Source organism: Brugia malayi, assembly GCF_000002995.4.
Source record: "Brugia malayi strain FR3 genome assembly, contig: Bm_v4_Chr4_scaffold_001, whole genome shotgun sequence".
In the NCBI taxonomy this organism is placed as follows: Eukaryota; Metazoa; Nematoda; class Chromadorea; order Rhabditida; family Onchocercidae; genus Brugia; species Brugia malayi.
This window is the reverse complement of record NW_025062478.1, coordinates 5,507,699-5,637,351: the sequence shown is the minus strand read 5'-3', so window position 1 is coordinate 5,637,351 and position 129,653 is coordinate 5,507,699. Positions and strand designations below refer to the sequence as shown.

The following is a 129,653-nucleotide window of genomic DNA, read 5'->3' as shown; positions in this document are numbered from 1 at the left end:
GAAAGTAACGATATTTCTTCAGTATCTAATGGAGTTAAGCAAGATTATCTTTAATTATAAGTACGGAAAAAAGATGACTGTCCCATACCTTATAGATGTTAAAGGGTTTAAAAAACTAATAAAGTAGAGGTGTGACAATACATGGATTTTACTTAAGTACGTAGATAATTGTAAATAACAGCAGTATATATTATATTTTATAATAAGTGTATTTTCTTGTTAGGAACATTATGCCCGGTAAATTTTTTGTCTCACTTTCCCGTACTCAAAACATAAAAGTTGGGCGTTCCTTGATAGTTCTTGGATCACTGCTAGAAAATTCAAATATACCTCAATATCCTTCTGTATTCTCAATGGTAGCCTAACTGTTTTCTTTAATGCTTACTGTTAATGCTTTAAGAACATGAAAGTAAAAATAATTCAGAAAATAAAATTCTTTTACTTTCAATCAGATTTAGTGGTGCCTTTGAGCATTATGTAAGCATTCATAATTCATCTTTACTTCAGCAATAAATTTAATTTGATATTATATCCATTTTTTAAAAATTTAAATATTTCATTTGACATCATTTTGGTAATTTAAACAATTAAAAAATATGTGGAATAAATTTTAAAAAATATAAATAATAAATGATAGACCACCAGTAATGCTTAATTATTCAAGGATGAATTTCAATTGACAGCTTACTCATGACAGCTTGCTATAATCTTTTCTGCACAAGCAATGTATTTTTTAATTAGGATAGTGGGTTTTATAAACATAAGCCACTAATAACTGTTTAATGACTTCGAACTTGTTTTTACTACAAAAATGATGTTTGATTGATTTTAGATTTATTAGACATATTTTTCTTTCAAGTAGCATATATTTATTTTTTTTAGATTTTACATTTACATTTTACATTTACAATAGATTTTACAAAGACTAGTGTCCTAATTTTAAGTGACAAAATGATAACCATTGATACTATTTAATTTCTCAGCCTATTTCAATTCATTTTTATTTAAAAAGTGAAACAAAGTTAGGATTTCATTCATTTTTTGTCACATATCCTCCGCAATGGAAATTTTTAAATCTCATACAAATTTTATTAATGAGTTGTTGAATCTAGTTGACAATGAACCTCTTAAAATATAAAATAAAGTAAGTAAATAATAAGCGTAGATGCAATTCGAATTTTCTTCCCTGTCTTTATGATCTTTTATGTCATATTCAGTTTCAAATTTGAAATTTTGATCTTAATTTTGAATTGTTAAATTCTACATGCTAATTCAGGCTTAGAATTTCATTTTAAATTATACATTTGAAAAAACATGCGACTAATTTTAATCAAAATAAGCGATTTACGTGACAACGAATAATAAGTGTTAAGCGCGCACCGATAAGTGCATTGAATAGAAAATTGATTTGATCATAAAGATAGACTGAATGTTTCATACTTCAGATTGGAATATTAATTCATAATTCTTTTGGCGTAAATTATAAGACAATCAAGAATGTGATTTGATTAGATATTGGTTTTTTATCAACAACTTTTCAATTAAAATGATAAAATGAAAAGACTAAGAGCACTTAAGATAGTTATAATCCATTCTTTAAAATTGTTTTTCGGTTGTGATTGTGGTAGGGAGGAATCAGAATTGATAGATTCAATCAAAACAATGTAAAAATGAATCTGATCAAAGTAAAAAGAGGAAGGTAAATTGAAAAAAAATTAAAGTGGTATCTAAATCAGTGATTTTGCTGATTGCAATTGTAGTAGTAAAATGAATCAATAAAACACTTTTTTGAATCTATAATCTTTTTCTTATGAGTGAATTTTTTTTTTGTTTTTTCAGATTCAATAAAATTAGGTCGATGAAATATGATATTACTAATTATAAGTTCACTAATAAACGAAAATTTGGTTGTGATAAAATTAATAATCTGTTTCATCCATTCATTATTACCATTACTCTGCTTAGGTTATATTTTGTTTTATTAATAAGTGGACTTTTTCAGTTTCTCTAAAAGCCATTATTAATGATTAGACTCGACACATTTGAGCGCTTATGCACTAGTAAAAGTGTTTTGTCCGATCAGTCTGAAGAATATAGTAAAATGTGTTCCAATTACTGATATTTTTATAATTAAAAGAAAGTATGTAAATAAATGTTATTTATGAAAAGATTATTATTAAAAAGTGATGTCATAAAGTAAATTATCTATTGCAAAGTATATTATTTTATGACAACATTTTATATGTAAAAAAATGTAAATTAATATTTTAAGTTTCCTAAACAAATTTTTTGACAGTTTAGTATCATTACGACCGGATCATTTTTTCCTTTCCTCTCTTCCTTTCCTGTTATCGAATAAATTAATGAAAGAAAAATTTAGTAATATCTAAAATAATAAATTACATCCAGTACACGTATGGAGCATATCCAACAAGGACGTTTGTAAAAACATGAGCATCGAAATGCTAATAAGTTACAAAATTATAATTCTCTAATATTTTTTCCCTTTTATTCAGAAAATGACTTTTAGTTGATATTATATTAATAAGTGATAACCTTCTTTCGTGCAAATAACATCCTTTTGATAATTATAGCAATAAATTTGTAATAACTTCTCTATGGAAAAATCCAATAATTGTTGCATATATTTTTTGAATCAAATTTAGAAAAGCAGTGGAAATAGCTTTAGTAATAAAATTTTACTTTTTCAAAGAAATTAAGTTGGGCAGTTTAGCCTTTGGGGCATGCGTTTCATAGAAGATTTAGCTTTCAACTTATTCGCAGTGAATGTTCATCGTTTTTTTCTTCGCTCTCCTCTTTTACTTCAAACTGAGCTGATATTTTACCTTTGAGCAGCTAATGATAAGCAGCAGAATAATAAGCATAAATATAATTAGCACCTTGCTAGTTCGGTGTTTGATGTTTAGGAATTTGTTAACACATTATGCCTTACCAGTAATTGCCCAAGGAGAAGAGAATAGATTTATGTAATGCGGTGATCAACAGCGCTCTCTTCTTTTCAGTCTTTTACGAGAGTTGGTTGTCCATGCTGTTTGCTAATGTTAACGAAGTCTATCTAGGCCTTTTTAGTTTTAGTTTTAAAGAGACAGGACAAAAAAGATGTTTAGAACAATGATAGTCACATGTCTTTCTTGACTACTTACTCCATTACTTACCCCTTACACTTACACATTCTTTTTATTTACCCAATACTGACTCTTCGTCCTTTAGGCTCTTCTAGATAATCATTTTTTTTTTTTTTCAAGTTGTAAGAGTCTGATAAATATGTTGAAGGTTGTGAGAGTACTAGGCAGACAAGCAAAATGGATTCACAGTTAGTGTGCTTGCGAGAAATATTGACGTCTGCAAGCTGGCCCCAAGATTTATCAGTTCAGGAAAAGTGCTAAAAACCTGACCATTCTTGGCTTTATCTAATATATTAAACCAGAATACTTTCACACTAAAAGACCTACCTAACACTTTTCTTATGCTAATGTCTCTTTTTATTTCATTCCGTTGATTTTATTTTAGTTCAGTTCGCACTATCATTTAATTCCCATCGCCATTTCTCTCATTTTGTTTGTGTATTTTATCGATGAATTTAAGCACAGAATTCCATAATTTTGTTCAATTTACATTTCCAAAGGTCTCATTTCTAATTCATTTACTGTTACTTTTATACTTTTTTATTTTATTCTTTTTTGATAGCAACCCCATTAAAGCAGTCCCTATACATTACTTACATCATGATGACTTTAGCAATAATTTATCAGCGAAATACTGGAAATTCTAATAGCGATTTACCAGTAATCAAGGTATTAATATTTTAGCTGGTACTGAAATATTGAATGAAAGAATCAATTAATGAATACTTTGTTTTTTCGGATTTATTCATAAAAATTGTACGTTTTCAACAAAAATTGATGGAAAGATCATTCTGGATATTTTTTTTATCTGACCTTGTTTATAAAAATTCTTGTTTAAGTTTTGCTATGTGTAGTTTATCGTTGTAGGTTGAAATCATTAAACTAGGTTGTAAAGTACTTTTAAGCAAGGAAACCAGAAATCGGTATCAATATATTTTTGAATACTAAAGGTCTCTTAAAAAACTTAAAAAATTTGTAAACAAAAATGCACTCGGATTGAAATTTAAATTAGATGCATACAATTACGTTCTGTTTGTACACTCTTTTCATAGTTCAAACAGATTTTAGTGCTTATTGAATTTCGGAAAATTTTATTTACTGGGTCTGTTATTTCAATGATAAATAGGAGTAATAAAGATGAAATATGTTACCAATGAAAGCAATGAGATTTTAAAATACACTTTATTTTGAATGAAAACTTACCTATCCAATCATCAACACTTCCATTCTCATTCAACTCAGTTGACAACTCAAAACTTCATTTCCTTTCCCGCATTGCACTGAGGCTATTATTATATCAGGCCTAAGCCAAATATTGATTTTAATCAACAAACGTTCTTACAAAGGCATCGTTGGAATGCAATGCTTTCTAACGCATTAACGTTGTGTTACCTAATTTGTGGAAGGCTTTTGGGGTTACACACTTCATTAAACATAGGAATGTTCCAAAGCAGTAGGATAGGGCAAGATCTCGTTTTCTTTTTTGCATTACTTCAGATGATTTTTAATGTTGAATTTTAGAGTCAGTATTAAAGTAACTAATATTGACCTCTTATAAACCTGGCTAAAGAAGTTCTATAAGCCTCGCATACATTTCTTTTATTTCATTTGATTCATTTGTTTTGCAGTTTAAACTACGTAGTAGAATGAATAGGAAATAGAATAGGAACAGGGAGAAAAGCTTTTCAATAAGATCAACAAAAAAACTTAACTCATGCCTTTCTTTAATTCTTGCTACCCTTAGCTTAGAAAGTGCGATTGGGATTATTGAAAAGTTATACGAAATATCGCTGCCATTATTAATCGAACTCATTAATTATTCATGAATTCTTATTTCTTAGAAAAATGTCCATTTTTTAAGAGTTTGAATAGCCTCGCAAATATTGTGCAAGTAGAGATATTGAAATGACAGTTTCGGGTGTTGATATCCTTGGATATTTTTATTCAGTTGTATACGAAATGCCATATTAAGGTATAATTGAAACCGTAGATAATAGATTAAGATTGACTTTCTTAAAAAGTTCACATCATAGAAGCATATTAGAGAAATCAAAAAATGAAGATTTCATTCAGAATCAAACCATTATCACTATTTTTTTCACTAACAAAAGGCAATCGAGGCCGTAATTAAAGGATCATTTTATTGTGTCAGCCAGAAAACTTTAAACTCTTACAAAACTTTGAAAACAATATATTATGACTAAAACATAAAAGAAATTATTCACATGATGGATTTGTTCATCTTTCTTACTACAATCGTATTTTAACTATAAATTGTACATGAGTCGATTTTTTTTTAATTATTCTAGCAAAAAGTACAATACTTTTAATTATTGCCTGTTCTTTGGCCGGAATATTTTGGTAATAGACAACAATATCAATATATTGGACAACTTTCTTTTGTTTTCATATCTTGCAATTAATCCAAATGATATTTCAAATAACGAGGAAAAAAACTATAACGTAAGTATCTGTTAAGGAAGCCCAGCACGCGTGAAAAGCCTACAAACCCTCTTTCATTTGATTATGCCTCAAGCTTTATAGATTATTTATTGATTTCAGCGATGTGCTAAGAAGGTCTAATGTCTCATGCTGCTTTCTTATCTTACTTTCACATTTCTGATTCTGTTTTTTGCTGAAGTTAAAGTCAACAGAATGAAGTAAATATTGGATCTTATAACAATGCTCATAAATTGAAATGATTTCCTGCTTGTCAACTTATGATCACATTAATTTTCAGATATGAGAAGATGGCATAAGTGGCAACGGTGTAGCACATACAGTATTCTGCTGTTTATAATCTGTACATCTGTCAATGCGGTTGAAATATATACTAATCATTTTTATGTCCATATCAGACAACCAGGCATTGAGAATGCCCATTTAATAGCTAAACGACATGGCTTCATTAATCATGGATCAGTAAGTTAATTTCAAGATTTTGTACTCTAAGCATTTCGGAGCTTATGTAATGTATGTATGATTCTCTATACCAAGCATATACAACAATATAAATACATATGGCTTAATTAGTCTTGTTTTTGAGATTGCTACGCCTCATTTATTGTCATCATTGGAATGTCGCATAGATAGAACGTGATATTAAGTTAGTACTGTAGGCCAGGTTTTATAAATCTTTCAGTGATTCGGGTTGTTTTGGTTATCTTATTCAATCATCCATTTATTTACTTATTTTTGTCACTAATTGTTTTATACTTACTTCACAAGGAAATTCGAAAATTTTCTACTGAGTTATGGATAGCTATCATTTTTTTTAAGGTTCTTGGCTCCACCGTTGATTGGCATTTCGTCCAACCAGCCCTATCACATGCACGAACAAAGCGTTCCTACACTCATTATAAAAAATTAAGTGACGATCGTGATGTGAGTCATTTAAAGAATTTCATTTCATAAAAGCGCTGAAAATTCCCAATGTATTCTTATTTTTGATTTTTGATCAAGTAATATTTCAATTAGAAAAATATTGTCAACTTCAAATAAAACAATACGTCTATTGGGAAACATTTAATGCAAGCAAGCACTATCAAAGGTTTTGCTCATTGTGCAAGAAACTGCTTACTTTTAGGTGGTGCACGTGGAACAGTTAACGGGTTTCAAACGTGTGAAGAGAGGATATAGGTGAATATTTTTAATAATATGTCTATATTAACTTAAGCTATGACAGTTAAAAAATGTAATGCGTGTTCAATTGGAGATTATCTATTACTCTGAAAATTGAACTCTTTTGACAAATCTTATATAGTAAAAATCCTTCTGCTCGCAAGGCTGTCTTTTTATAGGTCTATTTGGACACGATGGAACTTTTTCAATTTCTTTATGATAGATGATGCTTTGATCACTATCACAGTTCTGATGAGCTGAAATGAGAAATTTTTTAGAGCTCTGGAGGAACGGTTGCAGGAGCAGCTCGATTTTACTGCGGCGCAATCACCAACTGACCCGCTCTACCCATATCAGTGGTACTTGGTAAGCGTACATACATTTATACACCTTTACCTAGTTTTCAGTTTTTAACTTCAGAGAAATTATTAGCAATTCAGCCTGCATCATATTCTAAATTATTTTATTCATCAAATAGCCACACTTAGATCAAAGCCGTTTCTTTAAAATCCTTTTTTTTTAAAAAAGAATAATGTTGGACAAGCGAACGGTAAACCACGACTAGATTTAAATGTCGAAAAAGCTTGGGTACTTGGTATCACTGGTAAAAATATAACAACGGCTATCATGGATGATGGTGTTGATTATATGCATCCGGATCTGGCGAATAATTTTGTGAGTTTCTTGTTCATTCGGATTTTCACATGCCCAAGTCAAGACTTGAATTTAATACAATTCAAATTTTCGTGATGCACTACGTCTCTTTCAAGTGATTCGTATCTTCATATCGATTCATTTACTGATTTACTTTAAGGAAGAAATTGAGATAACTGAATAAAGAAGTTTTCCTGGAAAAAGTTCATTCTTATTACTTTGGCAATTCTCCACTAATAAAATGAGATCACCTTTTTGTCTTTTCAGAATATTTACATGGCGCTTAATTAAAGCTTTCATAATTAATCTTTAATTCCTACGTAGGAATTGCAATGCATATTTGTGTTCACCTAATTTGTATTTTTTTCTTCTTTGTTCGGAATTATCATTATCTTATCTTTTTTTACAGAATGCAAGGGCTAGCTACGATTTTAGTTCTAATGACCCATTCCCCTATCCAAGGTACACCGATGACTGGTTCAACTCACACGGAACACGGTTTGTTAATTCATTCCTATTTTTCTACACTTCCTTCTTTTCAATATTTGATGTTATTTATCATCTTTTTCAAAATTATCATTTAATTGCAAGGACATTGTTAATTTAATAACGTCTTTGGATTAGGTTAAAAACCATATGTTTGAACGCTGAACGAGTCCTTTATAATATCATACCTGTTAGGCATATAATACCTACCAAGTATTCATTATTAGCTTAAGAAAAAACCTTATAATATGGCAATGATAGCTGAAAATGTATTTCTTTATTGCGAATTGAATTTTGACAATTCTAATTACAGCTGTGCCGGTGAAATAGCCGCAGCACGTGATAATGGTATTTGCGGCGTCGGTGTTGCTTATGATAGTAAAGTAGCTGGTATTCGGATGCTGGATCAACCTTACATGACAGATCTCATCGAGGTCGCATAAGTTTTAAAATTTTTGGTAAATTTTAGAAAGAATGCTCACTTTTTAACTTAAATGAAAAACTTTCTGCAGTGTACTGAAATAAATAGAAAGCATGCGTGTATTGAGGTTCCATGATGGAATTAGTATTTTAAGCATGATTAATGAATAGAGAGAATGAAAGAGTGGAGTACACTTTAGTAGCTGAAACTTTGGAACTTTCTTTGTAAATATTGACTGGATTTTGTTTGAGAAATTAATATTTCTTGCATGATATTCAATTCAGGCCAATTCAATGAGCCATGAGCCAAATTTGATTCATATTTATTCGGCAAGCTGGGGACCTACTGATGATGGGAAAACGGTAGATGGACCACGTAATGCAACAATGCGTGCTATCGTCAAAGGTGTTAATGAGGCTAGTTACGCTTCTGCAGCTCTTTAGCTAATTGTTCTAAGGGATCCTAATTTTCAGCTGTGGAATTTTAAAATTCCGAAATTTAAAATGGAAGAGTAACTTGATCCTTTCTTCAGGGACGTAATGGTTTGGGATCAATTTTTGTATGGGCAAGTGGGGATGGCGGTGAGGAAGACGACTGCAACTGTGATGGTTATGCTGCTTCCATGTGGACAATATCTATTAATTCCGCAATTAACAGTGGTGAAAATGCGCACTATGACGAGTACTCATTATATGATAACAGAAACTATGATTTCCTAACATTAAGATGGGCAATGCTCAAAAATAGTATCGATTGATCAAAAATGTTAAGGGATTAAGTTGCCATTAGAAACTTTTGACGAAAGGTCAGAAAGGCTTCTTTCTATATAATCCACACACAAATAATAGCTATGAAATATTTAGAAATTTTTCTACATTGGCTTCAATATTTTCGAACAGAGGACGAAATCCAGAAAATGTGGGCAAAATTCTGTCTGGGGTAATTAGTTATATAGCAAGTAACAAATAATACAAATATTGTAAGAGATTATTTGTTAAGACATTATTTACCATTTAGTTATATAACAAGTAATGTAAATATTCTTGTAAGATAACTTGCAGAAGTTGCTCTTCTACATTGGCTTCAACATTTTCGAACGGAGGACGAAATCCAGAAACTGGGGTAGCAACAACGGATTTGTATAGCCGTTGCACGCGATCGCATAGTGGAACATCGGCAGCAGCACCGGAAGCAGCTGGTGTTTTTGCGCTGGCACTAGAAGCAAATCCATTACTTACTTGGTGCAAAAGCAATTTTCATTATGATATTTGTTTTGATTTTTAATAAAATTGCATTTTTGTTTACACGTTTGAAAAATAAAATTTACAAAATTTTTCATTAACTTTATGAACTTCTTAAAAGATTTAATCTTAAAAACTCATGAAAATTTCCAAAAGTATTTAGGCGTGATTTACAACATCTAACAGTACTGACATCAACACGAAATTCATTATTTGATGGGCGATGCAGAGACTTGCCAGATCTTGGCATTGAAGTAAAATTGTGAAGTTTTTTATTTCTCTTCGATTAGCCGCTAAATTAAATCAATTACAAAGTGAAATTGTTATAATCATGATGGTATACATCAAGTGGAATATTTTTGACTGAAATACATTAGTCACAACGATCACTAATACAATAGTAACCGATGTACACTCTTTCAAGAGATCAATTGCTTATTTCAGGAGGACGACGGGAACAATATAAATGGTATCAATAACTGCACTCATTTTGAATGGAAAATGAATGGCGTTGGCTTGGAATTTAATCATTTGTTCGGTTTTGGTGTATTGGATGCAGCTGAAATGGTTATGTTGGCGATGGTTTGGAAGACTGTGCCTTCAAGATTCCACTGCGAAGCGGGGACTATTGCTACATCGCGGTAAGTATTCATTTACTCTTATAATTTGAGAGTTAATTATTGAATGGGATATCCCGCTTTATCCGATGAATCTTTCAAGGACCCGCCGTTTGTTTACTATGTTATTTAATTAGAATTCAGATGAAAAATTGCTGATGTGCTTTATATGCTTTAAAAGTTAGAAATTATAAAATTAAAAATTATAAATAACTTCTTTATAATGTTTTAGCGAAATTCCCTCGACCGGAAATCTTGTACTGGAATTGATTACTGATGCATGCTTGGGAACTCCGACAGAAGTTAATTATTTGGAACACGTACAAGCCGTTGTCTCTTTAAATAGCAGCCGACGTGGTGACACTACTCTTTATCTAGTATCTCCATCTGGTACACAGTGTGTTTTTTTTCGAAACATTTGAAAAGTTAAATTATCGAAATAGAAAAATTAACAACCTCATGTTTTTATTAACGTTGGATTTTTATACCGTGAAAAAGTTCTAATATTTATGTCATCTATGTCATCCGAAATAATTCTTTTTCTTTTTTAATGAGAAGTTTCGAATGCTAAAGTGGATAAAATTCAAAAATATTAAGAATAAATGGAATTTCTCTATAGGATCAGATAAGTCGAGAAGTACACAAGTGTAATTTTGCTTATTTTTGAAATATTCAAATGTTTTTTCAAAACAATTCTACAGAACAATGATTTTGTCTCGGCGTCCAAAAGATAATGATAACAAAAATGGATTCACGAATTGGCCCTTTATGACCACACATACTTGGGGTGAAAATCCACGCGGCAAATGGCGCTTGATTGTCCGATTCCAAGTGAATTATCAAACATCATATATATATTTTTTTTTCTATTAATATTATAAATTTTCCTTATATATTACATTAAAATACTACAAGTTGAACGTTCTGTTTCAAATCTTTAAAATTATTTCTTTCTTTAGAATTAGTGTTGGATCTGAATTATTTGTAAAAAATAATAGCTTGAAAGTGTAGTTAACATTGAATATTTATGACATATATTTTCCATATTTCAACGGATTTTCTAGTGATTTATTTTATAGGGCAGCTACAAAAATCACGGTATGGTGAAGAAATTTACCCTTATGCTTCATGGTACCAAAGATCCGCCATATACTGGTATTGAACCTCTTCAAGGACATGTAAACAGTAAACTGAAAGTGGTACAGAAGGCACATAAACGTGCTTCATTTCGTCGTTGATGTTAAAACGATCAAACTGACTTTGCATTCGTAAAAAAATTCATGAAAATTCAAGGAATCTTTTCAATAAAAACTTTGAAATAATGAAGCCATAAAAAAGTAGTGCAGGAATTTTCAACAGTTGCATAATTATCAATAAAAAGAAGATAGGTGAATAAGTGATAAATTTGTGAATTGAGATTCTTTCGTCAGTCAGTTTATGATAATTGATTTCACTGAATTTGTTCTTCTCAGTCCATTTATCACCTAAATTGATTCATAGTAAATCAGTTTGAAAAAAAAAAAAAAAAAACATGTCATTTGCAAATTTTTTTCTTCAATTAATTAATTAAAGCTTTTACTCATTATCCTACTTATAGTAAAGTCAAATTTATGTCAGAAATAAAACTTCGTGAAGTGAAATTATGTATTATCTTTCAGAATTTTCAGTGTTAATTCTATTCAGGTATGCTTATCTTCATTTTCAATATGCTTCTAAGTGCAAAATGGTAATTTCATTGTCGTGATAAACCAAATATCTATGATAGAGCAAAGTTTCTAAGTTTCTTTGCAAAAATAGAACATTCCATCTTCCACTTTTTCTTGCTTTCTCTTCCTTTCTCTCTCACTCTCTCCCTTTCTCCATCTTCATTCCACTTGTCATATGATGAAGCAGTTTCAAGTATGACAGGTAATCAAAAGCAAATCTAATTTGTGTTATTGAATATGATCTGAATGCCAAATTTCTCTCGAAAAATTTTTCTTGAGTGAAAGTTAAGTTAATATTCATTAGCATATTTTCGAGAGGTATTTTAAATTATAATAATGAAGTAGATTCCCTGTAAAAACAAAGGAAACTTTTTTTTCAAAAATAAGGAGAGAAATTGATTAGTGAATCAAAAAGATCTGAAATTGGAATATGATTCATTCCTTCTGAAAAATCTCTTCAAACTGCTAACATCTCATATGGCATGAATTTTCATCTGCACATTAAAAAACAAGAATTAAATTTAATTTGAAATAGCAAGTATTATATCTTTCATTACAATCTCAATATTTTACCATCTATCAGATGATTATATTGATGCTATTGATATGATTAGTTGCTATTAGCTACTACTCTTTTCAATAAATTAATCAAATTTAAGCAACTGGTTGGTTATGTACCGTTGTCCTGCAGTCAGTTATGATCATTTTATGGTTTACTGGTACTTTACGGTAATATCATGAATTATTTAACTCACTTGAAATGTCCAATTTAATTGTCCCAATTTTCAATAATGAATGGTTTATTTGAATAAAAGAGCTTATGAAATTAAGCTTCAATTTCTTAACATTACTCAAAGCAATCTTGCATGACCAACAGAGATTCATAAAAAATCAATATTTTATGAAGAAGTAAATATTTGAGTATTTATATAGAAGAAAGCTACTAAGTACAAGTAATCTAGTATTTAATAACTTAAAATAATAACAACTATCTGGGACTACAATTGTTTCCTAAACAATTTTAACTAGTTTTGGTCATTATTTTAATATAAATTTTTAAAAATTTGAAGGTAGTTTACAATTTTTCCCATAATGTAGGAAAAGTGATTGGATATAGAAGAAATTAGCACAAGTAGTTAGTTTATTTAAAAAATATTTTGTTAATAGTTTCATATGAATTTCTAAACTCATAGAATGTTTTGAAACTGAATCACTGAAGCGAATCAATAAAAAAGATTCCAAAGATTTTTTTAAGGTTACTTTATTTTAAAGATTTTCTATACTGTTATCAATTAACAAAACAAGGCAGTATTTCTTTATGGTATTTTCCATTAAAATTAAATAATGTCACAATGACCACAGTGATCTTCGGCTACGCATTTCATTAAATTGCATAGTACTTATAAAATATATGTAACCGAGAAAATTCAAAAATATTAATGATTTTCCTTGTTACTTTATTGCCAAGGATAAGTTTAAGACGCTTGAAGCTCTTTTTACAGAAACATTGTAAACATAATTAGTAACATATTCAAATTTCTTTTCTCTGTTTACTGAATAAAAAAAATTATTGAGCTGATGAAAGTGATTTATTATTGATGGCTGCGCAGAATTTGTCATGTTCCTCTATACACCACAAATGATGTATTTATTCCGCCTCTGCATAAATTTTATTAACCTAAAAAAGCAGATGAAAACTTCTTTTGGAGAATTACCTACAATTCATTGCATAAAAAAATTTTTTTTTCTGTCCGAAAAAAACTAAATTACGTGATTTGATAAGCTAACAATAGTTATCCGAGTGAAAAAGAAGCTAAGCTATCATGAAAACTGGTAGATGTATTCATTATTGCTATGATCGGATCTATTTAAATTCGTTAGAACTAGTTTCTTTAGAATAGCATTGATTTGTTAATAGTTTGGAACATTTATTTCGCGCTATAATCCACTGCCAAAATAATTTATTGTTTCATCCATCACAAGCACTCAATTATAGTTCTTACAAACTTTTTTAATAGATTTTGTTCGGGGAAATTTTTTCATCGATTGAAGTGTAACAATTCATCTTGTGGAGAATGAAGAAAGAATTATTCGAACAAATTCATTTGCAGATTTAAATTTCTGGCCTAAACTTTATATTTCAATTTATCGAAGTTTTTTTCTTTTTTTTTTTTTTTCAATTTAACAAAGTTATCGAAGTATTATCAGTTTCTGAACCGATGCCGGAAGTCAAAGAAAGAGAAGAGACTTCTGAAAGAGTTAGCCACTTATTCACTCACCTCTCTTGCTATTTCCTCTTGTCCAAATCTATTTCTCATCATAATCCACTGCTCCAACCATTTTATTTGCTATTTATACTAGTCCACTCTTAACTCTCCTCAATACATCTCATCTCTCCCCACCACAACTAACCCACTTTCGCATACTCTAACCAACAGTAAACAGTAAACAATCATTTCTCTTTATCAACTATTCACTCACTTGCATAAGTGGCCTTGTTTACCTTCTCATCTCACCGTTTATTGGCAACCTTTCCATTTCTGCATATCACTTACTCATATCACACAGTCACTGTTCACGTTAAAATCTTTAAAAATTTTCCAGTGAGAGAGCGGGAAAGAGATGTTGTCTGAATTATTAATAATTTCAAATTTGCTTTGGTTTAAATTATTTATTTTTGATTTGGTCTGCATTTTGAACAGGATGGTAAATTACGAAACTCTCAAATTTCTTATTTCTTGTGATTGAAGTTTTTCACTTTTTCAAATCATCGAATGTTTGTTTTTGTTGCGGAATCTTTTATCCTGTCCAAGTAAAGAAATAAAATTGATAAAATTATCAAATAAATCTTTTCGACGAAACAGACTTATGAAATTCTTTTTCTGTTTTCAAGGACAACAAATTTCTGTGTTGGTTACGTTCCTTTATTCTACGTTATTCGTAGTAATTCTCGTTAACAACATTAATAATAATGATTTTGAAGTTCTTTTAATCAAAACAGAAAATAAATTAGCATAGCCATCTGACAATTAATGATGCTGATGGATGAAAATATTGATTATTCCTTTCTAGAGTAATTATTCCAGCTAAATTAGATGCGTATTGCTATGCTAATTATTTTAGCTTCGCTAGATTAAATTAAAATTAAACTAAATGATTGATTTTTGCATTCCTCACAAAATTTAAAAAGGAAAACTTGTGGGTATTTTTCCTACCTTATTTGAATCATAAAAGCAGACTAACATCGAAATTTGATATGATGTAAAGTTGTGCAGATATTGTGTCGCAGGAGTATGTATTCCATTTTTCGTTTATTTTCGCACTGAAATCGATTTTTAGTGTTTTTAATTTCCATTTTTTTGGGGTGGATGTGACAGCAACAAGCAACAACACCTCTTAAAGATGCTAAAACAGATATTTGCATGGGGTATTCTTCATTTAAACAAATTCTCCAGTACTTCTGAGGTGAACATCCCTTGATGGTAATAGCAATGAGAGAAATTGCTGTCAATGTGTTACAGAATAAAATTACTAGTTAGTTAGTAAGTAATAGATAAGTCTTCAAATAATGCTTGCTCCTTTGAATCTTAATCCTAAGAAGTTTCCTTCGTATATTTTTATTTTCTGAATCCAGCAGAATTCCGTAAGAAATGATAAATCTATGAAACAGATCCTTATTCCGGTAACGATGAAATTAGCCTGATTTCTTTTATTTCGCATTATTTCTGAAAAACCTGTTTAGTGTAATAAATCATGCAAAAATGCTTGCTGGAAAGCACTTACAGTGCAAACCTTATTTGTTGAAGAGCGAAAATTTTTCGTTTTCTCTTTTGATGACAAGAAATTTTACAAGGAAGGATGTGTGAAGGCTGTGTTGTATTCGAGCAACATTGATTTTTCACCTTTGAAACAATAAGACCAGACGAACTTTTTTTCATTTTTGTCTCTTTCAGAAATCAATAAAGTGTTAGTGTGTTTCATATGAAATGAGTTTCTATAAGATAAATGTGACCTTTAGATAAAGGGTCAACAGTTCCTTGTTCCGAAACGGTAAAATTAGCTTTATTCCTGTTACTTCCGACCATTTTTGAAAAACCTGTCAACCTTTTGCAACATTGGTCTTATGACATTCCTCATTCTTCTGCATGAAAGGAATTGATAGAAGAAATTACCTTAGCAGTTCACATGCAGACTTTAACGTTTACGACATGCGTCAATGTAATTCCCGAATTTTTTAGAAAAAAAATGATGAATAGGTGTATTAGTAGTGTAATGATAGTTGCAATTCTCCGCCTACATTTATCACTTATTTCTTCTTCTTTGTCTTTCTATTGCTCTTATCATACATGATCTCTTTGAAAAAAGATATTTTATGGACTTTAATCTATCATTTCACAATCATTTCTTGAATATCAATCATATTCTTTCCTTTTTTTTCAATTTTACTGTTACACACAACTTTATGCTTGATGTATTTTGATAGTAACGAGTCGATGGCAACGATTTTGCAACGACGATGACATATCATCTTTGAACGGAGGAGTAGTGGCGATATGAGTGGTAGTTAGAATGTCGAGATCGAGGTCGAGACTAAGGTTGAAGTTGAACCCAAGATTGGAGCTGAAGTAAGAATGGAAGGAGCATAAATCATGATGGCCTGGGTGGGTATAATAAGCATATGCAGAAAGATTGTAGCATTCAAGGAGCGCTTAGTGAAATTCTCTCATATCAGCTCTCCGCCGCGTTGCCGGCTAGTTCCTGCAGAGATTGTTGTCGTGACCTTTTTATATGAACCTAGTTATCGTTTGTAATATTGGGCTGTTCTTTTAAGGCTTTCGTACTTTATTTGTACTAATTGTTTACTGGGCTGTTAAGTTAAAGACAAGTCATATTTGCATTCCCATTCCCATTCTCATTCCCAGTTCCGTTCTCATTCTCATTCCCTTTCCATTTCAATCTCTTTCTAAAGAAACTGATTGATAAGACCAATGCTTCCTCCTCAATGACTTTTCGTCATTTTTTCGACAATATACTTATATTGCCTTTGCTTTCAGCAGTCTTTCATCGCTCTTTTTCTTCCTTAGTAACATTCCTCCTGTCTCCAATCTGCTCCCCGACCTTCAGGAGCTTTGTTATCGATGTTATCTCCAACGAGATGACAACAATACCACCCACAGCTTATTGCTTTGCTCTTCCATCATTTCTTTAATTTAACGCATCTTTTATGATCACATTTCTTTACTATTGAACGAGTTCAAGATTTCTTCGCATCTGATATCCTCAATTTTATTCAGTTATTTCGAATTATTTATGGGTATTTCATTAGATACCTCACTGCAGAAATTGGAATTATGCTTTAATGCAGTTTTTCACTTATTTTCAATTATTTTCGAACTTTTTCGAAAGAACATTTTATTAATATATGAGTTTTGATGTTTAAGATTCTTATTTGAACTGTACTTGAATAAATGCGAAATTATTAATATTAAAGTAAAAAAGTATGAAAGAATGTCTAACATAAATCTCAAACCTCCTAATTAAATTCCGAATCAAGAATTAATTAGTGATATTCAGGTGGAGTTTTAAGATAAACTTGATAGGTAAGCTTGAAGAAGTATTGAGTTGTTTCAAAAATATATTAAACTAAATATGATTTAGTTTAATACATTAGCTATTGTATTTGCTCGAATGAATACTAAATTTAAAATATGATGGAGTTTATTTTACTTTTGATTGATGAAATAGTTCTGTCACTTAATTGTCACGATATTACGTTAATTGTTAGGCATTATAGATTCTTAATAATATAAGACTGATTACACCATGATGAGGTTAAACTTTGATCTTTTTTGCAAGTACAGTTTGGTCATCTAAATTTCAAATAATAGGACAAAACAAAAATAAAACTGTTTTTAAATCCTTGCATAAATTAAATGATCACAAGGTTGTATTATCTGTTAAATGCACCAAAAATCATTCTCAATTTAACGATCCTCTTATTACATGGTATTGAATTGTGAGAAATAACAACGACTTCTTCCATCTCTGTGAGAATGGAATGATTTCATTTTCAAAAGAAACCATTCATTCATTCAGCAGTTCCTTCAGGAAAATACAATGTGATCATGGCGGCTTTCTGTTCAATGACTCATCGAATTCTTTTTTTATGGATAATGTCCTTTGGTCAAAGCTTTGATCATTAATAGGTTTATTGCTTTTAATGCAAGTGCTTCCCTGGAATGAAGTATTCTTCTCAATATTGAACAATAACAATTGCATTCTGTACTTGGCAAATATTACAACAGCGAGTCGTAAATTGTAATCAATTCTTTTTATATTTTGCAAAATAAACGGCTTGTGGCTGTAATACCTGTAGCAGGTGAAGTTGTGTAAAGGAAGGATTATTTGTATAAAGAGAAAGGTTTAGATGATTCATCAGAATTTTACTAATAATATTTATTAGCTAAAAAGTTCTTGCTTTTGATTGATTTTACTTAAAGATCTTGGGATCAGCCCAGCAGATTTCCACGATGGGCTTTCGTCTTTAGTTCCTAAATATTTATTGCAAATTTCTGGTCATTTTCTCATTGATGTATTGATGCCAATAATTTGAGCCTTGAAGACAGAGTCATTCTTGGATTAGCTGAGTTTAGGCTTGAAAAAAGTGAAGTAACAAGCATATTCATCCAATTCATAAATTTTTGGAAACTTTTGTGGCTTCTTTGCTAGAAATTCCTTTAGATCATTTTAAATGTTAAAAAAATCTATAAGTTCTGAAAAAAAGAAAAAATACTCTCAGGAAATTTAGGCAATAAAGGATTCATTTTTGTACAGTAGAGCCAGCGGATGAAAAGATAATCTCTCACGTTGTGAAGTCAGTCAAGTATATATGTGCGTGTGGCATAAGATTACGTTTGGAAATTGGAAGAATTATATGAGAAATGAATTTTGGTCTATCGAAAGCTCTGAAAACTTGTTTTAAAAATAAATTCTAATTATTTTATTGGAGGCGAAGAAAAACACGTTTTCCAATTTGATATCAAATAGTATATGTGCGTTGTATTATGTACATATATCTATACATATATCGTATTGTGGCAATTATCTGTTTCTATTTAAGTTTCAAAGATTTATTTCAGAAAAGAGTTTTTGTACGGTGAATAATATTTCTTAGTGAAGAGTTTTTGGACTGATTTGTCAAATCATCGATTGATTGTTACTATAACTTTTGGGTACATTTTTTTTTCGAAAAGATTAATACATCCTAAAATCCTTCTTTATCTTTCAGTGAATTTTGAACTCTTCTTTTGTTGGAGCTATGTATTCATCGATTTCTTGTGTGAATTATACTTTCTGAATGGGAACAATTTGAATTTTCTATATTTTCATGGTAATTGATTTTATTAATATGGCAAGGCAAAAGTAACCGAATGTATAATTTATGCGACAGTTGTCCCACCTTAATCATAATTAATTATGCCAATTTGAATAGCTTAAGGAGAAGATATCAATAAAGTTAGAAATAAACTGAATAAGAAATGATTAAAGTATGTAATGACTTATCTCTATCTCTATAATTCTTATTTGATTCATTTATTATGAATTGTCTTGTCTCTCTGACACTAACATATATCACGTACTGGAAGATAATTACGAATTTAAAACAATCATCACCTTCAATGTAAATATCTTCTCTAGAAACTAAGTTCTAAATGAAAGATGCGGATAATCGTAGATTCTTTCCTATATTTTAAATCACTTTGTATTTCATACTTTTTCTCTCATTTCCTTTGCTTACTTTCTGAGGAAAACTTTTTCCATTTTTTTATTTGGCAGCAAATACGTAATTCTCTCGCGTCGCGCAATTATTTTTAGTAATTTAAATGACATTTGAAAGAAAAAAAAAAGACGAAATAATTAATAGAGTAAGGAAATGAACGGAATGGAAGATGAATCTGTAGAGAAAGATGTGAAGGAAATACCGGTGAATATCATTGAAGTAACACGTAAGAGACGTTTTTACAAAGCGAATGAAAATCCTCCAGTTACACTTGCATTACTTTTTGCGTTACAGGTAAATGCACTTTTTTCCTATGATTATACAAAGTACGATTCAATGTTTTCTTTTTTTGAAAGAAAATTTTATATCTATTTAAATATCTAATTCATATTTATCTCCATGAGTTGTTTAAGATATGAGAGTAAGATTTGCTGAGGCATGATTCCTTTCTAAATTATTTTGTAGGATCTGAAATCAGTTTGTTGAATCAAAATTTCGGAAGCGAAGTTGCTGAAAAGTGGTTTATGAATTTGATTACCTTTGCATAATGAGATGGTAATTTCTGTAAAATTTATGATGCTTATTCAGCAAGTAATGGTATGTGTAAGCGCTCTTTTAACAATTCCATTCATTTTATCAAATGAGCTTTGTGCTGGTCGCGATGTATACACATTACGAGTTCTGCTTATTTCATCAACATTTGTCGTCAGTGGCATATCTACCATCATTCAGACAATCTTTGGGACAAGGTTCTTTTTCTTTAAATTGAGAGTAGCCCGAAGTGGACATTGCACTGCACTCCATTATGTTTTAAAAGTAGGTAATTGATTGGCATTTGTAATTAATTTGATAGTAATACCTATTCTTCTTTAATTGCAATGATTCCAAAATTTATATTTCTTAAATTAAAAAAAAGAAGAAATTTTCAAAACTATCATTTAAATGTAATATGCAAAAGATTTAGGACAATTATGCAATTACAAGAGATTCATGAATTTCAAATTAGTTTAGGAACATATTAACAAGGATTAGGAAGTATTTCAGGTTAGCGCTTCTACAAGGCACAGCATTTGCATATATTCCATCAATTCAAGTGTTTATGCAGTTACCTGAATATAAATGTACTTTTACGGATGATGATGTTGTGACTGCTTCTATTTATCAGGATAAACTTGCTATTGTAAATATCTTAATTTAAACCTTTATCACCATGTTTTAAGAAGAAAAGAGTCCTTTTTATGCTTTGTTGCCAAGTTGTTTTCAACAATACAATATTCTTACCATTTGCTACCCTTTCCCTGTTTGTTTTTCATAGTGAATTAACTGGTAGTATCTTTGAAACTAGAATTATAAAACTCTAGCATAAGCAGAAAACAAGTAGTAGTAGTAATAATAAGAAATTCAAACAAACCTGTGACTTTTTGATTGACCTTAATAGAGTATTGTGGCAAAAGAAATCCTTGAAAGTAGATAAAAGTATAAATGAAGATGTAGATTCAAGGATGTTTAATGGCATCGTCCCTAGTACCAATGATAATTGGTGTGACGGGTATAGTTGGCATATTAACAAAATTTATTGGACCAATTACTGTTTCACCACTTATGTTACTGCTCGTGCTCAGCGCGGTTGATCTATGCGTTGAACGGATTTCTAAGCATTGGGTTGCTGTGATGTAAGTTTTTTTTTATTTTTTTTTTCAAAAAATTCTTGCGAAGCTTGAAATTTCCCTTTAAAATTTTCGACGTCTGAAAATGATGAAAAACGAAGTGATGATTAATTACTGGTTATTCGAAAAAGTGTTGGATTTAAAATTTAAATTAAATATGGGATTAGGAACTTAAAAAGTTTTGGTAAGCTAATTTGACAGAAGTGGAGTCTTGACTTCCAATTCTTCAACAGATGTCGCTGCTTTAATTACGAATCAAATTTAAGCTTTTAATTTAGACAAGCAGCAGCTTTGTTTGCTACAATTTTGTATCTGGCGGATTGGAAAGTGCCTACACTTAGCTATAAAAATAATCGTTTTGCCATCGTTCGGACCAACATTTTCGGTCAATATCCGGTAAATTTTGAGAAAATTGTTTGGAAATTTTTTGAAAAAGTAAATATTATATGCTGAACGTTTGAATGTTATTTGCCACAATTTCCTAATGATTATGCAAAGATTTCGTTGAATTTAGGATTAGAAATGGATTCTGAATTCTTTTAGTATTTGATCGCTATATTAACTTCCTGGGGTTTTTGCCTGTTTCTTACGTTGACAGATTTAACGGCACCTGATAGTGCTGCTCGACTGGATAAAAACGAGACACTTGCCGTAATTAAGCGTGCCGAATGGTTCCGATTTCCATACCCTGGTTAGATTTTTTTCTTTTTTGACTTTTCTTAATTTGAGGTCGGTTGCTGCGAAATAAACTCGACACTTGTGTGTTTCAGAATGGGTTCACAGTAACTCTTTTCAACTTCTTTGTGATAAATAATTCGTCAAAAAAGATTTTCAGATTTTTTATCGTTAAATTTAACAGTTTTGACGAGATGGATTAAAAAAGATTGATTATTATCAGTCTGTTGATGCATTTATTTCCGTTATTTACCTTTATTTCAAGTAGGTGTCCCACAATTTCATACTGGACTTTTTTGTGCATTCGTTATTTCGGCACTAACATCAGTCTTCGAATCGGTCGGTGATTATCATGCAGCGGCACGGGTATCCGAAGAACGTTCGCCACCGTCACATGCAATCAATCGTGGTATTCTGGCTGAAGGTAATATCGAATTAGTACTTTTCCTTCACAACTTTTTAACAATTTCAAGTGATTCAACTGCATATTTATAGCGCTTTATTAGCTATAGAAGAATTCAGGTTGTGGTTCCTTGTTAGCTGGTTTACTTGGCCCAGGTGTTGGTATGACAACTCATACGGAGAATATTGGTGTCATTGGTGTCACTCGAGTAAGTAAATCTTTTGAAATCATTGCAAATAAAATTTACAACAGGCTTTTTGAACTTCGTTGTTTGTAATACATTTTTTAATTTTGTCAGGCTTGGAAGTGTGTGTTGTTTATTTCTTCTTCACCGAGTATTACTTTTTCCTGTATCAGCTACACATTGCTTTTAAGATGATGCTTATTTATCACAATTATTATCAACCTAACTCATTAATTTTACTTTAATGATCTTAGGTAGCAAGTCGATTTACAATGGTATTAGCTGGAGTGATACTCATTTTGCTAGGCGTTTTTACAAAAGTTGGAGCTCTATTGTCAACGATCCCGGATCCACTGGTTGGTGGTATTTTGGCTAGCAGTATGGCAATGGTTGGTGGTGTAGCAATAGCCAATATCCAGCAGGTATAGCTTAAATTCCAAAGGCTTTTTTGATTATGATTCCTCTCTTATTAAGATAAGTGATTAAATTTGAACTCTAATTAACCTTGAAGTTGATGGCAATGCATGGATGTAGGAAGCGTTACATTGTCTTTGTTTATTCTGTTAGACGATCGAATTATGGTTTTAGAAATTATCACCTCCTATATTATTTTAGGTTGATTTGAAATGTACAAGGAACATAGCTGTATTAGGATTCTCGATAATGGTTGGAATGATTGTACCAAGCTATTTCCGAGAGAATCCTATCAGTACAGGTTCCTTTCATTTTTCCTTAGAGATTTTTTGATTATTATAATCTTATTGTTTTGTTGTTTTACGAAAACAACCTTTTCGTCTTAATTGTGTCTGTTCAGGGGTAGCTGTGATTGATCAAGTGCTCACAGTTCTTCTTACATTACCGATGTTCGTTGGCGCATTTGTCGCATGCGTTCTTGATAATACCGTCTCAGGTAATTTCGAATTATAGCAATAATAGTGCTAATACAGGGGAATCTTATTAAAAGTTCATTAAATTTCAATACAGTGATTTCTTGCTCATTGTGAGATAATTCTATAATTCATGTAAATGAGTTAGACAAAATTACTAGAACAGTACTTATCTGCAATGTCAAATTTTTATTAAGGCGTTGATTGCAAAAAACATAGTCATATATAAGAACCTTGGAGAAGAAAGTTTGTGATCATAGCCATCTGATCATTTTTTCTTTTGGATGCATATAATATATTGATATGAAACTATCAACTGAAGTAATTAATTACAGGTGCGACTCGCGAGCAACGTGGTTTACGTTCACGTGGTTTGGCGTATGATCTGGGCGAGAGTAATTACGACGTATACTCATTCCCGGTTTGCATGATGAAAGTGATCGAAAAAGCTTCTTATCTGAAAGTGTTGCCGTTCATACCAAAAGAAAAAAAAATCACCAATCGTGTGAATGACTCATTGCCGTGACGATGAAAGTTTATGGCTGCTAGGTAGTATTGAGAGATGAGAATTGGTGAAATTCATTGAAAATTGTACAATATTCAAAAAGAATTTAGTAGTAGTAGACATAGTGATTTCCCCGAAGCAAGTTGATAATTGTCAAAACGGTCTAATCTGTTCTTGATTAGACCGTTTAATCACTACCTACTTGTGTGTGCAATGTATTTTTATTTGAAAATTCTCCAAAATAGACACATTCTTTCCCTAAAAATTGCTCTTCAGAGTAATTTTTTTTAACCCGAATTTTCCATTTAATGCAGTTTGGAATTTGCCTCTTTAAAAATTCGAAATTTCTTGAATATCATGCAAAAAACGAATTGTGACGTAAATCGATGGATTTCGTACAATACCGTATTTTGTACAATCCAAAAAGTTTTAATTGGAATTATACAAATTTTAAAAAATTGGAAATAAGATACTTTAATGATCCTCAGTGTTTCTAATCTCTCAATCTTATCTTGCAACATTCTATATTTCACTTCCATTTTAGGAAAATTGGAAAGCAGAATAAATAATGTTTATCTCCAGTAGTATACTGATCTCTTCTTGTCCATGATTTTCTTCTCTAACAAACGTCAGAGAATACTCTTCTCTCCATATCACTTATACATACATTTGCAACATTTTTAGAGCGCAAAAATTCCATGTTGTGGCGGAAATGAATCACTTAATTGCTTTCTTTCGCGAATAACAGATATCCGTGATACTATAATTCACTCTTGTTCGTTGTTATATTTATGATTTTTTAAATGTATATTGATGCTATTCGTTGCTATTAATGTCTTTTTGAAATATGTGAAGTTTTCCCAAATAATATAAAGAAGACAAATAATAAGTAATTATTTATTACTGTCCTCGAGCAGAAGTTGAGATTTTCACTGAAATAGTGACAACGGCAATTGCGGGAGACTACAAAAAACTGAAAAAGAGGTTAAGACGTGAAAAGACGTAAAGATAAAGAGTAACGTGAAGCACAAGATGAGGAAATAGTGAACGAATGCCTGTATATAGTGAAATGAATGGTTCAAACAAGATGAGAAAGGAATTCAAGAAGTTGAGGTCATGTCGAGGCAGATTTGGGAGGAAAGGGTTGCAATTAAAAAAACCTTCAAGGATAAGGGATTTGTTTACTAGCAGTTCAAACCAGACTTCTAACTTCCTGTAATTGTTTTTATATTCCTATTCATTATGGTAAAGTCTTAAAGGGTTGAAACAGTTTACTAGAGAAGGAAATGTAAGCAAGATGGAATCAAAACAGGATCGGAAAGACAAATTGCAAGGACCGAATCGTCTTAGGCAACGATATTGGAGAATTTCAAATATATGTAGGAAATTCCGTCATGAATCTTATAATGTAGGCGTATTAATTCTCAAGAAATAGAAAAGAAGTAATTATGCGCTCGGGTGACAAAGAGAAAGACCAGATGTAAAGCCATTTTTATTATTTGCATGAGAAATCCAGAAAATATCCGGGTAAATAACTGATATACAAATGATACATTTCAAATACTTTCGTTAACAATACCAAAACAGCTCAAGCGAAAAAATCAGAATCGGAATCTTCAGTATTTAAATCAACCGTTTTCAATATTCCGTCATTAAATCTATCCATAAATGCCGGTTGTTTACCGACAGCATCATTTGCTGAAGTTCCTAGGATTTTAGTTAGGAAATCAAATCCATCGTTTATAGCTTTTGGTAAATTCGAAGCCTGTGAAGTGCTTTCTGTCTCCGTAGGTCTAAAAATTTCTTTCTAAAAATTAAAAGGTTGGGTAGATTAAAATAAATTGATATTTACTTTCATAGTTTCACAGTGCTAAATGAAAGGCTTCCCTTAACAAGCAACTGATTTGATTTGTTGTCTAACTTTCAAGTTGTCTCCAAGCTGACAATTTTGAAATCCTCGAGGTTGCTTTTCCGTAATTGTAATGCATCATGAGTATTTTTGAAACGCGTGATCAAAAAAGAAAACCTCGACTTTGCGGCTGTTATTTCTTGACTTAATGACTTTTGATCGTCTCTTTGCGCATTCAGTACCTGGCAGAGATCGTATGTTTCTCTCCGGGTTACTGAAAATTTAAATAAGGTTTACTGTTAACCATTCTCCGTATTTAAATTCTGCCACTTTTGTTGATGAAAGTTTTAAAGAAAGGCTTGAAATGAGAACCAGAAAGTATGAAATTTCAACTGCAAACAGTAAAATTTTGAAACAATATAATACATTGACTTACTGACATAAAATTAATTTCTGATAAAAAGACACATCTTTTTCAATCCTAAAATAGAAATAAATTGATTACAATTTGCTTCAGTGTACTGTGTTTCTTGAAGATAATTGGACCCTTTCCGATGCTCCGTCGAAATCATATTTGCATTTTCTTCCTTCTCATTAAGTAATTGTTCAAAATTTCCTTCATCTTGGTCATTTTGTAAATATTCCATCCGGATCTGTTCATAATCTTCAACATCCGGTCGTGGAGTATCCAATAAAACGGAAGCATCTAAAGAAAATATTGAATGCAAATGTAAATTATCTACTTTATCAAAAATATACTTTCAAAGATTTCCAATGGATTCAATGATCACACTTTGACAAATAGTTTTACTTACCTATTTGATTGATTTGTGTACGTAATTCATGTAAACTTTTCAGCTGAGCAATATTTTTTTTCCAAGGCATTTCTTGACTTTTTGAGGAATAAAATTTAGGTTCTAGTGAAAGATAATATTCAGTGGTGGATAAATGAAGTCGATGTTCACGTAAGCTCTCCAAATCCTCGGCTATTTCGCCTAATCGTTTTTTTATTCTGACCAAATCGGATTCCAGTGCTGGTCCACTACAAAAGAATTTCAAGAAAGTTTCCAAAACTTCGATCGAGAGAATAACAAAAATCATCAAATCTCTAGAAAATCCCAAATAAACTGTTTCTCTTACCTTGATGGTATTGGGTCGCTTGGTTCAGGATTGTCCAGTTCCAATTTCACATGTGGCACCATAAAATGTTTTCCAAAGTCCCAATGATATCTATTCGTTGCGAGGTCGTCTATGATAGATCGTTGAAACTGATTCAGTGTCGATGTCTGTTTATAATTAAATATTATGAATCTAAATTTTCAAAAATTTTTAGGAGGATTTATTGAATTTTTAAATCCTTTGCACTAATTCAAGACTGCCCACTAATACACGCCAAAATTTATACTTATTTTTTCTTCACCAGTTTTTGTGCATTCTTTCAGTGAGAAATAGAAAATAACTGCTGATAATTTAGTTTTTCCGAAAAATTATGAAATTAGATAGGAAGGAAATTATAATGATATAAGTATTGAAGTACCTGCTTGTACATTTGCATTTTGGGAGGTTTCCAGGTAGGATATTTCTCTCGTAGGAAATCCACATATTCATCCTTAGTAAAACAAAAAGAAATCTTCTGTTTATAAATGAGCAGATCTATCTTAAGGATCTCATGAAAGTCACAGAAATTTCCATATCCAGGACAATGGAAATAAAATTGAAATGATGATTTTAAGGGTCAAGGGATGCAAAGGTCACGAAACAAAGAAGAACTGAAATCTCAAAGAAAGTAATGAAAATTTTTTGTTCTATATAGCTTTCCAACAACAATGATTTGTACCGTTCGGTTCTCTAATACAGTAGTGAAGACAAGTATCCCGAAATGTGCTTATTATGAAAGGGCACTGTTTTATAGAAATCTCAGAGCACTTCATGCTAAGGAAACATATAATCTAGTTTACCCTCGCCTTCTTTGCTGTTTCCAATTTGAAATCCATTTTCATTAGTCGCTTCTCGAGTTCATCTATTTCATGTCGAACAGAAGTGGAATCAGTCATTGACGAACAGCCACCTCCAATTGAATTCTCTAAAGCAACAGCGATAAGGAGGAAGCAATCACTATGGAAACCGATTCCATGATATCATTAGCCTCGTCTTTCACCCACTTTCATAGCCACAAATCTACGATTTCTTTTTAATCTTCATAGTACACAACATACTATAAATTCATCTAGCTTAAGAAAATTCATTTTATGAACAACAAACTAATAAAAATACAATATACAGAGTAAGTTATTTTAACACGAAGACAAATAATTTTATAAAAGTTACAATATGTACTACCACATTACTAAACTCCTTTCTCAACACAATTATTGAAAATAAGAACTTGCATTAAATAAAACGTTACATATATGACATTTTGCTCAGATTTCAAGTCTATTACGTAAAATATCCAACCAGTGGCAATCACTGATGTGAAAAAAGACCTGTTTCCTCTCATTCATTTTCTAAAAAGTGCCGGACAAATATTAAATGAAGGAAAGGAGTGTGATTTGCATTTAGGAATAAAGATCATCTGAACACAAACTTCTTAGATGAGTCGTCCTCCTGTCTTTTAAAAGCGAAAATTAGAATATTCCATAAAAGTTTTTATTATTCGATTTCAAATAATTACCTCAATTTTTTTTTTTTTTTTAATTAACTTGGTAAGAATGGATTACTTATTGTATATAATGCAGTGGAAATTAAAGCCAGCTCAATCATTTCAAAGCTACATGGAACATAAGACCCTCGTTTGAGTGAAATCAAATGGAAAACGACAGGTCATTCTTCTGAATACAAACAACACAAACACAATAAGCGATTTGGATGACAATCATTTCTACAACTTAAATTTATCATACACATTTGCAAAAAAATTAATGAAGTGATTTGCTTTCAAAAATCTTTAAAAACTTGGAAATTTCCAGATTTCTTAATGAAATTTTTTCTTCTATATAGGTTGTCAACTAAAATTACATATTCAAAAATTCACTGCATTTTCAATTGATAGTCATATATGTCATATAACTATTTCAAATCTTCACAATCATTTTCTCCATCGTCAGCACTGTTACCGTTGTCATTCACATCACTTATTTCAGAGCAGGCTCTTAATTCTTTCATTAAACGTAGAAACTGAAAAAATATTTTGTAAGTGGTATATGTTAGATGAAAACCTTTAATTCTCTCATTAGAAGCATAACTAAAATATCCTCTTATAACGAATTTGCACATCTCTATGAGTAATTTTCAAAAGGATAGTTAATCCATTTATTTTGTATTTGGTAGAAAACAGATAAAAACTAAGTTTCAAATGTCATTCACTCAAATGTAGCAAATTTCGAATATGAAAAATTATAATACAGATGTTATTTTACTTCGAACACTTTAGAATCAAGAAGAGGGATTCGTTGACTTATGAACTAAAACTTTAAAATTTTTAAAAATATGAAATAAGAAATCTTGCGAAAACAACAGCTACCACATTATCCATACTCCTCAAAATTGGCTGTTGGAGGACCTGTTGGAAGCGACTATTATCACCTGATTCAAATGCTGAAATTAATGCACAGCAAACCTTCGCTTCTTCGGAAATTTCAAATTCTTCACACCTAAATGAACAAAGAACAACAATAATATGATGGCAAATGAAGCACATATCAAGCAGTAAAACTTACTTGAATGATTTTTGGATACTTTCTGTTGCTGATACTGGATCATCACATGCTAGCCAGACAAGGACGAGAGCAACAGTTAGTTGTCCCACTCGCCCAGCTTCCTGAAACAAGAAGGATGACCGTAAGCACAAAACATAATAAGTGATTAAGAAGCATCGAAAAATAAACAAGCGTGAAGTTAGCAGTGAATCATTATTCACTGCCGCAGCGGGCCTTTAAATAATTGACACTGAAAATGAAATAGTTTCGATCTTTATTAAAGTAATATTAGACATAAAAAAGTGGAAAAAAAATTCAAAAAGATTTTTAAATGCGCCAGTTTATAATTAAAGTTGTGTAAATTCTTATCCTTTAAAAGTGGAAAGAATTCTACTTAAACAATGTCAAACCGAAAATGAAAATTCTTTCCTTCACGAAACTTAAAAAAAAATACAATAAATATGAATTTCATTTTTCCTATACACAATTTCATATGGGAAAAAATAAAATGAAAAGACAAACAATATCACAAAAAGGGTGACGATAAAAATACTTTAACTTCCATATATTTCTCGATCTCTTCACAAATCATATTAGCTGCTTCTTTATATTGTTTCAGTTTCAAATACAGTTTAGTAAGTCGATTCATAAATCCACCAGCCATACGCGAACGATCAGTTTCTTGAACCATTGATAGCGCTTTGTGATAAACCTACACAAACCTTATCAAATTAAGAACTTTCGAGAAATATTTTTCAATAAGTCACTTCTTGAATCCAAGCATGTAATGCAAAATCATACCTAAATTAATAACAGAAATGATTTACAGAACTAATTTAAATTTAACTCGTTTAAATGAAGTCTCCAAAAACTGGCTGGAACATTAAAAATTTACTTCTTCAGAAATCTTTAGAATCAAAATCTCTATTTCCAAAAAATTCATTGAGCATGAGCCCTTCAAAATAAAATTCCTACGTACTAGAAAAATAACGTCGAGTCAAGGTTAACATTGGAAAGAAATTTTGAAAGAATTGACAAAATAAAAACCATAATAGCCTTTTCAGGGTCGATATCTTCTAAACATTTTGCAGCTTTATCAAGTGCCATAGCCGAAGAATCGCTACTTCCTGATTCAGCATATCCATCCGCAGCTAAATCCATGTACTTCAGTGTACCGTAGCTATCACCCATTTCCTTGCAGATCGTTGCTGCACATTCATTACATCTACAAAAAGTATAATCTAAAAAAAAGAAACTTGTTGCTCGTTCAATTAATCACTGATTAGTGATAAAGTAGCTCTGCGACCACAAAACAAAAAGAAACAGCATTTGTTATTGGTCTAACATATGCACAACTCACTTAATATTTTCGTTTTTTCAAATATTTTTCCTATAGTTGTTAATATTTTCAGCTAAACTTTTAACCTCATCATTAGATGAGACTAGTTCAAGATATTTAACAATCAAAAAAGTGAGAAGTTAAGAATGATGAGCACCATTATAAAACTAAGACTACTTTTTATCACAACATTGGATCGACTAATTAATACCTATCTAGGCCAACCAGATAATAGAGCTGTATTTAAGATAAAAAATAATTACTTCGCCCAGTGAAATAAATTGCCATTTTCCTTATGCATTTCAGCAGCTTTCAGATAAGCATCACGTGACTGTTCCATTTGTGAAGCATTTTTGAAGCAAACGGCCGCTCGGTCGTACTCCATTGCTGCATTATCATAATCGGGCTTGAATTTCATTTTTATGATCGATGTTTTCAGGCTACAATGTAATCAGGAAATTAATAATCCAAATCCTGTTCCAGACTGATTTATAGTAAAAGTTGACATTGGAAAAGCATATACTTATTGCGGCCTACATTTCCCAAGAAAAAATAACTAACTATGCTTCGGCCTTCCTAATACACTCCGTTGCTTCTGCAACACGGCGTCTGCTTATTTCGTCCATTCCGATGCTTCAAAATTAATTTCTTAAGTGAAACATAAATCTAAACTAAAGTTGAAAGCCTACACATAGGAGTACAGAAGATCGCTGCGGCATAATTTTAACATCAAATAGGTCATAAGTTATTGTGGCATGGTAACAGCAGCATCTTATATATTTGTTAAAATAACAGCAGCATCTTATATATTTGTTAAAGCAAATAAATTTGAAGCTAATTTTTAATTGACATAAAATTGAAAATTATGAGAAAAACTAAAAATAAATTAAAGAGAAAAGCTTTCTGGATTACAGCAATCGAAAAAGCAAAAAAGCAATGTACAAATCTACATTTTGCGGTTCCATTATAATTATTATCATTCCTTCCAAAAAGCAATCCCCAACTTTTAGTTGTTTTTCAATACATGGATACATGCTTAATTTTTAAATTGTCGAGTTATATATCAGGTTAGTGAAGCTTTTTAGAAAATAGATCCTACAGAAATCATATGGAGAGGGGCCGATTTATTATGCATCAGAAAATCGAGGAATACAAAAATCTTCCGAGAATTCTTATAAATGCAAACAAAGATTTGCAAACCCTAGCCAGATCTTACAACTACATCCTTGAAATGTTGATAATCTCATGACGAAAATGTCAATTTTACGACAGTGTATAGAAATGACGTAACTTCTATCCCTTCAAGCAGCTTGCTTTGTAATTTATCATATTTGAATTAGACAATTTTATGCTAAGATGACAGCTAAATAAGATTTACTCTGAAGATTTATATAACAATATACCGGAAAGAAACAGATAGCACGGAACAAAGATATGAAAACAGCAAAAAACGACTGAAAACTGACTTAATTACACAGTCATATCACAGTCGAAATCAGAGTTAGTAACAAATGAAATGTATATGCTAATATAACTAAGTGGATGAAGAGACAGCTAGTTTCTTGAGATGTTCCATAAATACTTGTAAAGAAACATCATCCGTAAAGACTGGTGCACCACCTTCCTGCAACAAAAATTTCACGTTTAAATTATTATTGAATGTAAATAGAAATTGACACGGAAAACCTTCTGCATTCTTAGCGACGCTAAAACATTTACACAGGTGGAAATCGTTAAATTTTACATCGCAAAACAGTGATCAAACATAAGATTAAGTTAAAAACCAAGCTAAACTAAATTAAAATAAAAAAATCCATGTGGGCTCGAATTAGCTGAACATGATACATAAAAAACCTAAGAACAAAAAAAATAAAAAAAATAGAACCTTACCGCGGCATACGGATTGTTGTGTGTCAAGGATGGATTAACTTTGGATAATAAAAACCGGGCCTGAAATAAGTTTGAAGTTAAATGTCGAAAGGGTACAGCAAAGTTTATAACGAGAAGCATTTTACTTTTCAATACCATACTAGAAGTTTCAAAAACATTTGGTAATCTTCTAGCTCTGCCTTTGTGTTCCGAACCAACTATTTTCCTTAACTAGCTTTAGTTAATATATACCATAGCTTCAGCACTCAACAGAGCAATGGAAAAAACCTGAGATCCTTCATATTCCGTGACAATATAACGTGGCATGGGGAATCTCTCTTGTAGAATTGTTGTTGCGTCAGCTATTGGAGCATCCAGTAGCTGCTTGAAAGCACTGTACTGTGGGTCTTCATGATAGTTCATTTTGCGCCACGCGGCAATTGTCTGGAAATATGAAAGTCTTTAAAAGTTTAAAATCAAAAAGTATATGCACCGATCACATAAGACTACAAAAAAAATCTTAACCTGGCCATGATAAATTAAAACATGAAAATAATCATCCATCAACAAAATTCGGTCCGGAAGAATGGATGATGTGTCGAGTAAAACTGGTTCCGGTGGGCCATTGAAAGAATAGGCAAATAGCACAGGTTGTATCATAGTAGTGCTTTCCAACACATTTTCGAACATCAAAATATGTCTGAAATCAACGAAGTTTATCTTCCAGATTTAGAATATCAAATCTTATAATAAATAAAAGTACTTGATGATCTTGACTAATTCCTAATGAACAGATGTAATTATTCATTGACTTCGCAGCATTATTTTGGACACAAGTGTAACTTACCGATAGTAAGATGTTTCATCTGGTGAATTATTAAACACTTGCAAAAATTGTGATCGTCGTAAATGGAACATAAATTGTGGAAAGAGAGCAAATTTCTCCGATAGACAGAAAGATGATGGGTCATCCTAGAAATATCATAGTAGGTAAATTTTAAACTGGTAACATAGAAGTTTACATTTTGTTGGATTAAGTTCTCACGAGTACTTAGACCTAACTGGAAGTTAAGTAATTTTAAATGCTAAAAACAAGACCTGGCCGCTTATAATACCTAGAAAAAATTAAATTCGGAAAAGAAAAAAAAAACACATACCTTGTGATATTCACCAAACTTCTGACATAAACGAATTAAACTTCTATCTAGCCATCGCAATGCATCTGGCGTGTCGTTTTCTGATGATGCGCGCCAAGAAGCTAATCGGGCCATTATCACTGCTCCCGCTTCCTAAAATAATATTTTGTAGAAATAAATTTTTGAGAGAAGTAGTTTGAAAGAAAAAGTACAGCAAACATGTTAAAATACTTATAGGCAATTGTGAAATAGATAAATTGCTATCACTGCATAACTAAATTTCCTGATACGTTTTACTAATAAAATGAATCGTTTACTTGCTTTTCCAGATTTCAGAATGAGTCCAAAGAAATTAAAATAATAAATCAATAACCTGATCAAAGCCATATGCGATGCTTGGTTGCTGGCTTCCCATATCAGCCCAATTCCGGCATGTAGTTGTAACACGAATACGTTTGCGCCCATCTGGATGCTGATACTGAGTCACAAATTGCACCATACCATGTGAACCTTGTGGTATTCCAGAACCATGCTATAATATATATATAAGAAATAGAAAATACTTAATATTAAGAAAATGCAATATACATTTTAAAAAAATTGGAAAAAGTAGATTTCCACATATTCCTAGATTATAAGAATAAGAAATAAAATAATTTTAAAACAACTCCAAACGACAACTGCTGCAGAGTTGTGACCAAGAGTTGTGATAACTCGCGCTATTTAACTACAGTTTCTCACTCACTGGTGCGGAATGGCCTTTAGTTAAGATAAATAAAAAAGAGATAAAAATCAGTTAAAAAATCCGAATAAAAACGCAGGGTAACCTGAGCAACAATTTCGAATAATGCAGCAATAGTTGTTCTCGGACTGATTGAACAAAATTTCCACTGACAAGTACCACCAATGCCCATTTCTGTATCCGACACTGAAGCATTCTTTACACTACCATTTGCACAGCAACCAAGAACACCTTCGATTTTCAGACCATTACCAACTTTTACCTGCATATGTCAGTATATGTTTTTTTGAACTTTTAAAAGCTTAAAAATTTGATCTTCTAGAAACATCCTACTATAGTAAAAATTAAATATACACCATAGTGAAAACTGATATATAAAGATATTAAAATGTAGTTCAAATAAAATGGAATATTTTATATCATACTGTAACCAAATAAATCAAAGTGAAACAAACTTCTCCAAGACTGAGGAAAATTTTGGATCAATATACATATATCAAAATAAACTAGAATAAGAATTAAAGGGAATCTCTAAGTAAATACCCACTTCCATAGTTGCATTAAAGCCCATTTTCAGGAATCCATTGCAATCTTTCTCGAAAACACGCTGGTACGTTTGTTTGAATAGCGAAGACTTGAAACTATCGCCCATAACTACATTCCCTATAAAAAATTATTATCATAAGAAAAAAAGGTTTGCAAACAACATATTGGGCATATCTCAGCACAGCTGGACTAAATGTTGTCAAAAATCCATTTGATATATTAGATCATCAGAACCGCTATTGAAAATTCCATAGCGAAAAGACCCAAAAATACGAAGAAATAAGTTTAAAATTCTTCCTTTTTAAAGAAAATCTTTAGTTATCCCTTAGTATTTTCGCATCTTTTTAATTAATATTAAAATATTTAATTTAAACCTGCAGTTGTGTTGAAACAAGCATGCATTTCATACAAGCCTGTTTGGTCAAGTGCGCATGAATAAATATCAATTACATGACCGTTTTTTACTGCACGTGCAGCTAAACCATCATAGAATTTTGTCGCCTGAAGAATGAGATGTTCAGTACCAGTTTTGAACTAACGCTTTGCTATTTAAATTATAATATTTCCTATTAGAATTTCTGTTATCAATATGTATTCCATATTTAATCTATATTATTCTACCTTACCTAATGTTTTGCTGAAAAAGTGTACTTCTCCCTCCTATTATTTAAATGGCCAAAAATATGTATATATCTTAGTCAAAAAATATTATACACATCTATATGCATACATTAATACCTTTTTCATGTATGGTGCATTGTCTTCTTTAATCGTGTGCCATGAACGAATTGGGTTTTTGAGTTCTTCACCCACTACAGCTCCTGGTCCATGTGTACAGGCACCACCAATGAACAACATAATCCGAGCTCCAGTATTAGGGAAACACACCTACGAACAAGAAATTGCTAAGTTTCAAAAAGTTCTAAAAATAAAAGCACTTAAGAAATCTAATGTGTAAATTTTCAAGTTTCCCTCAAACTTCAAAATTTGTTAACCTCAAGCAAAGTGACAGCAACAGCAAGTGCACTACCCGTTGCACGAAGAGGACGATGTCCTTGCGGAACTGGCCAACGATCAGGTACAGTTTGTTCAATAAGATCATTTATTGATACTTCGCAATCACTTATCGGCTGAAATGAATTATGATTAATGAATTACAAGACGGGAACTCTCCAAAGCTTTTATTATGCCTTTGTTATAAAACCACCTGAAGAAACTTATTAAATGGAAGCAGGCAGCTTGCAACCATTCCTTGCACAACGGAAGGACCACTACCGGGAACACTAGCAGGTCCCACTGAGTAACCAGGTCTTTGCTGCGATGCTGCACATGGTGTTCCTGAACCCACTTGTTGATGATGAGTTGCACCAACGTTGACTGGTCGACCAATGTTCATTGTTAGAACATCTCGAATTTGTTTTTGATTAATTTCTTTGCTACCCTGTAACTTCATTTCATGATCATAGATTGTTTACAGCAAACTTCTATAATGCCAATATATTTACCTTAAAGACATAAGCTCTTGAGATTCCTTGCACGTTGAGCTCATGTATTTCAATCATTCGTCCAAAAGTAATCAAACCAACAAGTGCATCGGCAGGAAGGAGGGAAAGTGCCGTCTGGATGGATTCTTTTAGTGCTTTCAATTCCTCTGCTGATACGCAGGTGTCTACAACGAAGACAAATATCGGTGGTAGAGTTGTAGCCTTCTGCAACGGATTTATTGAAGAACGGTCTTATACAATAAGTACAGGAGCTGATGAAAGTTCTTTGAAAGTCCTAACTGCCAAGAAAATTCTCTACATCATTCTTGATTTTATTAAGGGACAACTAAAGACTGAGACTGAAAGTTCCTCGACAAAAAAATAAATTAAAGAAGGTCAGATATTGAAGTAGTGAACCACAAATACTTAAAAATCGGTACAAGAAACAGGAATTCTTTGCATTCGGTCAGTCATACCTACTTTCAAGGTGTATTCGATGGTCGTAAATTGTGGATACAATTCTGGCGGACGATTATCTTCTGCAATCATACTGTAATGTGGAGGAAACGGATTGCGCTGATTGCAAAACGGGCAAATCCACGTTTTATTACGAAAATCGACAGTACTGAAACGAATTTTTGTTCGTACGAGCTAACCGCTGAAACCATTTCAATTAAAAAGATGCAAAAAGGGTAATTCAAAAAGTCACTAGCCATAGAGCATTCAATACTGCTTTGCAGGATGTTTTCTGGCATAAAACAGGATCATATTCAAGTGGTGGCTGGTGAGGCTGGTCAGACGGACGCTCCTGAAAGTTACCGTAAAATTTCGCGTAAGGTAATTTGTCGGTGATCCAAAAAAAAATTAAATGATTTGCTTAAAGCTTATCTAAGGTAAATACTAGAATATAATTTCAAAATTTTCCATTTCATTCTGATAAAAGTGGCAGGACTGATTTTACTTTGAGAGGAGTGAAAAAAGCAGTAACAGGCACAACAAGTCTTTGTGCATCGATTCGTGAATGTGGCCATAAATTCCACGTCATCTGGATGCCATCAATATTAACTTGATTTGCCAGATATTCTTCCCAAACTGCCATTTCTTCCTCCTCTAAACTGTACTGTTAGTATGATTTCAATATAAAACAGAAAATATGTCACATCTAATGCGTACTGAAAGATGAAATTTAGAAGAAAAAAACTAATGGATTTATAAAGACCGCCAGAAGGATTTCCAGTTCAGGCACAACGAAAGGACAACGAAAAGAGAAGGAAGGTTTCAAAAGACAGACAATGTCAAGCATCAAATCGTTCTATGCGGTTTAAATCATATGACCGCTAACTGGTTAATAAATAACATCATCACATAATACATCACATGATGCACTAGACTTGAGATATGAAAACTAGTACAGTCAACACTGCAACGGAGGAAAGCACAAATTGTAAAATTGAAATTTCATAAGTAGAAAAAATAACAAAAACTGGTGAAGTCATACATCCTTATCAAGATCAAGATAAAACTGAATAGCATTAATCACTGGTTCCAAGAAGATTTAAATTGTAAAGGACGATTTATCAATAACCATATACATACAAATCTGTTCCCTTAATTAAGTTCACTTGTTCTAAACGATAGTTCTGAAGGATAATTCTGACTAGTTATTAATAATATTGCATGTATATTCTTTTCCCGAAATCTTTACAGCAATAACAAGATGAAAAACCACACCTGAAACACGATAATGCCCACGTGTACAATCCGGGATCTGGGAAACGCGATATGCAACTGGCGGATTTTTGGTCCAGTTTTTATTTAAATTTATTTAAATAAATGCTTAATTCGATGATAAGTGAATCAGTTAACAAGACATCTTTAATTCCTGCATGCTACATTTAGCAAATATATCAATTAACTGCCAATTACAAAATAGTATCACAGACAAAATTTGACTAGATGAAGGGAGAAAAAATCACGTATAAAGCACTTGCAACGCGTCCAAGGATGGTAGTGATAATAATAGAACTGGCAATGACAATAATATCCTTAAAATTTAAGTATAGTTCAACAAAAAATACATAAATTGAACAAGGAAACCAGAGATATTTGATGGAAAGAATCAACACTTTTTTTTATTTCCTAATTCTTTCCCCAATAAATACGATGAGGTGTCAAAGGATATTTATGCATGAGAAGCATACGACATAATAAATAAATGTCTGAAATAACTGCCATAAAGGTTACCGCCATAAAGGTTACTATTTTTTGATTTATGTGCAACTAAGACATTATTACCTATCAATGTATGCCATGAACTGTGTTTCCACACAAGAAACGCCATACTTACCTGAAGACTGCTATTTCCCCCATTTCCTACCATCACAACACTTTCATTTTACTAAAACAACGACTCCGAGTCTCCTTACTGTCTATGAGGGTTGCACATGTTTCATAACGGAGATAACTTTCATAACGGGCCACAACTGTGACATACAGTAGGTGCGTGCCTGGGAGTGTAAATTTGGTGGGTGTGGGTGGTGGTACTGGTGTGGGTGCTGAGATACATGGTGTTGATAAGGTAGCCATCATTCTTATTAGCTGTGTGTTTGCAGAAGGTTTGTTTATTGATTAGGTTAGTTCACAGCTTGGTTGGGTTTAACGGAGATCTGATATGAACGGTAGCGAGATACAAATTCTTTTTTTTTTTTGCAATTTTTATGTATCAGAAGGTAAGTGAATAACTGGAATGGAAGAACTGATAGCAAGTAATATAAAGTGAGTACCATTTTATTCTTGAAAATTACTTTTCTACTCTTTCATCCCAGGATTTTTATACTATCATGCCTCCAAAAACATCAGCGAAAGCTGGGAAAGGTGGAAAAGGTGATGCGAAAACTGTGGCGAAAGCACCTAAAAAGAAGGAAGGTGGAGGAGGCGGTAAAGCTAAGAAAAAGAAGTGGTCCAAAGGAAAGGTTCGGGATAAGTTGAACAATATGGTCCTCTTTGACAAAGCAACTTATGAAAAGCTATATAAAGAAGTATGTGTTTAAAGCTGTTTTGTCATACTTTAACTTTACTTTCTTTTCTTTTCTTTCGTAAAAATTTTTCTTAAAAAAAATCTTAAAAAGCCTACATGATGTCGCTATATAAAGGATGTTATGGCTGGATGATGTAAAGCATAATGAAGTCTGCGGAGTGCCAAATAAGGATTTCTGCCATGTAACGCAATTACATTTTTTGAATAAATACCAAAGTTCTAGTGATATTTCTCTCTTCAAAAACTTAATAGATTTGTTTAGGATGTTCTTATTGCAGGTTATTACATACAAGCTTATCACACCATCGGTAGTTTCGGAAAGATTAAAGGTTCGAGCTTCTTTAGCTAAGCAAGGACTTCGAGAGCTTCTTGCAAAAGGTTTGTATTATGTGGTTGGAAAGTAACTGTGGGCATTAAGAAGCTTGATGAAAAATCATGTAACTTTTAAGTAAGTAACTGAAACAGAAATTTGCTTTGAATGGACTTTTTATATTTGTAATATCGGATTAGTATATAATAGAGCGGTTTTCTCGATCAGCAGTCTTTTAGTAAAAAACTTCTGTTGAATTTGTTACTGCTGTCTGACATATGGCTTTTTGCAAAATTGTTTTTGGATGGTTCTGAATTTTTGAATATGCTATTGGGATAATTTTTTTTTCGTTAATAATTGATTCTTTTGTTCGATTAAAAACATTTTACGGTGTCAGATCTGATAACCGCATTTCAGTGATAGTTAGACAAAGGATGTCTTAATTTTTCACTTGTACAGATTCGTATAAGTTTTTGTATTCTTGTAGGAATGATCAAGTGTGTGGTACATCATGGCGGTCAGCTTGTCTACACAAGATGCACGAAGGCAGATGATACTATTGTTGAATAATTTTGCTTTGTTATTTTTTATTTTACCATAAAATTTCTTAGTTTGTACGACAGCGACATTTATGAACGCCATGGAGCAGATCTGATGGTTGCGCATAAAGACATAAATATATGTTATCCTAAGTTGTTTTATGCATTTGTTGTGTCAATTTAGTCATATTTACTTGCAGTGTTAAGTAGCCAGATTAATTACAAGACCTTGCCACTGGCTCTCATTTGATACAGCTAGAAAAATGAAACTTTAAAAGTCGCTTATTCATTAAACGGCTGTTATGAGGCGGTAGGTTGTCTACTAATATAGTAAGGTGTCGAGGATGATCTTCCCGCTAATTCTATGAGAGGAGAGAAAAAACAGCAAAGTGCTATCTTTTGGCTTGTCCTATTTATCCTTTTTGACAAAGTGTTGACGTGTTTCCTGTTGCAAATTTGTAATTTAAGTCATGGTTCTGTTGAAGGAATGTTTCATTTATTTAGTTCATTAGAAAAGTGATTAATACAGATTTTGATTTGATAATTGCGTGTGAACAAATATAGATTTAGCTGGACAACTGAATATGTTGTTAGGTCGACTCGAAGTTGAGCGACTTGACGATATATGCTTGCTTGGGCAAAACGGCATGTTGGAGTTGCCGTTTGCGGCGTCTTCTATTGGGCTGGTTGATTTTTTGACTCTCGGCTTCTAGTTGTTTCTGGAATATATAGGGCTTTCTATTAATGCAGTTTATAAGTTTGCAGTACAGGATTTTGTCGCGGTCTTCTACTAAACTGAATAGAAGGATAAAGGAAGTTGATAGTTAAGGTAAGACATGCTTTGTATTCGTCGTGGATAAATTTTTGGACTTTGTCCGCATTCAGGGTGAGAACCATTGCTTCGACCGGTATCGTGAGGTTCCAGTCAAACTTTTTGAAGGCTTTATTTCTCTTGAAAATTGGCGAAAATTAACCATTTATTAAATTATACTTTTTCCGACCAAGTTGAAAAGGATCAGAAAGAAGTATTAGTGACATCCATACTATAATATCCTTAAATTCTATCTCATTTATCTTTATCTTTGAATTCATTCAAGAAACATAATTTCATGGAAGTATACCTTACCCCAATCGCTTTAGTCTGTGCGAGTTGAAACTGCAGTATTGCAATGAGTACCTTAAAATTTTTTTCCTTACAGTTTAAAATTAGTCTTTGGGAATGTACAACGATAAACTGCAATTACAATGCAGCAAGAATGAAGTTAAGTAAACTTGTAGAACCGCATACTCTCAACGTTACAGTTAATTCTACTGGCAGTACTAATATAACAAGCATTTCTTCAATGCGAACCGAAATAAAAAAGATACGACCGGTTGATGACATGCCTGTGATCAAGACGCAGTGCTCTCACCTCTTTGATCTTTCTTATATATTAAGTTGTTCTATTACGAACTTTTAAGAAATGACATGGCTTCAGTGTTCATTTCAAATTTTAAATATTTCAGTCATTAAAACAGTTCTGTTTTATCTCTGCTTACATAGAGTTATCCGATATCTGCACCCCGAAGAAAAAGAAAATTGAGAAGTTAAGATTTTTGGAAAACGATTTTAAGATTGCTTCCGTTATTCTGTAAGGTGAATATGACAAATTTCTCTTTATTCTACCACATATTAACACTGAACAAAATTATCAAAAAGGAAAAAAAAAAAAACGAGATGAAAAACCTTCTTCATAAATCACCAAAAAAGTTCCTTATCCAATATCGCTTTATTGTTTATTCTACCTTTTTGTCGTATTTATTGATTCATGAATCTATAGCTCAGAAAAGTTAGGATAAACACTAAATTAAAAATACACAATTATAATGCTCGAAGCTGAGTGTCAAAACAATTTCAATTACACAATGGGACATGAACAATTAACGGAATAGGAGCATTACGGTAAACAGCATCAGATGCAGCTCTTTACCAGACAAAGGTATTTTAATATTTTGCGACAAAGAAAAATGAGTAATGCCTTTCTGAGTGTACTTATCACAAGAAGCTAATGCGTATAGAAGATGGTGTTCGTACCTAGAAAAATGTTAATATTCTGTAATCAGCTGCATCTCAGTAATACCTGTTATTATCAATGGCGAAAGTGCGATCCTTCAGACTTTACTTATTTTCACGACTGAGCGCAAGCTGTAAGTAAGCATTTATTTTGAACAAGAAAAATTTACAATTTTTTAGATCTAATGCAATGGATAAGCTGTTGAAATCCAGTAAGAAAACAAATGGAAAAGTAGCGCAAAAGAATCTTTTGAAAGATTGTCCGGTTACTTTTTTATAATTTTCATCAAAGAAAATTAATGACAGAAGAAATAACCTGTCGCCGGAACGCAACATTTCAAAGGCTGTGTTAATTTCTGTAAGATCATAATAGCCGGTGATAAATTCATCCAGTTTTATTTTACCTTTCTGATATTCATCAACTAATTTCGGGATATCGTCGACGCTTTTCCAACCTGTGATTTAACTATCATTTTAGATGAAAGCGAAGAATATTTTATTTCAAAATGATCCGCTAAATTTAAACAGTATTGCTTTTAAATTTGAATTCTTCCAGAAACGACAACAGTGGGTGGAAATCTCATTCATTTGTCATTTTTTTGTATCCTACGATAAAATTACTGAACCTCCAAAGGCTGATCCTTTCCAGGTACGACCAGTAACTAACTGGAACGGACGTGTTGATATTTCCTTCCCTGAAGCCGCAACACCAATGATACAAGATACACCCCAGCCTTTGTGTGCTGCTTCGAGTGCTTGACGCTGAAATGAAAAAAACACACAGAAAATACTGTATTCAATAATAAAAGACTTTTCGAAAAATATTGGAATAATCTACCTAGCAAAGAGTGTTGTTGCAAATATGACATAAAATACCCCAAGAAACTTGACACATTAAAAATACTGGTAGAAGAGACCATTGTTTCAACAAGTCCGATGCATTCAAAGGTATAATCGAAACCACCATCATATTTGTCCACAAGAAATGTTTGCAATGGCAGATTCTTTGGGATATCATTTGGATTAATGCACTCATCTGCGCCAAATTCAATAGCTCAAATATATATTTCAGATTAAAATTACCAAAAAATAAATCATCTATTGCCAAGACTAAACAACTGCATCGTTACCTTTCTCAAACTTCTTCGTATCTTTATCAATTCCCACGATCAACCTGGAACCAGCAATTCGAGCTCCCATAATAACGGCTAACCCAACGGTACCAAGCCCCCAAACTGCAACAGTAGAGCCCGGCTCAACTTTGCAATTGTTTACCACTGCTCCATAACCAGTTGAAACACCACAGCCAAGCAAACAAAGCTTGTCCAATGGTGCATTACAAGGTACCTTAAAATAAATCATATGAAATAGCTAGCTTAAATGTTTTAAAACAATTTAAAACAATCAACCGCTATAATCTTATCTTCGGAAATGGAATAATTCGATTAGGTAACAGTTTAAGCAAAATTCCTTGAAGTTCACGCTTTCAAAGTTCGCATAAGTTCGATTTCCTGTAATCCACTTATTTCGAAAGCAGTTTGAAAATGGAAAATACCTTTGCAACAGAATACTGTGACACGACAATATATTCACTAAAAGTACTGCAACCCATAAAGTGATATATTGCATTTCCATGTTGCGAAAAACGAGTCGTCTTATCTGGCATCAAACCCTGTCCCTGTGTTACCCTTAATAAGTTTAAAATAACTTGTACGATTTAAAATTAAAGCATAAAGATTGATGAAATTATTAGATTTACAGTTCCATGCAACAATAAGGAATAACAAGATACAAATAATCGATAGATTTCATTAGTTTGACACACTGCAAGACAACTTCAATACTTCTCTATTCTAGTAATTTCAGAAAAAAGGATCTTACCGAATACGTTGACACAAATTTGTTTTCGGATTAAGACAAAATTTACACTCCTTGCATTGTGCTGTGTATAATGGAATAACATGATCCCCTTAACTAAGAACGATTTTGAAAGTAAAGAGACAGTTACACAAAATAAAACAAAGTGACTCTAATTTGAAATAAAATGACTTCAGAAATTATCTGTACATTTTAGTTTTCTGTTGTCAAATGTGAACTTTCATCAGAACGTTAAAACGCACCAGGTTTCACACATGTCACGCCACTACCAACACTTTCCACTATGCCAGCACCTTCATGTCCAAGAATACAGGGGAATACTCCTTCCGGATCATCACCATCCAATGTGTAAGCATCCGTATGACATATCGCAGTATACAAAACCTAGACAAACCAACTACAATTCAATAAAATCATTAGTACGAAACTCAGAAAAAACATCTTTTGCACATTGCTCGAATCAAAATTCACCCTAAAGTAAGTTTTCGAATTTACCTTTATTCGTACTTCATATTCTCGCGGTGGGGCAACTTCAATTTCTTCAATTTTCAGTGGTTTTTTGGGTTCCCATGCAACCGCTGCTCTGCATTTTATAGTCTGCAAGATTTGTTCATATATGCAGCCTATTCAGCCAGAATTGATCAAGAAATGTTTTAAATCAAATTTGTTTTAAAAGTTATTTGAGAAAGCATGCTGCTACCCTTTCTCTTTTAATGCTGCAATTCGTGGTGAAATCCTATATACATTCCGTTAACGTGTACGAATCATAAAAAGCCTTTCAGTGTTATGACAACACCAAAGAAAACTCCATTACATCTCATATTCTCGCCAGCTGTTTCCACCGTAACACCAGAACAAAATGTCCTGGTCGACTTTATGTAAATATGTCTAAACCCAGCTATTTTCTAACCAACTCTTAATTTAAAATAAAATTACTAACAGTCACCTTGCAAATGGTAGCCATGATTGCTTCAATATCAGTCTCCTAAAAGAAAGGAAAGCAAAATTCAGGAAGCACATTTCAGAACACAATTCTTATCTTAAAATTTAGAACTCGAACTGACATATAGAGCAAATCTAATGAGATTCCTGATAAAATTGTTCTCAAAACATTTAAGCTTCCTAACTATTAAATTCGAATACTTAATTCGTCGCCATCCAGTAGCAAACTATTCTACACTCTTTTCAGTGCAGTAACGACCCCATTTTCACTTTCTACCAGATATTTCCACCGTCAAACATTCAAAACAATCCTGTCTTCTGTCATAGAAATCTTTTCTTCCAAAAACTGGATTTAAGCTTTCTATATCCATTTCCAAATAATTTCAGCTTTTTTTAAACACAAACTGTATACTGAACCAAATGAGCAATTTGAAAGTAAACAGAAAACTAGTTTCAGACAAAATACAGAAACTTTTTAAATATACATAACTTATATTGCTTAAACAATTTAAACATACCATATTTTTTCTAAAAAAACCGTTGTAGTGATTATTTTTAGCTTCATCATGGGTACGAAAATGTTCAACGTACAAAAAATATGCAATAAAACATGAAACTGAATGCCTCGAAATGCATCATCCCTTATCAGATAACAACCGTCAAAGAAAGGAAACTTTTAACAATAGCAATGAAAAATTTTCATAAGAATCGAATTAAAAGTGAAAAAAGAAATGAAACAGTTTCCAATACCAAAAAATCAATGACAGAATACAAGTTTCAGAAATTAATGAAAACTCGACATGGAATATAAAAAATATTAAGAAGCAATGAAGAGATTCATGGAACACCATCAAAGCTATCTCTCGAATTGTACAACCCATTCACAATGAGATGTTTGCGGAAACATGTCAACTGGTGTAATAGAAGTCAGCTTGAATGGTTCACCTGCGAATTTCTTGGATGTCGGCCGACAGAGATCAACCATGTTTTTCATAGCCAAAGACGGGTTGCACGAGACAAAGGCAATTTTTTTCAGCTGTGTAAGCTGAAATACCGAGAAGTGGAATCAACTACATATACCTTCAATATTTCTTTCAAATTCAGTTTCATCGTTCAGAATTTCGCAATTCCAGAAAATAAACATTAAGCTAGTTGATTTATACACGTCACCCTTCAAGTGACGGATAAACATCCAGTCATTTTTAAACAAAGATTAATGCTTTATGTTTAAAGATTAATGACACCTCAACTCCAAGGGAGAGAAATTCATTAAATTCGAAAGTATGAAAAATCAGAAGAAAAAATACTTACTGCCCGACATCCAATAACTACTTTTTCGTGAATACCAGCTCGTGGAGGATCTATTACACCTATTATATTTACTGTTTTCAAATCAATCCATGATGGTAATAGCCGTTCCAAACGAAAGAAAATATTTTCCGCTTTACCGACCACAAACTTGTAGCTAAAAATCCGACATCAGCACAATCAAGATCAGGATTATGTATATTCTTTTATCTATTCCGGCTTAAAAAAATTTCTTTCCCACTAGTTTATGAATCTCCATAAATTCGTAAAATTATTTTTTAGAAGGAATACCTGTCCGATGGTAAGTTATTATCAATTGCATTTATTGTTGCGTCTTCAACAGCTTCCGGGATAATTTCAATGCCTACTAAAAATTTACGACTAACGGTTTTTGCTAATTTCATTAAACTAATTCCGATCGTTCCAGTGCCACAGCAAATATCTAAGATCAAAGTTGCCTGCTGCTCAAAAGTGTCTACCTAAAAATATATTAGTAATTCAGATATAAAAGAAAAAATATATACAACAAATCACAATGCCAGAATAAAGATATCACTGCATAAGCACAGAGAGGATAAGAAGTTATTGAAATTGTTGAAGATTAAGATAACAGTTCCAATTCAAATTGTTCAAAAACTTCACTACCTTCTCAAGCTTTCTTATTTTCGTTTTTGGTCCGTCGATATTTTCGTATGCAAATTCTTCGAGATCTTTTTCAAAAACTGCAGTAACTATATCAGCATTGATTGCTTCCTGGGCAGCTGCATTATCCACATTACATAAACCGCACTTTTCAGCAATTGTTTTATACAGTATTGCGGCACAAGCAGAGTTTGTTTGGAAAAACGATGAAGGGGAAACTCGAAACCGGGCATCCAAAATTATCTCATAAATGTAAGGAGCACCTGTTAAAAATTAAAGAGTTTACAGCTCAACAAAATTTTTAAATCAGCTATGATTCAATCACAAATAAATTGTCTACTACTTTGTTGGAGATACCCAGGAAAAAATGATACTACTCTGATGATATATAATTTCAGGATTTCTAAAATTATATAAGATAAACATCACAGTATACATATTATATTGACCATTGAATTGCAAAAAAAAACTATAACAATCATGGCTAAAATTTTAATATCTAAAATTACACGGTTTGAAGTTACAAAATATTTACACAATAATAAATGGAATATCAAGTAGCATAAGTTCGGAAAAACGTAAACAGTAACAATGGATTACCGAAGAAAAACAAACCTAATTTTTCTAATTAAGATCGAGAATTCAGAAAAGACTGCATGACAATCTAATTACAATATTTTTGAAAACAAAGAAGTGCACTTAAAATTATGGAACCATGTAAGTTTTTGCAAAACTGTCCTAAAATTACAAAGCTAAAATAAAATCCGAAAAAAGAATATACCTGCAATGTGCTCATAGATAACCGGATCACTAGCATTCGCTAACCGCTGCCAATACAATGAAGTAATGCGGAAAAAACTATTTTCATCAGAGAGATTACCAAGCTGAAGAAATCGTTCTTCCACAAGTTTTTTCAAAGCATTTTCGCTCTCTTTGTCCTCCATAGGAAATATCGTTACAATCATCATTACATCAGAACCAAATTCACGAATGGAAAGCATTTTCCATACACCCTTCCTTTCAAACTCATTGAATGGCTGCAAAAATCCATTTGTGAAACTTATATCATGCTACCAACTAGTTCCCAACAAGTTAATAGACAAAACTAAAGAGTGCCCAACCTACATACTGCTTTTTTTCCAAATCCAATCAGTGATGAATAGTTTTGAGAAAAAAGACTGATGATTTAGTAATGGGAAAAATGAGGCTTATACCTGGGACATGTTTTGTAAATGATATCCTTTTGATCATAAGCCAAATGACAATGATCCCCGAGACAATTATACCTACAATTGAATGTTTTCAGACTACGGAAAAAAAGAAAAACTCAGCATTGAGCAATATGCTCTATGATTCTACAAGTCGTTTAAGGTAGCAGTGTAAAACTTACTGATTCACCACTTTCCAAAACCAATTTTTCGAACGCTCCCACAATTCGTTTCATATGGGCTGATATGTTGTCACATGTGTCCACAGGTACTACAAAATGTTCATTAGCCGCAAATCGGCCGCCAACAAAACCAACACAAATATGACCATCTATATTATGACCAATTGTAAATTCGCATTTATTTCGATATCCAGTAATACGAGGTGAAGGACGAATCTGAAAATATTAATGACAAATATACCACTACAGCTTTAAGCTGAACATCCTGTACCTTATTTCCAAAATCACACAAAAAATACAACCTATTTCAACATCCCTAATTGTTCAAGTTTGCTAATCTAGAAATTACAGTTATTCCACGAAAAAAATCCCAGGACGACTAAATTTGGTACACTCTGTCAATACCAGAAATGTTTAGAACACATAGACGTAAAAGGAAGATTCGGTAACAAGCACCTCAAAGGAAATTGGCAAGTGAACTCACAGATTCAATTAACGATTCAATGTCGATTCTGTTGGCACCATTTACATGAGCAACAATCATCTCTTTCAAAAAATTCATCGCAATTCGTTTAACATCTTTCATTTTAATTTCGAGTTGTTCACTGTATGGTATGTCAGCCAGTGGCGTTACACGTTCGCGTGCTGTACGCTTTATTTGGTCGTTGCTTAGCGGTTTCTATAAATTAAAAAGTATGGCTGGTCACACTCGGTTTTAGCTGCTGGCTAAACATGTTTGATATGACATGCTTTCAATACTTTTTCCTACTATTCTGTTTAGTCACATAATATGAACAAAAACATCTTGTGACTTGCAGGACTAGTTTTAGATTATCAAAAATAACCTTCTTTGGCTTTGATAAGCCATAAAAAAGGGAAACTTAACAGAAAGTCATGTTAAAAGCTTAAAGAACGATATTCACTTACAGCTTTTAGTTGTTCCGGTTGTGCTATTCTGGCTTGCAAAATTCGACCTTTCATTTTAAAACCATCAAAAATTTGCACTGCAGCAGCAGCTTCGTTCGGAGTTGGTAGTGAAAAAAACACTGTTATGCCCGTATGTCGAATGTTTTTCACAACGGACTTGTTCAATTGCCTGAAAAGAAAGAAATCAAAAATAACATAGTATTCCCGAACAATCTGCATGAAAGCAGAAATGAGACTTATAGAACTATGGCAAACTCACTATCTGAGTTAATTTGGCAAAAAGATTCCACATACTTCGAAAGGAGTTCCTTGACTTGTTTGTATTTCAAATAAGGTGGAATATTTCGTATTTGCACACGTGAACTTGGTTTTTGGCCAACTGCGCCAGCATTTGTAACGCATCTCTCAGCGTCTAATTCTTCTGTTTCCGGAAGTGCATCGCCGAGTGTACTATTTGCTGCAGATGGTACTTTCTCAAGACTTGTGAATCTCTCTGAAGCTGACTCCTCAACATTTGGTGTTTCTTTAGCTTTTGAAATGGATTGTTCTCGTAGTTCAGCTTCACTTACGGTAATCATATTAGGTGCTAATCCTTCATCCAACATATCTGAATTCACGTCACTGCACTCAAAAGTTCCATCGATCATTACAGACCTGAATTAAGAGGGTAAAAACATCGTAATTCATCCAACACTAGTTTCAACCAAGATACTAAACGTTCCTTTAAGTTAAACGAGTCGAGATCTTTTCAGACGATAAGCCTTCATTATAACCTTAAAATAAACGGTTCTTAACTGGAATCCTAGATAAATTACAGATCATATGGGAAATATGGTTGTTATAACACAAAAAGATCTTTCACAGTGGTACCAAAGAATTGAGAATTGAGATGAGCGGTGGCACTAGCAAAACTAAAAGGGTAAAACTGACACTTGTTAGGTGCATACAGTGAGATAAAGCTATAGAAATAAGAAATAATTACAGAAGTAATATTAAAGGTTGGCTAAATTGGCCCAGACAATTAGTGTGTAGAGGTATGGATGAGTAGAATGTGTGAAGAAAGATGAGAGGTTAGTTTATGAGAGACTAAGAAAAGAATGTGTCACTGCTGTGACAGAGAGATGAAGAAATGAGATACAGTAATTAAGCGATGATGTGAGGAAATGAAGGAGGGAGAAGCTAAGAAAGAATGGCAAACATGGAGAGACGTGCAGTAGATGACACGAAGCGTCGAACGTGAAGACGTCTTGTGGAATTCAAAATTTGAGATGTAGCTATATGAGTGAAGTTTTGGGGTTATGCGAATGTCGAGAATGGAATTGACGGTAATGAGAAAGTGGGTTGAAAGTGTGATGGAATGAATTAATGAGTCCTGAAATTCAAAATAGGGATGAATTGCATTCGAGTATTAAAGACGTGACTGAAACGCTAGATGGAAGGAAGCTTATGCGCATAAAACACTTAAAATACATTGGTTAAATTCAGATAAGCAGCAATTATCGATGCTAAATATAAAGAAAGCTAGTGTTGCTGAACTGTTTTCAAAATTTAACGTGACACTGAAAGAAGCTTGGTTAAATGAAGTCTTGGAATATCTTCAATTGGAAAGAGCAGATGCGGTATGATACCTCTAACCCACTTTTTTTAAAGTATCATTATGAGTCTAAAAAGAAAAAGTTTCTCTAGTCTGATTGCTTTGAGCGAAAGTAACATCTCAGCCTCCATTTCTGCTGCATCATCAGTAATCTGAATATCAGTAATAAACCAACTTTCTATTCCCAATTTCCCCTGTTAAAACTTCAGGCTTATTGAAGATAACTGTACTTTCTATTTTCAGAAAGTTGCTTTACAGTTCTGATTTTATCCGCTGCCTTATAACAGGTTTGGTTTTTACATATTTCGAAGTTCGCTTCTTTTATCTTCTCCCTACTTCACTGCAGGATATTCCCACAATAATTCAACTCGTATACGAACAGTGGCTTTTTTCGGAATTATCGAATAGTACACGCCCAAAAATACGTCTGCCACCATTCGAGAAGAAAACAGCTTTGGACAGTGATGTTGTTGTTCAAGTAAGATCTGTTAGGAAACGTTAACGCCATTCTAAGTTTATTTTTAAATTTCGAAATTTAAATGCGCGTGTTATGTAATTCAATATTTTTTGTGATGATGCGTAACGCTGCTCTATTTTTATCACAGCTAGATAATGCTGTTTCAGATAAACTGGCTGGTAGATATACACACCTCAATGTACTCGAAATTAAATCAATATGTTGGCTGTAACCTAGATAACATTTCCTTCCACTGGGAGCCAAATGAGGGAGCAGAGGTTATTTGAAAATTTCCTGCACAGATTTCAAAAGATAATTTTTTGACTGCTGAGGTTTTTTTCAATTTAGATCACCATTTCTGCTTTCATTCCTAGTGCGGATTTTTTTTATTTTGCCTTGTTTTGTTCTGTTTTTTTCAGTGTTAAAGGTTTTTCTTGATCATTGTAATTTAAATTCGAATTTGGGATGCGAATTTTATGCAAGAAAATCAAAAACTTGTTCTTTGTCATTTGCTTTTTGAGTTTTATGTCTAATTTACTACATTCATCCTAATTTTCACCAAAAAAAAAAAAAAAAAATCTTTTTTAGATATAATCTGGATATAGGACCTAAAACTTTTTTTAATAAAAATTAGGATCTTTATTAATAGTAAAAGAAAACATAATTTTATGTTACGGTTGCCATCTTTGTTAGTTACGAGTGAAATTATAGTTTGGCGCGAAAATCTGATATGGACTACTTAGATAATTCTAGATTTTAGCCCCTTTGCGATTTATATTTAACTTCATTTATAGCTCTGGCTGGCATATTTTGCCCTTCTTATTTAAAGGATTTGGATTCAGTAAATCGAATGTATCTGATGGAAGTAACCGACGGCCAAAGGAAATTGCGTGCTGTAGAATACCAAAAAGTTGATGAATTGTGTGGAAAATTGTCATGTGGGACAAAGGTTTGTTTGATTTACGTTGTCCAGGTTCTCTAATTGTTTATCCAATCAACCTAATACGTTTTATTAACCAAGTCTTATCAACGATATCGTCGCAATTGGTGATATGGTTTTGTCTTCTTTAATTAATACTTTTCACCGCTTCTCCACTGTATTTTGTCATCATTACTTTGTCTGATGTGGACAATTTCTTATAAGCATAAACTTTCATGTTTTATTCAGAAATGTTGTATAATTGGATATAATCTTGTTCTGAATTTACATGTTTTCAAGCTCCTAATTTACGGTGGCACGATTTGTCGTCGCAACGTGTTGTTGCTAACGCCAAATAATATGATGATATTGGGTGGTGAGAGCGAAACATGTCAGCAGAATGTTTCAGTTCTTGCTATTGCACGACGGTTAGGAATTGATGAAAAGAAGCTGAAATTGCTGGAATGGTAATCTTATTTATACTTCACAAATTTCGAAAAAAAAAAAAACATTATTACAAAATTTGAGGAAATAGCATTTAAAAAACGCTCTTTTGGGGATATTTAAATATTCCGTCTTCAAATATATCAATGTACTTCTTTTTATAAATAAAGTAGGTTTTTTCTATTATTCGTCGCTCACTAAAAGGATTTAGATTTATGAAAGTACTTTTCATTGGAAAATGTACCCTTCATCTTTGTGAATTTCTTCTTAAATCTTAGTTTAAGATTATACGATCTTTTTAAAGTTATTTAGTTTCGAAACTTTTTTAGCGCGAAAGATAAAGAATATGAAAATTCGATGAAGATAATGGACGGAATAGAAACGGAAAAAGTGGAAAAGGTGAATATTGCTGTTTGCCCATAAATTGGAAAACGAAATTTTTTTGAAATCAGTTCCTACCTGTAAATAGTTCATAATTCGTTTTTTACAAATTCTTCATCTTTTATAGATCCATACTACAATGTCATCAGTTCTCATAAGTGGGAATGTTGCAGTAAATTCAGATCAACAGCAAAGTGCAAACATGCGTAGAACAGGAAAGGGAGAAAACGCTAGAGCAAAAAAACAGTATATTATTTGTTTTCAAGTTTTGGAAGAATTTAAACCAAAAGTGCCTGACTTCAAATTTTCAGGAAGAGAACTGTTTTGTCACGCACGATAACATCCTATTTTCAACCTCAGCATAAGGTTACTACTTCCAAATTAAATCCAAAAGTTTCAACGAAATCTCAGACACCATTAATCGGTCAGGAGATTAAAGAGGAACTTAAACCAGGATACTTAGCACGAGGTCCACTTCAAAAACAGCGAGAAATGCAGCCTCCACCAGTATTATTTCCTGTTTCCGATTCGAAAAAGCAGTCGCAGCATTCTATCGAAATGATCACTTTTCCGCAAGAATCAAATGAAGCATTAGGAGAACAATTGGCTTCACCTGCAATAGCATTATCACAGGTTACCCGCACAGAGAAGATAATAAGTGACTCAGGAATGCAATCTGAATTAAAGGAAATAACTGGAAAATCAATAACCATGATGCATTACCAATCTCCAAATGTAGAAAACTTCAATACCTCTTCAGAATTCAGAATACAGCCGGAAAAGACTCCATTTTCAGTTAGTTTATGGACAAGAAATTCTAAAACTGAGTCATCGATGGTTGAAGCTAATAGTCTTCACGTCCGAAAAATAAATACTATTCATGGCAGTGTTATACTTAATGGAGGAAGTGAACGAAAAGATGGTGAAGCAAAACCAATGATTCCTACGTGGTCTACAGACTTACAACGAAATTCCGCAGATACGATTATGCATGAAGCTATTATTTCCTCATCAAATATTCAGGAACAGACAATTTGGGCTGCTAACAAATGGTATTTATTCCTTATTCATCAATCATATCTCAATTGTCTTCTTTTTGAATGACCTTTTCCACCTTTTTCATAGTTTTAAAGAATTTTATCAGATTTTTTTCAGATTCACTAAATGAAGACATACAGCAATTTAAAGCCTTCAATTTATTAATTGATTATTTTCACATCAGTTCTCAAATTACAGAAATGAATCTTTAAAAAAAAAATTACTATTTACAGAAAATGTTATGAAAATACATTTATTAATAGGAAACGTGCAACCAAGGAGAACAATAAACAGTTTTTGGTAAACGAATTTCATGTGCCTGCTTCAAAAGTAACTTTTTTAAAGAGCTAAAAGGACTTTATATTAACAAACGATAATATAGATATATGCAAACATTAGGTCCACTTTTATGCATGGGAAACTGACTAGGTAGAAATTGTTATTAAAAACTATTATTATTATTTACCTCATTATTTTCATTTAAACTGTGAAGGGTGCACACTGTAGACTCCAAGAAGATTAAATAAAAACTGAAATTTGATAGGTTGAATGTAAGAATGCTTACATTTACATTATTAGTTGACAATTTTAAGGTGCAAGTGCAAACAAAGCATAATGACAATGCTTTGCTGGTAAATTCAGTTTCAATTCATAGTGTGAGATACTCGCCGCAGAACTCTTCAAGAAAACAGGCATCTTGTAATTTACAAGAAAAGCAAACCGTCAAAGGCAAGTTTTTTAAGGTCATTACACGGAATGATAGGGAGTGTAGCAGCGACTCCGTGGCGCAACGGTAGCGCGTCTGACTCCAGATCAGAAGGTTGCGTGTTCAAATCACGTCGGGGTCATGCCAACACTCTGTCAAATTTTGACAAACTTGATAAATGGAACTTGTAAATTTATCTCACTTACTTCGTCTCTTTTATGTTACTGAATAACTGCTGACATATTTTCATAAATAAATATATTGTAAAATCATTTTGCTTCACCGTGATTTGAATGAATACTGAACTTTCTGGTTTATTGTTCGAAATTTGATTCATTTTCTTCTACTTCATTAATTAATATCTAGTTAATTCTATTTTAACATTCTGTTTGATTTCTGCATGATCGCAGTTATCGATTGTTTGAAATTAGGTTCTTTCTCGGAAAAATGTATTAATGGAAGTACATTTTTTTACACTACTATGAGATCCTTATTTTGTTATCATCCCTTACTGTTTGGCATGATTTGGAACTACTGAAAAAAAAAAAAAAAACTTCTATTCAGGGATGCATATACCATAATTAGTTTGGGAGAAAGGCACAGATTTTATCTTTGACAGAATGTAAAAACATAAAAAATCGAAAATTCTGGGTTCATTTCCTCTGCCTACTTTCCTTTTCTTACAAACATCTGAAAATTGGAGCAAATATGCAATCCGAAAGCGAATGATCTTCATGTTCTTGAATGAGAAGAGGAAAATATACAGAATTTTTTTAGTTTTTATCAATGAAGTAGCCTGGACGTATCTTCTGATTTCGTCTATTAGATATTCTGAGGCACTCATTTCACTGTTTATTAAGCTGGTTTACTCTTATATTTAATTTCAGCATCAAATGTTGCTTTCCAACCGGATGTGACACCATGTCGTTCCGGCTTACTATTTTCCGCGTCAGAGCAAAATCTTTGTAGGCCGCCAGTTACCGATATCCAGCAGAATCCTGTAAATATCCATTTTTTTATTAGCTATTTATTATGAAAAGGAAGTTAATGTATGGTTTTTTTTTTTTCTGAAGATTTCCAACTAGGCAATAGGAAATCGACCATGAATCGATCCTTTCTAGTTTTGCGAAAGCTCTCAGTGTATCTAGAGCTGATAGTCACGATCTTTACCTAATAATTTTTATTAACTAAACTAAATGATAAAAAAAGATCTTGATGTTATATTTTTCCTTAACTTATCCTTAATATTAACGTTTAGTTCGATTCGTCAAATTTTCAGATTCTATTTCACGCTTCTCAAAACTCATTCGTGAATACAGAACCGCAGCAAGTTGAAGGACATCCTATGTACTGTAATACTTCTCTTACAAATCGTCCGGCAACATTAATTTTGCCTGACACAACGCTCCAGATAGTACCACATGTAAATATCATACAACGATATCGTGCTTTGAACATTGTGTCGATAAGGGAAGCTTACCATCAACGAAGATTTTGTCTGGTCGCACATCGTAAACGAGTTCAGGTATTTTGCAGTATTTTGCTCAGTTAGATTCTTCGAAATGTGATACTTTCAACAGAATAAATTCTTATTTAATTTTAAAGCATTCCTAGTAGCATGCTTAGTTATTGATCCAATACTTCTAGCCAATTTTTTGCAAATTGCATGCTGGCTTGCAATTTATTGGACAAAGCTGGACAGCAGCGCTTCGGATTGCTGACGAAACTTGCAATGCACTCGATTGCTTAGTGGATAACAATGCAATCAATAATCTGATCGGTTTCACACCGCAGGATGCACAGGTTTGTTTATTCATGAATTTTTAATGTGAAAGTTTGTGGATACGTACTGGATGTATGCTAAGATTGGAAATCTAAATTTGCCTCAAAAAAAAAAATAATAAAAATAAAATAAAATACGAAACAATGAAGAACAGTCGGGTGCGAAACTGAAAGTGAACGTGAGTTAACCCTTTGGACATCAAATAAGTCTAACCAAATCGTTTACAGCACCGAAAGATTGTGAGAAAATCTTAATGAGAGGAATATTTTACAAAGATCGCGAAAATCTGTAGCTCTTCAAAAGTTCTATTGCAGTCTTTTAAATGAAAATGAAAGACAGCATTTTCGCTTTATAAAAGTTTCTTCCGGTTACCGAAAGATAGCGATTGGTCTTTGGCCGACGATCGATTAAACACCTCGTCATATTTCTATACTAACAAGCCATGAAGCAAATCAAATATTATACGAATATCTCTTGATTTCCCATTTGATCGTATAAATCTCTCGTCCCTTGCTGCAGATTTCCGTCAGGGAGACATATTTGAAAATTTTGGGAAGTTCTTCAAAGCTGAGATGGTTAAAGTGGTGGAGTGAAACATACCTTGGTATGGTGTGGCAACAAGTTCTTTAAACATTTTCTTCTATCATACATCGCTTGAGTCATGACATAAACAGTGTAATTAAAACTCACTGTAAAAGCTAATCGTTTTAAAAGGTTCAAAGTACGCAAATTTTTAGACTGCACTGAAATCTGAAATTTGAATTTGAAACATCTTTTGGGCTTAATAATTTGATTTTACTGGAGAAGAAAAGAAGCCAAAATCATTGCAAAGCTTAGGAAAAGGATTATCCCAATTTAAAGTGAATTGTTAAATGGGATGGTCAGGAACCTGATTTAGAAGCCGAAATTTATGGAAAATATAATATTGTCAAAAATTTTCCACAGATTAAAATTATCTGAATAACACTTTTTCCATTACCGGCTGGCCTTTGTTGTATGGTGCATAAGGCTTAAGGTATAACTTATCAGCAGCAAACTTATAAAGACAGGATGCTAAATAGCAAGGCCATATCACAAAAAAGGAATCCAATTAAAACAACTTAATGATTTTAATCTCATTTTCTATTCTAAACGCCGACATATTTCTATTACTTCCCGCAGATTTCTCTCGCAAAATTTAATTCTGATCTTAGCAAGCGGTAGCAAACAGTGATCGCGTTCGCGTAGCATACTACAAAGGGCGTGCTCAAGCGATGCTTGAAACATTCAAACGGTTGGATCTGGTGTTAACAATCGAATTCTCGTCATCGTCAGATATTCTGCCGCTCATCGTCCACATTACCAATCTTTCAACAGCACTTGGTTTATGCTAATTTATTTCCTCAAAGTATGTCATCCTGTCACACTTACTATTCGTTAGATTCTATATGATGTTGTTTGCTGCTTACATGTTTTGTCTTTATTCATTATCATTATAATTTTCCCCCACTTCATTTGGTGTTACTTAATCATTCAGTTCATTTATTTATTTTTCCTTTCTTTTTTTGTCATTTTATTTATTTATTTATTTTTTCAATACTTACTTGGTTCTGGAAACTTTTCTTACTTTATTTTTATTCCTTTACCTTCCAATCTGAAGTTTTTCCATGTGTTTTATCTACTATTTTTTTCCCCTGTTTTATCTGAAAATTGAAAGTGTTTTTGAACTTTTGTCAATAATTTGCGAAAGAAATAGTTTATTCTGTCCCAAAAATGTTTACTAGTTTATTATTCTGATTACAAAAATTTGTGATGCTAGCTTGGAGTGTTCAGGTACGAGTGCGAGGATTCGCGATATTATGTGATCGATGATTCTGACTAACTTTTACTTATTTCAAAGTTGCCCATTCATAGCGTTTCAGAGCTTTGATCAACAAATATGCTTATGCTTCATTTATTTCTCTGACCATGTTGTTTTGTTGAAAATTGAAATTGTTCATTCTGTATATATTTTTAAATGTTCTTTCGCCCTCAAAAATTATCAGTGCCTGTCCTGTGATTTCTATGCAAACACGAAAGTTGTTTTCCCCATATATTATTGTTATATTTAAGTTTTCTCTATTAAAAATTCTTAATTTTGATAATTGGTCTTTTATAACGAAGAGAGCATCATCACTGCTGATTGAGATTTGTGTGACTTAAATGAACAAACTGATTAATATCTCTGTCAGTCATTTTTACGATTATACGACTGAATGAATTAACTTCATACTATGCTTCAACATACATTTATCTTATCAAAAGAATGTTGCACTTGCCATTGTCGAAGAAACTGATATATTTCATATTTGTTATGTAAGCAAATTTTGAAATTGTTTCAGTATTCTTTAGCAGAAAATTATTTATTTTTTTGTTAAATTCGAAAAATATTTCGTGTTCTTTGGACGGAAACTTAACAACGATCAATAATATAAAGTTTAGTAGGTATATCTCTTCCTTAGCGTAACTTATGCTTTTCGGAACAACATGACAAACCATTTCATATTGACTGTTTTATCAAAAACAGCTGGGATCAATATTAACAGAGATTTGTTTCCGTAGGAAGAAAATCACTTTCGAATCATGATTAATTGTGCCTTATCTATGTATCTGATGGTCGTACAGATATTTGATCAGTGATATGTTTTATGGTGAAGTTAGCGGCTGGTGCTATAAGCTATTCATTTGCATTGATAAATTCTTTACAATTAACAATTCAAATGAGTTTACCAAATGAATCATTTTTCTTCTGTCTGAATAAGGATAAAAGATTTCTCGAGCAACATTTCTTTTTCTAATTTGCTGAAATCCTTTTCTGATAGTGAGAAATAGCACCTTACCTTTTTTTTTCTCCTTTTTTTTTCCTTTTTTCTTTTAATGAGAGGAAATAGAATCCAATGAGAAAATGGCACCTTCTCCAGGCAAACAAGAACAAAAAGTCATATTATGGAATGGCGGTAATGCTGATTTTTTTTGTAAATACAAGGTACTGACTCTTTAAGGTAATCTTTAAGGAGATCGTCCTATCATTTTCTTTGTATTTCATCTTTAGAATTAACAAAATTTTACAGCACGATTTTCTGTTGTTGATTGCACCAAAGATAAACTTTAACAGTAATCAACAAAAATATGTCTGGCATCTTCTAAAAATATTCAATTAGTTAATCTTTAATCATGTCTTTCAAAAGACTGCAGTACCTTTAAAATACCAATGCTTATTTATTGATTTCAAAAGTCGAGAGACATTATGTCCTTTTCACGCTGATTTTTCAAGAGAGCGTAAATGAATAATCTGATGATCCGAACTTATATTCGAGTAAAAAAGATAACTACATTCAGCATTTAATTTCATTTTCCGAAGAAGACTAACTCGTAGTTAGTCTCTGACTTATTTATTTTAATTTCCCAAAATGTGATGTTCCAAATTGCAATATTTAACATGCCTCTGCGAATTAAAATCTTCCGTTGTGCTTGCTGTTACTACCATTCTGTATATTGTAGCTATCCAAAATTCCAAAATATTTTAGCAAGAAATTAATAAATGTTTCAAATTGTCAAGCAAATAAAAACCTTTTGTTATCTCGTGTCAATCAGCTTCTTATGGCCTTCCAATTTGCACTAACAGTCTAAAATTTTCGATGACAAAACTAAATGACGGTGTGTTTACTTTCATCTTCGCACTTCTGAGCCATCGCCGTCAACAAGACCTTTCTAATCCGATCATCTATTTTCTAGTTACAGTACGACCTGAAATTCGTGTTAAAAAATTTTTTTTTCGTTAAAATTTGTTAAAATTTGCTTCAAAACTGTGTTATTAATGCTTGCTTTGTGTTGACAGTTTGAATGATATTATTATTGCTATCAGTTTGGACTTTGTATTTGCTAGAGTATTAAGGCGGTATTTTGAGTGGTTTCCGATCAAATCACATCATGATGAAAAGCACATGACATTTGAATTATCAGTTACTCTTTATTCTTGTTGGAGAGAAGTAGCATTTTCATCATTTGCAGAACCCAGAAAATGTTCATTCAACCTTCGAGATCTACTTGTTCGAGTTCTACCCATTGTTATCATTTATCAATACATGTACAGACTTCTCAATATGATTTTATAGTTATTCCGCTGTTATTTTATCCGAACCGCACCCCAATTTTTTCCAGTTTTTTCGAAAAAGGTTACGCCAGTCAGAGCTATTACCATTACATATCACTACTCAGACAATAGCTACCCGTTCTACAAATGCTAAATTTCTTATTTTCAATTTATTCTGATAAGTGCAAACTTCATTTTTCATATATTTCTGGTTAGCTTGCATTACTCAACAGGTAACAGTACCTATTGAAGATGTAAAGAAACTAGTTGTGCAGAAGCAGTACTTGTTTAAATTTGTGCTGTAAAATATGTTAGTATCGAGAATTCGCAGAAGACTTTTGCTTAAAACAAACATCGATAGAGTCACTAGAGTCGATTCTGTAATTGAGTAATGTAGTGATGGGATGAACGATGAAAATTGTAGGGGTGGTCAGGTGCCGCAGAATGAAGGTATACTAATGGTCATTTGTGTTACCTTCATGAATGGAAAGACATTTCAATTTCTAAAGAAATGGTGCGAATCGCTTCTAATACTTTCATATACACACTTTTATGCAATTTCATACCAGGTGAGACTGATAAATGAACCGTTCTTCAAAAATTTCTCATTTATTAAATTCAATAATTTACTGATCTTTGAGAATTTTCCAAACAAAGTATATCTCTAATGAGATAACTGACAAAAATAAGCCGAGATTAAGAGTAAGTGTGCGTTATAACAACACCTCGTAGTTAAGGTAGTGTGAAAGTTTCTTGCTTCACTTTGTTTTTATAATCTCATAACTTGGCCTCCATGAATATTTATTATCTTAGATTCATTAGAAACTTAAGACATTAGTTGCATATCTCTCCAAAGTATAGAAAAAAGTCTTGGGAATCATCAAGTCCATTTATAATGGAACAGTTGATTTCTATGAGAGGTCAAAGGTTTTCTCTTTTTATATTCAGAACGTCAACAAAAATAAAATTCTATGAAAATCAGAGGTATTCAATCATCTTCAGCAAATTTCTGTTTTCTTTCCTTTATTTTCATCATTTTGAAAATCGTATGCTATTAGAAGAGCAATTTATAGTTTGGAGCGCAGCACATTTCCAGCGAAGAATGAAATCGGCTGGTGTTGTTTTTGGAAAGGTACGTTAATTATTTATCTTAGATTCATATTTGTTTCTATCGACGATGAGACAAAATGCCATTTTGAATATTTTTGTTTTTTCGAATTCTCTTTTGAAGCTAGTCCAATCTTATAAAAATTTCTCTGTATAGATCGATATTTTCTAATACATATTCAAAATATCAAAACATGAGTTTTTGAAGCAAAAAACTTATTGTTTAACATATATGATATTGTAACAATTTTTTTTGAATGAACCTTCTTAATTAAATTTAAAAATTTATATTTTGAATATGTATTAGTTCTTTCTGCAGCAAGTGCCACTATCCCGTAATCCAAAGATACAACACGACAGTTCATCATTCAGATATCAGATTGATATTCTAATGGTGGCCGATTATTCAGTTTACACCAATTTTATGCACATTGTTCGAGGTGACGATTACTCGGCGCTTTCGGCTACAAACGACTACTTGTATGCAATTTTTGAACAGGTAGTTGTTTATAGATCGAGAAATAAGTGATGCTAGCAAAGCTGAAAATATTAATAACATTATTAATGGAAAGATTACTGATTTATAATGATGGTTGTTGATGACATTTGTAGTGAGAGTAACAACGATATTAAATTCTGATTATCCTGTCATGAGGAGAATGTTGATGATAATGATATGAGAATGATATTGAAGACGATGATAATAACATGACAATGATATTGAAGATTCTGAATAACCCAGGATCTTCAATAATGCAACAAATTGCTCTAACTTTGTCTTCTACGTTAAATACTTAATGTATTCTCAAAAAGCATGAATGACAGGTGCGCTCAATTTACGATGGTAATGGTTTGTCCGAGAATGTTCCGGTAACTTTGAATATGGCATCAACGATGACAATAATCCGTGAAGATGATTGTCCATTTGCGCCATTTCTAAAACAGACTGAATTGAATAATTTGGAAAATGCAACACAGTAAAATCATTTTTCCTTCTGTCTAAACTAACTGCAGAAAATTTCAACGAAAAAAGTCCACGAAATGTTAACAATAGAAGAAGCCGAAATACCAGTCAATAAGTTTCAAAATCTTTCACATAAGCTTTTACAGCATTATTCCTTTATCAGTGAATTTTAGGGGAGAGAAATACACTTAAAATAATATTTTGCTATTAGGATGAATGGAATAGATGCTGTGAATTATGTGCAAAAATGGGTGGCTGATTATTCACAATGGATTCCAGCGCATAATCATATCATTGTTTTGACAAGGTTTGTGCAATGTATCAATTACGGTTTTGGTGCGTTTGAAGTTAAAGTTGATTCGAATTCTAAGTGCTCGAATTTAAACAAATTAAATCGATGATATAAAAGATTTCTTTGATTTTAAATAAAATTTACTTTTCTTGGCAGGATCGATTTACTCTCTTCTAAAGGTGACTCTAGCACTCAAGGAATGGCATACGTTGGGGCGATGTGTCGAGTTACCGAATCAGCAAGTGTAGTAGAGGACATCGGCGGTATGGCTACAGCTGTAATCGCTGCTCATGAATTGGCTCATAGGTACTCACTCACATGCTTGCTTAGAAATTTTATTGCTTAAAGCCAACAATGTAATTTAATAAAGAAATTCTCAAAATTTAAACGTTTTTCTTTTTTTTTCAAAAATTCAAGAAACTTTCTTACAGCCTTGGCGCATTTCATGACGGTGCTGGTGGACCAGCTGAAAATTGCGGAAGAAACTATTTAATGTCTGCAACAGTATCAAGTTCGGACGATGAACAAAAATTCTTCAACACATTCAAATTCTCACCGTGCTCAATTCAACAGATTCAATTATTTTTTGCGTAGTTCTTTATTGAAATTTGAATAAATAAAAGTAGAAATAGCTCTGGAATGGTCAAAATATTTTTTTGGAAAAATAATTTACACTCTTTCAATTTTTGTTATATGAATTGTTGTAACATTTTTAGAACTGGATAATTGAAAAAGAAATTAAATTGCAGAAACGGAACAGCTGATTGCTTGCTGCGATCAAAGAGTCGTGAAAGGCGATTGCGACGTACTTCTCGACGAAAGCATCGCAAACCCGGCGAATTGTTAGTGCAACAGAATCAGTGCAAAATAGCATTTGGAGCCCATTATAGTGTCTGTTTGGTAAATTAATTTTTTGAATGAAAAGTGAGGGATATGCTGGTGAAAGGTGATATATTTAAATTAGTAAATATTAAAATTGAAAACTCAGGATTCTTTCCAACAAGGTTTTAATCATAATACATATTTGACTAAAGGTTAAGAAAAAGTCATCGGAGAAAAGGGAAAGCTTTTGTAAGGACTATGATAATATCACCACTATATTTGTTGAGATGCAGTCAGATCTTTCGCTCCCTAATAATTTTCCCGTGATTTCTGCATTATCGTCTACCATTGATTTGACTAAACTAAAGATTTATCTTTTACTTTCCCTCTAAGTTTAGCTTTATCACATGCACTTTATTACATTGTTACATGCGAAAGAATATATTTCAAATTTCATTTAAATTAAGAGGAAGGAATATTTATCGAAGGATCCATGTCGACGACTTTGGTGCAAAAATCGACAGCTACGCAAGACAGAACCATGTGAAACCAAATTGTATTTACCTTTATTAGACGGAACTAAATGTGGACATGATAAGGTTAAATAACTTTTATTAATTTTATCGTTGTCATTAAAAAACAAGTAATAAAAGTGTCTCACTAAAAACAAGTAATAAAATAATTTCAATTCAATTTTTCACCAAATCTTGGATAGAAATTATGTTATGAGAAAAATCAGTAGACAAAATGATTAATTTACCATAATTTCAAACATTTCAAATTAATTGGAAATTTCTAGACTAAAATTTGTGTATTAAAATAAACACAGCTGATAGAAAAACTGAATATAATGTAGCAAAAATCAGTACTGATTTTAAGTGCTTGTTTTTCAGTTCAATTTTTCACCAAATCCCAATTTTTTTTAGTGGTGTCTTGGCGGAAATTGTGTAGCAACCGACAAAGAAAGAGAAAGTGAGCTCATTTGTAACTATTGCCACATTGTCTTGAGAAATTTTTTGTGGTGTTTCAGTGTCATTTAAAACAAATACTCTCAAGCATCCAAAAATATACCTGTGACCAACTCAAGTTTTCCAAATAATTACATAATGTTTTCTGTATTCTGTAATGTAACCACAAATGTATTCTACTTAAAACAATTTTCAGACTGCGATGATTTGAATTCATCAATGTGCCTTGAATTATCTGATGAAAAGCTCCACAAATACTGCCATTCGGAACAGTTCCGTTCGTTATGTTGTGTTACCTGTTCTCAACTTGTCTATCGCAAAATCTTCACTACTTCATCCCATAACTCGTAATTATTATGCATCTAAAAAATCTTTTGTTCCACAGTATCGTCAAACAATTAAACTTCTTGTTCAGCAGAAAATTTAAAAGCAATTCTAAGATTTTCCAATTACAAAAACGAATCTCCAACGGTTATGGTATTTCCCTGACTTCTTTAAAGAAATATTACAGTACCACACCTCCCGCACTGTCCATGTGACAGATATGCTATAAACTATGACAAACTGAACTTTGAGTTATGTTCTCCAATCTTATAACAATTCTTTTCTTTATTTCTATTATTCTTACTACTGCTGGAAATGTTTCGACTATTTTTTTGATGTCAATAAAACCATGAATTCTTGTCAATAAAATAAGCAAACCATGAAACATCGATAGTCTGGCTAGTCAATGCCACCTACTTTGGCATAATTTTTGTCGGAAGTTACTGCAAACAGAATAACTTGTGCAACATTAAAACATATACGTACATGTTTTTCATTGGTTTCAAAAAGACGACTTATGGAAAATGCTGCCGCTAACAATCAGTCACAAGAACTTTTATGCTACAGAAACATTCGCTTGAAAAATTCTTAAATTTAAAATTTTACAGAACATTTGACAGTTCAATAAAAAAAGGCATCAATTTTAAGTGAAAGTAGCATCAGAATGAAGTGAGAATTACATTATTTACTGCACAATAGCAAACAAATGATATTACATTTACATGCCAAATGCTATAAAAAAGGTAATTAGAAAAAGCCGAAAAGTACAAGGGAGTAAAGAGCGAAAAAAGGATACGAATACCTGAGAGCAGTAGGCACAGTTTCGACCAATTATGTCGACTAATTCGGATAGAGTTTGAGACTGACTTCATGTTTCAACATTTTACAATGAATGTCTTACAAAGAATAAACTCTTATACCAAGAGACCAGTAAAACAATTTACAGAAGAAAAAAGTGAGACCAATAAGTGTATGCAATTTCCAATAGATTCTTTTATCCTATAAGAATAAGCAATTTCTAATAAACTCTTTTATTTCTGCATGTTAACAGAAAAAATGTTATGTAGCCATTAAACCGTAAGGAATGTCGAAACAAAGATATCAATACTGAACATCAAAACCAGGAGCAGATAACTGTTCTAGAATCATGTTAAAAAAATATATTGAGGTAATCAGCCCATGAAAATTTGCGGTTTCAATAAATTCTGATGTAAAACAAAAATGAAAGCAGGTAGGAATAGGATAGAACTTGAATAAGTATGCATACCTCAATATAGGATAGAACTTGAATAAGTATGCGTACCTCGAATAACAAACAAGCACTTTCTTAAGATATTCAAACGTTACAACAGGACTAAACACCAACTAAAAAAAATATAAAAGATTTTCAAAATTGTTTACCAAAAATAATTTTGGATTTCACATGTTTTTTGCAGTTAATGTTATAGGATAAAATCCATAATGCAATTCACAACAAACAGTTATTTACAGCGCCTGTATTCCGAGAGATCTGAGGCAACCCATTTGGCCATGAAAGTTAAGTAAGTTAAAAAAAAAAAAGTACTTGTGAAAAATAAAAATTAAGCGAAAAATCATGCAAAAAAGATTGGTTACCAGTATTATACATCACTGCATTCAAAATAAAAAAATGCACAGAAATAAACTTAATAAGTTCGTGGTGTTTTGCTGAAATACTGATCGAGCGTTAGTTGTGTCCCACTCTTTTTTCTTGGTTTTGGTGTTGACTGACGAATATCAGTTGAAGAATTTTGAGACTGCAAATGCCTTGAGTTTTGTAAATCAGTGCGAGATTTCGCTGCCATTTTTGGTGTTGACTGCCGATGAACACGATCACGTGATTTATGTAAACTTTGTTTAACGCGAATTTTACGAGGAGATGTACGGTCGAAACGTTCTTTCAGCGAAATCATATATGAACAGTTAGATGGCCTATAAAACAGAGGACATTAAAAGTGCAAGAAAAAAAAAAAAAAAAAAAAAAAACGTAAAGCAAATGAATAACAGAACATATTTCAATATCCTAGTTCAGCGCATTACAAGTTGTTCAGAAAATTTGTAAAATATTAACAAATTAAAAACAGTCTTACCGATCGGAATTGGATGAATATTCATCCAGTTCTGGACTTCTTCCTTTATTTAATATATTCGCTTGTAACTCTGGATTCATGTTCGACATTGCAAGTTTTTCTTTGACAAAATCTGGCAAATTCATTGTTGGATACCTTAAATGACCCACAATTTGCTCCCGCTCTCAAACACACTAACAAAAGAGTAGTTAAAAGAAAATCAACAGATCAAATCAACATTAAAAGCATACTTAAAGTAGAAAGCACATGGAACTCGATTTTTCATTTCGATTCCAGAAAAATCAAGTTTTCGTGCAGCATGGCTTGATTTGTTAGTTAGATCACATAGTGGTGGAGACATCGATTCAGTGGCTCTTAAAAGAAAATTATTGGAAAAAGCTAGAAGAAAACGTTATGCTTCGAAATTTTTTGGAAGAGTCACAAAATGCGGAATAAACTGAAAGGAACCATACTTGAACATTTTTTTCACAGGTGATCCACTTCCACTTTTCGTTTCCATACCAACCCGGTTTAGCGGACTTTTAAATGGACTCTTGAAGGGACTACGTTCTGTGTTTTTCTTTTGAACTGAAACTGACACATTCAACTGTTTCCTGCAAAATATGCAGATATATACAAATAAATGGTTATATAAATAAATGACATAAAACTGCGTTCGATATATCATAAATTGCATCCGTACGTTATGAGTGATGACAAAGTGATAAGTATAAAGCATACATTGACATTTCAGCCATAGCTGTTTCAGGTAATTCATATAATTCGACACGGTCCTGTATTGTAATTGAACATAAGTCTTGATTTCCAGGGCTTTTCGTAATCCATTTCCAAATTTTCAAATACGAATCATCCATCGTAGCAATATATTGTCCACAGTTGCTGAATCTTGCAACAGTAACCTGAGTGAGAACAACCTATTTCTTTGATGAAAATTTTTATATTAACAGCACTGAAGTTACAGAAGCTACCAATGAAGTAGGATTTAAAATAATAATGAGCGGAAATGCATCAAGTTACAGAGCAAAAATTTCACGAGTGCCGGTGTCATCATCATTAAAAGAAAAATTTAATACATATTATACTGGAATGCATGTGTTTAGTTTAAAATAAAAGATAGAAATAACAAACCTCATAGCGATGACCACCTAAAGTATATTTCGGATAAGGCAAATGCTTCAATTTGCCTTTGTTAGAATTGGAATATTTTTCCTGCAATAATTAACTGACAAAATAAAAGCATTTCAGAATCAAGAACACATCCAATTAATAAATGAAAAAATCTTTCAATGCTTAAGAGCATTGAAAACTAACATATTCTAAATGCGGAAGTTTTAAAATACTAACTAATTAATAACCTGTAAATCCCAAATAACAGCGAAGCAATCACCACCTCCAAACATTACATGATCAGAAGTTGGAGATGCAGCAATTCTAAAATCATACGTATTGAAAGACGTTCGCTTCACTCCTTGTAAAATTCCAACTGAAATTTTCAAAAACTTTAATCCTTCATATAAATGGGGAACGAAACCAAACATATGATGATACTCTAAACAATATTAAAATGAAAGAAGTACCTGGTGTGTCATTCAATCCCTGTATGCTGTACTGATAAATTTTCAAGTCTGTGGATGCAACAAAAAGTGATGAGCTAAAGCGATCAAGGCATATCGAAGCAATACCTCAATAAAAAAGTGCGATTATTTCTTAAAAGTTTATTTAAACTAGACAAAAAATAATCGAAATTGTTAGAAAAAATATTCAGATTTGTTGTGAGATCATGACATAAAACTTAAATTGCTTCTTTCAATTCTTCTTTTTTGAAAAATAAATGATAATATAATTTGTGTCTTGTAAATTATAACATCATGTTTTTGTCCTACTGGAACAAAATTACACAAAGTAATTCCAGTTAATTGCTTAAAATAAATGCGAGTTCTAGAATATCAACACACCAAAATCACGAGTTGAAGAACTATTTGGATCTTCAAGGATACGAAATGGACTATTTTTGCCACGATAACGGAGATCCCAAAAGCGAATACCTCTGCAGTGAATTTAGCATCAGAAGAATCATGTAGCACCAGTATGAGAAATAAAAGAACCATTAGATGAAAAGCATAATACAAACGCGTATTAGCCGCAAAAACAAAACACTACGTTTTGAAAGATGAAGATGCAGATATTAGGGTATTTCCACCATAATGTACTAAAGAAGTGATTCCTTTTGAACTCATCGAAACTGACATACGCGATCTTCGTTTTGTCCCAATACTTTGACCTGAAAAAGCACGAATCAGAATCGCAAAATGCTACCAGGACTTACGAACTGGATTGACAAAGCTGACAAAGACAAGACCGAGATATATTAAGGAAGCAAATAAGACCGGTGACTCCTGCGTTTTGATTCGTTCTGTACGTTAAAGGATGTCTAGATCTCAAAAATCTATAATGCCAAATTATCTAACCAAATTTGTCCTACATTTGTCAAATGATGGCACACTAGTACGAAAATAAACTAAAAAGAGGGAAGAATACCACGATCTCTCTTCATTTCTAACAGCTCATATTTGCTCTGACATATCTCTTTTTAGTTTCTTAGAAAAAAAAAGGAAAGTCAAGAAAGGAAAATCAAAAAAGTCAAATACTCCATCTTTTTACCAAACGCTTTTAGGTATTATCAGTCATACTTCGAAAATTAAACTTGCTGGAGTACTGTTGCATATACATGTAAATATTAACGTACGTTTAGAAGCTAGTAAAGGATGTGTGTTTTCGAGAAGACTGAAAGGACGTACAACAGAAGCTTGTGGTTCTCGCTGATCCCAAATGCAAATTGTTCCATCTCGAGCTCCTGTTGCAAAAAGATCTGAAATCTGCAGTTGTTTTTTTGAATGAAAAAGTCATAAAACACCAAAAGCTCTAATCTGCAATGAAAAGTTGATGAAAAGAGGATTACGAAACTAACCAGGATTATCGTCTGATACAGAAAGAGCGCGGACGGAACCTTCATGACCTAAAAATTGCTGCAACGCAAGTTGTCGCTCAATATCCCATGATGTTACCTTTGCATGACCAGATATTGAAATTAAATTGTTCGGCCGATTTGCAACAAATGACACATCGATTACACAACTTCGATCAGCAGAAATTGCTAAAAATAGTTGGAAATGCTACATGAATGAGCTGCTCAAATCTCCTTACCATAAGTTTAAGCTTTTACTTGGTTTTCTTCTCTCCAAAAAAGTAATTTCGCGCAGCAAATATTAATTCCGAACAATAATTTTGAACAAAGTAATAAAGTAAAAATTGAGATAAAATGGAGAAACAAAGAGACAAGAAATAAATCAAGAAAAAAAACGCTATTTGGTTGGAGATGCATCAAAGTAAGTGGACTTACATAAGTGGACTTACAATTTGTTATAACATCTTCTCGAGCATCCAAGAAGTGAATAAAGCCATTTTCATCACCGATAGCCAGCAAATGTTCTACAGACGGATCCTTGGCAAACTGACAAACCACCCATGCGTTCTGAAATTAGCGACAGTTGTTCCAATACAGAATGATTGGTAGTTTGGACTCATTTTCATGCTTTTCATTTCAGGCTTTGGAATTCTATGTGAAGTTAGATTCCACAAAGTGAAAGGTTTTCCTAGCATTGAAAGCGTATATGCATGAATATATTGATACGATTTCCATGTTAAATTTTAACAGAAAAGCCAGCGTATTTAGAAATTGGTATTTAGAAACTGGCTCTTTAACTCCTTGAATTTGTCAGTTCTCTTGCATCATTAAAAGTTCATCAGTCCTTGTTTGAAAGACATGAAATTCGAGTTCTTCCTGCGACAAATTCTTCCTTCTAAAGTAATCGATCGAGTAGAGGGTTAGAAACAGTATGAGCTGGAAAGGAAATAGAGGAAAAAAATTACCGAGGAAACGAAGCATTTAGTAGAAGAATAATTTAGAAAGTACGAATCCGGTACCACTCTCGACACCCTTTGACCCCAGTACATGCAGCGAATACCCATCGATCCTTGACATTCGGTATACCTTCACCACCCACCTGATTAGTTCTAGTAGTTTCAAATCCCGTTCTAATTTCCAAATCCTGAAAGTCATTGGCTACGATGCAAACCAATATCTCACCCAAAAGACTTGGCTTGTATGATTTCGACGAGATGTAGTATGTACTATATAGGTTGGGCAGGGTACTTTCCCGTGGTAGCTCTGTTACTCACTACACCATTGTTTCCCAACGGATCAAAATATTTGAAGGAGAGAAAGGGATGTCCAAGCAAAACTTTGTAACAGCGTAGAATATAAATTTCCTTTAGACCCAACAAATATGAAGTTAAATCTTAACTCAGAAAAATTTTAATTGTTAAGTTAGACGACTTCTCTTATTAAAGTTTTCTCTTCTTGATAAAAAGAAGAGAAAGAGAGCAACCTCGCACATTACTACTTACTGTTCTCATTTTCACCTACTCTGTTCCTACAACTTTGCATTGTTTGAATGCGCAAAAAATATACAAATTAGAAAAAAACTGTGCTAATATCTTAAAAGAAAAAACAAGAAAACAGAATGCAATAATGTATTCAATAGAATAATTCTGTTTATTGAGTAAAAAGTGATTCGTCTTTTCAAATTACAAATCATTAATAATACACTTTTGACTTTCGTTTCAACTTTCCATTTTGATTAGCTTATTAGTGAAATGCTATTATCATCTATTAGTAGTCCTCTCTAAGTTTAATTACTACTTCTTACAAAGAATTCAGACTAGTCTTACAACAGATTGTGTTACTTTTTTCCTATGAGATATTTTTTCTCACCAAACCATCCATAACAAATTTCATTCAACTATTTAACAAAAATGGATTTAAACTATCACCGCTGACTTGACTCTTATTATTTATACACGCATGTACGTCACGTGTCACGTTTATGTTATTTTAAAGCTTCATGGGATTATCAACAAACATGAGTACATGCAAGTATGCATAATTACTTATCACTCCTATTCTATCGTACGCACCTGGCTCCCCAATATATCTTAAATATAAGAAATATTCTCTATCCTGTTACTTTTTGTTGATCCCATTAATTTGAAAATTTCATCAGAATATTTCAATGCTTTTTTAAGGACAAACACATTTTGATAGGTGTTTCTAATGTAGACAGTCTATTCTTGCTACTATCAAACCATAATCTTAATTTGTTTTAATATCGTGAAAAAAAAAAAAAACTAGGTAATAAACCTTATGAGAATTATTTATCTCATGCATTTCGAAATCACTGTTTCATACTTTTTCTTTAATGCATTAATTTTGCAGTTATTTTTTATCCAAAATTTGTCTATATATTACTAATCTATTACCATTCAATATGAAGAATTCGATATGCCCACTGTATCATGGTCTTCCAAATCAGAATTACGTTATTTTTGCTTTTCTTAAATTGGCTAATTTATTACTAGCTGACGAGATTAACGAGTATCTGGTCTATCCATATAATTCCTAATTTAATTTCTTATTTATGTTATAGCTTCTACTACTATCTAATTGTCATCAAATAAATTCCTAGTGAATTTCACTTCGTTTTTCCTCAACCAAAATTAATTTCGGTGCAACATTTTCAATTTGAGAAGTAACAGTCAAATTTGAATATAATTGATCAATTGAATTGAATAGGTAAGTACTTATTCCATTACATAGTTTTAAAATATTTTTTTTTTTCGTTCGATCAATGAAGTCATAATTTGACACATATTTGTGTTGACATTTTCCAACTTTTGTGATTGTCTAATCTCACCCTGCCACTCTCAATGACTTCAAAATTGGTGTGTATTCTTTTTCTCAATATGCATACACTTCACTCAACAGACATCCTCAAATTTCTCAAAATTATGTTTTGTTGTATCAAATTGGTCGCTCTCTCTTATTTGCTGTTTGCTGCAAATATGTATCTTTTGACACTTTGTGCATAACTCAGTCCTTTGTACCTTTCATTATCTTCGAACTATTTATTAAATTTTAGTAGATGAAATTATGAATGTCCTAAATGTAGTAAATAAATTTTAACACAATTAATGTGCATTTTTGCTATTATTTTTTTTAATCTTTTTAAATCTTTTTTGAGCCTTAAAAAAATTTGTTAAATCTTTTTTAAAACGTTCAAAACCACTTTTTAAAAAAAAATGGTTAAAAATATAGGTTGAAAACCTTTAACCAAAAAAACGTTTGAAACTAATTTTTTAAAGGTTTTGACAAAAAGTCATAATAAATCACATTAAAAAAAAATAATTACTGATTTGACTTAACCTTCTAATTTGATACTGAAGTTGAGGTGATTATCGTATACAATTATTACATAAGAGATTTGCTTTATTATTTCCTCGACATTTCTTTTAGAATTTTTTCAAATTATTATATATATATATATAACAAATTTTTGGAAAAAAGCATTTATTTTCTAAATATTTTATTTTTTGTAAGTGAAGGAAAATTAAAATTTCGTTTTTCTTAATGCTAAGAGCAGTCGAATACTCATTTTCTATATTGTCATTAAAACATTACTGACGAAAAACAATGTCGTTTTTCCATAAATTCGGAAAAACGTTTGATGAAACGAGCTTAGGTAGTGTTAATTGTTCAGTAAAACTAAGTTTATTTATCGTTTCAAAATTGATTTTTGTTTTGCTTAAAATGAATGCCTCGAACTAATTGCCAACATATAAATCATAAAACATTTTGTTTTATTCGTGGAAATTCTTTTTAGTCCAATGATAGCGAAGGTATTCATAAACTTTTACGCCCATATATTCTTTTTATTTCGAGAAAAATAATGTATCAGTATTGCTTGTAAACGTTTAATATATTATTCTTTTTCAAACTATTTCATTATGTCATAGAAACATTTTTATTTACTGTAAAAGTTTCAGTCACAGATATGTCCAGTTTTCCGGTGTTGAATCCGACACATGTGTTAATTATTTATGGTGGACTTTGTGGTTTGTTATACATTGAAACAGATGGTTTCCATCGTGAAGTTCCGTACGTGAATATTATGCCAACGCTTGCTTTGACTGTACTTGCGTTAACATTACGTATGAAAAGGGAAATCAAACTATTCACTTCTTTAACATTTCTTGTTTTTGGTATGTATAACCTGTTCACTAAAGTTAGTCGTAAATCAAATTTATGTATTAAAAAACTGAATCTTGAATTGAATTGAATTGAATTAAAACATTAATAGACTGCAAATTAAAAAAAAGAAACTTTTGCATCGTTACTCAAAAGATAAACTAAAGTACTGGGAATAGATGAAAGTTCAAGACTTAGAAGTAAAGTCATCTCATTTCACATCATCGAGTGATCTCTCATCGTGTAACTTACACTTCAATTGCCACAACTTCAAACCTATCGAAATTATATTAAAGCTCTCTTCTTAGCTCTTGGTATATATTTAAATTCATCGCAATGGCATAATAAATTACAAATCGTTTGTGGATTATTTACAATCGCACATATTTTATACATATCATCCTTCACTTTGTCTATTCGGCGGTTATGGCTTGGATGTGCGGTAGTGGTAACAACATACGTCGTCGCTTTTCTCTATGTCTGTTTTGTTGATTTATTCTGGTCCGTACCGATTCTAATCCTCAATCTCTCACTTCATTTTATTATACTTGGAATTTCTTTGATTGCGGCCGGATCCATTTGGCATTACGGATCTGAACGAGAAGATGTACGAGAGGTTTGTGATTTTAAATCTTTTGGTTTTTTCTTTTTTTTTTGAAATGAAATTCGTAATGTGAGATTTGTTCATTATTATACAGCAGTTTTACTCACTTTCTTATTTTTTCCATAAGTTTCTCGACATTTCATTCGCAGAATTAATCACAAAAATTTGGGCTCGCATATGTTAAAATGTTAAAATCTTTTGTGTACCGATTCTAATCCTCATTCTCCCAGTTCATTTTATTATACTTATTTTACTAAATGAAAAAGCTTTGAACCATTTGCTTTTCCCGTTAGCAAAGAAGGAAATCTGATTTTCCTCACCGATCTATTTCAGGCTGCACTGTTAAGATTTCTGGGTCTGTTATCGCTTATGGCTTTTGCCAGTCTGTTATTACTTGATCGATTTGGGAGTCGAATTAACGGATTCAATTATATAAGCACCGTATTATTTTATATCGGTCAACCGCTTTTATTTGTTGCGAACCAGCGAACCTTCTAAATACACTTGTGATATCATAGCATATAGCAATGTTACACACACACTATTAATAGAGATTATCCATTCACAAATATTCCAATAAATCGCAATACTGTTTCATTTTATGTAATTAAGTTAAATTCATTTCTAAACCCAAAAATGCAGAGTATAATTATTCTGCACTTCATATCACTGCAAAAATCTTCGCAGTGATAAGTGATTCCTCAATGAGTGGCACAAGTTCTAGGCACTTCTAAACATCCTATCAAATTTTGTTGTAACGAAGTGCACTGCAGAAATATCCATCCTATTTCGGATTCTTAGTGAAATAATCTTGAATGTAACGACAGGCGCACTGCTGAGAAGTTATTATTGATTTCTAAATCTCGAAAAATGCTTCTGGAGTTCTCAAACTGATGAGAATTTTGATGCTTAATAAACGGATAGGTCAATGTCAAAATTATGTCTGCATTTTGACAATGTAACATTTTATTTTTGATATTTCCAGAATTTAAATTCAACTTTAACAGCATGCAAATTTCTGTCATCACCTATATAAAACATATAGGAACAATATCTTCTGTTATTTTTCTAAATGATATCAGCTGAAACGGTGAACTGGTTTTTCCTTATGGCTGGACAAATTTTACAGAGCCAAATGAAAAAGTCACAAAATCAGTCACAACAGTACAATCTGGCGAAAGAAGGGAGTGTTATAAATATCAAAGCCATATCATCAGGTAAAGGCAAGATGGAAACAGGCAGATCACTTACGCATTTACCACTTGCGCCTTCGATTTTCCAAGCAACATCCGTATTACCATCTGCAACCGTGCCAAACAGTGCCCCTTCCTTTCGGGAGGTAATTTTATATCACATATGACATTTAAGGCATCACTAGACATATATTTACCTATGAGAATCTCTCATGGAACTCTTATAGGAATATGTTAACTTAGACTTTAGGATAAAATTACTAAACTGTTGTGTGGGCGGTATTTCAGAATACTTTTCTCAGTACAGCAAAATTGGCGACACGAAGCAAAAGGAAACAGAAAGGTGGTGGGAATGGACTAATGATAATTGCTATTATGCATGTAATTATTCCTTATATTGATATTACGAATATGGCGCAATTGTCGATCTTGAACATTTTGTACTTTCCTTTCAGCTGAACTTGTTTCCTCTTATTCTTAGTTCTAAAATCCAAGAAATCCTATAATTTAAAGAATAAAATGGATCGATTATTTACGTAACATTGCAGCTTCTTCTTGCATGTGGTCTGATAGACTTAGGCATGTTTCTTGCTATTCGATTTAATCACTATGGCCATATATGGCCTGATAGCTATGCAAAGTTATCAGTTTCCGAATATCGACTTTACCGTAACCAGGTAAATATTTCTTTCCTTTCTGAATATCACAAAAAGAGGTATTCTAAAACTCGGAAGAAGGAAATATTCACCAGTATTTGATGAGGAAAGAAGAAAATTAAATAGAAAGACAATATGAGTTATTTTACTTTGAAATTAATCAATTATTTCAGATACTTTCTATTCGTGTCCTTTACTCGCCTGTAACAATAGCTATTGGCTTGATGATATTTTTCCCAAAAAGCATTTATTTATTAATTATTTTCATTTCCAAAGTATCATTTTGTAGAGCAGCGATAGTTGATGGGAGTATTTCCTTTCTTGCACTTACTTATGCGTGCATTACAGGTTGTCCTTTTTTTTTAAAAAAAAAAGGGGATTTAAAAATGAATTTAACATGTTAGAAGGGTGAATTTTGTGGGTGGTTAGAATAGTAGGAAATCATTGCAAAAAAGTTGGTCAGATGATTCAGAGCTCTTGATGGACTGAACTCCATGAATGACCTCTGACCAGTTGCGATTACATTACAGGCACACATGCATATGTTGTATTGCACAATATTTCAATGATTGATATCGAAGAAAGCAGTGATATTCTTTGTTATGCTATCAGGTACTGGTCTTGTTCCTTTGAAGTCAAATAAGTATTATCGACTGAATTAGTAAGTTTCGAAGTTGCAAACAGAAACAGTAATGCATAATTAAAAGTCAATAGAAACAACTTGGATTAGTTCCATTTTCAGAGGTCCACGTGAAAAAGCACCTCAAGAATTACGTGATCGATGCTTACTGGCTGCATATAAAATGTTTGGTAATCACTTATCGTTGCAATCCATAATTGCTATACTTGTAATCATCGTATGCATTATCGATTTCATTTATCTTTTTTGTGAAACGGATTCAAATGCAATGCAAGTGCAGAAGAAAATTCAACTCCAATCAAAAGCTCATAAAAAATGCTTTTAATTATATCCAAATTGATGTTCAATTGAAGTTTTCCAAAGAAATATTATTATTACTAATACTATAAACTCAAAGTTTGGAAAACCAAATTTTATATAATTAAAAAAGAAGGCAAGAGAAATGAAATGCAGAAGATTGTTCCTTTCAGTATGAATCGATGTAGCATGAAATATCGTTTCTCTTATTTCACTTCAATAAAAACCTTTATATTAATTTCAAACGAACCTATCATCCATAACTCCACATGTGAGTGAGATGCTGGATTGCAAAGCGTCTCTTCTGTCCCAGAAGACTAGTGGACAGGATGCGAGCATATTGGCATGGTTGAGTATATCAGTAGTTGTGGGACGTTTGTGCACTTGTCGGTGATACCGTTGTTGACATTTGTCGTGTTATACGCGTGGTACGTCAAGCGACACTCATGCGTGAACCACAACATGGCGAAAGGGAAGCGTCCGTCAACGTCAATACGAATGTGCTATGTGTTTGGGTCTGGTATGATTTTGCTGCAAATTGCTTACATATTATATTTTTTAGCAAATAAATATGATGCATTTTCTCCACTTGAATATTTTAATGGAAATATTTGGTCTGCCAGGTATTTAGAATTAGGCTAACTTATGTTTGAAATATTTGTGCCTGTTCGTTTTTCTAGCAAAATTTCTAACATAACTTGGCTTATTTTCAGTCTAAGAGTTCTGAAGTTAGTACATATTGTCTGTTTTTCAGGCGGCCACACTGCTGAATTATTAACTCTTATATCCGCCTTTAGACAACAGTTCGGTCATCGTATATATATTGTTTCCGATACTGACAAACTAAGCGGACGAAAGGTGAAGTATGGAGAATGCATCTACGAATTTAGACTTTCAGCATGTGTTGGGAAAAAGTCATTTGCTGAGAAGTTTTGTGAGCTTTTATGAAACTCAAAGAAAGAACGACGCTTGAGTTTATCAGCAATATTTAAGATAATCGAATTTGAAAAATCGCAAAGCCTGGGAAACTTCCGAGTAGAACGAATAAGCAGAAGTCGGGAAGTAAAACAAAACTACATTACTTCAATATGGACAACAATTTGGGCCTGCATTGAAAGCTTATTTTTGATATGGCGAATAAGGTGATCAGTTTACTGTTCACATAGAAGGTAATATTTTTAAAATTATGGAAGAGGCGGAATTGTTGGAACTTGGGAAAATTATGAAGTTAACATTTCAGATTTTAAGATTTAAAGTCCGAGTTGGATTTTCTTATTAAGCCTCGAAGTTGGAGGAATTATTATGCTCGCTACCTCAACAATACTAAGATTCTTTTTGTTTTTGGTAAAGGGGTCCTGATGTTTGGAGTCGAAGTTATTCTCTAACGTGTGCAAAGTATTAAAGTTTCATTGAAGTTTCACATTAAAATTTAAAGTTTTTTTTTCAGGCCTGATGCAATAATCTGCAACGGACCAGGTGTTTGCTTACCAATTTGTTTTGCTGCGGCACTGTTCGATTTGTTACGACTTCATAATGTGCAATTATTTTATATTGAAAGTTTATGCCGGGTAAAAAAGCTGTCAGTAACCGGACAAATTTTATATAAATTACGCATTCCTGACATTTTTTTTGTGCATTGGGAAGATCTTGTTCATCGCTACCCACGTGTTTTTCTGATACCATGCACTGGTCGGGTCCAAAATATTCGTTATGTAAGTGATTCCAGTGGAGGCTATGGTTGTGGGATGATAAAATCATGTCTTAGAAGCTAATTGACATTATGGTTCCTGAAGTTTTAAGGATGTTGATAGAGAAATATGAACTCTACATTGACTATTTTTTATGTCTGTAGAATAAATTTTTCCTAGCACAAGTTCTCTTTACTTTGCTGAGTAAGAGCAAGGTGAAATTTTTACGAATTTTAATGAGTCCGAAGACATTTTTTAGCTAGCAAAGCTTTTTCCAGTGAATTCCATTTTGTCACTTTTTTGACATCTTCATTTCTTTTCATCATAATAATTATTCGATGAGCTGACACACAGTGATTACTCATAACAAAAGAAGTTTACATTCGTCAACTGCTGATGTTTATAGTTGCAATTATAAATGGTTGTTTTTTATATATAATTATATATAGTGAAGACGACCTGATCTGCCATTTTTTTTTTCTGCTCCTATGTTAGCAATAACAGAGACTCTTTAAGCTGAAACGTTATTTCTACAACTTTCTGTATAAAAGTGCAGTTCATTCTTGAGAATTCAACCATTTCTTTTTACTGCCACGTAGTGAAATAATGTTTTTTTCGGCTTTTTTGTAATTACGCTTCATCTGCATTCTTTACTACTTTATCAAACAGTACCCTGGAAGAGAAATAATCGCTTTTTATCATAAATTGAGGAAAGCAGCCCTTTAGTAAGTAAACTGAGAATTTGGAAAATTAATTTATGAATACGATTATTCATACGGTCAGTTCACGGTATTCAGTCATCCTTCGGATAGTGATAAAAACTTTTATGTTTTTGGTACGCTTCTGGTTTACAGTGCCTAAGATGTTTAGATGAGTTTTCCAGATAGGGATGATGAATATTTAAGGATACTCACTCATCACTTAGTTGATTAAAAAAACCGGCCGTGTTCTATTGGAGAGTAATTCAAAACTGATGAATACTAGAGTTACGTGCTTATGATAGAGGTCAGAAAAAATAACCCTGCTATAGAGCGGCAAAATAGAGGAAAGAGTGAGAGATGTACAGATTTAACTAGGAAGATGTACAGATTTAACCAGGATGAAATCTAAATATAATTTTATGTGAAAAAAATTTTGTAGCTATCCGAAATAGGGCAAGAGAAAGATGCTTCATGACATGAAACAAAACCATAGGCCGAGAGAATTATGATGTGGAGAAAACTGGTCCCAGAACCAGTTTTTCCCCTGGACTATCCCCTCCTCATATGTATGTATGTGTACATGTCTGTCATAATTCCTCTTAGGCATAATTGGAAAGCAAAAACATATGAGATTTGCCCATTTCTTGATGTGTTTCAACTCGCATACCTCGTTTGATATACCTAATCTCATTACACCAGCCGAGCTTTTATGAGACAAGTTAACTACTGGATATTTTATTTCTTTCTGCTTAATAACTGGCGGAAACTTTATGCTGAAATAATTTATGCAGACTTCATTTCTATTCTATATTTATATTCGTTAAAATAAGGACTGCGCTATCAAATGACTATCTTATCTGGAAATTGTAACTATCACAGATGCACTGGGTCCTACACAGTACCTTATGTTTCGGCAATCTTATCTGAATATCACGCGGGATTCCCGAGGAAATATTTGTCCCTCTATACCTCTTGTAATAGTTTCAGGATAGTAGGTGAAGAAAGAACTGTTTTAAACTTTATTTACAAAGTTAAAAAAAGTTGTTAGAATCACACAGATAAAACAAGAAACCAGTAAGTGGTGAATGAACTGAACGGAAAGTACGATGATATTAATGGAAATATGACATCCATAAGACAGATATAATGCACAGAACACAACAATAACGGAGTAATAATAGGACTAAAAGAGAGACCTGCATTTAAAAACATCTGAAAAAACCAAAACAAGAAACTAAACATAAAGGCAAATAGGTGGACTACCTTTTCTGGAACGCAGATATACTAAGTGGAAATTAACAAGAAGGACAAGGACAAGGGAGATCGACAGAATTAGTAAAGTGGTGATTATCATCTCTAACATAAGGATTTCATCCCAATCTATATCCCACTTAACACAGTTTTATACAGCAGAAAATGTCCAACTTATTCAAAGATAAACGGGAGGCAGAACTGACAGACACAGGTTGTCTTCTATTCCACTCCAACAAGGATGAAAAGTGCTTTGACAATCAGAACAGATATAGAAATTTAGAGATTGATAAATGAACTATCAAAAAACATTAATTATATGGTTATGGAGAAAATACTGAATATATCCAAACAATTGTGGAGAAAGCTTTTGAGAAAAGAAATGAACTTATTACGCGCAAACATCATAACACATACTTTGCTATTATTCGTCCCGTACTACAGTTGATACCGGTATCAATTACATGAGTTGCAAATGTGCGATAAAGTTTGAATCAAGCATGAAATTGCAGAATAACCAGCTGGCAACTCTACATAAACAGTAAATTTCATAAAAAGTGAGCAATCTCAGTTGTAGTGATGGTTATGCCCTTAGTGGAGCACACCCATTGCATCCAGTGTTTGTCGTTTTAAAATTATTTTTATGCTCCAGAACATTTCATTTTCGTTTATTTCAGCGAATCGTATAAGTTCAAATCTGTAAGCACACCATCATGCAACTCCGGAAAATCTTCAGCAATCACCTGAAAAAATGACCTAATATGATCAAAATTAAGCGATTAAATTACAAGAGATCAACCGTTGTCTTCTATCCAATGGCAGTTTTATCGAACGGAGTAAATTTTATATAAAACGGATACTTCCTATCATGTTATCTAAATTTATAAATGAAGTATTAGCAGAAATTACTCATGTCAAATATACCAGAAATGAAATTAAATTTAAAAATATATTTACAATACATCTGTCTGAGCATTATAGAAAGTTGCGAGGATTTTTATAAAACAAACTTTGCACGTCATCAGTAATTTAACAATGTCCTGATATCATGAGCTGACTTTAGTTCGATATACTGCTCAAGGCCTCTTCAGATGTAAAATAGAAAGAAGCATTGTTCAAAAACTGGTATTTCAGCTGATATTTGAATTGTTTCCCATAAAAAATTAAAATAAAACAACTATCAGTCAATACTTACACCTTCAACAGAGTTCACTTCACTTTGCTTCAGAAGATACTCTCTGATGTTTTCGAATACTGCTGTCCCCTCTTCGTTCTGTGAAGAAACTTCTTTTTCATCAATATATGATTCAAGCATCCAAGTTAGATGATCGTTACCGAATATGGGCACCAGATTTCTACAAGGAAGAGTAGGTAGAAATAATAATATCACAATTAATCACAAAATTAGAGATAAGAATTCACAAAAAATGTTATAACTAATTGGAAACACCTACCAACTTTATTTTTTATTCATTTATTATTATTATTTTTTCTTTTTGGATATTCAACTGCTTAATAAAATTTGATTACCTGGAAGCAATCTAGTTCAACAAAAAAATTCTAACACTTGTTCAAATCTAAATTGAATACTTTGCAAAAATAACATAAAAATAAAAAACAAAAATAAAAACAGAGTTGAAAAATAAAATGAATAGTTGATTATTCTGGGACAGTTAAGAAACAAAAACTGTACATTAAATAAGATTCTCAGTGCAGTAACATCAGGATAATTTCTAATAGACAACCGATTCTGAAACAGTAAAAACCAGAATGATGATACAATAACGAGGAAATATTCAGTCATCGTAAAAACTAACTCTTCCGTGCACCAAACTGATTTTTCTGGTAACCCTTTCGAAAGATGATCGTTTTCGGTGTAATGCTGCCTCAGCTTCTGTAACGAACCCAGGTCATCCCTACCACATACGAAGCATCTTGCATTGTAGTTTTCTTTACGTATGTAATTAATCATTTTTACCCGTTCATAAACATCCAGCTTCTCTTTTTCAATTATTCCGAGAATATCGAAATAATGAACATCCTAGAAAATAAATAAGATAAAGTTTGACTTAAAGTTAAAACTTTATAAATCTAAGGTTCTTTTTTTTTTTTTTTTTTTCATCCAATGAAAATAATACACTAGCAATATCTACAACTTAAAAAAAAAAAAATGTGTATGACTAAAATGTGCGATGTTTTTGACTTCTCTACCTACAAACTTTTCGAAAAGAAATCACCAAATTTTTGTTGACTTTGAAAACTATCCACTAGAGGCAAAGCTATAAACTAAGCGAGCTAAACTTACTTTCATATGTTCAAGTAATGGAGCAGCGTGATCCTCAGTTTCTTCACAAAACAAACAAACTACACGAGTCTGCTCCACATCGATGTTATCCTCCTGCCATTCCTGCCAGGATTCCCTATTCACGATAATATTGGTTAATTCACTTTTATTCTTAAAATATTTTAAAAAGTGCAGGTGTCAATTTAAGATAATGACTATTTTTTTTCTTAATTTCAGTGCACATGATAAGCATTAAAAAAAAAAATCATACGGCTTAATGATATCTTTCCAAGATTACTTTCCTAAAAAATGGAAAATGAAGAATTCCAGAATGAAAATAATTCAAAAAATATTTCAAAAAGAATTCAAAAAAAAAACAATTGAAATGACTTGGGTCATAAAGTGTTTTGCACACCAGGAACATGGGAAAAGAAACACTAAACAATGAAAGAAAAACGGCTTACTCTTCCTCTTCTTCATCGGAATCTACAAATGTTGGCATAGTATCTTCGAAGTCTTCTTTCAATACATCTAACCAACGCTTTCCCAACTCCTAAGAAAAAGCGCTTTTGGGCAAGCAATAAGTTCAGATTTAGATCAGAATTATACATATATATAAACTAAATATTCCGTAAAAGTTAGTTTTGAGATCTCAGCACTCTATAAAGTGTAGGATACCTAGCAGAAAGACGTATAAATCCTTAGAAAGCCTAGGTAACACAATATATCCTGGTAATATATAAAAATTAGCACTAAAAATTAACACTGGGATAACTTCACCAATAATACTCTAAAAGTCCTTGTGAGCTCCACAAAATATCCAGTGCGAAACAAAAGCATGACACTCACTAAATAGTTAATAATGTAGAATTTGTCATAATAATTGTTCTTTGGATTCACTTCCTTATGATTTCGTTTACGCATATGATCCATCAGAGTGTTGCGGTCACTGAACCTTTTTTCACAATAAATACATTCATTGCTGCAAATAAACTTTAAAATTGAATAAAATGGATAAAAAGCAATCAAAAAGTCAATCATCATGAAATGAGCGCTAATTTTAGAAATGACAACCTGAGAAGTTTCGACTTCAGACACTCAATGTACTCGGTGACAAAAACTGCAATGATACGCACCATTAATTTTAAAGGGATTACACAAATAAATTAGAATATTGCTAACAAACGCAGAATGAATGTACAATTTCTAGAAACAACTTGTCATATATTATTTTAAGGGAATGAAAGCACCTAAGTTGTCGGGTGAGCCAAGATTCAAATGATGGATCATATAGAGGTGGTGGATTATTTTCGACCGATTACCACGTGCCGTATATCGACAAAAAATGCACTGCTGTATGAAATTTGTATCTTCTCGTTCACGTTGCTGACATGCTAATGCCTACAACTCCAAAATTTTGAACAAGAAATAAAAAGAAAGAAGCTACTCAAAGAGATAGTAATTTGTTATGTTCAGTGTAAATGTCAAATGATACCATACACTTATTATTCTACTACACTTTCAGCAGAAAAATCACAACAAAAGTGTTTTACATATATGGTCAATGTAAATACATAATGTTTAAAGAGTATACTTCTTCCAAGCGTCTCATAGCAAGTTTCTGACGTAATGCATAATCCTCCGGTAGATTTTCACCCATTTCATAGAAATAATTTGTCTTTCCATAAAACACGTCATTTTCAGTAGGAATTTTTTTCGGGAAAATGGTATCAATACTTTCCCTCGCAAAACGCTGTCTCCAGTATTCCACGTATCTAAATAAATTAGGATAATAACTGATCAGTATAAGAGAACATCAAAACTTGACAACCAATAAAGTAAATCGATTAGAATTAAAAGTTACAAACCAAGCGATAAACAATTCGGTTTAAAGCACTAACCTCTTTGGATCAACGATCAAATCAATTTCGACAATAACAATGTGATGATCATCAAGTAGATGCCTGTACAATGTATTTCGTTGATGCAGCGTGAAAAATGTGTCAGGCAGTGAAACAGTTAATAAAGGCCAAAATGCTTCATATACTTTTCGTCCATAAAAAAACAATACAGAAAAAAAGCAGTATAAAATTAAACTGAAAAACTAACTCCGAAAACTGCATGAGATGCTCCGGAAGGTCAAAAAATTGCAAACAGCTCAGACACATCGTTGGGCCACCCCATTTTGGACTGCAAAACTACTTTCACAAGTTTTGCTTGAAAAAGAAATATCATTTACAATGCTCTATCGTGATTTATTACACCACGTTTGGCACTACTTCTGGAGTCTAACCTTCCTAACTCACTGCAATTTTGTAGCTTTTAGCATATTTTGCTTCGAACCAATCAACAACTAATATAAAATAGCCATCATCAAACAGACTTTTGGAAAAACAAATCTAGTGTAAATGGGTTCTTGAAATATGCGCAATTAATAATAATGTCTACCTGTACCCTACTGCAGGAACAGTGCCCGAAAGAGTACGTATGCGCCCTCGTGGAATGGTCAGCGAAAGTTTTTTTGGTCCCCTTAAAGTATCGTTATCGTCGGAATCGCTGAACGGCTCTTCAAGATCGACTAAAGAATTAGAGGGATTTAATTGTAACTTTTGTAAATTTATGAAATTTTCTGTAAAGTATTTTTAAACTTCGTACTTCAAAGAAACGACGTACCTTCACCATCATAAATAAATCCTTCCAATATCATCGAATTTGTTGGCTGTTGTGTATTACGGCTTTTTTCGACAGCTTAAATTAAATAGGCACTATTTACTTTTAGAATGGCTGCTATGAATTCATTGAATAAAAATAATTCAATGCTATCATTTCATTTCATCACTCACTCAATTCTTTGGCTGTTTTACTCTGTCCATACTTCCCCTTTTTCATTGCAGATTCAATTTGCTCTTCCAACAGTTTTAATTACAATTTTCTCAGATTTCATATTAACAACTGAATTTGCTCCTTTGCAGTCTTGTTTAAGACTTCAACCACTTTTACTTAAACGATTTACAATTGATAAAAATCTCGTTGCTATTTTGATCCCCCTATTTTTTATCAACTTTCCTATGCAAAGAGCTTGCAAATTTCTAAAGCAGCATTCTAGACATCATACAAAGAAACAAATATCTATGAAATATAAGTTGCTAACAATTATAACGTCGTTTTGTCTGCACCGTTTGATATCCAATATCCGCTTCCTGCGTTATATTTGTTGATTTTGAACGTGGCTTGCTCTCCTTGTTTGAATATTCATCACAAGATTCTGCTTTACTTCCTGCTGTGTTCCGTCGATTATGTCCTTTCTACAATATACTGACAACTAAAAATCCTAACACCTTGTCTAATTTAAAATTAATACCCATATAAACACGTTATAAATGGACACATTATCGGGAAGAGTGAATATCTTAAAGTCGAACAAATACACAAGATCTCGAACTCTGATACAATATCATAGAATAACCAAAGGAGATACATTTTTTGGCACCACTTTCAAATCAGCAACATCACTTGTTTCCTTCAGTGCAATGCCGTTTACCAATTTCAGTTGCAAGTTGCCAATAGCTTCCTTTTTAATATTCTTCGGTACATTTTCCTTTTCTCTATCCGGATTTCCGTTCTGAACTGCATCACCACCTCCACCTATTGTTGCAGCCATGTTTTTAACCTGAAAATATTTAATTTGATTCAGATTACTCCATATAACTTCTAAGCCTATATGCATCTTCAAGAAAAAATGTACTGGTGTAAACACAAAAGACACGAAAGTTAAGGGAATATATATCGTAATCCTTGTTTCCAAATTGGTAGAAAGGAGTTGCACTTGAATTTACGATGCAAAATAATTAGATAACAGTTAAGTTCCATGAATTGTAGTCTCTTAACAAAACAAACAATAAGCAAAAGTTTCGATGAAATATATTCCTAAAACTGAAAAAAAAACGACTCTTACGAAAACAACTGATCCCAGAACAGCTTGAGAAATTTAAGAAACCACTTGTGACGGCCAGTGCTTTACAATTTTCCTTTTTCTTCTTGAAATGATTTTGATTTTGTTTGTCACAAAAAAAAACCTTTCTCAAGAGCACTACTGATCTCGAATTAAGCCAAGGACCACGTAGAGCCGGAAACACTACAGTAATCAAGTCAAGGTGAATTAGAACAAGACTGAAGTCAAGTACGGAAACACAGAGAAATCGTAATGGAGCAATAATCAATTAACAGAATGCGATACTTCACGCAGACCACGTGCGCTCCGCACTAACCACCGTCAGTGGTCCTTGTCGATTTCAACGCAATACAACGCAGTAGTGCGTGTTGAGACAATGCTCAAACAATGCAGCGTAACAACCTGATCGTTTAACTTTGGGACTTGACTTACGCGTATTGCGCGTAAATTTAACGTCTGTTTGCTGTCTGGTTGCTGTATGGTGTCGTTTTTACTTTGTCCAACGATTCTATTCGAACACGCCATCAGAACGATAAGAAAAACAAAACACTCGACAACACCTTCGTTCTTCATGCAGTTTTCCTTATTCAATTTACAATGTACGTTTATTGAGCGTGGCATACACTATGTACGAGTCGCTAAAGTAATGTATTGAAAATGGACGAGAGTGGTGATCTTTAAAGTTAAATAAATGAGAAAAGAAGCAGAAGTAAGGTAGCAGTACATTTGGAGTTGGAGGCTGGAAGATAAGGTTGGAGTAATGTCAGGAAAGATAACAAAGAGAAGTCAAGGGAAAAGGCAATGAAAATAATCAATGCTTGTTCCCTTCTCAATTTAATCTTATCTTTCTGGAAATTCATTATTCATGTTCAGATATCAGCAAAACTGATCGGTTCTCTGTTCGTCTTAATCCCTCCAACCTATTAGCATTAGTGCTTTCACTTCATTTTCACAAAGTTGAAAATTGAAAGAGACTCAACAAAAGTTGAAAGAGATAGTCTATTTGACCCGAATGGTGATGGTGCAATTTTAAGCGTGATGATTACATAAGATGTGTTCAATTAACTGGTCAATTATTTATTTAATAAATTACTCCGGACATATTCATAGCCCTTAACAGAGTTTATTACATGGATAAATAAGATGTCAACTGAATTATTGATGTAGTGATCGTAGTGCGGTGATTGGTGTAGTGATTTTATATTTCAAAGATATTTTCGATCACAGCATATCGAAGTGCATGATGATTTATTTTGTTTCATCTGTTTGCTGAAAAACTTTTGTCCTTTAATAATCTATAATATAACAAAATTCATTGGGCAACATTTAAATAGCAGACCTGTTCAGGATAAGGCTGGAGCAGAGCTAGGCCTAGATATGATATCGGGCCTAGCTTTGCATAGTCGATAATGTTGGAAGGACTGTGAAAAAAGAAATATTTGGCAGGAAATTATGGAATGGATAATGAATAAAGGATAGTATATATAAGCATATCATGTCATCTGTCTCATTTTTAAACAAAATCATGTCTATTTTCAATAAATCCGTTGAACATCTATTGCTGAATAGAATTCTTCGAGGAATTATTTTTAACGACTGCTTATTCTGAACCGCAATTACGAAATAATTTGTCATAATGAACCGAAAATTTCAGTGCAATAACCTAATTTTTCTTTTTGGAACCTAACTTAATGCATATTGTTTGCACTTCACAAATTATAAATTTCAAAGCAAATTTATCCATCATTTTAAACGTGAAAAATCCCTCTATATTTTTATTGATAAAAGATAAATTGCCACTATTTATTTTTTTGAAGAAAGTTAAGAATTTATTAATTTTAGAATCTTTCCATCTCTTAGAACAACGAAAAATTTTTATGCCGTACTTTTGTGACCATCTAAGAAATTATAAAGTTATGGAGTTGAATTTTCTAAGATAATGTTTGGAATATATATGCTAAGAATTGTAGTAGAAAGGTTATTATTGTAACTGTCAAGAAAATTTCTTGTTTTTATTGAAAAGTTTTTCATATATTGGTTGTGAAATTTTTTGAAGAAGGTTGTTAGTACATTCCTGAATATATAACTGGAAGTAAAACCAAAATATAAATAAAATAACATTCTCTATGTTGTCTAGTTATGAAAAAGTACCTGCGTTCCGGGATACTTCCTATCTAGCGCAATTATTTCGCCTGTTTTCCGGACTATAATCTAGGAACCTTAAATGCTTCTTTTTTTTTTTCGTTCTATTTTAGAAGTAATACCTATGCATCATTGCTTTTCCTCATTTCTTAGCTAAAATAACGTTTTTGTCAAGAATCCTATTTTAATGCTTGCAATAACATGATCCCAACGGAATCTTTTCTTTTCCCACCCAAAAGCTTGCCCACATTCTCAAAATTCATTTGTAAAATCCAATTCGCTTTCGGCCTTTAGCAGTCCCTCGCTGCATCCATATTATCTTTTGGATTTATTTTTTATTCTGGGCTGAGGAACGGTTCGAACGATCCTGGGAAATAATCGTTGTTCTGAGGTATTCATCAGAATTCGTAGTAAATATATTGTCATTTAATGGGACTTTAATAGTTCAAAGTAATCACTTAGTTTCAGCTATGTAATTGAGGAATAAAATATCATAAACTACCTAAAAAAGACTATTTGTGATAGAATCAGAAGTGTTTTTCTTTCTTGTTTAGACTTAAAGAACTTCCAAATAATTCTTCAAGTTTGATGGCTTAAAGTTCGCAGGTCTAACCGTAAAAGTATTTTCATTATGTGTCACAATTATAATTTATATCAACTGCGTGTTAAAGTGTACTCACAAGTTAGGATTGAAATACTTTAGCACACAATAATTAGCACTTCCTTACTTTGCCATATTATTTCCTTTTCACGCATTTAATCACGTTACTTTTTCACTATTTTTTCCGAGCATTAACGAATTTCAAAGTCGATGATTCGAGCCTTTACAATTTCATCTATTTTATTTTTGTGATATTATGAGAAATAATTATATGAATTTTTGTTCAACATACTCATATTATGAATATTTTTTTTTTCTTTTTGCATATTAAGAAATAATTATGTGAATTTTTTGTTTTGCATATTGTGATATTATGAGAAAGCGTAAGATGTTTTTGCTACAAATTTGATTGGTATCAGTCTTCGTATATGCTGGTGCAAAAGTCGCAAAAGTTAGGATGAAAAAAAACGTCGGAACATTTTATACTGGATCTATCTTGCGCCACAACTTGAACTATCCTAGTAAAAAATGTTAATACTTTTTTGTTATTTAGAATGATTTACGTAATAATTTTATAAACAATAAAGATTCGATCATATTTTCAGCATACAATTCAAAGGCAATTCTGCAGATATAAATCTCTTCGATAGAATAAATACGATAGTAGGAAGTGAAGAAACGTGAAAGATCGGAATTCAGTAACGTCTTCATTACTTCTTTTCTTGAACAAGAAAAGAAAAAGTTAAACTCTCTGCTGCTAACTGAAGTTATCTAGTTGTAATAGAAATGTAGTCGAATTTCAAGTCTCTTTTCCAGTCTTCACAACGCATTCTGGATTATTAAAGCATCATTCATCCGTACTTCGAGTCTCCGGAATTGCTCATCAACTTCATAAAGTCTATTTCTGCTATAATTTCCAATCACTGCACTGGTGCAAGATACTTCTATCTCACCTGTCTATCAGCAACACATTTTATCATTTTTAACCACTACAAAATTTGTCCTAAAAAATTTTCACTGTTTATTAAAATCGAATGGTTTCATTTTTGCATTACCAATATACCCATGCAAGTTAGACTTTATTGTTTATTGTTTAAAAGTATTGCCCTTGATTTCTAGTCACTTGCTTACAAAAACGTGCGGTAAAAACTCAAAATCATTCTATTCTTAAACAAAAATGCATTAGTCTAAAGGATAACTTATGTCTTCAACGAAAAATTCATTACCATATGAAGAATGACAAAGTTATGTTGCACAAAACAATTTAACCCGAAAATGGATTGTAACTTATGATTGCTGCTGTTGCTGTCATCTAAAACTATAATTATAAAGTTAGTTACTTACGAGTACTAAGCTGCTGAATTGCTACTCAAATTACTCAGTGAGGAGTAAATGAAAAACATGGCGCTTATTAAATATAAAAAGCTCTCCACAGCTACGGCTTATTTCTTGCATTGCTCCTGAATATGGATGATGTCGCATGAAGTTGTCATCTTGTGTACTGAACAATAAATTTCATAAGTTGCATTTGTAAATGCCTTCCTTCATATTTTTTCTATTAGACTCAGAGAGCTAATGATGTTCAATATCTAACATTTATGTATTTATTTCGATTTACATATTTCGTGAAATTTTTAAAAAGGGCATGCGAAAATGATAATTTCCGTCCACAAATAGGAATTTTTTTTAAATTGAAAATTATCATTTATTAGTTTATCTAACGGATCTAACGGAGGGGAGGGATTTCAGAAGATTCATATCGTCACCATTTATTATTGCTCGATGGCATCCGTCTTCGAGTGAAAATAATTTATCTGCTTCTGTTTGTTCTGGCCTATCCACCAAAACTTTCACGACTTATCTCCCACTTGCGCTTTTCATCATTTTTTTCCTCTTTTTGCATGTTTCATTGTCTATGCTATGCCTACTTTTAAACCACTTAAGTTTAGAAAACGAACTCATTGCATAAATTAATTTTCAATGAAACCAAAAGTAACTAAAGTTCCTTCGAGATCACGTTGATTTGGTTTCCGGAACATCATCATTATCCTTACTTCTCGTTAAATGGAGAATATGTTAATCTACCGTTAAGCATTCTTTCGAATTCCTTCGAACGCTTCCTGAGAATAATAAAAATTTTCGCACGCTGTTGATAGGGAATTTTCTGTTATTTAAAAGCTGTGGAAAATGGCTCATTTCATTCCATCGATTTCAATACAATCATAATTTGAGTATTGCAATTCGTGTTATATCAGTCGTTTCAATTTTTACAGCTATTATTACAGGTAATACAGTTAAATAAATTGCTTCCACTTCACTAATGAAACGAAGTTAAACAAAAAAAAAAAAAAAAAAAGAGAGGAAAGACATAAAACTATGCGATCATATTCGAAGTATTTGTAATGAATTAGATTTTAAATATTTTTACATCCAATACTTTCGATATTCAATAAGTTCACATTGTACAAAAAAATCTTTCTAATTTTCCGTTCTTCAATTTTAATAGAAAAAACGTTGAGAAATTCATAGGAAAAGAAAGAAGAAAGCCAAAATTCACGGATGCTTCATCTGTCATCAATGCAAGCATTACTTGTTCATAACTTATCAATACAGAAAAGCTTGTCTTCGAATCTTGTCATCATAAGAAATGAAACTCTATTATCTATGTCCAGAACAACAAATTCATCCTTCAATTTAGTCCTTTTTTCTCTTCTTTATCTCTTTTCACATATTAATGATCGCTTCTAAGCAATCATTTTTCCCATTCAAATGATGTAAGACAATGTAAGAAGCGGTATATCGTTTGGCAGTTTTATTCTTCACTATGCTACCATTCCGGAAACGGCACGACATTTATTGATCTTTTTTCACCGGTAGCAGCAATACGAATTCTTGAGATCATTTGGCATTTACCCAAGTTTCAGTATATTGCAATATTGCATCCAATGCTTCTCATCTCCTAGCAAATCAAATATTTTTTGTTAGAATTTAGAAAAGAGAAGCGGACTTAATCAATTAAAGCATACGACAAAGACGAAAAGAACTGTCACTGAGAAGTTTCTGTTTAGCTTAAATTCTATTGAATGCGCCATTACTTTAACTACTTTTGCAGAATTCAACATGCCAAAGAAATCTCAAAAGCTTTCATTTCACATATTGTTTGTGGTCACTAAATTGAAACCGCAATTTTTCTTTACACGTCGTCATACATTGCATGTGAAACGTGGCATTGCTGTTGGTCATTTGTTTGCATGGACATGTGACTCGTACCATCGGTCATTATGATACTTCCATTCAGTATATTTACACATCTGTTGCTACACTTTTCCAATGTCTCATGTCCAGTTTGGCTATGTAAATGAAAGATCGGTTGGATGGAAAGATGGGTGCATTAACATAAACAATGAAAAATCTGAAAGGCATAGCGGCACAGCAAAAACGTTTTCAAGCTGTTTGTCAATGGGGTCAATGGGGTCACAGAAAATCAATCGCTAACAAAAAAAAAATGCAACTGAGGCTTTTCTGAAAACACATTTTTTTAAATAGTTCTACAATAATTGAGATATGTGATCAATAGTGCCCTCTGATCTTTTCGTTCTACTTTGCTCAGAATAGGCACTAATGTTTTCAATTTCTCTTTTGAACATTATTTGCAGTTGAATCTCTCCACGGTTTACTAATCAATAGCTTAACTAATCAGTACAACTTCATTATTTTCTCATTTACAAGACAATCCGCTTTGTAAACTAATTTTCCAGCAGCTCAGTTTTGAAGTATCATTAAGACTTATTTACTTCATTTCCTATTGCTAGTTCAAACTCTTGGGCTGACTTCCAGAATTATGTAAAGTCAGGAAGCATCTAAGATAATCTATAGTTCATTTTTGTAGTTCACTTCAAGGATTATGAAAGAAAATTCACTGAATTTTAGTATTCATACTATGAAGGTGCATAAATGATTTCATTTGTTCAATTCTCCTGCAACTTGGCTGGTTTTCTTATCAACCCATCAATTATATGAAGTATGAAAATGGTGGGTAAAAATTGAGCCTAATTTCTATCTTTCTTCTTAGATCCAATATAAAAGTAGACAAATCCGTTTTGCTTCTCACTACTCGAGTAGTTCTCAGCGTTTTCTATATCATCATTGTTTTGAAGTTTTTAATTGAAGTGCCCAAGCTCATATCCATCATCGTTACGGATGGAACCTAGTTGTCCATCAGTAATGCTTTTTAGAAGTGATTTCGATTTAACTTAGTAAGGAAGAAGAAGGGGAAAGTCGAAGGAAAGGAAGGAATTGATTCAATTTAGAACTCTCCTAATGCTCTAATGAAAATTGGTGCCATTTCCAAAACGATTACTACTAAGGAAAGTCATTTCTGGAGTGTCCGTTGTCCTAAACAATTTCATAACAGAATTATTTCCATCTTTCAATTTCATCAAGACGCGCAAAGTAATATTAAAACAGAATTCATAGTAGCACTTTAGTTCAAGAAATTTTAAGTAATCCAAATAACAGTCGTGCTTTTTTTATCACCAGTCTAATCATTATCACTTTTCAAATAGTTAAATAGACATAAATCATAGTTATAATCAGAAAAACGAATTTGATGCCAAATAAATGTGAGGAAAAGAGCATTCATCACAACACAGTTCAGCTCATTCTAAATTAATCTTTGCATCAAATACCGAATTCTCGACAAGAATGGACACTGAAGAACTAGAATAAACTGCAAAACAGAAAGATATGATAAAGAGTTTTCCTGTTGAAACTTGCAGTCAGCACACTTTTCCACTGAATCATTTCCTCTTAAATCTGCTTATATATATATATATTCTGTATATTTGTATAATTATATACGTACGTGTATAATTGTACGTGAAGTGGCTGTATTTCAGTGATGTGTTTGTCACTGAAATTCAATAAAATTTCAATAAAATGGACGAAGCTAAGATCACCCACACGTCATATAATACCTGTGCCGTGTTGTATTAAGTCATTTCTGACAATATCAGAGCATAATATATTTACCAACAGTGGTCTCCTCACTGGAACACCGACGAACAGTTTTGAATGAGAATCTGAAAAAGTAGAACTTAAATACTGATATAAATATATTTATTGTTTCAGGATGTGAGGTTGTGAGGTGTGATGAATATATTGCTGAACATTATCATCTACGTGCTGTCATCTACTGTCATTGGAATACACGCTCATAGTGTCACAACAACTCTTCACAACAGCCGTAAATTTTATTTTTTCAATAATTATCTAATCTCAGGATATCTCGCATGGAATAAAATTCAAGTGGTTATCTGACGTCACAGAATGTTTTTAATAATTTATATGTAAACATTGGAATATGATTAAGTTAAATTGAGAATGGTAGAAAATCTTTTTAGAATGACAACTTTCTTTGTGTTTCTAATGAGCTTAAGGTCATTGTCATTTGATCACGAAGAATTAAAATTATAAATTTGTCATTCGGCGCTAAGAAAGAAATATAAGAAATATTTGTTGAAACTTTTTAAACTTTCATTATCCGTCCAGTAACTCTTGTATTCTTTCTCTTATGTATGCTTTTAGTCTACTTCATGAATCACTTCTTAATCGAAAACTCCCTCAAAAAAAATCTCCTTAATCAGAAACTAAATGTCACTTCTAATATATTTTAATTTTACTTCAGTTCCAAGAACAACAGAAAGTAGTATTGTTCCTTAGTGTTATTATTTTTATTCACTATTATTATTATTCAAAGCAGCATTACTATTCACTAATTCTCCGATATCTTATACGATGCCAAGTTTGTGACATTTTTAAATACACTAATGATTGAGTAATTCTTATTCAGTCTCTCAAAACTGATCTGGAACATTCCATTCATGACAACATTGAACATAAAAGGCATAGTTTATCAACCTATTATAGTTCGTAAAAAAACATGGATAAATGACACAAATTGTTCTCAGCAATTCTTTCTGAAGTGCTGTTGAATTTAACAATTCTTTTTTTTATCCCAGCAATTTATCTAAATTTAATGAAACTGAACAGATGTAATGACTGTTCGAAGACTTCACTTTTTTCTTTTTGTTTTTTAGCATTTGAAAATAAATATGTCGTCGGTCAGATTATTTAAAATGTCACTCTGAATGTCACAATTTTGCAAGTTGCATTCTTAGCACTAATTCAATCTAAAGCTTAACACACTGAGATCAGAAAATTCAATCACTTCAATCCATATCGCTGTTTATTCGAACAAAATAGTGTTTAATTCCTTTATTTCATACAGAAAGTGAAAAATTTGGTTGGATTTTTAGTGAAATGTATTACGTGACGTGAATAAAATGTCGACTTTCTTCATAAAATCAAAATGGAAGAAAAATTTTTGTTGCTATTATAGATTTATTTTTCTTTGCTCTCACATTCAATTTGCTTTGTTTTTGATTAAATGCAATAATTATCATTCTTTCTTCTTTTTTGTAATCATGAATTGTACGTATTAGTTGATATGAGAGGTGGAAAAATGTAGATTTTTTTTTCTTTCTCCTTTCTTTTCTCCGCTTGATCGATCACTAAAGCCAAGAAAGCGCATAGTTCAAAAAAAAAAATTTTTTTTTTTTTTTAATTAAAATTGATTACTAAGAAAGGTCAAAAGACCTGGCCAGTTCTCAACGACCACTGATTTTCTAAATGACATTCAAACTTCGTTATGGAGGCTTTCCAAAGCAATATATTTTTTCAATGTATGAAATTGCGGTTCCACATGATTCTACGAATTTCTAAAAAGAGTCATTTAAAACAAGTATTTTCGATGTGCTCTCAAGGGATAGAAATATCAATAAATTTTTATCAAATTTTTTTCCCAACTTCTATCATTTCCGTCAATTTTTAAATTTGTTTTCACCCACTAATTTTGCTTCTTATTGCTAACAGCCTATTTCCTCTTTGGTACCATTATTGAGTTACCTTTTTTTACACTAGACGTAACATTTGTTTCATATTTTTTATTAAAAATTAGAATTTATTCAATACAATATGATTTAAAGTTACTTAATGTGTGGTTAAGCTTAGTAAGATTTGTTTTTGGCCATCAGACATTAAATCACTAGATTATTTGACTTGAGGCCTTACTAGTTATCATTTCTTTTGTTATCTCACATCTATTAAATCTAAAATTTATAACTATGTGGGAAAGAAGGCTGTGATTATTTTTTTGCTTTTTTTCTCTTCAAGTAATTATTGATGGCTCTACTTTCTCATCCAAAATATTTTGACATCACGTATAACGTTTGGATCCGAGACAGAAATATATATGTGAAACATCTAGTTACAAGTACCATAACTGTTTATCGGTATATTTGGTACCATGGAAATGCATTCTACAAAGAATTAAAGGTTGAAATTCAGATAATCTTTAAGCTATGAGATGAGGAACAATTTTCAAATAACGCAAAGTTTTTAGGGTATTAGAATAAGGCAGTCATTTTCGAATGAGTAATCATATATGCTTATTACTAAGAAGCTATACTTCTAATAGTTATGCTAATAGAAGCTATACGTCTATGTCTGATAAGGTCAGAGCCTCCAAAATTAATATTTAAATTTATTACTTTAACAACTGCAGTGCAAGAGAGATTTTGACAATTATTTGTCCACTTCAAGGGAAAATAATTTAACGCTCCCATCAGTATTAGATCAATGTTCTAAAGTTAAATAATTTTAACCACTTGTTGTCATTGATATATCACTGCTTTCATGATACTTCGGTGATTGTATTTCATTCAAAACTTATACCTTACAAATCTCTGTTTATCCATTTACAATGTGATTTGTTCCATTCAAGTTGCAAAAACTAAAGTAGTTATAGAAAAAACATGAAAAATGACTAAAATAATCGCTCTTTCAGATTTATTGGATAGTTCTATTTTTAAAATTGGTGTCACTGAGGTCAGTGTATCGGTTGACTTTTAGCTCTTAATAAATCCAGCAAAACATGGCAACTAGTAGTGTACGACGAGCTGTCTTCTAAAATTTCGATTCTTTATCAGATTCTTCAAAGTTTAAAATGTTCTGAAATCTAACAATACACGCTAGTGTCGTTTGACAATTGAGATGGAAGTATTTGTCGAGTCTATTGACATTCATATGCTTAGATTCCAAAAATTTTCGACTTCCATTCACAAAATTCACCTGTCATTTCTCTCTTGCAAGGGTCAGTTAAATCGAATTTGATAAAATTTACATATTATGTAAACAATGCTATCTACCTATCTTTTTCCCCTCCTCTCTCTCTCTCTTCATCTATCATATACATATACATATATATATATATATATATATATATATATATACATACTTTTGCTAAAGAGACAGCTCAGCATAATACCTTCCTATCCGGCTATATTCGTTCCAGAAACGAGCAAAACTCTTTCATGGAAATTCAGAGAATTGCTTGCAGCAACGGAATGCTATAATGAAAAAAAGTGCGAAAGCGCAACATCGCTGAATTATTATTCTTTATGAGAGAGAAATTGGCTAATGTAAGGGAAAAATTTTTTTTAAAGTATGTAATCAATTTGATGCAACAAAATAGATATCTGTAATGGATTTATGAGGTAATTAAAAGCTTTCTTGACAAAGTAAATTAATAGTTTGTAATAGTAATTTATGTCCAGCGAAATTCATTATAATCCTTTTTAATTTTCCATTAAAAAGTTTCCTTGCTTATCTTATCTGGAACTTTCCAAATATCGCATATGATCAGACTTTACTTTGCTCCATGGATTTCTTTTTCATTATAGCCTTCGACTTTCCCGAATACTCAAGCATAAAGATGAAATACGCACTGTGATTTTCCTAATGCTTCCCTTGCTTCTTTAATTTATTTCATTTGCGAATGCAATTACAAAAAAAGAGATGAAAAGCTCTTATTTCCATTTATACTCATCACAATACTTTTTATGCTTTTTCCAAATCTTCTTCGTAGCGTTTCATATCTAACAAAATACTTTCTCAGATTTTCGGCAATATGTAACTTTAGTTCTTCAGCTTTTTGCTTTTGTATAAATACATTTCTTATTGACATTTTACTTTAAATCAATTCCCCTAATCAGTACATTTTTGCCATATCAATTACATTAATTTTTATTATACATTATTTACCAATCATTGCTCATTAGAGATTAAACTTAATTAATTAATTGATATATAGAAGATAAGAATTATGCGACATTTAATAATCCAATTTTCTGCAGCACTTACAACAAATTTCGTGCTAATCTTAATTCAAATTAAAGTTTAAGGTGCGTAAGTTGCTATACTAATCATAAACAAAATAATATTCACTTGAACATTTTACAATCGTTTATATTGCTTGAGTAGATTGAACTGTGGGACAAATAAAACAGACTGAAAAAGGATTTGATGGCACTTAAATTGATGAGTGAGTGCTTCAACTAATAAAGAAATGGAAGCAGAAATAGTAATCTTCTAAGAAATCAATCTTTGAGACTCGTTCATTCAATCGTCAAGTCTTACTTGAGAAAAAAAGATTTACCTTGATAGCTGTCATCCTTTCTCACCTCATTTACAGAATTTTATGATGTGTTTATATAATCTATTCGGTTGTCCTTCTCGTTGTTCTCATGATAACTAACATTCACTTTCTGTCAAATAAGGATTGATCGTCGGAAGTGCCGGAAGCGTCCAACCATTTTCGATATTATCAACTGAATATGCTTGCTGGACCTAACTAATGTCATAGTTAGTTATATGTTGCTCAAGTTTGTCCCATAGCTATTCCACTAGCCATTAAATAGTTCGTCTTCTTTCAACCTGACTGACATTTCCTCCCATTCACTTCATTTATTGCAATAGATTTCGCGAATAGTACGTAACTCTGATAAATCATCCTTAAACAATACAGCTAAAATTCTATGGGTTTGATTAATTAATTTTTTGAATAGAATTTCAATTCCCTTTAACCTGAAATTTTCACACATATTGAGACAAACCTTTTGCTTGAAATACATCTCTTCAACAAATCTACTCAGTGTCAGAAAACAAAAATCGCTTTACTAATTGTGTGTCATTATTTTTTAGTTTAATTTACAGCATATTTGTAAATTAAACTTTGTTGATTACTCTTATAAATCTTATAACTATTATTGAAATTATGTTTGGCATACAATTAATTAGAGGCAATTTTGAATTGCAGTACATCACTGTTATTTAATAACTCATCTGCAACAATTCAGTATTGTTAATATCTCTCTCAAATTCTGGATTCAATACTTCGTCATACTTCCAATTGACCCATTCATTGGTTAGTGACTGTGCTTCTACAGTTACTGATATTACGCGATGCGCCGATGTATTTCCACTTCGTAACGATCTCAGCAGCAGTATCGGCGTTGTTGTCCGTGAGTATCAGTGCTGCAACGATGCTTCCCAATTATACAGCAACATTTATGGGTTAGAAAGGTGCAGATGGCAACAAGTCTGCGCTTCACCAAATCATTTCATTTAGCGTATTTTAATGATTTCAATGTTAACATTCCTAGTAATAACACTAATTTGATGGTAGCAAATGAAGTATCACTTAATGCAAAAAATGTGTATTTTTTCTGATATAGGAAAATTTATTACAAATATTAATTGAGTTGATTTCATAGCGATGCAGAATTTTTGGTGAGTTGCAAACAGATATTTAAATTAACTAGATATCAGTTCTTCAGTGTTCTGATGTTTGTAGATACCAAACTCTTGAAATACTTTGGATGAATTCCTGCGAAAGGAGAAAAGTTCACATTAATCACAAATGAAAATAATCCGGTTCTTGTGAGTGCCGGTTTTGCACTATTTCATTGCAAGTTCCTGCATCTCAGATATGCATGAGTAAATGTGTATCAGTATCTCTAAGTCGTCGTTATTGGTGAAATGACTTTTTATAATGAATTTGTTAAGTATCGACCGTTATCCATCTATTAGTTTAATTTCCAGATACTGCTCGCTGTTTCTCCTGCATGTCGCGACTGTATGAAGCAGTTTGGCCCGCTCTTTCTTCTATTTACAAAAAGCCGAAAAATTTCACAGATCTGTGTAACGAGAACAATCTTGACCCACAGGCCGTTCCGTTCACTTATTGTCCAACAATATGTATACGAATGTGGGAAGAACCGGCTGTAGCTGGTATTTCATTCTATTCAAATTAATATCATATAGGATTGAAATTCTAATTGGATCGATGCAGGAAGCTTGAATGACATTTCAGCAATAAAAATGTTTGAATGGAGAAAAAAGAAATTAGATATTATTATATTCAAATATATATATATATATGCAAGACTTCGCTATATTCAGTCCTAAAATAACTTCTTAATACGTTGCAAAAAATCAGAGTAATTTTGTTGTAGATGAACAGCTTGTAGGAGTTCGTATAAGAGGTCATATTCGCGGATGCCTTGATGAACTTCTCTATAATGGTTTCAACCAAACAATTGTCACGTGGTACAGGTGGATGCATCGCGACTCTTGCCGTCAATATAGGTTCTTATTTCCTTCTTGTATTTCTTAGAGAATGCACTCAAATCAATTCAAGCTGACAACTTGAATACATTGCAGAAAGCGCGAACTATTCAAACTACCAACCGAATTAAGCGATGACAGCTACATTTCAGTATGTACCTGCTATGATGACTATTGCAACGGCAGATCCTCCGCAGCAAAAAACGAATGGGCCACCTTTAGCTGTCCACTCTTTTTTGTGCTTTTATGTTCCCTTATTGGTCTATTTCCCATCCAGAGGATACCTTTACCATCAATTTGACACTGCCAGTTGTCAATGCATCTTTGTATATTGTGTCTCATATACATGTGGTCTTATTTTGGACAATGTGTCACTCGGTGGGCATTAATAGCCACCTTATCCTAAGCTTAGTAAGTTATTTCAGATCAACACATCACGTGAGCTAGAGCAGAAGCAATTGCAGAGTACTGCAGCAAAACCTGCAGCTAAGAGAATTTCTTCAACAGTGTGAATTTTATTGAAATTGAAATGAAGAAATAACTGCTTCACAATACTACTAAGACATAGTGCACTTAATAATTAAAAATTTGTGCATGAAAATTGCTCACCTTAATTTAATTTAGTTAACGCTAAAAAGATGCATCGAAAGATAATGAAAAAGAATGCCAGTCCATGATAAATGTTATAACTGAGTAGATGTAGGAACGATGACTTACGACCACCCCATTTTTTAAATAAATGTTTATGGACCAATGTTACGTCCAAATTTACGCGATGTCTTTTAACAACATTATCATCTGAGCACGTTTCTGAATAACTTTATGATACTAGATCAAGGACTGATTCTTAGTAATTGAAGCAAGTATCGAGTTGTCATGCGACTTGCTATAATGCAAGATGAAAGTTTCTTGTAAATTTATTAAGTGAAATTTAATGAGATCAGTTCTTTCCTAATTCATAAAAATTTAAGCATATAAAGTAAGACGAGAAATTCCTTTAAATACTAAAATCTAGCGATCATTTTCCACAATATTTTGCAGATGCAAATGAAGATGTTCCAAAGCAGGAGGCTTCTTCCCCCATCAAAAAAGGATCAATTTTTCAATGATTCTGCCAACTTTGCCCAATCGGTGTAATTGATTCTTTCAGTAAATTTCTTAGTCGTTAACAGAGATAATTATAGCAATGGTTTCAGCTGCCATTTGCGCAATTTGTCGGCATTCTGTTGACGGATCAGCTTCAGCTAGCTTCGTAGCATATTCTAACCAATCGACTAATTCATCTAAAAGAATTAAAATAAATTGCAAAAAGTTAAATCCATTTCAAATAATGTCCTTTTAGCGTCGAAATTTTGTTTTAAAAAAATTACCAAGCATTGGATAAGAGAAAAAAGGCTACTGCACTCTTATTAGAATTTCTAGCGATCATTTTCCACAATATAAATAAAAACTGATAATCTATTCTGTTAGGGTAGATAAAAATCTAATTGTGATAACGACTCTGTTATGGTTGCTATGAAAAAAAAACAGATGTTTACCCGAATAGAACTGAAGTAATACCTCCTTCGATAAGGATACACAAATAGAAGCATAGCAAAAAAGTACAGCCTGTCTCACCGCAAAATTCGTATTATGTCGTAGCGGAACAAGCAGATAAGCCAGGGTACTGCAGTGAAGAAAAACACTCTAATTTTATGAAAAATAAGAAATATGGCAATACACAGTATGTTCCTGCTCAGATAACTGATATGAAGACCTATAACGAGTGAAATGCTACTAGATATCAGAATGAGTTATAACTGATATAAAACAAGACGAACACTATTCTAAAAACTGATTTGTAAATAATTCCAAAACAGTGAGTCGTTTAATCTAAATATGAGAAGATGGCAAGATTATTTCGTGAAACAAAGTTTCAAATTTTGTTTGAAAATCCCAAATTTGGCATGACCAGAAAACATTTTAAAAAACAGCATATTTTTTCTGGGATAATAATAATTCATTTGGTTCATTGCTTATCACATGCAAAGACTAGTTTAAGTGTCTAACAAATTATCCTCGTAGACAAAAATAAATATCCAATTTTATTCAAAAAAAAATTTTTAACAGCTTTTAAATTGCAGAAAAATGATTAAGGAAGTGAAATTACTTGAAATTATCGATGCCAAGGAACTCAACCTTTCGACCAGTATAATTTAATCCTCGAAAATCTTAATATTGTCTGAAATTGAAATGAAAGTCTCTGATCCAATTAACATACCTAACCATTTTCACTGTGCATGGAGAAGAACCAGAACATCTGATCAAATGACCCATGCAGAACAAAATCCTACTCAATAATTCCGAATCTCTTCCCTAAAAATAACAAATTTATCTTTATTCACAACACTATATGCTTAAGTAATCAGTCAAGTGTTTTCGCAACATAGTATGGTTGAATTATTCCGAAACAAGTAAACAAGGACCGAAATCAGTTCCACAGAACTCTAAATAAGACTCACAGTGAGATCAAGATATTCACGATGCTGATCAATTGCAGTCAAGGGATAGAAAAAGGAATTTGCCACTGGTGTAAATCTGTTTTCTTTTAACAACGTAACTGGTGTTTTCATAAAACGTTTTGTTTTAGGAATCAATTTTCCAGCATTCACAACTGTGCTACCTGAATAATCAGTGCATGAATCAATTCACATTTGCAACAGTCTACGAAAAAAAAAAAAAATAATATATTGTACAACTGAAAACTATTACATGTCTTCAGCAAAATCACAAAAAATGTTAAACCACTAAAGGGAAGATAAAGGGAAGAGTTTAGTCATTATAAAGAACATGCCTTCAACATTATCACCGTTTTTTGGAATTCTTGCATCAAGATTTTCAACAACATCGGTTGGAGATGAATATTCTAATGCCGCATCGGACAGAGCCTTTAGAATGATATATCGATTCGTCATTGAACACCTGAAAATGACTGATAAATGAACATATGCCCGTAGAATAAAGCACTTCAAAAACAGTTCCTTCCAGAATTTCTTCGCTATACGAAACAGATTGAATTTAATAATGCAACAATCAAATTCAAACAAACTTTCTTGAAAACATGATATCAACAGCAACGCTACCCAGATGTGGACTTGTCACCAAACATGACTGAATAAGTTGTAGTCGTTTTTCCTACAGGTAATGATATAAAAATTTATAAAATATACACTGCAAAAAAAAATAATTAACTATATTTAGTAGTAATTCTTTTCAGAAACCTGTCCGTTCATAATAAAAAATGAATCTATTTCGAAATTTGTTTTGAAACAATAACAGACAAGAATGATTTTTATGATCTTGGTTGATATTTCAAAACTGCAAAATAACGTGAAATGCTTTTGTTCGCTTCTGAATATCAACGGTATGCATATTACTCCTTCAACAACGTAGTAATTAGTATAATTACCTGAAAACATTCGGTTTTGAAGCGATTGCTAAGGTCGATAAGCCGACAAAGTAGTTCTTCTGCACACTGCTCATAACCAACAGCTCGCCGTCTCAAATCAACCAAAATATGTGGAATTTTTATCATGGATTTTTTTAAATGAAATACTTAAAAATTTTCGTCATCAGGAACCGGAAACACTTCATACCGATACATTTCGCATTATTTCCTGAATCCTCACTGTTCTATCCTACTCCTTTACTGGAAAAACCAAAAAGTAACATAAAAATCACCAGCATGTCTGTTTAAAAACAAAGCCAAAACTAAGTGTTACCTTATCATCGGTTTCAATGCGTTAAATGCAGCCTCAAATTTGGCATAATCATTCTGTTCATTCAGTCCCTCAATACAATCCATAATATAATATGGCATCTCTACATTACGGTAATCTTCATCATTTTCTTCCTGGAGAAATAAAGATATCCTAAAGAAGCATTCTATAAAAAAAACCTGACCAAAGTACATTGTTTACGGCCTAATATAACTGGCCATATACAGCAACTATGTAAACCTTTTTTAAGATCAATTCCTCTTCGGGGATTTCGTACACAGGAAAGTCATCATCATCATCACTATCCACTTTGTCTGCATCATTCTCTGCATCCCGTATTTCCAGTTGTATCACTTTCTTCTCCTCATTATCATTTTTAAGAGGTTGCACATCTGCATCGTACTCATCATCCACAATCTTCTTTAAGTCTATCATGATCTCATCTGCTTCAGGAGGAAATTCAAATTTCAGCTCACCCAAAGAGAACCAATCCGTAATCACTTCTGAAAAAAAATATACAATTCTAAAATTATAATATTATCTGTACATTAATCCATAACTTCACTTGTAAAATCTTATTTCTATAAAAAAGGATTCCTTCTGTGAGCACCTAAATGTCCCTGAAATGCAAAATAAGTAAAACAAAATGAAAAAATATATGGACCTGCTACAAACATTCCTCTTAGCCTGCGTCGAGGATCTGAACATTTAAGACGGATGTTGACACCAGAAGCCATTTTAGTAACAATTTCATTTGAAATAGAACAACGTATTTGTTTGCTGAAACCTTCCAATCTTATGGTGATATCATACTTAAGACCCGACGATTGTTAAATATATAAGAATTAAAGGACCAGCGCAAACTTGAGCGAAATGAAACTTACTTTGCATATTTGACAAAGTTTAGAAGCACAACATCAATATAATCAAGTTGTTCATCGGAAGAATGATTCACATGAATACCGTTGGCCCAAACATTCAGAGCTGTACATATAGTATCCTCATGTAATCTACTCCATGGTCCACTACCTGTTATGGGCAGTTGAATACAAGCGTTATTACAAATGTGAATAGTAATATGCTTTATGAATAAGAATTAAAGGAATAAGTGAGGGGAAAAAATATAGGTAAATGACAATTTGAAATCAGATGAAATATATATATATATATATATACTTTAAAATAAATTAAAGCAAATTATAATAGTTAAAAATTTGGCAGTGGATGTTTTTAGAGATTGAATACAAAAGAAGACTGATAAAAAAGCTGTCACCAGAGGATTCTTCGTCGCCGCAATGCAAACACATAGCCAGTTTTTCAGGAACTTGTTCTGTTGAAGGAAAGACCTTGACAAAAAGCGCTTTTTCAAAGAAAATTCGTTTTACTATCTGGTTTTTGTATATCTCATTACCAAACAATTTCTGCAACATATAATATACAAAATAATTTCATTAAAATAGGCAATATCCTGATACAGCAGTTAAACTGATAAAGCAAGAAAATACTAATCTAAATTTCTAGTTCGGCTCCAAAAAATATTTAATGCACGGCTATATGGCTCTTTACGTCCTTCCACTTTATCCATATGTAAATCAAATATCATCCTCTTTTTTCCTGTTGCAGCTAAAAATCCTCATAACTTTAAAATCTGAAAATTCTTATATTCCACTAATGTTTACCTGGAGCATTTTTCCATCTTTTGCTGCAAGCAGAACAAGTAAGAGTAGCTTTTCCAAATTAGCTATACCATTTGAAGTATCCGTAAGCAGTCTAGCGCTAATACGGCTCCAAATCGTATCATCCATATGGGATCCCAACCATGTTACCAGCATATGAAATACCTGGGAATAAAAACCAAGTCGACAAGGAGTTCTAATCTATATCCTCAAATTGGGAAAACTGGATTATAATTAATAATTATGTCTGCGTGGTCTACAATGTTACAGTTGTTAACAAAAAATATGTGCGTCGCTTAATATGTTAATATAGATAAAATACATATGAACATTCTTTAGCTATTCTGAATAATTCTTTGATGTAAAAACAGTTTGAATTTTTTAATAAATTATGAATATTCCTTTGTTGTCAAAACTTTTCGATCTTCAGTCAAACTTGCACTTGATTGTTAAAAAGTTGGCAGCTCTTTGTTCAATTAACCCCTCGTTGTAAACTAAATCTACTTGTGTCAAAATGTGTCAAAATATTGTAGAAGAATCCAGCAATCAGTCACCGAATTTTATTAGTCGAAACGGAATAAAATAGAAAAAGGACGAGAAAGTAGACCTATTAGACAAATATTAGAACAGAACAGCACAAATCAAAAAGAACAAATTTCATTGAGTATGTCACCTTGTAATACTTGAATAGAACAGAAAAAAAGATCAGACAAAGAACAAAGATCATCCGGAAGTGATAGCTCATTACTCATTATAATCATGCGCTTTGTTGCTAGCCAATGCTCACCGTATAACGAATTAAACCTTGTCTGGGTCAGTTTTTTATATCAGAAGCTTTAATTCAGGTTCTTACGCAGTCATTGATTTCCTTCATTTAAATCCTTTCTTATTTTGCTTATTCATTTATTTCTTTTGCCTATGAAATTATTAATATATTGTCGATGCAGATTAATACCTTGTGCAACGTATGGTTACAATAAACTTTAAACATAATTAAGAAAACGTAACAAACCCCTATAAGTTCTCGAAAATCTTTTTCAAAAAAAAAAATTTCATCCTCCTTTCTAGTCGAAAAAATAATTTCAAAATGTATAAAATGAAGACCAACAGCAGTATCTCCGCGGCTCAACTCATAAGTGACGCCCACAAGGAATTCCATGTTCACATCTTTTGAGTCTCGACATCTCTCTAGTGCATTCGTGAGAGCAGCTTTAAGCGAATTTAATAAATAAATCCAGTGATTGTTTAAATAAGCTTTCAGTAGTGTATAATTTGATTTGACCTTAATAAACTACTTTGATTTCAAAATACATTAATTTCTTGAAAAACATCAATAAATTTTACAAAGCACATAAGAATAATGATTCTATTCAAATGGCAATTTCAGTTCTGACATATGATGTTTAAAATGAAGAATGTAAGAAAAACTTCTTCACCATATGAAATTTAAGTATGTTCAGGGAATTGAAGTGTCATAAAAAAATTGTAGTTTAAGGATCTCCGTCTATTATATTTGTTATAAGTTTCTTCCATGCTGAAAACCGAAAAAGCGGAAACAAAGAATTAAAACTAACCAAACATAAAAGGTGAGAATTTCCAAATACATTATGTACCAAACAGGTAGTCTGACCCAAAAGTCTGCATAATTCTCCTTGCTTAACATTCCAGTCCACTAAAATTACAAGAAATACGTGACATTTATTTGTAATATTGCGAATTATAGTAAACACAGAGCAGTAAGTGTATCTTTAAGATTCTGACGTACTCTTCCTTCAAAAAAGGAATTAATATTTTTATCTGCAAAACTAATATTTATTTAACTACCAAAAAACATATTAATGTATCCATATGTCTTAGATATGGATTACTTTGAGCTTTGTTTTGAAAATTCTGTAGAAAATTTGAGATATAATAAACGAATAGTTTCTGACCGTCGCTCGGATCCCTCCCAATGCTGTCAACAAGCAATGATTCTAAACGTGTTTTCTCCAGATCATCCAGTAGAATTATTATATGCTGCAAGCGAAACATCTGAGAACCATCACAAGAATGCAAAGCATTAATCAAAACTAGGAAAGCATCGTCTAACGGAGCTGAACGGAACAATGTTGTAAACAACTCGTTGAATTCATTCGATGTCAAAAGACCTGGAATTCCAGTCCTTTTTAAAGTGAATGCAAATCCTAAACTAAAAAAGGGATAATTAAAATCACATTCAACCGATTAAGCTGTTATTTCTTACAGGATGTTCCACTGTTCCACACTTCTGATTAAACTTTCTTTATTAAAGAATGTAAATGATTAAGATCAAAACAACTTCCTTTTGCTCATTCCCTTTTGTCAAAACAATAACAGTCTTTCTGACTTCTTGTATAACTTCCATTTTCATTTAATAATCTTATTTTCTCACGTGCTAAGCATTTTTTAATAGTTTTGTGGTCTCTTATCTGTTTGTCATGTCTAGCTTTTTAACAACTAAATATCTTACCAATAAGTAAAATAAGAGAGGTAGTTACCAATTACAGAAGGATGAAATATGTTAACCAGTTGAGTGAGTATGCGATATTTCACAAACGGTAACCGTTCTGGTGATAACACACACTGAAATTACATAAATAGATAAGGACTAAAAGAAGGGAAAAAGTAGGGAATTTGCCATTAATCTTAAATACACAAAGAGCTTTAGGTTTATAAACCATAAAAAAAAAAAAAAATACGATGACACCATTGTGTAAATTACTAAGTTTAAACTCAGACTTAAAATACTCATACTCGAGAATTAGAAAGGGTATAAGAAGCATTTACCTGCAGAGCGTCTTGAAGAGCAATAAGCAATTCGGGTCTGTTCTTGGCACTAACCAAAGCACACAATTCTTTGTCACACATCTCAAATTAGCCTGTTGTATATCTAGACAAGCAAATTAAATTCCTGGAAGACTTTAATCTTCGGGTAATCTTCTCCCACCCTGTTCCGTTAGTAATTCCTCCATACTAAGCATTTCCAGCACCACTTTGTGACACACAACACACACATACACACTTCCAGTGGAATGCTCGTCGACGATTCGCTGACAGTTAACCACCAAGTAATCTTTAACCTTTTACTGATTAGCTGTGAAGTACCCCTCGGCCTGCTATTTTCCATTTGCGTTTCTTGTGCGACAGGCAGGGCGGATGAAGGGACAAATGCATCAATTCCTTTGGCATACATAGGTAAATGGTTGGTACTGGATCAATATATACGGTTGGAATTGATTTTAATTCTGCTAAATTGATTTACATTTGATGTTGACGTGTCATAATTTCAGGAGTAATGGCTACTCATTTGGAAACAAACCTTGGATTATTGCAGGAATTGGTACCGATTTTCCTTGTTTGAAGCTTTTCTTGTTATTGTATGACATGGTAATGAAATTCAGTACCATATTTTACGCTTAAATGGAAAATGAGAAAATATATTTCATTAAATCGTACATGAAAGCATGGAGGATGTGATCTATTTATTTGCCGATATATCTTCTTAAGTAACTGTAAATGAAAATATTTGGAACACAAGGCTACCTGCCTACATTTGATCATCCTATGCCGTCATATCTTAGTTGACAGAATTTTCCTTTTGTTTGTAAAGAATAGATGACATGCTACATAAAAAATCATGAATCCATACTGTCACATCAAACACAAGTGTTGAGCGTAAGAGAGAGTTGAATGACATGGTAAAACTCTGTTTCAGATAAATAAAGATCCAGAGTCATACAAAGAAGAATTCTTAGCGGAATACAATTTCTATATTAAAACAATACAGTTATTGAGACTGCAACCGAGTTTAAATCATGCGGATCTGCAGTCACTGCTTGAATTGATTAATTTCTTGGCGTCTGCTAGTACTCACTATCCAAGTTAGTCTAAAAGATTTATCTGAAATACGAATCTCTGTCTAAACAAGCTATATAAAAGTGGTGATATGTTATAAATCTTTGCGAATTTAGCAATATAGGTTCCATTTTGCAGAAGAGGGTACGGAATATGCAGCTAGTATTATGGAGATTCTGAATAGTCGACTTACAGGACTTGACCCAGAGGTAATTTTGTGGATTTTCAGAGAACTTTAGAGAAGTCCTTTTTTTAAAAAAATTAGGAAAATGATATGATATGCTGAGGAAAGATTTCTGCCTTTACCTTTTTTTCAAACTCTGTACAAACCATATAAGTAAGTTCAATAAAATTTCCTAGAAAGAATAACTTCAGATTCGTGTGGCATTTTGTAAAGCTCTTGTTATACTACGAAATCGCAGAATCGTTGATCCGTTGGCTGTTATGGATTTGTTTTTTACTCTTGTTCCTTGCGAAGACAAAAATTTGAGGTTAGTTTGTAATTCTTTGCTTGAACGCATGAATACTTGAACATTCTCATTTCTGAAATCGGTTTTCATGGACGTAATGAAAAGACTGAGTTAATAAGTGTCAACCATTTGAAATGGGAATACAGCTAAGGGAAGGGAAATAACAGTATTATTTGACTTTCAGGAAGTTTATCTGCGGGTCAATAAAAGCTTTAATAAAAAAACTTACACTACAATATCGGGATCAAAAGATGCTATCTAAAGTCCGAACTTTTTTGTTTACGAAGTTAAAGGACTCTCGATCCATTGTTGTTCGCACAGCTGAATTGGTATCAACTCTCTCTTAATTGTTCTTAATTGTTATTCGGATATAGAACTTCTACTTTAATCGTACTTAAATTATTTAGTTTTAAATGCTTTCCAGGTACTTATCGATGGATTTCGAAAGGGTTTTTTGAAAGATGCTAAAACAGCGAACGCTTTAGCAGAGTGTTGTCTTCACAAAATTTCACGCATTCAGGTTTATTTGAATCATGTTTTATGATAAAAATAATCTAACCAATTAGGCAGAAGATAAAAAAGAATACTTTTTTGGCTGTCATCATAATATTTTGTTAGAGTATTGCATACCTCATCTTGAATCTTCAGTAATACAGCATAAGCTCGACTGTGTAATTAAGCAATTTTGGTGACAAAAACAAATGGTTGGTGCGTAGCAAGAAATAAAAAGTACAAAAACTGTCTGAACTCCTAAGTTCATTACTTTGAACAGTGCATTTATCCTATTTATAGATTGCAGCAATAAGGTTTTTCCTTGGCTCATTGGAAGATAACGATTCAGATGACGACGAAAGTGCAAGTGAAGAAGATCAAAAAACTTTAAAAGAAGTAAGTGCATTTTTACCGAATAACTTGAACATGCATTGGATTTTTAAATATTATTCAAGGACATTTTCCATTCAAAGAATTTAGACACCAAAAATAGTTTTCAGGTTGTCGTTGCATATAAAGCTGCAAAAAAGACTCGTAAAAAGAAGGAAAGGTATATGAAAGCTAAGAAACTGTTAAGCAAAGGCAAAAAATCCAAAAATGAGAATGCCGGAAAATTCTGCAATTTATTAGCAATTCGTTACATTTATGATCCTCAAACATTTGCTGAGCGGTTGTTCGGGTTATTGGAGAACAGGAAGAATGAGAAATTCGAAACGCGTCTTCTGTGTATGGCGCTATGTGCCCGACTGATTGGTACTCACAGATTGCAAGCATTATCGTTTTATTCCTACATGCATCGCTTTCTCCAGCCAAAACAAAGAGAAGTTCGTTTTTTATCATGAAAATGTTTTTATAAACAGATGTTTTCAAAGCATCGTGATTTGCTCCGTACTTTGCTAAATGTTAATACTTTTGGAGATAGGAATTTTTAATTTCCATAATGCAAAATACTTTAAACATTTATTTTCAGATTACCAGGATATTGCTATATGTAGCACAGGCTTGTCATGAATTGGTACCACCAGATATTATCGAACAGCTGGTGTATGTTATTGCCCAGAATTTTGTTTCTGACAGAAATACACCGGAGGCAGTAACAGTTGGATTAAATACTATACGTGAAATATTCGCAAACTGTCCATTTGCTGCAACAGAGGATCTACTTAGAGATTTGACTGATGTATGCATTCACTTTCCTTTTGTTTTTTATATTTCTGAAACTTCCCTATATGTGACTGAAATCAAAAACTCTAAGAGTCATGAATTGTAAGAAATAATCATTATTGTTGAAATAGCTCAAGTATAAAATGCTATTGTTTGGGTAAAATTGTTGCTTTACTTCTTTGTTTTTGTATATCAGCGATTTTTTCAGTACAAACGCTTTAAAAACAAGAATGTGTCCATGGCGGCACGAGGTATTATCACTTTGTTTCGCGCTGTTAATCCGAAGCTTTTACATAGGAAGGATCGGGGAAGGTTGGTACACTTGACAGTGTGTTTTTAACTTTTTGTTGTGACAAACTTTGTAGTGCTTTGGAATATTTTCAGGCCAACACAAAAATTAAAAGATTTGAAAGTAGCTGAATTCGGTGTTGAATATGCGAAAGAATTCGTGGAAGGAGCAGAATGTTTACCAGTGGAAGCTGATGCAATTGATAGGGAGCTGGTATGTTTCGATTCTTTATTTCATTTTTTTTAATGAGATTTGATTTTGATCTTAATTAAGACTTACTCCTTAAAAGTTTTGATTCGCTGTGAATCCTTTCTGAATCAGTTTTTGCTTTTTTGTGAGCATATGATAAAGGATTTATTGCACACTAAATGTGCAACAAATCCTTTATGCAATTGGTAAAACTCAAGATAATTGGAATTATTTGCCATAAAACTATTATTTTGTTGTAATAGCGTCTAAAATGATTATCAGGTGCAGAACGATGAAAGCGACGATACTGATTTTGATTCTGATTTTGACACTGAATTTGTTGAACATGACTCTTTGGATTCAGATGTAAATATGGATTCATGCGGTAATCACGTAGTAGTAACTGATATTTGCGTAAACAATGCAAGATCTCCGAATAAGGAGTCTCTTGAAACGGTAATTCGGATTTTTATGTGTATCCATCGGTAATATAATTTTTTAATATAATACTAATTTCTTTGAAATACTTCAGTAAAATCAGCGAAAAGTAGTAAAGAAAGCACTGCTTTTATTTTTTATTCTACCCAAGATTTTAGGTAAAATTTTTTTGCCGAATCCGATGATTAATTACTAAGTAAACTTAATCAAATTAACATTGTAGAATGATCAGAAAATCACATTTTCTGATACAAAAAAGAAAGCAAGGCGGGTATGTGAAACTCGAATCTTAACTCAAAATGATTTCCGCAAAATCAATGCTTTCCGTTTGAAACAACAAGTAGGGTATGATGGAAAGCGAAGAAACGATGACATAAAATTGGAAGAAGAACTGGGAGAAACCATCGCTAGGCAATTTTTTATCATTTATGCTTAGAGAATTTTGAAGAACTTTCATCTCTGGTTAAAATATTTAGTAACGTAAGGGAGAAGTTTTGATATTCGAAATTCTCGATTTTTTTTTTTACTTAATTAGTGTGTACGATTTTTTACTTAATTAGATTTTTTTTTTTACTTAATTAGTGAATTGCATTGTATTTTAGAAGTTAAATTTCTGTCTTATATTTCATCTTTTAATTTCTTCATCCTAATTAAATTTGACTAAATTTATAATGATATGAGTCTGTTAAGAAAATACATTATGCAGGCACAATGAAGAGAATGGTTTAACACGGCTTAAAGACATTGAAAAATTCCATAAAAAATTGAGAAAAGAAACAAAAGAAGAACGTGTGGAGACAGTAAAGAAAGGCCGAGAAGGACGTCAACAGTTTGGAAAGCCGAAAAAGGCGGTAATGGTCTTTTTAAAATTTGAATTTATCTATGAACAAGGCTAATTGACTTCAGGTACCGAGTTTTCTAGCATATCAAAGTTATTACATGGATTTTAGGGAGCACACGTTGGGCGTACAAACAGGGAACTGATGAAACGGAAGAATTTCCAAATGGTGAGGCATAAACTGAGAGGGAAGAATCGCCAAAGGAGTTTTAAAGATCGTCAAGAAAGTTTGCGGAAATATCTTTTGCGTCAGGCGGGTCGGAAGATCTAAATGAATGTCTTATTTTAAGGAATGTGTCTTATCTCAGTTGTTAAAATAAACCGCACAGTGTAGCACATTCTAAAGTATATTTTTTCGTTTGAAGTTGCAATTTGCATATTGTACATCCATTTTTAACAGCTTCCATTTCGTATGGTGGTTTAACCGTCATCTCACTTAAAGTCTGACGGAATATAGGAATATCTTTTTTTTTTGCTTCTCAGTCAGAGTTCGTGTCTCACTTTTATCTGTCTTTCATCCTTTTCCTTATGAAAAATGGAAGACTAGAATTTCATTTTAAAAGATGGACTGAGAAATTAAAAAAAAAAAAAAAAAAACCAATTTAATTAGGAAATATAGCTCAAGTCAAAGGTAACTTATGACCATTCCTAGTCAATAGATATGTTACAGGCTTAAGTCTGGTACCAGTTAAGCTCATTTAAAATTAGGAATAATTTTTTTAGAAGATAATTTGAAAGGAGCAAAGCAAGACATACTTTCACTATCTTCTTGGAGAAGAAAAATAAAAAAGGAAGGAACATTAATCATGTATGATCAAAAGTGATAGGATGTTTAATGGTTGAAAGTATTAAGAGATGCTTACGATCTGTTGACAAACAGGTATTGCTACTGACCTTTTTCAAAATGAATTGGAGAGATATCATTGTCGTATACAGTATCTTCAATTCGTTCTAGTGTTCCTCATTTCTTTTACTTCTTCCAGATATTTGTTTCAAATTGTAGGCTTAGTAATTTTATTATGACTGCTGGGAACTAGTTGAAGTAAAATGATTCTCTGGAAGATTTTTTATGGTTTCTTTATAATCGGTTCCGATGCAGATTCTTTCATTGCCAAATGAAATCCTCGGAGTCATTAGAATTTGTGATTACACGCTTCTGCATTGTGTGATAAGTTTCAGTTGCGAGATCGATAATTTTAACAAAATTTTTTGACTATATTCGCTAAGTTTTCCATCCTTTAGAAGTGTAATTTCAACATTCGCGGGTTTTGTATCACTGCATGGCTTTAGGTTACTATTTCATCGGAATTGTATTTTCCTACACATTGTAAGGTTACCCTTTGTAGCTGCGTATACCTTTTTGGAACCAAGTTTGAAGAGTTATCTGATAAAATAGATAATTGTTTGCTAGAAACAGTTTTGAGTGTCCTTTTGGCTTCACTGAATAGAAATTGCCTTAGCAGCCACCCTCTACTTTCCTCAAATTCTACCAGTCATTAGCAGTGTTTTAATTAAGTCAAAAAAATATTAGTTCTCTGGATTTATAGTATTAACCAAGAAAAAGTGACTTCCTGTAGTAGCTAGCTGGTTAAATTTCGAAGTGTAATGATGTACTTCGAGAAATGAATATTCTGTGGCTATAATTTACTGATATGAAGGAGTCAGATGTCTTCTCGTACAAATTATTAATTTTTGCGAAAGAATTTCGTCCCGTATATCTGTCGTTTTTTCGAGGGAGATATTTGATTAATTGATATTTGAATACAGATATGAAGGAGTCAGATGTCTTCTCCAAAATATTCGTATATCTTTTTGTGGAGTAATTCGTCACATACTCTCACTCTAGCTGCTTTGAGATAAATTCCATCTTTTTTGTAAAGAAAAGAAATGCGATCATATCAGTATGAATAAGGATTGTTGAATGAATGACTTTATTTAAGTTGGAGGAAAGTCGACGGTTATATGTAAAGCAATAGAATGTGTGGAGAACTTGCTTTGTATATAAGTCATTTATTTATAGAAGCAAATCACTTTTGGAGAATAGTTCGAGCTTTATAAAATAAAGTTCGAATTGTTTGTGATATCCGAAATAAGTTTATTTCAATAATTTTACCTTTTTATAATTGGTACAAGTTACACTTTTTTAGTAGCGGTTTTGTTAGCATGGGTGTGGTTTATTTAGAAAGAGAGAAGATTAGTCTTTGCCATGTCCGACGTTGTTGATGAATGATCGATTGTACTAGATTAATTACGAAAATTTTATTTGCGAGAAATAATTATTGGTAATAATTTTGTGACAAATCAATTTTTTAGCTTTAGAAAGATTGTTTGATTTTTTGTATTTTACAGTGTTCTATTTCACAATATTTGCCTTTTACCACTATTTTTCAATCAGTGGAAATAGAAGAAAAAGGAACGCAAAGGACATTTTATAATATGTAAACTAACTTTTTGCTTATTAGTTTTTTTCTATGCATAATTAATAATTAATATTCATTTATAACAGATAGAAGAAGGTGTCAATTAACTGAGCAGTCGTTTTATAGTCTTTGTTATGTATAATTATTGCAAGAATTTACTGATAGTAAAAAAATAAAATTGACATGATATTTAATTTATTGATTAATATTTAATAATTACTGATAATAAATAAGTACAAATGTTGTAATATTCAATTCTTGACTAATATTTGATTTGTTGTTTATTTAATTTTATCCAATATTTAATTTGTTGTTCAAAAAAAAAATATCCGAAATGCAACACAGTAAGTTATAAGACAGGTAAGAAAACTTTCGATGTGTAATTTGGTATATGATTTTGTCATTTGCGTGAATTGTGTTAACATTTACGCAAACATTCATGTCACATTGCTTTTGCGAGCAAATATTTAGTGCTAATTGATCATGCTAGCGACAATGAACAAGAGAAGAGGGATGTGGTGATTACAGAAACACGTAAAAGAGACACGAGAATAGGGAATGAATAGTGTAGTGGTTTAGTGTCGTAAAGGGTTAAAGACATTTTTCTCTTATATTGATTCTCGTCTTCTAATTCACTTCTAAGAGTAGTTATTAAATATGGACCGGATCCGGATAAACGAGGCCGTAGGATTTATGTGTTTCACAACGCTCTAGTCTTATGCAAGGACATGATTATTTCTCGTGGTTTACTTGAAAAATTTTCGGGAATGGTTTTTAAGGCGATTGCGACATGATAAAGGACTAGATGATTCGGCAAGAATTGTGAGGGACCACGATTGGTCATAGATTAATTAGTTATAATTGTAATATTAACTCTACTTTAGAATGACTGTAAGAACTGTAAGAAAATGAACAACTTTTATAGCTTGTCCTTGTAGTCTATTTTTTACCAACTGACTAAGTTTGCTCAATGAGAACATTGAGTACAATTCTAAAGAATTAGAATGGTAGAAGTAACGAGTTAGACATAGTAGTTGTTGTTAAGATTATGAGAAAACTGTGTGGCATAATTATGATAGATTTAAAGCTAATAACATCATTGTAGCCAGATACGTTTTGACCAAAATTCATTCAGAGATGGGACAGCAACAGTCTGGTTTCGGTGGGAAACGTGAGGATCGAGGAGGTGGAGATGCAGATAAGGTTTTTCGTTTTTTTTTATTTGAATGCTATACATCAAGAGAAAGATTACAGCTTTGATTGACTAGCTTACATATTCTGTGAATGCGCTTTTAAGATTTGCCGTTTAATATCTTTAAAGGAAAAGAAACGAAAATACGAGGCACCAATCCCAACACGAATAGGAAAACGTAAGAAGAAGGGGAAGGGACCAGATGCTGCTACGAAACTACCTACGGGTAAATGCTTCATTGGTTATTATTCTTAAACTCAATTATGTGGAACGGTTTATAAGGCATGGTTTACAACAAAATGTTATTTACAAGCATTACAGTATTATCCCATTTTAAGTAACGCCTCATACTCGTTGTCGTTTGAAACTGTTGAAGTATGAGCGAATCAAGGATTACCTACTGATGGAGCAAGAATTTATTCGAAATCAGGAACGCTTAAAACCACAAGAAGAGAGACAAGAGGTAATTCTAGTTTTTCCGTGATTTTTGTTGAAAACCGGGAAGAAATAACAATTTTTATTGTTATTTAATAATTCAAGGAAAGCTATTTCAGGAAGAACGTAGTAAAGTGAATGATCTTCGTGGAACTCCAATGGCTGTTGGCAATTTGGAAGAAATCATCGATGATCAGCATGCAATCGTTTCCACGGTACATATCCATACTTATGATGACTGTCATTAGCCATATTATTGTAATTTCTGCGTGCTCTAATCCATATTCCAGAATGTGGGGAGCGAGCATTACGTGAACATTCTTTCTTTTGTCGATAAGGAACAACTGGAACCTGGTTGTGCCGTGTTGTTGAATCATAAAACTCATGCTGTGATTGGAGTTTTGGCTGATGACACAGATCCAATGGTTTCTGTGATGAAGTTAGAGAAAGCTCCACAGGTAAAAAGAGAAATTTTGATGGAGAGCTATTTTTTTATTAGGAGTACTTTGCTGTTAACTAAGATGGAATCTGTTTAGCAGAAAAGTATTGGACGGGACCTTCGCTTTATATGGTGAGATAAAACGCTTTTAGGATTTCATTTATACCTAAGACTTTTCATTACAGGAAACATATGCAGATGTTGGTGGACTGGACCAGCAAATACAAGAGATCAAGGAATCTGTGGAATTGCCCTTAACTCATCCTGAATATTATGAAGAAATGGGCATTAAGCCGCCGAAAGGTTCGCAGGTTAAAGTGTCGGCTTAAAATTTTCATTGTTTTTTTTTTTTCTTCTTTTGAGAAATATCTCGTATTTTTCTTAATGACTCTGATTATTTTTTGATAGTCTGCTATGAAGAAACAGTTTGTTTACTATCTTATATCTTATTAACCTGCGAACTATTCTTTGTTTTTAATGAAAATGATGGAACTCTGTTGTAACATATTCAAAAATCACTGAAAGTTCATCACATTTACTATAGCATAATTTTTAATTCTGCGATTCTGCTGTAGGAAATTTCTGAACACTTCTTTTTATGTTCCGGGAATTCAATTATTTTGTTCTTTTAGGTGTTATACTTTATGGATGTCCTGGTACGGGTAAAACGCTATTAGCCAAAGCAGTTGCTAATCAAACATCTGCTACATTTTTGCGTGTTGTTGGTTCGGAGCTTATCCAGAAGTATTTAGGTGATGGGCCTAAAATGGTGCGCGAACTTTTCCGAGTTGCAGAAGAACATGCTCCTGTAAACATTTTCCGTTGCATCATTTTCATCTCTTATGTCATTATTTCATTGTTTAATAGTGTTTTTGCTTTTATTACCACCATAACTGTAAAAAGTAACTTTCAGTCAATTGTATTTATCGATGAAATTGATGCTGTTGGCACAAAGAGATATGATTCTAATTCTGGAGGTGAACGTGAAATCCAGCGTACTATGCTTGAATTACTTAATCAGCTAGATGGTTTTGATTCGCGTGGTGACGTTAAAGTAATTTTTTTCTTAAGTCGTAAGGCTTCTTTTTAAAGGACTTCATATGCATATTTCGAGATCGTTGTATAAAAAGAAATGTTTATAAAAGGTGGAGAAAGAGATTGATTTTAGGTGCTGATGGCGACAAATCGCATCGACTCACTAGATCCTGCTTTGATTAGGCCAGGTCGTATCGACCGTAAAATCGAATTTCCATTGCCAGATGAAAAGACCAAGCGTCGCATTTTTCAAATCCATACATCACGAATGACGTTGGCTAACGACGTTGATCTTGATGAATTCATTGCGGCCAAGGATGAGCTTAGTGGTGCAGATATTAAGGTCGGGCTTTACTGTTGTACTTTCTTCTTATTTTATGGATGAAGCAATATTGCCGTGAATAACAACCGAAGTCTTTATTGTAAAACTGTCCTTTTTTCTTCATATGGATGCCTCAGTGAATTCGAAAATAAAAAAAAATATGTATTTTTGAATTCAAAAAAAATATCTATATTTTTAAACTGGATTTTACAAATGTGATAAAAGATCATTCATTTTAGTATCGATCCTTCAAAATAGAGGTAGGAACTGAAAATATTAAAAAATTGAAATTTAAGTTTTTTTTTTTTGATTTTCTACTTGTTGGAAGTTAAAGCTGAATATCCAAAAAAAAAATTCAGGCGATGTGTACAGAGGCAGGTTTACTTGCATTACGTGAACGCCGTATGCGAGTAACGATGGACGATTTTAAGAAATCAAAAGAAAATGTGCTTTACCGCAAGAACGAAGGAGCTCCGGAAGCTTTGTACTTATAAGAAGCTTGATGTTGTGCTTTTGTTTGTGCATTATTACCGTTATATTAATCGAAGTAGGATCTTTATGGTTATCAAACACCTCTTTATATTGACATTTCCTATTCGATGAGAAAAGAAGTGGTAAAAAAACAAATTTCCATCATTGTTAAAGCTTTGATAATAACTTTATTCTAATTTGCGCTTTTTGATATCAATAAATTTCATCTGTTTTTCAATATGAACTAGCGGAGACATTTGCATAATAGTCATGTTTGCTGTTTGGGAAGCTTGCATTCGAGATGTATTGTTAGTTTTTTAAGAAAAGAAGAAATGCTAGGTGAGATGTATAAAGTGCATATATATATTATTGAAAAAAAAAATAGCGAAGCTTAAGGTTTGCACTGATATTCTTATTGCAGCAGTTGTGATATGCATATAAAGACGATTAAAATGGGTAGTGGTGAAATTATTTATGGAAATTAATATTCTTAATATACTTACCATATTTGGGCATGCGTTTGACTTTATCATAAAGTTGTGAATAGCCCATTACTCATTGCTTTTATCGTGTTCTTATTTAATCATTTCTGATAACTCATTCCAATCGTTTTTACCTGCACAACCAGAAAGTTACAGTGAGATGGGTTTTTCTAAAGAAATACTGAATTCAATGATTTTGGTGGATTGCACAAAAGTCCTTATTTAGTTTTGATGATAGTATGGAAGGGATTGTTCAGATGGGACTCAATATGGAGCTGATGATGTTCTGAAGAGTTCATATAATTCGATCAAGTTGAATTTGTATTCGGTGTCCGAGGAATATAGAAGAAATGACTTGTCAATTAGTACATTTTATTCGGTATTAAACGAATAGAGCGAAAATCATAATTGAAGTTTTCTAGAACTGGTCTTTTTATTAGTATTACTTTCCTGTGAAACTTCCTATCAGACCACCAATAGCAGCACCTATTTCAGCACCACGTTGAAATCCGGTTGACATTCTGAAAATTGATAACTGGATGATGAGGTGTGCATTAGACCGAATTATTACCTAATAGTCTTTGTCGACAATTTCTGATATCAACAAAAAGTGGAAGGGCTAATTCTGCCTCTCTGGTTCTTTTTTTTTGGTATCTCAAACTTGGGTAATTGTTTTATTAACATTAATACAACAACATACTCAGGAATTAGAATTCCAAGAACACAATTTTAATGACGATACCAGTGATAAAAGAAGGGAGCAGAAATTATGCCCAACCAGTCTAAATAGATTTGCTCGAATGAATTTGGTAGAAGAACAGAAAAATTAGATCGTGGGGCGCACATCGGTATACCGTTTTCTTAGGGCAACGTAAAACGAAGCATATGACGTGTGCGTGCGTGAGTGTGTGTGTGTGACTTAAAGACATTGCAAGATTCATTCATGAGATACACTTGATCCTTGATCTATAATCATTTTGGTGGCTCGATCAAAGAGAAAGAGCACTCAAAGTTTTATTTTCTTTATAGATGTTGGGTAAATAAGATTAGTTTTATTATCATAATTTTTGTGAATAGAATTAGCTTCAATTATTTTATGGAAATTGATTCCTTCGATTATTATATTTTTATCGATGGAATTAATCGAGCAATTGGTTTTGTATGGGGCTTATATTTGTTATTTATGACTCACTTTCATTACAATTTAAATTTTGGTGCTTTAATATCAAGACGATAAAACTCCTTGAAATTTACTTGAAACTTTTTCAGTGCTACAAGAAGCTAATGTTAATCATTCTTTCTAATCATAGATTAATGTAGACACCTTTCCTCTAATAGAGGAAAGGAAGGAAGAGGTAAAGTGCTTGATGAACCTGATGCTTCCCTCGATGATATCAGTGACAAAGCTTACAGTACTCATCAAAATTGAGAGGCGTAGATTCCTTGGTGAAGCAAAGATTGGTAGTGCTCCTGCCGATAATTCAATTTGTGGTTTTTGGTATCTTTGGCCATGGAGCACTTAGGCGACCAGCGGTCAAGTCTCTCAGTTGAAGGAATGGTGACAAACCACAAAAATTGGTTCCTTTTGTGATTTGGTGAGAAGAAGAACCTATTGGTTCTTTCAGCACAATTTTATATCATAAATCAAAAAGATAAGCACAGTGAAAGAAAACCAATCGGAAAATGCTATCTGTTAGATCATCAATTCAGGTTTATCATAAAACATTTTCATACTTTTTGTGAAAGTAAATTTATCATAAATCAATTTCATATTTTGTTTATCATAAATTAACTTCATATTTTCGAATGAAGGAAATAGATGAAATAAAGTATTCAAATAAAACTCAGTTAATTTAGATGCAAATTTTTATTGAAAATTAAAAAGGAATGAACTTGCCTATTGAACATAGGAGAATAGAATCCGAAAGAAAAATAAACAGGATAAACAGGATAATAATATCCGTAAAAAGGATAAAAATAATACGAATTCACAATAAATGGCAGCATCAGTATCAGAAACAGAGCAGGAATAAGATTCATTATATCACTGTTAGATACTGCTGACTTTCTGAAAAGACACATCCGTTAAATTAAAATTCGGAAAAGGTTGAATTTTTGAAATAAACATATCAGTGCAACAAACCCCAAATCCCTGCATTAACAAATTTTGGTACTTACTAGTTATTTTAATTCCTGTCGCAATTAATTCCATATAAGGACATTCCTTCAGTACTTTACAAGATACACATTAAAATTTTAATGCACAGGACATTTATGAAAAATATCAACATTTGGAGAAAAACCTAAATATTTTCATAAAGTAATTTTAAATGTTGTTTCAAGGAACATCTTTTTAAAACAGGTTTACAGGTATTTGTAAGGAAAAATGGGAGTATATGATTGAAAGCATTTTCTAGTGGTAGTACTTAATTCCACTTAATAAAAACATTACAGTACTTGATTCCACGTTGTAAGAAAAAAGACGTTCGGCTTTGAAAACTAATTACAGTTGAACTTTACACAATAACTGAAATTTTCAAGTTCGATGGATTCTGTGATATGAATCGAAAGCATAGCTATATAGTCGCCAAGTATTGTAAGCCGACAGTTTCCGGAATTTGTGCGAAAGAGTTTAGCAAGTTTGTTATGTAATGAGCAAGAAAAGTAGTGGAATTTTGTAAGTAAATATTAGCAGAAGTAAATAGTAAACAGTCAAGATTTAACAGTCATTAATATAATTCAAGGAAGAAATGATATAATTGATAACACTCTCATAGAGTAGCAGAGGAAGGAGACATATTCGTGGAAGGTCATTCAGTTCCAAATATTTCAAATGGCATAAAATTAGTTTTGAATTTAAGTCTTTTATTTTTTACATTTTTAATTCAAGATACTAATATATTTCCACGTATTGTAATTTCAAAGTGCGGAATTCGGGAAGTTGTTTTTTTTAAAAAAAACAAGTAATTCATAATGTTGTTTAATTTGTTCAAGTTAATTTTAATTCAGATGGGTCTAATTTATGGCTTTTATCAATCATTATTAATAAAATGTCGGAACATGCTTTATTTTGACTGCTTTGTTATTTCTAAACATACCTTTAACTAAATGTAGAATAAAAATGATACTGAAATAACGTGAAGAAAGAAAAAGAACTCATATGATGGCTTGTCAATTTTTCTCCGACACCTTTGATACTTTACCTCCCGGCACCTTCAATACTTTCAATATATGGGAGCATCCAATGTTTTGTTTAGTAATCGTGTAGCTACAAACATATTTCCATTGTGGTTTAAAAAAGTAAACTGTTTTTTTGAGTTTTGTACTTTGTTTGAGGCATTAATTTAAATTCATTTTTTAGTGAGAAAAAATTTGAAAATAAAGCTAAAGAATGATTTCCGATTTTCTTTTGCTTGCTGACATGAATTACTGAGAACAAAGACCACTTCAAATTTTGATATTATTTCATAAACAAATTATAAGATGAAAAGAGTTGTAATCATCATTAACAAGAAAATCATTAACAATGGAAAAAATTATTGCTAATGTTCATGGAGTTTTTGTTTCAGAGAATATGGAACATAGTACTTTTCATCTGTTTTCATCAAATCTTAATTGAAATATTATACTGTCATTTTGAAATCGTAGTTTTGAAGCATAGATATACTTCAAATTTACTGGATGATATCAAAGTATTGTAAGGAAAAAATATGATTTTATTCTTCCAGCTGTTTATTATTCAATCATTTCACAACAGTTACCAAGGTAAGGATGAGAAAACTGAACTGGATAAAGAGTAATAGGCAGAGTTTAAATGAAGTTATAAAGTTGAAGCTGGAAATTGGTTCTCATAGCTTCGATATGGAAACCGTAAAGGCATACATTCTAATTATAGTACCCGAAATTCAATGCTAGGATAAATAACAAATCAAATACTTCAAATCAAAAATGGTTTTTAGTAACAAATTCTTTGAAAATTCGGCAAGCATTTTTTTTCAAGTTCGTTTGTTGTTTTTCTTTTTCCATATCAGAAAGTACATCACCTCAGTGATAAATCTATTTATCACATTTATTTCAATGCAGTTCGTATTTTGAGTTTTGAAAAAAAAAAGTAATGAATTGATTTTTTTTTTTTGAAACTAGTAACAGGCGATGGTTGGTGTGACTTCAATTAGAATAACTGCTTATTTTTAACTATACTGTTCTCTATTCAGAAAGAAATTGTCTGAAATTACAACTTTGAATTCCTCTAATTAATAAAAAGCCGGAAAATAAGAAATAATATTTTTATATCGTTTGCATCAAGTTTTAAAAGTGTCACAAACATCAAAATTATCAGGAATCATTACAAATAAATAATGGTCTATTTTCAAGGAGAAGGAAAACAGAATTCTTTAATGGCTTCTAAACTTATTTTTAAGTCTTTGTGTAAGTAATTAATTAATCATCCAAGACGAGCGCATACTTTTTGGAAAATTTCTTGCATTTCCAGTACATACATTTAGGATTTTAATTTTTGTGATAATAAAGTTTTATAATTCCCTTTTTTTTTTTTTTTTTGCTAGCAGTAGGAGCAGAAAAGCAAAAAGAAATCAAAAAGGAAATATGGACGGACCCTCCGATGACCTTGGCCTACTACTCGCCTGCAATCCAGTTTTATATTTCAAATGCAATCGTAAATTTATATAAAATAGTTAGTTAAGAAAAAACGATCAACTTTTGGTCAGCTTCTTTAACCATTGTCATCATTTTCGATTATCTTCTTTTCATTTAAACCATGTGGTTCTGTTCAACTTCTTTGGCTTTAGCTACTATCATATGTATGATAATAATCCTTCCAAATTCCAATGGTCATGCATTAGCTGGAGGCCCAAATGCATTTGGATGTTGCATGTTAGTTTCTTTTTTTCTTTCATTTTTTCGACACTATCATTTGTTTACTACTCGTTACTTTTTCTACAATGATAAAACTTAGAAATAGATACTTCCCAAAGTTTGTTGGAATTTTAACAGATTTAAAATAGTGAAAGCTATTGCGTTTATCTTTCTTCTTCTTTCTCTCTCTGGAAAGCTATTAAATTTGTAAGTACCTTTATCCGAATGCTCGAATTAACTTTTTTTGTAGCATGTTATAAGGATTTGGAAAAAAATGAATTTTTGAATCAATTTTGATTTGAAAAATAATTGTGACCGGAGAAAAAAGTAATTCTCAGAAATGCTCAATGATTGCTCAATTGTTGTGATTAATATTTTGCAATTTAGGGCACCATGTTTTCCTAAATTACCTACCTGTGAATGCCCTTGTGGATTCCCTTTGCACCCGCAATTGCCGTCCCTGCCACCTCCACAATCTGCATATCCTATTGGTGGTGCTTATGCGACACCTGATAGCAGTAACATACGACAGCAAATGGTCGGAAATGGTTACTTTCAACAACCGTACTCATATAAAACACTACCAAGCACTTCAAGTCAACAACAATCATCAGTGAGTTTTTAATTCTTTAAAAGTTTTCATTTTTTTAATTTTTGTTACTGAAGGAATTGAAAAGTTAATATAACTTGCGCAGCAGAAAATAAAAATTTTATTATTAATTAGATGATAGTCATAATTGCTTGGAGTGAGGTAATTTACAAAAAATAGCTGCTGTCCAATTTGCGAAACAGATACTTATAAAATCATATTTAGCCTACTGCATCCTGGAGCTTCGGTTGGGTCACATCGCAGACATCGCCAGTCTTTTCCATTTGTATTTTATTCCGAAAATAATGTGACATATTGAAAACAGTTTTTTGATACTGTTATTTACTATTAGTTAGATTGGAGATGGTGGTGGTAATAAAAATGGGTAAAAAGAAGCAATCATGATTTTAGCATAAGTAACTCCTGGTGTTCTTCATAGCAATGTTATTTTGTCATTTTGTACTTTTACTGGGTGAGCATTAATAATAGAAACGTTGTTAGAATATAAAGTAGTAGATTTGATAATAATGATTTTTTAATAATAATTAAATATAATTATATATTAAATTGAGATAATAATAGTTACACTGTATTAAATTGGAATAATAATAGTTGCAACGTATTTCGTATTAAATGCAATTTTTATAGTATCAAAATGTGGGAGCTTATGGTTTCAACGTAAATCAACTTGAACAACCGGCTGCCGGTGTTTCTAGTGGTTATGCAACCGGTCCGTATGGCGTTGGAAATGGCAACTTCGGTGATTATTCATCCGCATACAGTCTTCCACAACAGAGTGGACAGAATGAGAATAAATTTGGCGCACTACCTCCGCAGCTACCAGTTCCTGGTACGGGACAGTATATGTTTGGGCCACAACAATCGGACACTCCCGTAGCTGTTACCGCAGGTATTGCTGGAACCGAGTACAACTTATCACCAACAAAAAGTGACTATGAAAAGAAAACCAAAGCATTTTTGAAGATGCGCAGAAGTCAATTGGCGTAAATGCCAGAATTAGATCCACAATCCAGAATCTCAATATGCTTAAAATATTATTAATTCAAAAATTTGGTATTTCTATTTAACTTCATCCTGTAAATAGGCCAACAATCCGATATAATTTAACCTGCTTATCAAAAATTCTAAATAAAGGGCTTTTAGTTTATAAACTGTCCACATCGGAATTTCCAATGCACTAATAAACTTGGATGCGATGTTTTTGTTGGCTTTCATCTATTGTTATTTAAGGTGTTATATGTTCCCGTAATTTGTTCGTTGACATATATCATTTACCTTACTTGTTACCTTTATGTACCTCAGTGATTTAATGATATATTGTTTTAATTTAATTCACTACTATCTACAATGACATATTTTATGCTAACAGCAATTAAATGAACCAAATCTTCTGATACTGACGCACACGTCGAATATGAAACCGTATTTCTGAATAATATTTTCCTAGTTCTTTTGTCTCAGTTTCACAAAAAACCATTGAAAACAACAAAGTTAACCTCAGAAACTGCATGAAAATAAAGTGAGAAATTCTTGAATTTAGATATTGTTTTTGTCAAGCGCTTTTATCTCTACAACCGTTTTCGTCTTTGAACTACTGAAATTTGACAAAGTGATGCGTGATAATTAGTATCACCTTCATAAAAAACGACCATTAATTTAATACACCGACATTTCAGTATTCAAAGTGAAGAAACTAGGTGGTTTCATAACCTTGAAGATTATACAGAGCAAAGATTAATTTTTTTTCTTCTAGATAGGATCACCCCATTTGCACAAAGATGTGCCGCTGAGTTAATAATGACTTTA

At 32.2% G+C, this 129,653-nt stretch overlaps 23 protein-coding genes and 1 non-coding gene across 33 annotated transcripts; 13 read left to right on the top strand and 11 right to left on the bottom strand.

Moving 5' to 3' along the window:
- Positions 1 to 5,888: 5,888 nt before the first annotated feature.
- Positions 5,889 to 11,424, top strand: Bma-egl-3 (Uncharacterized protein; the record flags this gene model as incomplete). The annotated part of the gene is made up of 15 exons (XM_043081765.1): positions 5,889 to 6,068; positions 6,426 to 6,530; positions 6,733 to 6,785; positions 7,046 to 7,133; positions 7,296 to 7,442; positions 7,831 to 7,919; positions 8,221 to 8,341; positions 8,613 to 8,735; positions 8,861 to 9,009; positions 9,390 to 9,569; positions 9,733 to 9,823; positions 10,014 to 10,210; positions 10,419 to 10,583; positions 10,888 to 11,017; positions 11,266 to 11,424. The coding sequence occupies 15 exons, from the start codon at positions 5,889 to 5,891 to the stop codon at positions 11,422 to 11,424; spliced, it is 1,977 nt and encodes a 658-aa protein (XP_042937699.1).
- An 8,410-nt stretch (positions 11,425 to 19,834) lies between these two features.
- Positions 19,835 to 24,014, top strand: Bm2885 (Uncharacterized protein; the record flags this gene model as incomplete). Of its 2 annotated transcripts, none has more annotated exons than XM_043081764.1 (12): positions 19,835 to 19,966; positions 20,261 to 20,421; positions 20,717 to 20,852; positions 21,167 to 21,345; positions 21,618 to 21,735; positions 21,883 to 22,030; positions 22,283 to 22,438; positions 22,537 to 22,625; positions 22,856 to 23,023; positions 23,217 to 23,316; positions 23,416 to 23,511; positions 23,824 to 24,014. In XM_043081764.1, the coding sequence occupies 12 exons, from the start codon at positions 19,835 to 19,837 to the stop codon at positions 24,012 to 24,014; spliced, it is 1,674 nt and encodes a 557-aa protein (XP_042937698.1). The 2 variants fall into 2 exon arrangements, with proteins under 2 accessions (XP_042937698.1, XP_001901952.2); XM_001901917.2 differs by having other exon boundaries at positions 22,280 to 22,438.
- A 1,567-nt stretch (positions 24,015 to 25,581) lies between these two features.
- Bma-dyf-17 (Uncharacterized protein) lies at positions 25,582 to 27,896 on the bottom strand (the record flags this gene model as incomplete). The annotated part of the gene is made up of 7 exons (XM_001901918.1): positions 25,582 to 25,786; positions 26,020 to 26,116; positions 26,348 to 26,548; positions 26,658 to 26,884; positions 26,983 to 27,128; positions 27,380 to 27,451; positions 27,801 to 27,896. 7 exons carry the CDS (start codon positions 27,894 to 27,896, stop codon positions 25,582 to 25,584), a joined length of 1,044 nt encoding a protein of 347 aa, XP_001901953.1.
- Positions 27,897 to 28,911: 1,015 nt separating this feature from the next.
- Positions 28,912 to 31,505, bottom strand: Bm6927 (Uncharacterized protein; the record flags this gene model as incomplete). Its single annotated transcript, XM_001901919.2, has 7 exons — positions 28,912 to 29,019; positions 29,366 to 29,495; positions 29,562 to 29,662; positions 30,094 to 30,252; positions 30,588 to 30,765; positions 31,143 to 31,319; positions 31,441 to 31,505. The coding sequence occupies 7 exons, from the start codon at positions 31,503 to 31,505 to the stop codon at positions 28,912 to 28,914; spliced, it is 918 nt and encodes a 305-aa protein (XP_001901954.2).
- Positions 31,506 to 32,413: 908 nt separating this feature from the next.
- On the bottom strand, positions 32,414 to 37,755 carry Bma-sec-23 (Uncharacterized protein; the record flags this gene model as incomplete). Of its 2 annotated transcripts, XM_043081763.1 has the most annotated exons (17): positions 32,414 to 32,503; positions 32,770 to 32,829; positions 33,037 to 33,192; positions 33,274 to 33,448; positions 33,596 to 33,720; positions 33,906 to 34,037; positions 34,258 to 34,416; positions 34,712 to 34,888; positions 35,174 to 35,289; positions 35,547 to 35,673; positions 35,911 to 36,060; positions 36,168 to 36,302; positions 36,380 to 36,613; positions 36,678 to 36,881; positions 37,137 to 37,281; positions 37,370 to 37,464; positions 37,618 to 37,755. In XM_043081763.1, the coding sequence occupies 17 exons, from the start codon at positions 37,753 to 37,755 to the stop codon at positions 32,414 to 32,416; spliced, it is 2,418 nt and encodes an 805-aa protein (XP_042937697.1). The 2 variants fall into 2 exon arrangements, with proteins under 2 accessions (XP_042937697.1, XP_001901955.2); XM_001901920.2 differs by lacking the exons at positions 32,414 to 32,503; positions 32,770 to 32,829; positions 33,037 to 33,192; positions 33,274 to 33,448; positions 33,596 to 33,720 and having other exon boundaries at positions 33,864 to 34,037; positions 36,419 to 36,613.
- Positions 37,756 to 39,035: 1,280 nt separating this feature from the next.
- Positions 39,036 to 39,245, bottom strand: Bm13473 (Uncharacterized protein; the record flags this gene model as incomplete). The annotated part of the gene is made up of 1 exon (XM_043081762.1): positions 39,036 to 39,245. The coding sequence occupies one exon, from the start codon at positions 39,243 to 39,245 to the stop codon at positions 39,036 to 39,038; it is 210 nt and encodes a 69-aa protein (XP_042937696.1).
- A 251-nt stretch (positions 39,246 to 39,496) lies between these two features.
- Positions 39,497 to 40,573, top strand: Bma-rps-25 (Uncharacterized protein; the record flags this gene model as incomplete). Its single annotated transcript, XM_001901922.2, has 3 exons — positions 39,497 to 39,694; positions 39,972 to 40,071; positions 40,491 to 40,573. 3 exons carry the CDS (start codon positions 39,497 to 39,499, stop codon positions 40,571 to 40,573), a joined length of 381 nt encoding a protein of 126 aa, XP_001901957.1.
- Positions 40,574 to 41,132: 559 nt separating this feature from the next.
- Bm487 (Uncharacterized protein) lies at positions 41,133 to 41,926 on the bottom strand (the record flags this gene model as incomplete). 2 transcript variants are annotated; one of them, XM_043081760.1, is made up of 4 exons in its annotated part: positions 41,133 to 41,261; positions 41,383 to 41,493; positions 41,669 to 41,719; positions 41,894 to 41,926. In XM_043081760.1, the coding sequence occupies 4 exons, from the start codon at positions 41,924 to 41,926 to the stop codon at positions 41,133 to 41,135; spliced, it is 324 nt and encodes a 107-aa protein (XP_042937694.1). The 2 variants fall into 2 exon arrangements, with proteins under 2 accessions (XP_042937694.1, XP_042937695.1); XM_043081761.1 differs by lacking the exon at positions 41,133 to 41,261 and having other exon boundaries at positions 41,284 to 41,493.
- Positions 41,927 to 42,700: 774 nt separating this feature from the next.
- Bm4674 (Uncharacterized protein) lies at positions 42,701 to 45,437 on the bottom strand (the record flags this gene model as incomplete). Its single annotated transcript, XM_001901923.2, has 9 exons — positions 42,701 to 43,050; positions 43,222 to 43,357; positions 43,513 to 43,649; positions 43,726 to 43,942; positions 44,151 to 44,283; positions 44,477 to 44,564; positions 44,716 to 44,857; positions 44,969 to 45,070; positions 45,414 to 45,437. 9 exons carry the CDS (start codon positions 45,435 to 45,437, stop codon positions 42,701 to 42,703), a joined length of 1,329 nt encoding a protein of 442 aa, XP_001901958.2.
- An 834-nt stretch (positions 45,438 to 46,271) lies between these two features.
- On the bottom strand, positions 46,272 to 50,329 carry Bma-trm-2A (Uncharacterized protein; the record flags this gene model as incomplete). The annotated part of the gene is made up of 9 exons (XM_001901924.2): positions 46,272 to 46,460; positions 46,727 to 46,880; positions 47,015 to 47,202; positions 47,369 to 47,628; positions 48,147 to 48,402; positions 48,756 to 48,971; positions 49,240 to 49,434; positions 49,683 to 49,851; positions 49,977 to 50,329. The coding sequence occupies 9 exons, from the start codon at positions 50,327 to 50,329 to the stop codon at positions 46,272 to 46,274; spliced, it is 1,980 nt and encodes a 659-aa protein (XP_001901959.1).
- Positions 50,330 to 51,184: 855 nt separating this feature from the next.
- Positions 51,185 to 58,377, top strand: Bma-rmh-1 (Uncharacterized protein; the record flags this gene model as incomplete). Its single annotated transcript, XM_043081759.1, has 14 exons — positions 51,185 to 51,301; positions 51,623 to 51,754; positions 51,901 to 52,011; positions 52,563 to 52,682; positions 52,953 to 53,119; positions 53,426 to 53,495; positions 53,605 to 53,723; positions 53,789 to 54,529; positions 54,779 to 54,845; positions 55,109 to 55,244; positions 56,109 to 56,221; positions 56,501 to 56,746; positions 56,869 to 57,024; positions 58,198 to 58,377. 14 exons carry the CDS (start codon positions 51,185 to 51,187, stop codon positions 58,375 to 58,377), a joined length of 2,475 nt encoding a protein of 824 aa, XP_042937693.1.
- On the top strand, positions 55,292 to 55,363 carry Bm14594. Its single transcript has one exon. It is a non-coding gene; the product is annotated as a tRNA-Trp (tRNA).
- A 3,249-nt stretch (positions 58,378 to 61,626) lies between the features above and the next one.
- Bma-mig-17 (Uncharacterized protein) lies at positions 61,627 to 65,619 on the top strand (the record flags this gene model as incomplete). The annotated part of the gene is made up of 11 exons (XM_043081758.1): positions 61,627 to 61,684; positions 62,189 to 62,247; positions 62,542 to 62,721; positions 63,048 to 63,199; positions 63,398 to 63,493; positions 63,635 to 63,784; positions 63,910 to 64,068; positions 64,228 to 64,378; positions 64,768 to 64,899; positions 65,227 to 65,272; positions 65,465 to 65,619. 11 exons carry the CDS (start codon positions 61,627 to 61,629, stop codon positions 65,617 to 65,619), a joined length of 1,338 nt encoding a protein of 445 aa, XP_042937692.1.
- A 1,637-nt stretch (positions 65,620 to 67,256) lies between these two features.
- Bma-cdt-2 (Uncharacterized protein) lies at positions 67,257 to 71,729 on the bottom strand (the record flags this gene model as incomplete). Its single annotated transcript, XM_043081757.1, has 14 exons — positions 67,257 to 67,542; positions 67,701 to 67,835; positions 67,931 to 68,053; positions 68,153 to 68,293; positions 68,421 to 68,599; positions 68,829 to 68,909; positions 69,056 to 69,183; positions 69,278 to 69,382; positions 69,656 to 69,747; positions 69,861 to 69,981; positions 70,447 to 70,569; positions 70,669 to 70,854; positions 71,115 to 71,232; positions 71,631 to 71,729. The coding sequence occupies 14 exons, from the start codon at positions 71,727 to 71,729 to the stop codon at positions 67,257 to 67,259; spliced, it is 1,917 nt and encodes a 638-aa protein (XP_042937691.1).
- A 2,921-nt stretch (positions 71,730 to 74,650) lies between these two features.
- On the top strand, positions 74,651 to 75,946 carry Bm489 (Uncharacterized protein; the record flags this gene model as incomplete). The annotated part of the gene is made up of 3 exons (XM_001901929.2): positions 74,651 to 74,858; positions 75,153 to 75,460; positions 75,782 to 75,946. The coding sequence occupies 3 exons, from the start codon at positions 74,651 to 74,653 to the stop codon at positions 75,944 to 75,946; spliced, it is 681 nt and encodes a 226-aa protein (XP_001901964.1).
- Positions 75,947 to 76,556: 610 nt separating this feature from the next.
- Positions 76,557 to 78,262, top strand: Bma-algn-14.2 (Uncharacterized protein; the record flags this gene model as incomplete). The annotated part of the gene is made up of 6 exons (XM_001901930.1): positions 76,557 to 76,787; positions 76,930 to 77,022; positions 77,190 to 77,318; positions 77,471 to 77,645; positions 77,828 to 77,909; positions 78,040 to 78,262. 6 exons carry the CDS (start codon positions 76,557 to 76,559, stop codon positions 78,260 to 78,262), a joined length of 933 nt encoding a protein of 310 aa, XP_001901965.1.
- Positions 78,263 to 78,579: 317 nt separating this feature from the next.
- Bma-algn-14.1 (Uncharacterized protein) lies at positions 78,580 to 80,006 on the top strand (the record flags this gene model as incomplete). The annotated part of the gene is made up of 4 exons (XM_043081756.1): positions 78,580 to 78,754; positions 78,989 to 79,092; positions 79,228 to 79,376; positions 79,682 to 80,006. 4 exons carry the CDS (start codon positions 78,580 to 78,582, stop codon positions 80,004 to 80,006), a joined length of 753 nt encoding a protein of 250 aa, XP_042937690.1.
- Positions 80,007 to 82,542: 2,536 nt separating this feature from the next.
- On the bottom strand, positions 82,543 to 87,819 carry Bma-ztf-7 (Uncharacterized protein; the record flags this gene model as incomplete). Its single annotated transcript, XM_043081755.1, has 15 exons — positions 82,543 to 82,617; positions 83,070 to 83,229; positions 83,692 to 83,915; positions 84,180 to 84,294; positions 84,623 to 84,711; positions 85,008 to 85,140; positions 85,233 to 85,278; positions 85,409 to 85,559; positions 85,753 to 85,933; positions 86,060 to 86,122; positions 86,268 to 86,348; positions 86,607 to 86,736; positions 86,832 to 86,906; positions 87,310 to 87,463; positions 87,637 to 87,819. 15 exons carry the CDS (start codon positions 87,817 to 87,819, stop codon positions 82,543 to 82,545), a joined length of 1,860 nt encoding a protein of 619 aa, XP_042937689.1.
- Positions 87,820 to 101,223: 13,404 nt separating this feature from the next.
- Bma-hot-1 (Uncharacterized protein) lies at positions 101,224 to 102,891 on the top strand (the record flags this gene model as incomplete). Of its 2 annotated transcripts, none has more annotated exons than XM_043081754.1 (5): positions 101,224 to 101,326; positions 101,855 to 102,043; positions 102,283 to 102,400; positions 102,476 to 102,530; positions 102,805 to 102,891. In XM_043081754.1, the coding sequence occupies 5 exons, from the start codon at positions 101,224 to 101,226 to the stop codon at positions 102,889 to 102,891; spliced, it is 552 nt and encodes a 183-aa protein (XP_042937688.1). The 2 variants fall into 2 exon arrangements, with proteins under 2 accessions (XP_042937688.1, XP_001901968.2); XM_001901933.2 differs by having other exon boundaries at positions 102,268 to 102,400.
- A 646-nt stretch (positions 102,892 to 103,537) lies between these two features.
- Positions 103,538 to 110,699, bottom strand: Bma-clk-2 (Uncharacterized protein; the record flags this gene model as incomplete). Of its 2 annotated transcripts, XM_043081752.1 has the most annotated exons (18): positions 103,538 to 103,662; positions 103,918 to 104,045; positions 104,640 to 104,734; positions 104,881 to 105,037; positions 105,209 to 105,340; positions 105,468 to 105,553; positions 105,828 to 105,918; positions 106,141 to 106,271; positions 106,378 to 106,640; positions 106,802 to 106,917; positions 107,022 to 107,166; positions 107,411 to 107,558; positions 107,817 to 107,978; positions 108,922 to 109,095; positions 109,388 to 109,485; positions 109,745 to 109,960; positions 110,330 to 110,414; positions 110,619 to 110,699. In XM_043081752.1, the coding sequence occupies 18 exons, from the start codon at positions 110,697 to 110,699 to the stop codon at positions 103,538 to 103,540; spliced, it is 2,433 nt and encodes an 810-aa protein (XP_042937686.1). The 2 variants fall into 2 exon arrangements, with proteins under 2 accessions (XP_042937686.1, XP_042937687.1); XM_043081753.1 differs by lacking the exons at positions 107,817 to 107,978; positions 108,922 to 109,095; positions 109,388 to 109,485; ... (1 more) ...; positions 110,330 to 110,414; positions 110,619 to 110,699 and having other exon boundaries at positions 107,411 to 107,444.
- A 164-nt stretch (positions 110,700 to 110,863) lies between these two features.
- Positions 110,864 to 115,837, top strand: Bma-pro-3 (Uncharacterized protein; the record flags this gene model as incomplete). Of its 4 annotated transcripts, none has more annotated exons than XM_043081748.1 (16): positions 110,864 to 111,026; positions 111,122 to 111,171; positions 111,547 to 111,712; positions 111,825 to 111,895; positions 112,062 to 112,177; positions 112,341 to 112,485; positions 112,581 to 112,676; positions 112,949 to 113,044; positions 113,149 to 113,472; positions 113,619 to 113,828; positions 114,021 to 114,124; positions 114,197 to 114,314; positions 114,579 to 114,746; positions 114,952 to 115,139; positions 115,435 to 115,579; positions 115,679 to 115,837. In XM_043081748.1, the coding sequence occupies 16 exons, from the start codon at positions 110,864 to 110,866 to the stop codon at positions 115,835 to 115,837; spliced, it is 2,319 nt and encodes a 772-aa protein (XP_042937682.1). The 4 variants fall into 4 exon arrangements, with proteins under 4 accessions (XP_042937682.1, XP_042937683.1, XP_042937684.1 ...); XM_043081749.1 differs by having other exon boundaries at positions 114,573 to 114,746; XM_043081750.1 differs by lacking the exon at positions 110,864 to 111,026 and having other exon boundaries at positions 111,127 to 111,171.
- Positions 115,838 to 119,123: 3,286 nt separating this feature from the next.
- On the top strand, positions 119,124 to 121,903 carry Bma-rpt-2 (Uncharacterized protein; the record flags this gene model as incomplete). The annotated part of the gene is made up of 10 exons (XM_043081747.1): positions 119,124 to 119,189; positions 119,308 to 119,404; positions 119,517 to 119,641; positions 119,733 to 119,828; positions 119,904 to 120,071; positions 120,238 to 120,355; positions 120,685 to 120,860; positions 120,966 to 121,106; positions 121,221 to 121,430; positions 121,769 to 121,903. 10 exons carry the CDS (start codon positions 119,124 to 119,126, stop codon positions 121,901 to 121,903), a joined length of 1,332 nt encoding a protein of 443 aa, XP_042937681.1.
- Positions 121,904 to 122,804: 901 nt separating this feature from the next.
- On the bottom strand, positions 122,805 to 124,402 carry Bm490 (Uncharacterized protein; the record flags this gene model as incomplete). The annotated part of the gene is made up of 2 exons (XM_001901938.2): positions 122,805 to 122,883; positions 124,260 to 124,402. 2 exons carry the CDS (start codon positions 124,400 to 124,402, stop codon positions 122,805 to 122,807), a joined length of 222 nt encoding a protein of 73 aa, XP_001901973.1.
- Positions 124,403 to 127,139: 2,737 nt separating this feature from the next.
- Bm9995 (Uncharacterized protein) lies at positions 127,140 to 128,834 on the top strand (the record flags this gene model as incomplete). 2 transcript variants are annotated; one of them, XM_001901939.2, is made up of 3 exons in its annotated part: positions 127,140 to 127,255; positions 127,625 to 127,850; positions 128,475 to 128,834. In XM_001901939.2, 3 exons carry the CDS (start codon positions 127,140 to 127,142, stop codon positions 128,832 to 128,834), a joined length of 702 nt encoding a protein of 233 aa, XP_001901974.2. The 2 variants fall into 2 exon arrangements, with proteins under 2 accessions (XP_001901974.2, XP_042937680.1); XM_043081746.1 differs by lacking the exon at positions 127,140 to 127,255 and having other exon boundaries at positions 127,578 to 127,850.
- Positions 128,835 to 129,653: the final 819 nt, after the last annotated feature.